Below are 144,179 nucleotides of genomic sequence, written 5' to 3' on the forward strand. Positions count from 1 at the left end.
ATAAAGAGTGAGAGCAAGAAAGCAGAAATTTAGTTATAAAAATAGCATTAACTGAATTTTACCAACATTTTGAATGGAGATAATGAACAGATATGAATGAGAATCTCTAGATCTTTAAGAGAAATAAAATAATTAGGAAAACTCATTTTTTTTTAGTCCCATGCCTATTGTTCTAGTTTGCTGGCTGCCAGAATGTAACACACCAGAGATGGATTGGTTAATAAAAGGGGATTTATTTCGTTAGTTTTTCAGGGGAAAGACAGCTAACTTTCAACTGAGGTTCTTTCTTATGTGGGAAGGCACAGGATGATCTCTGCTGGCCTTCTCTCCAGGTCTCTGGGTTCCAACAACTTTCCCTGGGGTGATTTCTTTCTGCATCTCCAAAGGCCTGGGCTGAGCTGCGAGTGCTGAGATGAGGTATGCTGAGCTGCTTGGGCTGTGCTAAGTTGAGTCTCTCATTTAAGCACCAGTCAATTAAATCAAACATCTTTCATTATAGCAGGCACGCCTCCTAGCCAACCGCTGATGTAATCAGCAACAGATGAGGTTCACATGCCATTGGCTCATGTCCTAGCAACAGAACTAGGCACATTCACCTGGTCAAGTTGACATCTGACCCTACCTACCACACCTATATTTTTTCAGCTCATATGCCTTCTTTCAAAGTCCAACGGCATTTCCATCAGAAGATGGGGTTCCAGAACTGCAAAGGGAATCTGTCAACTTTCCCAGCCTGGCTTCTCCTCATTGTGTTGGGTCAGCAATCAGCCACCTTTGGGTCTAGCCCCATTCCTGGTCTGTTTACTATGGGATCATTTCACCTATCATGTGAAACAACTTCTGAGCAATGAGTCACGAGGGACTGTTTTCTGCCTTATGGAACTCAGAAAATCACAGAGTCCTCTGTAGTTTGTCTCTCACAGTTTTACCCCCAGGTCCTGTCTGCCAACATTCCAGCCTGCACTGCAGTTTGCCATGATTTTACCTGTGCTGTTGGTTTTCCTTTTCTCTCTTTTCCCCCCAAATTAATTTATTTGCTCATAATTTTCATAAGTGTTTTTCTGAGGACACGTCAAAAAATTAATATGGTACCATGTTAATGTGTTTATAACATAAAACTTGCCATTTTAATAATGTTTAAAACATTATTATGGTAACATATATAAAACATAATATTTGCTGTTTTAATGATTTTTAAGTGTACAATTCAGTAGCATTAATTACTTTTACATTGTTGTGCTAACATCAGTAGCATTCATTGCCAAAACCTTTTCATTACTCTAAACAGAAATTCTGTACCTATTCAGCAGTAACTCCTGATCCCCCATGAAATAGGGTACTCTTAATCCATAGTCTCTATTTAACTCAGTTTGGAATAAAACTAGGTGAATAATTTAAAATTCTGGGGTAGTCTTGCATACCTTTGGTATTTCAGCCTAGTCAGAAGATGGGAACCTGGCAATACATATTTGTTAAAATTTCTTTGGGAGTTTTTGACAGATCAGTGTGTTTGACTTGCACGACTAGATTTTCCATTCCTCCTGCCCAAGGATGCAGCTTTCTTGGTTGCAACTGATTCATCGTGGCATCTGCCTCTTCTCTGTGGGGTTTCTGGGAAACAGGGAGCAGACCGTGCCCAAAGACACTGTGTATTTTAAGGGGATGGATAGCTATGAAGCTGACCTTTGGTTTCAGGGACTAGTATCTACTGACCAACAGTTCAGAGAAATCCAGTCACCTTTCAGGGGACTTAATAGAGGCTTCCTAAAGTGTATGCCATGAAAAAAAGGACTTGTGGTCAAATACACTTGCAAAGTGCTGTGTAAGATACTACACTCTTGCAGATCTATAATGCATATTGGCATAATAAAGGCTGTAAAAGGTTCTGTGAAAAGAAACCTGTATGTATTTAATCATTTTTCTGAAATTCATTTGACTCTGGACACTTGTAAGTCACCCTTATTAACATCTTCTGGAATCAGCATTCAAGAGAATACTTTTTAAATGTAATTCTACTTTAGCTTGTTTTTGTTATTTAAGACATTTAAGAATTTAACATGCACTTCGTAAAGTAAATCTTCTCTGTGTTATTATGGTGAAGCAGTTTGTCATTTGAGAACTTCATTTACTGGCTACCAATTGCCAGCAAAAGTGTTATTAGTCATGAAGGTTACATGGTATATAGGTTGTAAATTGTATATTATTTCTGATTAGGTTGTCTTAATGGAGCTCTTGCTGTTCAACAAGATTTGAGCTCTTTTGAAGCTTTGTTTTTCCCCTTTCATACAGAAATAGGTATGTCAATATGGGAGTGATTAAAGGTAATGGATAAGCCAAAAATAAGATACTCTCTACCTCTCCTAGCAAGTCAGGCTTTTCAAATGGCAAAGCCACTCAGTTGGTAACAAAATGTTATTTCTAGCAAAATATGGTTCAAGATTCAGATCCCACAGTGTTTTATTGTGGAATACCGAGCTCAGGGGCTTTTCTTGGCAAGTGTATGTGTTCTTTTTGACAAGTTAGTTATGCAATCTGAGTTACCACTTTATGTCATACTAACCTCTTATTAATCAGGAATTTCTTTGGACTGGTTTATATTTTTAGTTCAATTTCTTAGTGTACTGGATTGAACTCATACCTTTAATTGGATAAAAGGGCCAGGACTAGTGCCCTCTGACCCTCTTTGCCCATATCAGAAATCCAAATGGGGACTTTAGAATACTTTTATTCTTGCCCTGTCTTGCCACTGTTTCAAAGTTACTCACATCCTGCTACTTCTCCAGATGATTGTATTGTCCATGCAGAGGCGCCGGCCTTAGCATCTCTGTCCCTTTCCAAGCAAGGGCTATTGGTTCTGATAAGTTCATCACACATTTATCTAGTGCCTACTCTTTGTACAGCATTGTGTTAGGAGCTGAGGAAACTCAGAAGAATTAGGACACTGTCCCTGCCTAGGGGTAGCCAGGCAAATGGATAACCTTAGTATAATGTGATAGTTGATGATAATGGTAGAATAATATTCCATGGTAGACACAGGGGAGGTCACTATATAGCCTAGGGTAGTTAGGGAAGGCTTCCTGTAAGAAGTAACCTGAAGTGAGTCTGGAAGGACACACTGGAAATAACCAGATGAAGAAGAGCACAGTATTGAGGATGAGTTTTTCAGGCAGAGGAAAAATTATGGACACAGGCATGGGGATGTGAATTATGCTTACTTTGGTATTGATGGAGTGTGAACTTTGAGGTCAAAGAAGAAAAAGATGCATCCCTACATCATTTTCACACATATACTCAACTCTGGTTGATTAATTTCTCAAGGATGGAAGGAACACTTTATCTTTGCCTGGACCAAGGACAGCAAGGAAGACAGTTATCCTGTCTTTTTAAAAATGATACTGTCACATAACACAGTGGGGTCATGGTGAGGTTCTCTACTACCTTTGGATTTTTCCTGGGTTTCTCTACCCTCTGTGGTTAAGTAAGGCATATTTCTTTTTTTTTAAAAAGTTTTTTTTTTTAAATCATGAAATAGAACATATATACAAAGAAGAAGAAAAGACAATTATTTTCAAAGTACATGTCAATAAGTAGTTACAGAACAGATTTCAGAGCTTGTTAAGGGTTACCATTCCATTATTTCAGACTTTTCCTTTTAGTTGCTCCAAAACACTGGAGGCTATAAGAAGTATCATTACAGTGATTCAGCAGTCATAGTCATTTGTTAAATCCTATTTTCTCTCTTGTAACTTCTCTTTCGCCTTTGATCCTTCTCCCAATCTATTGGGAACCTGGAGGCAATGCCCATTCTGACTTTTTCATATTGAGAAGGGGTGTTGACATTAAAAGATAGGGGATGAGTTAGTTGATAATATTGGAGAGGCCGGTATCTCTGGGCTTCAGGATTTATCTGGCCTAGTAATCCTCTGGAAATGATAGGATCCAGGGAAGCAAACTTAGTGCATGAAACTTTTGTAGCTTCACTTTGAGCTGTAGGTATTCTTAAGAGTCAACAGGAATGATGTTGATTGGAGTTTAGCAAACCACAGCAATTAGCACTATCTAACTGAAGCTTACATAAAAGTAGCCTCCAGAATAGCTTCTTGACTCTAATTGATCTCTTTTAGCCACTATGCCTTATTGATTGGTTGATTTGGTTGATTGATATATATTATATATTCACATACCATGTAACCACCCCACGTGTACAATCAGTGGTTCACAATATCATCATACAGCTGTGCATTTATCATCACAATTGATTATTTTTTCTTTTTTTGTGAAAAATAACATATATACAAAAAAACAATAAATTTCAAAGCACATCACAACAATTAGTTGTAGAGCAGATTTTAAAGTTTGGTATGGGTTACAATTCCATGATTTAGCAATCATACTCATTTGTTAAACCCTACCTTCTCTGTATTACTCCACCATCACCATTGATCTTTCTCCTACTTTTTAAGGGTATTTGGGCTATGCACATTCTAACTTTTTAGTTGGAAGGGGCTGTCGATAATATGGGATAGGGGGATGGAACTATCTGATGTTCTGAAGAGGCTGGCTGCTCTGCATTTCAGGACTTATCTGGTCCAGGGACCCATCTGGAGGTTGCAGTTTTCTGGAAAGTTATCATAGTGCATGGAACCTTTGTAGAATCTTATATAATGCCCTAGGTGTTCTTTAGGATTGGCAGGAATGGTTTTGGTTGGGGTCTGGCAAGCTATGAAAGGTAGCAATGTCTAACTGAAGCTTGCACAAAAGTGACCTCCAGAGTAGCCTCACGACTCTATTTGAACATGCTCAGCCACTGCTGCTTTATTTGTTACATTTCTTTCCCCACTTTCGGTCAGCATGGCATTGCTGATTGCATGGTACCAGGGCCAGGCTCATCCCTGGGAGTCATCTCCCACACCGCCAGGGAGACTTTCACTCCTGGATGTCATGTCCTACGTAGGGAGGAAGGCAATGATTTCACTTGCAGAGTTGGGCATAGAGAGAGAGGCCACATCTGAGCAACAAAAGCTGTTCTCTGGGAGTAACTCTTAAGCATATCAATAGGTAGGCTAAACTTCTCTGCTACACACACAAGCTTTACAAGAGCAAGCCTCAAATGATGCCTTATTTTATTACCCTTCTTTTCCTCCTTTTGGTCTGGAAGGTGTTGTCAATCCCATGGTACCAGGGCCAGACTCATCCCTGGTAGTCATGCCCCACATTGTCAGGGAGACGTTCACCTCTGAATATCATGTCCCATATAGTGGAGAAGGTAATGATTTTCCTTGCAGAGTTGAGTTTAGAGAGAGAGGTCACATCTGAGCAAAAAAAGAAGTTTCCTTGAGGCAACTCTTAGGCTTCATTGTAGGTAGTCTTAGCTTCTCCTTTATAGAAATAAGTTTCATAAGGGTGAGCCTCAAAATTAAAGACTTGGCTTATTTTTTGGGTACGTGGGTTTTCCAAGATGGGAAAGTTTAATAGTTTCATATCTTTTTCTTCGGACTCTCAAGGGATTCTACCAATACTTTTTAATTATCAGCCCACCATAGCCTGAGATGTATCTAGGTAATATATTAAATTGTACAGAATTATAAAGGCCTCATTCCTGTTCTGCACTCCTGGAGTTTGGATTGCTTGAATGAACTACACAGACAGGTTGATTTAGATTGTGTGTTACAGAAAATTTATATTCTAGACATAATAAACCTCTCTGCCTTTGATTTCATACAGTAGGTGAAGGTCTAGAGTATATACACTATCATTTTTAACCTGTATTCTGATTTACTTTAGTCCCAGCCAGATTCACTTCATTTTTATCTAATTATTAATTGAGGTCTGATCTCTTTGTGGTTAATCAAACTGTTATTTGTATATTGTTATGCTAACTTCCAGGACTGTAGCATTCCATTTCTGGGAAGTTTTAGGGAAATACCAGCTGATACACCTATAGCTCAGCATCTCAGAAACCAGAAATACACTTACAACTTCAGATTCTGTGGCTGCTATAAGAGCTTACAATCTAGGCTCCAATTTTCTGAAAATTTTCAGAATAATTTCTGAAAAAGACCTTAGCATATTTGTTCTTTTGTTTCTGGCTTATTTTGTATAACACATTGACCACAAGGTTTATTCTGTTCATTGTGTACCTTTCAATGTCCTTCCTTTTTGTAGTTGTACCACATTCTATCATATAAATGTATCATACAGTTAGCCATTCTGCTTCTCAGTCACTGTAGCCTTCATCTTCCTTCATCTATTGAGAACCACAGATAATGTCCAAACTAAACAAATATTGTATCACAGTATCCTCCCTTGGTTGTACTCTCAATTTTAGACAATTTTCATTGGGCCAAAGAGATAAAGAACTAACAAACACAGCCTCACCAACTATCAAGTCAAAACTATCCTTTATCACTCATGCCCTGCACCCAATTAGTTGCCCCTGGTGGTGCTGTGGGACTATTGATGTCTTTCTGTTAACTATTGGCCATAGTATACAATTTTTGTTTCTCCCCATACCTCTCTACTATTGACTCTTTGTCCAATATCAAACCACTGAAATAGTTCGTGCAAGAACTTATTTATAATTGTAGATTTAAGCAGTGGAATACATGACACTATATATCCCCTTTGAATTATATTCACCTTCAAATGGCAATGTAACTTATAACCCCACTAATTAGTTATCATCACTTTTAGCCTTTCCCTTGCATTTAAGTTCAACCTCACTGGGTAGCCTTTCCCGTGTCTCTAGCTTCTGTGTACCTCTAGGTCTGCTATAATCTACAATGTAACTTCTGAGATTATCTCACTAATATCATAATTGTGAAGTCATATAGTACCTGTACTTTTGTGTCTGACTTATTTCACTCAGCATTCTGTCCTCAAGGTTCATCAGTAATGTCATATGCTTTGGGACCTCATTTTATCTTACTGCTGCATAATATTCCATTGTATGTATATATCACATTTGTTTATCCACTCATCTGCTGATGGGCACTTGGATTGTTTCCATCATTTGGCAATTGTGAATAGTGCCACTGTGAACATCAGTGTGCAAATATTTGTCTGTGTCACTGTCTTCAGCTCCTCTGGGTATAAATTGAGTTGTGGTATTGCTGGGTCATAAGTCAACTCAATATTTAGTTTTCTGAGAAATTCCCAAACTGTTCCCCATAGTGGCTACACCATCATACATTCCCACCAACAATGAATAAGTGTTTCAGTTTCTCCACATCCTCTCCAACATTTGTAGTTTTCTGTTTGTTTGATAAGAGCCATCCTTATAGGGGTGAGGTGATATTTCATTGTCATCTTCATGTGCATTTCCGTTATAGCTAATGAAAATGAACATCTCTTCATGTGTTTTATAGCCATTTGTATTTGCTCTTTGGAAAAGTATCTATTCATATCCTCTTTCCATTTTATAATTGGATTTTTGTTCTTTTGTTGTTGAACTGTATAACTTATTTATATATACAGGATATACAGGATATCAAGCCTTTAATGATATGTGGTTTCCAAATGTTTTCTCCCCTTGAATTGACTGCCTCTTCGTATTTTTGACTAAGTTGTTTGAGACAAAGAAGCTCTTGATCTTAAGGAATTCCCTTTTATCAATTTTTTTCTCAGCTTCGGCTTTAGGTATAAATTTTAAGAAGCTACCTCCTATTACTATATCTTGAAAATATTTCTCTTCATTTTCTTCTAGAAGTTTAACGGTACTGGCTGTTACATTTTGGTCTTTAATTTATCTTGAATTAATTTTTGTATAGGATGTAAGGTAGGGGTCCTCTTTCATTCTTTTTGCTATTGATATCAAATTCTTCCATGCTATTCTAGTTTGCTAGCTGCCAAAATGTGATATATCAGAAATAGAATGGCTTTTGAAAAGGAGGAATTTATTAATTTACAAATTTACATTTCTAAGGCCATGAGAATGTCTAAATTAAAGCAAGTCTATAAAAATGTCCAAATTAAGGCACCAACAAGAGGTTATCTTCACTCAAGAAAGGCTAATGAAGTTCAAGGTTTTTCTCTCAACTGGAAAGGCACATGGTGAACATGGTGGCATATACTAGCTTTTTCTCCAGGTTTTTTGTTTCATGAAGCTCTGCAGGGGGAAAATTCCTTCTTCATCACCAAAGGTCTCTGGCTGCCTGGGCTCTCAGCTTTTGCATGGGCAGGCACTGGGAATCAAACCCAGGTCTCTGGCATGGCAGGCAAAAACTCTGCCACTGAGCCACCGTGGCCCGCTCTCAGTTTTTGTGTATCTCTCATAGCTCTGTGTTCTCTCCAAAATGCTTCCTCTTTTAAAAGATTCCAGTAAACCAATCAAGTGGGGCAATCAAGCCCCACCTGGAATGGGTGGAGTCACATCTCCATCTAATCAAAGTTAATACCCACAATTGGGCATGCCACTCCATGGAGATAATCTAGTCAAAAGATTCCAACCTACATCGTTGAATAGGGATTAAAAGAAACAGTTGCTTCCACAAGATTGGATCAGGATTAAAACATGGCTTTACTAGGGTACATAATCCTTTCAAGCTGGCATCAATGTCCAATTATTGAAAATTCTTTTCTGTCCCATTTCAGTGGATTTGGGGGCCTTATTGAAGATCAATTGTCCATAGATTTATTTGGTGGTCTCTCTCTGCACTCTTGATTTGATCCCATTGGTTGATACTTTGTGCTGTTTTGCCCGCTGTGACTTTATGGTAAGTTGTAAAATCAGGAATTGTTAGTCTTTCCACTTTGCTTTTCTCTTTCAGGTTATCTTTAGATATCTGGGGTCTCTTTCTCTTCCAAATACATTTGATAATTAGCTTTTCCAAGTCTTTAAGGTAGGTTGTTGGGATTTTGATTAGTATTGTATTGATTTTGTAGATCAGTTTGGGTAGAATTGACATCTTAATGACATTCAACCTTCCGATCCATGAGCATGGAATGCCTTTCTATCTATTTAGGTCATTTTTATTTCTTTTAGCAATGTTTGATAATTTTCTTTGTACAAGTCCTTGACATCCTTGGTTAGGCTTATTTCTAGATACCTGATATTTTGGTCACTATTTTGAATGGGATATTTTTTAAAATTGTCTCCTCAGATAGGCCATTACTTATGTATGGGAACATTACTGATTTTGTACATTAATTTTTTCTCTTGCCACTTTGCTGGATTTGTTTATTAGGTCAAGTAGCTTTTTGTAGGTTTCTCAGGTTTTTCCAAGTGTAGGATCATGTCATCTGTAAATAATGAAAGTTTTACTTCTTCCTTTCCTATTTGGATGCCTTTTATTTTTCTCTCCTGTCTAATCACTCCAACTAGGACTACTAGTACATTGTTAAATAACAGTGATGACAATTGGCATCCTTATCTCGTTCTTGATCTTACGGGGAATGGTTTCAATCTCTTACCATTAAGTATGATGCTGACTATGGGTTTTTCATATAAGTCCTTTATGATATTGAGGAAGTTTTCTTTGATCCCTACCTTTCGAAGTGTTTTTATCAGGAAAGAATGCTGAATTTTGTCAAATTCTTTTTCAGCTTCAAACAAATCATCATATGATTTTTCCCTTTTGATTTGTTAATGTGCTATATTACACTGATTGATTTTCCTGTGTTGAACCACCCTGGCATTCCTGGTATAAACCCCATTTGGCTGTGATGTATAATTCTTTTAATGTGTCTTTGGATTCAATTTGCTAATATTTTTTGAGAAATTTGCATCTATGTTCATTAGGGAGATTGGTCTTTAGTTTTCCTTTCTTATAGCATCTTTATCTGGGTCTGGTATTAGATTGATGTTTGCTTCATAAAATGAGTTAGGGAGTATTTCTTTTTCCTCAATTTTTAAGAAAAGTTTGAGCAGGATTGGTGTTAGTTCTTTTTGCAATGTTTGATGAAATTCCCTTGTAAAGCCATCTGCTCCCAGGCTTTTCTTTATGGGAAGATTTTAATTTCTTTTTTTATTAATTAAAAAAAATTAAGAACAAACAAAATTAACATATCATTCTGTTCTACATATATAATAAGTAATTCCCAATATCATCACATAGTTGCATATTCATCATTTCTTAGAACATTTGTATCAATTCAGAAAAAGAAATAAAAAGACAACAGAAAAAGAATCAAAACGATAACAGAGAAAAAAAAAGATTATACATACCATACCCCTTACCCCTCACTTTCACTTATCACTAGCATTTCAAACTAAATTTATTTTGATATTTGTCCCCCCTATTATTTATTTTTATTCCATATGTTCTACTCATCTGTTGACATGGTAGATAAAAGGAGCATCAGACACAAGGTTTTCACAATCACACAGTCACATTGTGAAAGCTATATCATTATTCAATCATCATCAAGAAACATGGCTACTGGAACACAGCTCTACATTTTCAGGCAGTTCCCTCCAGCCTCTTATGGGAAGATTTTTGATGGCTGATTGAATCTTTTTACTTGTGATTGGTTTGTTGAGATCTTCTATTTCTTCTTGAGTCAGTTCAGGTAGTTCATGTGTTTCTAGGAATTTGTCCATTTCATTTAAGTTGTCTAGTTTGTTGGCATATAGTTGTTCACAGTATTCTTTTATGATTTTTAAAATTTCTTCAGGAGCCATGGTAACAATATTCCTCTCACTTCTGATTTTGTTTATTTGCATCCTCTTTCTTTTTTTCTTCGTCATTCTAGCTAGGGGTTCATTAATTTTATCGATTTTCTCGAAGAACCAGCTTTTAGTTTATTTGATTTTTTTGTTGTTATTTTTTGTTCTCCAGTTCATTTATTTCTGCTTAATCTTTGTAATTTTTCTTCTTTTGCTTGCTTTGTGGATAGTTTGCTGCTCTTTCTCTAATTTACACAGGTGAGCAGTAAAGTCCTCGATTTTTGCTCCTCCTTTTATTTTTTTGTATGCTGTTCGATGGGGTCACATTTCATTACTTTTCCATGTGAGTATCCCATTATTGCAGTGCTATTTGTTGAAGTTTTGTTTGTTTGTTTTGGGGGGAAGTGCACTGACCAGGAATCGAACCTGGGTCTCCCACATGGTGGGCAAGAATTCTTCCACTGAACAATCAGACAGCAATATATTTCCTTCTCATCCCAGCCTTTGCTGCATCCCATAAATTCTGATATGTTGTATTATCATTTTCATTAGTCTCCAGATAGTTACTGATTTCTCTGGCAATTTCTTCTTTGACCCACTCATTGTTTAAGAGGTGCTATTTAATCTTCATATATTTGTGAATGTTCTTGTTCTTTGGTGGTTATTGATTTGCAGTTTCATTCCATTGTGATCAGAAAGTGGGAGTAGCTATATTAATAGCAGACAAAATAGACTTTAAATATAAAGACATCATAGAGATAAAGGACACTATGTATTAGTAAAATGGACAATTAACCAAGAAGAAATAACAATCATAAATGTCTATGCTACCAGTCAAGGAGCTCCAAAGTACATGAGACAGATATTGGCAAAACTGAAGGGAGCAATAGACGTGAAATTTTGAGTAATTTCAATTTATAAAGACCTGTTTCGTGCCCCAGCATATAATCTATCCTGGAGAATGTTCCATGAGCACTAGAGAAGAATGTATGTCCTGGTGTTTTGGGGTCTAACAATCTATATATGTATCTGTTCAGTCTAATTCATTTATCAAATTATTTAAGTCTCTATTTCCTTGTTGGTCCTCTTCTGGTTGTTCTCTCTATAGAAGAGAGTGATATATTGAAGTCTCTTACTATCATTGTTGACACGTCTATTGCTCCCTTCAGTTTTGCCAATATCTGTCTCATGTACTTTGGAGCTCCTTGACTGGTAGCATAGACATTTATGATTGTTATTTCTTCTTGGTTAATTGTCCATTTTACTAATACATAGTGTCCTTTATCTCTATGATGTCTTTATATTTAAAGTCTATTTTGTCTGCTATTAATATAGCTACTCCCACTTTCTTTTGATTACAGCTTGCATGGAACATCTTTTCCTATCCTTTCACTTTCAATCTATTTGTATCTTTGTGTCTAAGATGAGTCTCTTGTAAGCAGTATATAGCTGGTATATAGCTGGATTATATTTCTTATTCCATTCTGCCAACCTGTATCTTTTAATTGGTAAGTTTAGTCTGTTAACATTCAAAGTTATTACTGTAAAGGCATTTCTTGAATACACCATCTTATCCTTTGGATTTTTTTTTTCAGAACTATATATTATTTTCCCTCTTTCTGTTTTTATCCTTTTAGTTACCATTACTGGTACTTTTCACGTCTATGTCCTCCTCCATACCTCCCTTTCCTGCCTTTCTTTTTCAGCCAGCAAAACTCCCTTTAGTATTTCTTATAGAGCCAGTCTCTTGTTGACATAATCTCTAAACCTTTGTTTGTGAAAATTTTAGTCTCTCCCTCAGTTTTGAAGGACAATTTGGCTGGGTACAGAATTCTTGGCTGGAAGTCTTTCTCTTTCATACCAGTGCCTTCTCGCCGCCATAGTGCCAATGAGCAGCCTGAACTCAGTCTTATGTGGTTTCCCTTGTATGTAGTAGATTGTTTTTCTCTTGCCTCTTTCTGGATTTTCTGCTTCTCTTCAACATTTAACAGACTGATTAGTATGTGTCTTGGGGTATTTGGATTTATTCTATTTGGAGTTTGTTGGCTTCTTTGATTTGTATATATATATATATTTTATAAAGGTCGGGAAGTTTTCTCCCATTTTATTCTCCAATAATCCTTCTAGCCCTTTACTCTTCTTTCACCTTCTGGGACACCGATGATTCTTATATTTGTATGCTTTGTTTTGTTCATCATTTCCCTTAGATCCAATTCAAAATTTTCCATCTTTTTTTTGTCATTTGCTCTACTGTGTGTTCAAAATCAGTTGTCCTGTCCTCTAGTTTGCTTATTCTTTCTTCTGCCTCTTTAAATCTGCTGTTGTGTCTCTAGTATATTTTTTGTTTCATCTATAACATCTTTAATCTCTGTGATATCTGCTATTTCTCTATTTATTCTTTCAAATTCCTCTTTATGTTCTTCTAGTGTCTTCTTGATCTCCTTTATGTCATTAGCTGTCCCACTGATTTTATTTAGTAGAGCCATATGAACACCTTTGCTTAGTTGTTCCAAAGTCTATGTCTCCTCCAGTGTTTTAATTTGTTCACTAGACTGGGCTATATCTGTCACATCTTCATGTGATTAGTGATCTTCTGTAGCCTTCAAGGTATGTAAATATCTTGATAGGGTTATTTCAGAAGTTGATTTCCTTCAGAAATCTAAAGCTTTGTATTTGCAGAATGGGTTTGGAGCAGGATGTGGGGCATTGGGAGGGACACAACAGTGAGGTGATGGGTTATGATTCAGGCTTATGCATGGGCCAGGAACACTGCACTGGGGCCTGTGAGAGTGGGGTGCAGGTCATGGTGTTGCAGAGGTGTAGGGCAGGGGCTGAGGGCAGAGGTGCACCTCAGGCAGGTGGAGCACAGCAGCAGGGTGTGGCGTGGGGGACACAGTGGTAGGGTGCAGCGGGAGGCAGATGGGGGTCTGTGTGGATGTATGTGGGCAAGATTCGGAGTGTGTGTCACAGGGAGTGTGTGGGTCATGAATGTCAGGATGTGGGGTACAGGGCACAGAAGTCGGAGCAGGGAGGACAGGTCGCGGGTGTGTCCTTGAGCAGGGGTAGGGGTCCATGCGGGCTGGGATGTGAATATACGAGTGTGTAGGGGCAGGGCACAGATTGCAGAGGTTTCGGATGTGTGTCAGGGGTAGGTGATGATGGGTGGATGGGGCCCTGGCACGGGTGTACAGGTGCTGGATGGTGGGGTGAGGAAGGGGTGCATGCTTGTGCACGGTGGAGGCTATGTGGCAAAGATGTGCACGAAAGCACCTGCCAGTTGTGGGAAAAGGGCACTTGTGCCGTGGGGTGTGGCAAGAGTGTGCACAATGTGGGGCAGGGGGTGGGGTGGGGTGCAGGGGTCAAGAACTTGGTGCACAGATATGTGGGTGCCCAGCGAGAGAATGTTGCTGTGCCCCTGCATGGATCTGGGGTCAGGGCCCCGGTGTGTGCAGGTCTGGAGGCAGGGCCCAGGATGCATGCTCAGAGATTAGGGCCATTTGAGTTGAATTCGTTCCCGTGGGCTGGGGGCAGGTGTGGCCCACCTGCGCAGGTCAGCAGTTGCCCAGAGCTGAGGGGGCACGGTGTGAGTGGGTGTGTGTGTGTGCCTGAGTCTAGGGGACTGGATGCTGATGTATGCATGTGCAGAGCTCGGGGGGCAGGGTGGGGTTGAACAACTGTATGGGTTGGGTGCGGGTGTGGCCCAGGTGTGAAGGTGAGCACCTGCAGCGGGGAAGCTCAGGTGACTGCCAATAGAGGGCAGGGAGGGGGAGGTGAGGGCCGAGGGGCTGGCCACTGGTATGTGGCTCTTGGGATGAGACTGTGGGCTTGTGCAGGAGAGGTGTGTCGGTCTGGGACTGGCTGGCACACTTGCGTGGGCCCCGGGGGGTGTGGGGTAGGGATGTACAGGAAGACGGGTCGGGGCAGGGGTGCATGGAGCATGGTGGGGTGTGTGATGGGGTTCCAGTCTTGGGGGGGGTCACAGGTAGCAGGGCAGGGGTGGTGCCCATGAGGGTAGGGCTTGGCTTACCTCCTTATTTCAGTCTCCCTGTCTGCACATTTCTGATAGCTCTGGGCCTCTGTTAGGAAAGGGGTGAGTTAGGCTGCTTGCACTGGTGGACAGTCTCCAGTTTTCTGTGTGTCAATTCTTCAGCTTTTTCAACCAAGCCTTCCCTATGTGGTATAGAAGACCCTCCCAGGTCAGTTACACTGGAATTGGTCTCCTGGTCATTTTTCTGTCACATCTCTAGCTGTTCCTTGAAGGAGGGGTGAACTCGCCCTATCCTATTCTGCCATTTTTCTGGAACCTGTAGAATCTTATATAATGCATTAGGTGTTCTTTAGGATTGGCAGGAAGGGTTTGCTTGGGGTTTGGCAAACTATGATAGGATATGCAATGTCCTAACTGCAGCTTGTGTAAGAGTGACCTTCAGAGTAGCCTCTCAACTCTATTTGAACTCTCTCAGACACTGATACCTTATTTGTTACACTATTTTTCCCAGTTTTGGTCAAGATGGCATTGTTGATCCCACGTGCCAGGGCCAGACTCATCCCTGGGAATCATCTCCCACATCACCAGGGAGGCTTTCACCCCTGGATGTTGTGTCTTACGTAGGGGAAGGGCAATGATTTCACTTGCAGAGTTGAGCTTAGAGAGAGAAAGTCCACATCTGAGCAACAAAAGAGGTTTTCTGGAGGTGACTCTTAGATATACTTATCAGTAAGCTAAGCTTCTCTGCTACACACATAGCTTCACAAGAGCAAGCCTCAAGATCAAGGGCACAGGCTATGGACATGGGTGTCCCTAATGTATGATAAAGTATCAGGGGTTTCCCTGATGGTAAAGTTTAATAGTTCCATATTTTTTCCCCTATCCCTCAAGGGACTTTGCCCATACTTTTTGATTATCTGCTTAATGTACTCTGAATCCCTATATTTCTTGATAATGATTAGTCTTACTAGAGACTAAGCTAGGGAATGCTTGGAAGATACTGTCTCCTATTCAAATGCGGGATGTAGATATATTGATGAGAGTACTGATGGTTGAAGTTTATATGTTATTTGTACAGTTTAACCATTTATTCGTTTATTGAGAAAATATCTTTTTCCATAGGCAGGCACTGTCTTAGGGACTGAGCATATGGTGATAAACAAAACAAAGAAGATTCTTGTCTCCTTTGAGATTCTTGCCCAGCAGGGAAGAAGGAAATTGAAAAAGTAATTATAATTGTGCTGTGTGCTACAGGGGCATCTAAATAGTATGTGAGTAATATCGTTAGCAATATTATTTTCCAGTATAAGTGGCTGTCTGAGCACTTATATATACAAAAGTAGATATTTTACCCCCGGAGTAAAAGTTAATTCATCTGTGGATTGATTCATTTTAGGACTGGGGATTCCTAGTAATATTGGGTATATAAATGAATACTATCTCTGAGCAAAATCCATCTTAGAAGTGATCATTATATGGGCTAAAACAATTTGCTAACATGAAAATCAAATACAAACTTTGTAAAAAGACCAATCTGTTTTCACCAAAAGTCCAGGAATATTTTAAGCAAGGGCTCCATCTGTAAGTAGAGAGCTGCAGTGCGCCATTTAGGGGCCTAGGTAATTTTGCCAGAAGCTCAGTGACTGTAGCTTGTGACAAATGACTGACCCCTAGGGCCACCAACCCTGGCTGCCTGGTGCTCTGCTTGGCCCCTGCTGAGCGGCTCCTATTCTCTCACCTCTGACCGGACCGCTCTTCTAGCCTAAGGCTGGTATTTTCATTATGATCCATAATAAAGTCGAATGAACTTTGTAATTGAACAGGCATCATATGCTGGAGACTTTTGATGGGCTGAGCTCATCAGGATTTGAAGAGGACTGTGCAATGGTGGGGGCTGGGGACACTCCTGCTCACTTCTGTGCTCTGCTTTTGTGACCATTTGCTAAAGTGAATCAGAGTCAAGGGGTCTGTTTTCAGAGTCCGGGATTATCAATTTGCTATGGTATGAATTATAAATAAAAATTTGAATCTTCTGTAACAATGATTAATGGAAACAGGGTACAATTCCTAGTCAGGAAGATTGGCTTGTATTGCACTGTATTATTGCTATGTATACAATTTATAGAACTAAACTGTGCTTACCTCAGGATTCTCTGGTAAGGAAGAATAGTCTCTCATGGAGGTGGTAGTTTTAATCTGGGTAGGGAGGATGTGGTGTGAGCAGGGAAAAGGTCAGCCTACGTGGTTTCATCCTCTTTCCCTATGTTAATTGTTGCTCTGAATTTCTGTTGATCATATACTTACCCTGTCCACTTATTAATGATGAGACACTTTCTAGAGAGGCTGTTATATATAGCATATTGTGAATGGTGAATATGGTTTAATGGGTTGCACAGTAGGGGGATGAGAGAGGAGGTGAGCAAACGTGGGTGCAATGGATGAAATAGAAGAATTTATCAAGGCAATTATCAGCCAATGGAATTACCATCTTTAATAGAGAAAGGTTGTAGCATGAATTATCCCAAAGGGAGGAAGAAACCTTAAAAATTATATTGGATAGAGGATGTGAGTTTGTCCTTGTGTTTCAAGAGTGCATTTATCTTGATTACTAGGATTGAACAATATCATACTTTATTCATTCAGTGCCCCCAATGCATGTTTGTTAAATTACATGAGTGCTGGCAGAAAATTAATTTCCTGCTTACAGTCTAATTGGAGAGCTGAGACGTACGTGCAGCAGTTAGGAAGCAGCTGCATGGAAGGTGGCATGAGTAATGGTGTAGGGCAGAACCAGGCCTGATGTGAGCAGCCATGCTGAGTGAGGTGCTTCTGTGAGGAAGCAGAGGGGTGCATGGGGAAGTAGCACTTGCCAGGAAATGGCCACATTGTGGAGGAAAGTTCAAACAAGTGTGAACTTGGCCACAGTTGGTAGAAGGTTTCAAAGTTGGACTGATCCTCCAGGAAATAAGGAGACACTGTAGGATCTATTCAAGTAGACAGCACCGTGCGTGGAACACTTGAGGACGGAATAGCATTGACAAGAGACCCACGCCCAGAGCAGAAATGGTGGGGACTGGACTCTATAGAGTACAGCACTGGAAGTGAGATTTGTTTCAGATGAAGGACTGGAGGAAATCTGGCAATGCGGGGAGGGTGGGAAGCATGCGAATAAAAAATAACCTTAAATGATAAATTATGGAGTTACAATATGGCAGTTCAAGAACTTCTATAGAACTGTGAAAGCTTATGTGGTAGTTTGAAGTGGAATGGACCCCAGAAAAACACGTTCCGAAAGCTAATCCATTTCTGTGGGTGTGAACCTGCTGTGGGTGGGGCCTTTCCATTAAGTTATTTCAATTGAGGTGTGTCCCAGGTGGGTCTCAATTCTCTTAGTAGAATCCTTTATAAATGGGATGAATACGAAGAAAGACAAGAGAAAAAGCCACAGAAGCTGAGAGAGAAAGACACGGAAGTAAGAAACTGAAGCAACAAAACCTGGGAGAGAAGGAAGAGACCAGCCGATGCAACCATGGGGCTTGCCATGTGATGAGGCATCCGGCATTGCCAGCAGCCAGTCTCAGTGAGAAAGCATTACTTGATTTGGACATTTTCACAGCCTCAGAACTGTAAACTTGTAACTTAATAAATTCCTGTTGTTAAAAGCTGACCCATTGCACAGTCTATTGCGTTTCAGCAGTTTAGCAGACTAGACTACTTTGCAATTAGCATTGGTGTTAGGAATTGCTAGGGGGTTTCAGCAGAATTAGAGGGTGGTTCAGATTATGCCATGAGAATGGGGGAAGCATGACTACGAATTGTACTTTTCAAGTCTGAGTGTTTCTTTACTTTGGATTTGTGATAGGTACAAGAAGTGCTCTCCTTTTACTTAAAAAAGAAAACATGGAAGATTACTACTTTTATCGATGCTTTTTCTTTATGATTTAAAAATGTTTTCTCAGGAGATATAGAATTGTTGAAACAAACTTCTGAGATGGCTCAGAGGAGTGCTAGGAAATGACAGGTGAAAAAGTTCACTACTTAACCACAATAGTATATTTACTTTTCATATAGATGGCTTTCCTTTGAGAATCCCTGGTGAGCCACTCTGTCAGTACAAGTACTGAAATTAATGCTTGGGATTCAAAAACAAACTATGTAGAATACAGAAAATTGTAAAGATCCACAGAACCTATTTAGGTTCGGACCCTGAGATCTGGATCCGGCTTGGCCTCCTGCTCTTATTGCAAGAAATCTGAGCTTTTTCTTCTGATTTATACAATTTGTCACATTATTAATTTATTATTGGGTAACTAGAAAGTCATTTCATCATGCATAACTTATATTAATTTTATAACACTCTATAAAACACTTCAGGCTTTAATTGTGAGTCATCTGGGATCACTGACAGTATGTGGCATGGCTACGCAATAGTTACAACACACACTGTGTGCCGTTTAGTCTGGGTGCTCCAAAACAGACAGAAAAGCAGGTGGCAATTTCCTTATACAAAATTTAATAGCCAAGTTTGTTATCTATTCTTACCAAAATGTCCAGAATCGTGGAACTCTTCTGATTCTCATTGCAATGTAAATTTATATATTGTACTATTTGCTTTGGACATTTATATACTGGCTTACCATATGAACATGTTCTCATTGCCTACTCAGGCCTTTGAGCAATTTGCAGTCTTTTGTTAGCAAATAAAGGCCCTCGGAGACTCCTATTTGGAGCCCAGGGTTTACCAGCTGCTCTCCAATACTGGGTCTCATTAGAGGCCTGCTGCTCTGCTGAGAACCACACCACATGCTACACCCTCTCTTGTCTACATATTAGCCTGTTGCTGCTCCTTAAATTACCTGGTACAAAAGCTTGCTCTATTTCTCCACCGAGAGCTACCACTCCTGCCCACTTTGAAGAGGCTCTATATCATGATCTCTCAAGCTAATTAATGTTTGTGGGCAGGCCACAGGTTGCTACAGAGGAAACTTCCTAAGGCTGATATCGATGAGGGTTTTTTTGCGGGGTGGGGTGGGGTGGGGGGAGGAAGCAAAGGATTACTGCTGGTGTAGTTCATGTTCAAAGTCTGCTGTGTTAAAACAATGTTTTATTGTTTTAATCCAGGTGATGTAATAAAGTCCCATTTCAAAAGTTATGTCCCAGGGAAATTAGAATGTAATATTAATTGAAAACATTTGAAATAAAGGATTTAAAGTATTGTCAATGGAGGGTGGTAGCAAATATATCAGAAAGGTATTGCCACGAATATTTATTGGAAATCATAGGCTGTATCCAACTGTTTATGTTAATTGGGAAGTATTTATATTTTTAAGTGAAAAGCATTACATCTTTCTAATTTTTAAGGAGATTTGTTTGTAATTTTGTGATTTAGGAAATGGATTAAATAGTGTCAGTTTTCCTATGCAAGATAACCAAAATAAAATTTCAGGATTCCTGGAAAGTAAATTTTGATTTTTTTTTTTTTGGCATGGGCAAGCACCAGGAATTGAACCCGGGTCTCCGGCATGGCAGGCAAGAACTCTGCCTGCTGAGCCACTGTGGCCCACCCTAAATTTTGATATTTTGATGAAAGATTCAGAGAAGATTATAGGTGTTCCATATTTCCAACAAAATGAATTGAAAACAATTTGCATTAGTCCAAAAGATAAACTACTAGTGATTGTTCATTAAAAAATTGTACTTTTCCAGAAGGACTCCTTAAAATAGTAAGCTCCCCTCATACATTCAAATATAGGTCAGTTAATAAAAATTCTGCTCAAACATTGATTGCATAAAAGAGTGGTTGCACTGTCTGAGTAAGGAAGCAAAGTCTGGCTTATCAACCTATTGACACACTCTCAAAATATTTCTTATCATTTCATTTTGTTGACGATGGAATTCTGTTTCTTTGCTCTTCACCTCCTTCTCTTGTTTCTTCTCTATTCCTTCTCTTTCCATATTTAAGTGAGCGTCATATTTACTGGCTGAAGTACAGGCACTCAAATTTCCTCACGTGCTAATTCTTTAGTAGAATTTCATGATTGACCTATTTCTCCTTCTCTTCTCTCAGGTTTCCTCTCACCATCTTTTCTCTGGTCAACCTTCCTTCAGCCAGGCTGGTCTTCCTGAGCATCCTCTTAGTCACCAAAAAGGAAGGATTCCTGTGGCTGCCCAAGCGTGAGTGCTCCAGGTAACCCTTTGGATGAAATATATATACTTAAGTTGGAGGCATATACAGCAAGTATATTTGTCTCTGCAAACTTAAAAATGAAGAAAGCACCAAATATGAAGTCATTACATGGAGGAAATTTCTGGCTACTGAGTCTATAACTGACATGGGAAAAGAGTTCCTGGATTTAATTTGCTTATATTTGTAAATAAACAGTGAGTACGTCTGACGGGTACTGTCTTAGAGCTTCAAAGAGAAATGCTTTTTGATGAGAAGGGAAGTAAAGAATCTTTAGGTTAATCAAAGCACAGCATGTAAGTATTTTCTCTGGGTGTGAATAAACATATTTAAAGTAACTGTTAGACAAGAACAGGGATTAAGGCAGCTTCAGCTGTGATTGCATTAATCAGAGCACTTTAACAAATATTTGTTGATCATAAATGAATCTTAAGAGATATGTTTATGGAGTCTATTGTGCTTCGTGGCATGGCTGAGTAGATAAGGAGGAGAGATAGAGCATCTTTTTCTTGGAAGGTGGCCATAATGGATTAACTAAACAAATATTTATTAAGAACTTTCTATGTGCCAGCATTTTATTAGATGGAAGGACAACAGCAAAAGACAGACATGGTCTCTATCCTCGTGAAGCTCTTGATCTGGTGGGGGATGAACACAAACAAGCAGACAATTGCTCTGTACTGTTAATTCAGAGCTATAATGGCAGAAAACAATGTGTGCTGAGAGGACAGATTGGTCCTGCAGGTAGTAGAAAGCATCCATGCATAGGCGAGACTAGGGAAACAAGCCCAGGGATTCTGGCTTCGTCTCTCCTACTGGGGATATTGGATCTGGAAATATCAACAGTGTTCATCTGCAATTATCCTAGACACAGCCATTGCTGTAGTTATCTCAGGCTGGCATGTAGGGTGTCCTCTAATTTTTTATTTTACCAAGCCCTAAGGTGATATCATTTGCTGGGTTGGTATATGTGTGTATTTACACATAACACATATATTTTGCTATATCATGTGAACGTAAGTTGTCAACTTCATTAGCTTCAGTATGCATTTCCTAAGAATAAGGTTTAGTTCCTACATCAATCACAATAACATCATCATCTCTGAAAAAAAAAAAGAATAATTATCTGATCATGTAGCATCCAGCCCATATTCAAATTTCCCCAGTTATTCCAAGAATATTTTTCATTACTATTATTTTTTCTAGAACATGGATCCAATTTTGTTTATACATTACAATTAGTTGTTATATCTTTTTGCTCTTCTGTTCCAGAGGTAAACATTATATGTATTTTACCTGTCTAGTCTACATTTTTATACTTTTACCACAATCTGTATCTATAAAAATAAATAATATTTTTTGTGTTAAAAATATTACTTAAGTGGTACTGTACTGCATGTGTTATTCAACAGTTTGTTGTTTTCCCTCAACTCATGTTTTCAAGATCCCATCCATATTAATACACGCAGATCAAATTCATTCATTTTTAACAGTTATATGCTGTACACTGTAAGAAAATACCTTAATCTCTTTATCCATCCCTCTATTGAAAGATATTTAGGTTGCTTCCACTTTTTTCATTAGCTAAATTATTTCACCTTTTTCCATTAGCATTACAGGGAAACCAAGAGTGCTATTAAATTAGGATGGTGTTTATGCAGACTAGTTACTTTCTCAGTAAATCTCTTTTTCTCAAGTTCTTCTTTGTTCCACTTTTAGGGCCTGTTCTTTGGCAGCCCCCAATATTAGGTAGTAGCACAGTCTTTTTTGTCTTCCAGGGATCTTGTAGAATAGACACTTTTTTTTTTTTTTTTTTTTTTTTTTAAGAGAGAGGGAGGAAGGGAAGGAAAGACAGAGAAGGAAGGAAGGATGGAAGGAAGGAAGGGAGGAAGAAAGGGAAACATCTTTAAACATTTTCTTGTTTTATTATATTTTGTTTGTTTGTTTTTTACATGGGCTGGGGCCGGGAATCGAACCGGGGTCCTCCGGCATGGCAGGCAAGCACTCTTGCCCGCTGAGCCACCGCGGCCCGCCCAGAATAGACACTTTTAAGTGTATTGGCACATTAGAATTATTGACTGCCCAAGCCCTGCTCTCAGAGATTCTGATTTACTTACTTGATCTGGAGTGGGAAGTGTGTAGTCAAGGTTCAGAACTGTGCCAGTTTGAAAGGGCGTATGTACCCTAGAAAAGCCATGTTTTAATCCTAATTCCATTTTGTAAAGGCAGCCATTTCTTCAAATCCTTATTCAGCATTGTATGTTTGGAACTGTAATTAGATCATCTCCCTGGAGATGTGATGTAATCGAGAGTGATTGTTAAACTGGATTAGGTGGGGACATGTTTAGGTGGTCTTGAATACTTTACTGGAATCCTATAAAAGGGAGATTCAGAGAGAGCAGAGCAGAGCGACATAGCCACGAGAAGCAGAGAGCCCATAAGCCAGCAAACTTTGGAGATGAAAAAGGAAAATGCCTCCCAGGAAGCTTCATGAAACAGGAAGCCAGGAGAGAAAGCTAGCAGATGACACCGTATTTGCCATGTGCCCTTCCAGATGAGAGAGAAGCCCTGACTGTGATCGCCATGTACCTTCTCACTTGAGAGAGAGACAGACCCTGAACTTCATCGGCCTTCTTGAATCAAGGTATCTTTCCCTGGATGCCTTTGATTGGACATTTCTATAGACTTGTTTTAATTGGGACATTTTCTTGGTCTTAGAACTATAAACCAGCAACTTTTTAAATTCCCCCTTTTAAAAGCCATTCCATTTCTGTTATATTGCATTCCAGCAGCTAGCAAACTAGAACAAGAACAATGGTTGATCATTATGTGGGTCCCATAGAATAACCGTATAATTTGCCACAAGAGGCACATAGAATATTACTGCAAGGAATTAAGGAGTTGGGCTGTATTTTAGCTCATGGCATTATGCCTCTCCTATGGTGTTAGCACTTTTAACCTAAAGAAGGCTACAAAAGACAGTCACTGAAAATCTTCCTTTAGAATATGGCAAATGGGAGAACTACATGTCAAGTCCTGTGTCTGATAGAATTTCCTAAATTTTTAATGTAATTATTTCTTGCATTGCTTTAGTACTGAAGAAAGGTTTGTCTCTTCCAAGATGTTGATATTCTTCTTATCATTAGATATTGAAAGAGGTGTCACAGTTAATGGTCCTTTTTTTTTCTTGACTTTCAGGAGTTTTTAAGGAGGGAAAACAGTGTTTAGTGAGTCCATATCATGAGACAGGTTCTTTTTCTACCATACCTCTAAATTGCCATTAGTGGTTTATCTCTCCAATTTTAAGAACACGAGGTTCAGGAAAGTTAAGTCATTTGCCTCAAACCATAAAGAGAGCAAGTTGCAGAATCTGACTGGAAGCTAAACTTGCCTGATTCCAAAGTACAGGTTCTTTCTTCTTTAAATTTTTATTTATTTATTTATTTATTTAATATTTTTATTGAGAAATCTTCACGCACATCAGTCCAACCATAGTATACAATCAATGGCTCACAATATCATCACATAGTTGTATGTTGATCACCATGATCATTTTTAGAACATTTGCATCACTCTAGAAAAAGAAATAAGAAAAAACTCATACATTCCATACACCTTACCCCTCCCTGTCATTGACCACCAGTATTTCAATCTACTCAATTTATTACTCTTTATCCCCCTATTATTTATCCTTTTTTAAAAAATTTATCTGACCATACCCTGGATAAAAAGAGCATCAGACACAAGGCTTTCAAATCACATGGTCATATTGTAAAAGCCGTATTGTTCTACAGTTATCTTTAAGAATCAAGGTCACTGTAATACAGTTCAGCAGTTTCAGGTACTTCCCTCTAGCCACTCCAATCATAGACTAAAAAGGCATATCTGTATAATGCACAAGAATAACCTCCAGGATAACCTCTCAACTCTGTTTGAAATCTCTCAGTCACTAAAACTTTGTTTTGTCTCTTTTCTCTCTTCCCTCTTTTTGGTTAAGAAGGCTTTCTCAAGTCCATCATGCCGGGTCCTGGCTCATCCCTGGGAGTCAGGTCCTACATTGCCAGAGAGATTTACACCCCTGGGAGTCAAATCCCACATAGGGAAGAGGGCAGTGAGTTCTCCTTCTGAACTGACTGACAGAGAGAGGCCACAGAGCAACAAAAGAGGTTCTCTGGTGGTTGACTATTAGGCAAAATTACAAGTAGGATTAGCTTCTCTTTTGCAGGAATAAGTTTCATAGGGGTGATCTCCAAGATCGAGGCTCTGGCTATTGAATTGGTTGTCCCCACTGCTTGCGAGAATATCAGGAATTCCCAAGATGGGGAAATTTAATATTTCCTCCTTTCTCCCCAATCCCCTAAGGGGATTTGCATAACTTTTTTTATTCTTTGCCCAAATTACTCTGGGATATATTGGGGCATCCCACTAACCTGTACAAACCAACAAGATCTCCCTCCCTATTCAAGATTCCATGTAATTATGGTATTCAATCAAACTGATCATACAGTTTAGACAATGTGCTACCAAAGATATAAATTTTGCACCAAATAAACACTTCTCCCTTTGGGTTCACACAGAAGTTGAAGTTTGAAAATATGGGCTGTATCATCTTTTATGCAGTATTCTGATTTACCTTAGTTCTATCCATATCAGCTTCTTTCATATCTCTAGTAGAAATCTGATTACTTTTTCAGCTTTCTTTCTTTTTTTAAACAGTTTCTGAATGGGAATGCTGATTTTCACAGCTTCAGTGATCCAACTCTGAGTTTCATGTGTCACATAAATACCTGAAGTTTCAGGGAACAACCAGGTTATATACAAATAACTCAGTATCTCAAAATTTAGAAATAACAGTTACAACTCCTGAATATATGTGACTGTTGTAAGAGTTTACAATTTAGGATCCTTTACAATAGGCCCCAACCTAATAGTCCATGCTTTCAAATTTAATTCTCTGAGTTTGTATATTATAGTTAGTCCATATGAGTGAGGCATGATAATATTTGTCTTTTTGTTTCTGATATTTCATTCAACATACTCTCCTTAAGGTTGATTCACCTAGTTGCATGCCTCACAACTTCATTCCTTCTTGCAGCTGCTCAGTAGTCTGTTGTATGTAAACAGTTACCCCTTCCAGTTGATGTACCCTTAGGCCACCTCCATCCATTGTGAATGGTGAACACTGCCACCATAAACCCCAGTGTGCAAATGTCCATTCTCAGTTCCTCCAGGTATATACCTAGCAACAGGGTTGTAGGATCATATGGCAACCCCACCTCTAACCTCCTGTGGAACCACCACACTGCCCTCCTCAGGAACTGCACCTCTCGGCTTCCCTACTAAAGTTGAATAAGTACATCTCTTTCTCCACATTTCCTCTGGTACCTGTTTCTTTGTTCATTTTTTAACTGTTTCTTCACACATGTTTATTCACACATCATTCAACCCAACCTAATTAAATAGTAATGCCTTTGCTACCATAATCTATATGAAGACATTTCCTTTTTCTTCTTCTAAGAATCCATACCCCTTCCCCGTATCCCCCCACCTTGTTGACATTTAGTTTTGACATAATACCTTGTTCACATTCAGTGGAAACATGTTATAATGTTACTGTTGACTGTAGACCCCAGCTTGCATTAATTGTATTTTTTACCCTGTGTACCAACCCATTTTCAACACCTTGTGATGTTGACATTTATTCTCCCTCATGCAAAAATGTTTTTACATCTGTACATTTAATTACCATCATTGACCATTCTAGATTTTGTGAAGTTATACAGTCAAGTCTTTCTCTTCTTCTTTTCCTTCTGGTGTCATACACACCCCTAACCTTCTTTCAACCATGCTCACACACATCTTTGTTTGGTGTACTTACAATATTGCACTGCCACGAGATAGTATTGTGCTGTCCGTTTCTTTTATCTGTAAAGTCAACCTTATTGAACATTGTATACATGCCCAATTTCTACCCTCTTTCTATCTCCTGATATCCTGTGTTCTCAACTCTAACTCTCAAAGTTCACTCATTAATGTTAGTTTATATTAATGAGCCCATACAGTATTTGTCCTTTTGTTTCTGGCTAATTTCACTCACATAATATCCTCAAAGTTCATCCACATTGTTACATGCTTCATGACTTTATTCCATCTTACACCTTGTAAGTATTACATCACATGTATGTACCACAGCTTATTTAACCACTAGTCCATTGATGGACATTTGGGCTGTTTCTATCTCTTGGCAATCAGGAATGATATTGCAATAAACATCGATATGCAAATGTCTGTTTGTGTCCTCGTCTTCAATTTCTCTGAATATATACCCCGTAATGGGATTGCTGGATCATATGGCAATTCTATACTTAACTTCCTAAGGAACCATCAAACTGCTTTCCAGAGTGGTTGCAGCATTTTACATTCCCATTAACAGTGGATAAGTGGGCCTCTTTCTCCATACCCTCTCCAGCATTCGATTTTTCTTTCTTTTCTTTTCTTGATACTGGCCTTTCTAGTGGGTGTCAGATGATATTTCATTGTAGTTTTGATTTGCATTTCCCTAATAGCCAGTGAAGTTCAGCATCTTATCATGTGCCTTTTCGTCATTTATATTTTCTCTTCTGAAACGTGTCTAATCATGTGTTTTGCCCATTTTTTAATTGGGTTGTTTGTCTTTTTGTTGCTGAGTTGTAGAATCTCTTCATATATTCTGGTTACTAACCCTTATCTGATAAATAGTTTCTGAATATTGTCTCCCATTGCATAGGCTGCCTTTTTACTTTCCTAACAAAGTTCTTTGATGCACAAAAATGTTCAATTTGAGGAGATCACATCTATATATTTCTTTTTCCATTGTTTGTGCTTTGGGTGTAAGGTCCAGGAAACCACTGCCTCACATAAAATTTATAAGATATTTCCCTATATTTTCTTCTAAAAGCTTTATGGTCTTAACTCAAATGTTTAGGTCTTTGATCCATTTTGAGTTAACTTTTGCATAGGGTGTGAGATATGAATCCTCCTTCATTCTTTTGCATATGGATATCCAGTTCTCCAACACAATTTAGTGAAGAGGCTGTTCTGTCCCAGTTGGGTTGGCTTGACCTCTTTGTCAAAGATCAATTGTCCATTGATGAGAGGATCTGTTTCTGAACACTCAGTTTGATTTCATCGGTCAATATATCTGTCTTTATGCCAATACCATGCTTTTTGACTACTATAGCACTGTAATATGCTTTATTTATTTATTTTTGCATGGTCAGACTCTGGGAATTGAACCCAGGTCTATAATATGCTTTAAAATCAAGTAATGTGAGATTGCCTACTTCATTTTTCTTTCTCAATATATTTTTAGTATTTGGGGCATTATGCTCTTCCAAACAAATTTTTGTTTTATTGTTTTTTCTATTTCTGCAAAGTAAGTTGTTGCGATTTTAATCAGTACTGCATTGAATCTATAAATCAATTTGGGTAGAATTTACATCTTAGCTATATTTAGTCTTCCAATCCATGAACATAGTATGTCCTTCCAATTATTTAGGTCTTTTAGCAATTTCTTGTAGTTTTCTGTGTATAGGTCTTTTGTATCATTAGTTAAATTAATTCTTAAATATTTGATTCTTTGGTTGCTATTGTAAATGGAATTTTTTTCTTGATTTCCTCCTCAGATTGCTCATTACTAGTTATAGAAACACTACTAATTTTTGAGTGTTGAGCTGTACCCTGCCACTTTACTGTACTCATTTATTGGCTCTAGTAACTTTGCTGTAGACTTTTTGGGATTTTTTTATATATAGTATCATATTATCTGCAAACAGTGAGAGTTTTACTTCTTTCTTTCCAATTTCCAATTTCCAATTTGGATGCCTTTTATTTCTTTTCTTGTCTAATTGCTCTGGATAGAACTTCCAGCACAATGTTGAGTAACAATGGTGACACTGGGCATCCTTGTCTTGTACCTGATCTTAGGGCAAAAACTTTCAGTCTTTCCCTATTCTAGTTTGCTAGCTGTCGGAATGCAACACACCAGAGATGGATTGGCTTTTAATAAAAGGAGATTTATTTCATTAGTCCTTCAGGGGAAAGGCAGCCATCTTTCAACTGGGGTTCTTTCTTAAGTGGGAAGGCACAGGATGATCTCTGCTGGCCTTCTCTCCAGACCTCTAGGTTCTAAAAACTCTCCCTGGGATGATTTCTTTCTGCATCTCCGAAGGCCTGGGCTGAGCTATGAGTGCTGAGATGTGGTATGCTGAGCTGCTTGAGCTGTGCTCCCTTGAGCTCTCTCATTTAAGCACCAGCCAATTAAATCAAACATCATTTATTACAGCAGGCATGCCTCTTAGCTGACTGCAGGTGTAATGAGCAACAGATGAGTTCATCTGTTCACCGTTGGCTCATGTCCACAGCAACAGAACTAGGTACCTTCACCTGGCCAAGTTGACAACTGAATCTAACTACCACATTTCCCATTGAGCACAATGCTAGCTGTGGCTTTTTCATATATTTCCTTTATCGTGTTGAAGAAGTACTTTTCTTTTCCTATCCTTTGAAGTGTTTTCATCAAGAAAGAATGTTGAATTTTGTCAAATGCCTTTTCTGCATTAATCATGTTGATCATGTCACTTTTTCATTTTGACTTATTGATATGGTATATTGCATTAATTAATACATTACATTAATATGGTGTATTACAGTAAATGTTGATCCAGCCTTGCATACCTGGAATAAATCCCATTTGGTCATGATGTATAATTCTCTTCATGTGCTGCTGGATTTGATTTGTAAGTATTTTGATGAGGATTTTTGCATCTATATACATTAAAGACATTGGTCTGTAATTTTATTTTCCTGTAGTATCTTTGCCTGGCTTTGGTATTAGGGTGAGATATTGGCATCATGGAATGAGTTAGGTAGCTTTCCCTCCCTTCCAATTTTTTTGAAGAGTTTGAGCATGATTGATACTAATTCTTCCCGAATGCTTGGTGGAATTCACATGTGAAGCCATCTGGTCCTGGGATTTTTTTTATTTCTTGGGAGCTTCTTTATGACTGACTCAACCTCTTTGCTTATGATTGGTTTGTTGAGTTCGTCTGTTTCTTCTTGAGTCAATGTTGGTTATTCATGCCTTTCTCGGAAGCTGTCCATTTCATCTATGTTGTCTAGTTCATTAACATATAGGTGTTCAGTCATACCTCCTTTATTTCTGCAGGTCAGAGGTTATGTCTCCTCTTCTATTTCTGATTTTATTTATTTTCATCCTCTCTCTCTGCCTCTCTCTTTCTCTTTTTTATGTCAGCCTAGCTAAGGGCTCATTGATTTCATTGATTTTCTCAAAGAACCAACTTCTGGTTTTATTGATTTTCTCTGTTGTTTCATATTCTCAATTGCATTTATTTCTGTTCTAACCTCCATTATTTCTTTTCTTTTGTTAATTTTTTTGGGGGGGTTAGTTTTTCATTGTGTAGTAGCAATTTCTTGATTTTTGCTTTCTTCCTTTTTAATATAGACATTTAAGGCAAGAAATTTCTCTTTCAGCACTGCCTTTACTACATCCTATAAGTTTTTGTATGTTGTGTTTTCATTTTATTTTCCTTGAGATTTTTTACTGATTTATTTTGTAATTTCTTCCTTGACCCACTGGTTACTTAAGAGTGTGGTTTAGCCTCCATATATTTGTGAGTTTTCTGGCCTTCAGCCTGTTTTTGATTTCCAACTTCATTCCATTATGATCCAAAAAAGCATTTTGTACAATTTCAATCTTTTTAAATTTATTAAGACTTGCTTTGTGACCCAGCATAGGGTCTATCCTTCAGAGTGATCCATGAGCACTTAAGGAAAATGTGTATCCGGCTTGTGCTGGTTTGAAAGGATGTGTGTCCCCTAGAAAAGCCATGTTTTAATCCCATTTTGTAAAGGCAGCCATTTCTTCTAACCCCTATTCAGCATTGTATGTTTGGAACTGTAATTAGATCATCTCCCTGGAGATGTGATGTAATTGAGATCAGTTGTTAAACTGGATTAGGTGATGACATGTCTCCACCCATTTGTGTAGGTCTTGATTAGTTTCTGAAGTCCTGTAAAAGAGGAAACATTTTGGAGACAAGAGATTTGGAGAGAGCAGAGAATGCTGCAGCACCATGAAGCAGAGAGTCCATGAGCCAGTGATCTTTGGAGATGAAGAAGGAAAATGCCTCCCAGGGAGCTTCATGAAACCGGAAGCCAGGAGAGAAAGTTAGCAGATGATGCCATGCTCACCATGTGCCCTTCCAGATGAGAGAGAAACTCTGACTGTGCTCACCATGTGCCTTTCCACTTAAGAAAGAAACCATGAACTTCATCGGTCTTCTTGAACCAAGTTACCTTTCCCTGGATGCCTTAGATTGGAAATTTTTATAGACTTGCTTTAATAGGGACATTTTCTCAGCCTTAGAACCGTAAACTAGCAACTTATTACATTCCCTTTTTAAAAGTCATTCCATTTCTGGTATATTGAATTCTGGCAGCTAGCAAACTAGAATACTGCTGTTGTGGGGTGTAATGTTGTGTATATTCTGTTAAGTCTAGTTCATTTATTGTATTATTCAAAATCTGTTTCCTTATTGATCCTCTGCCTAGATGTTCTATCCATTGATGACAGCAGGGAATTGAAGTCTCTAATTATTATGGTAGAGGTATCTACTTCTCCCTTCTATGTTATCAGTGTTTGCCTCATGTATTTCAGAGCACTCTGGCTTGGTGCATAAATATTTATGATTATTATGATTTCCTGTTGAATAGTTCCTTTTATTAATACACAGTTTCCTTCTTTGTCTGTTTTAATTGCCTTACACTTGAAGTCTAATAAGTTGGATATTAATGTAGTTACTCCTGCTCTTTTTTTGGGGTTGTTTGAGTGAAATATCTTTTCCCAACTTTTCACTTTCAGCCTATTTTTGTCCTTGGCTCTAAAGTGAGTCTCCTGTCGACAGCATTTAGATTGGTCCTGTTTTTAATCCATTCTTCCAGTCTGTGTCCTTTGATTGGGGAGTTTAATCCATTAACATTTAATGTTATTACTGTAAAGGCAATGCTTTCTTCTACCATTTTGTCTTTTGGATGTTATATGTCATATATAATTTTTAAAATCTTTTTACCTTTACTGATAGTCTTCATTTGAACACAATCCTCCAGACTGCTCTTTCCTGTCCTTTCCTATTTGCCTATACTGCTCCCTTTAGTGTTTTTTGTAGAGCCAGTCTCTTAGTCACAAATTCTCTCAGTGGCTGTTTGTCTGAAGATACTTTAATACCCCCCCATCATTTTTTTTGGATGTTTAACTTTTTTTTATTGTATAGTATATCATATATACGAAGCAAAGAAACAAAAAAGCAATAGTTTTCAAAGCACTCTTCAACAAGTAGCTACAGGACAGAACCAAGAGTTTGTCATGGGCTACCATGTGATCCTCTCATATTTTTCCTTCCAGCTGCTCCAGAATGTAGGAGGTTAGAGGGCTTAAATATATTTTTTTATCATTACAATAAACTTTTTTTCCTTCTTTTTTTTTGGTGAAAAATAACATATATACAAAACAGCTATAAATTTCAAAGCACAGGACCACAATTCCAATTTTGGGTTTTTATTTCTAGCTGCTCTAAAATACTGGAGACTAAAAGAGATATCAATTTAATGATTCAGCATTCATATTCATTTGTTAAGTCCTATCTTCTATGTATAATTCCACCACCACCTTTGATCTTTCCATGCCTCTCTTTAGGGTTGTTTGGGCTATGACAATTCTAAATTTTTGATATTGGATGGGTCTGTCACTAATATGGGGTAGGGAGATGGAATTACCTTATGTTCTGGAGAGGCTGGGCTAGGTTTCAGGACTTATCTGGACCAGGGACCCATCTGGAGATTGTAGGTTTCTGGAAAGTTACTCTAGTGCCTGGAACCCTTGTGGAACCTTATATATTGCCCTAGGTGTTTAGGATTGACTGGACTTGTCCTGGTTGGGGGTTGGCAGGTTATGATAGGCAGTAATATCTACCTGAAGCTTGCATACGAGCAACCTCCAGAATAGCCTCTCGACTGTATTTGAACTCTTTCTGCCACTGATACTTTATTAATTACACTTATTTTCCCCCTTTTGGTCAGTATGTAATTGTTGATTCTATGGTGCCAGGTCTGCATTCATCTCTGGGAGTCATCTCCCACATTGCCAGGGAGACTTTCACTCCTGGGTGTCATGTCCCACGTAGGAGGGAAGGCAATGATTTCACTTGCAGAGTTTGGCTTAGAGATAGTGAGGCCACATCTGAGCAACAAGAGAGGCCCTCCAGAAGTAACTCTTAGGCATACCTATGGGTAGTCTAAGGTCCTCTGCTACCTACATAAGCTTCATAAGAGTAAGCCTCATGATCGAGGGCATGGTCTATTGATTTGGGTGTCCCTGAAGTTTGACACAGTATCAGGGGATTCCCTGATGGTACAGTTTGATATTTCCATATTCTTTCTCCTCTCCCTCAGGGGACTTTGCCATTATTTTTTGATTATCTGCTTAATATACTCTAGGATGTATCCAGGCATTACAATAATCTATACAGGATTAAGGGACCTCTTTCTTATTCTGTGCTCCCTGTGTTTCAGTTGTTCAAATGAGCTATACAGATAGATTGAACTAGATTTTGCACTACAGAAAATTTCAGTTCCAGACCAAATAAACCTTTCTTCCATTGGTCTCAAAGAGTATGTGTGATTTAAAAATATAGACACTGTCTTCCTTCCCTCTATGTTCTTAATTACTTTAACTCCAACCTGTTCAGCTTTGCCTTATCTCTAAATATCAGGCTATATATATAAAACAGCCTCTCAAAATCCAGAAATAATAATCCCCACTCTGGACTTAATTTGTGCGCTCTAAAAGCTTACAATCTAGGCCCCTGTTTTCTATAAGCATTTTCTAAAGGTGACCATACCATTCTTGTTCTTTAGTTTCTGGCTTATTTTGTCTCACCGAATGTTCCATATGTACATTCATATCGTTGCATGCCTCAAGACTTTGTTCCTTTTTGTAGCAGCGCAACCTTCATTCATAAGTATACACCATCGTTCGCCAATATACTTCTCAGTCAGTGCATCCTTTAGCCACCCGCATTCATCAGGCATCATGTAGAGGGCCCAGAGTCCATAGTCCATCAACATTCTCAATTTTAGATAATTTCATTGTTCCCAAGAGAAAGAAAGTCAATAAACAGACCCTCACCAAAAAGGAAATCTAAATCTCCTCTTAACTTTTGTCCCTCCCCCATTATTTACCTCTGCTGTTGCTGTGGTAGTGCTGATGGTTTCCTTTTGAACATAACTCATAGCATGTAATAGCAGTTTTCCCCCTGTATCCTGGACTTAAACACTCTTTATACAAGAATCATATTTTTGAAGTAATTCTCATGGGCACTAATTCGTATTTCTAGTATTAATTGGTGGGACACGTAGGTGTATACAACCCCTTTCAATCTCGTTCATCTTCAATATGGTAATATTTCTTATAGACCCACTAGAAAGCCATGTTCATTCCTATCTGTTCCTTTACATTGGTGTTCAACCTCATTAGCCAACGTTTCACCCATCTCTAGGTTCTATATATCTCTAAGTCCCCTATCTCCTGTATTATAAGCCACTGATTATACCTTTATGCTGATTATAAAAAGTGGAATCATACAGTATCTATCCTTTTGTGTCTGGCTAATTTCACTCAGCATTATGTCCTCAAGGCTCATCCATCTTGTCATGTGCTTCAGGACATCATTTTGTCTTACTTCTGCATAATATCCCTTCATGTGTATATATCACAATTTTATTGATCCACTCATCTGTTGATGGGCATTTGATTTGTTTCCATCTTTTGGCAATTGTGAATAATGCTGCTAAGAACATCAGTGTGCAAATGTCTGTTTGTGTCATTGCTTTCAGCTCTTCTGGGTATATACCATGTAGTTCTATTGCTGGGTCATAGGGCAACTTGATATTTAGTTTCCTAAGGAAACACCAAACAGTCTTCCATAGTGGCAGCACCATTATACATTCCCACCCAGCAGTGCATCAGTGTCCTAGTTTCTCCACATCCTCTCCAACATTTATAGTTTCTTTAATAGCAGCCATTCTTATAGGTGTGAGGTGGTATCTTACTGTAATCTTGATCTGCATTTTCTTTATAGCCAATGGAAATGAGCATCTCTTCATGTGCTTTTGAGCCACCTGTATTTGTCTTCAGAAAAATGCCTATTCATATCTTTATATAAATCCATTTTATAATTGGGTTGTTTGTTCTTTTGTTGTTGAGTTGTATGATTTCTTTGTTTATACAGGAAATCAAACCTTTGTCTGATATGTGATTTCCAAGTATTTTCTCCCATTGAGTTGGCTACCTCTCTACTCTTTTGACAAAGTCTTTTGAAGTGCAGAAGCATTTTATTTTGAGGAGTTCCCATTGATATATTTTTGTTTTGTTACTTGTGCTTTGGGTGTAAAGCTTAGGAAGCTACCTCTACTACTAGGTCTTGAAGATGCTTCCCTACATTTTCTTTTAGAAGCTTTATGGGACTAGTTCTTATATTTAGGTGTTTGATCCACTTTGAGTTAATTTTTGTGTAGGGTGTAAGGTAGGGGTCTTCTTTCATTCTCTTGGCTGTTGATATCCAGTTCTTCCATACCCAATTATTGAAAAGACTATTTTGTCCCAGTTCAGAGGATTTGGGGGCCGTATCAAAAATCAGTTGACCATAGATTTGGTGGTCTATTTCTGCATTCTTGATTCAATTCCTTTGACCAATGCTTCTATCTTTGTATCAGTACCATGCTGTTTTGACCACTGTGGCTTTATAGTAGGTTTTAAAGTCAGGAAGTGTTAATCCTCCCACTTCGTTCTTCTTTTTTAGGATGTTTTCGCTATTCAGGGACTCTTTCCCTTCCAAGTGAATTTGGTAATTAGCTTTTCCAAATCTTCAAAGTAGGCTGTTGGAATTTTGATTGGTACTGTGTTAGATCAATTTGGGGAGAACTGACATCTTAACTATATTTAGCCTTCCTATACATGAGCAGGGAATGTCTTTCCACCTATTTAGATCTCCTTTGATTTAGCAATGTTATGTAGTTTTCAGTGTACAAATCCTTTATGTTCCTAGTTAAGTTCATTCCTAAGCACTAGATTCTTTTATTTCCTCTTTTGGATGGAATTTTTTCCTTAACTGACTCCTCAGCTAGGTCATTGCTTGTGTATTGAAATGTTACTGATTTTTGCACATTAATTTTATATCCCACCACCTTGCTGAATTTGTTTATTAGGTCAAGTAAGTTTGCTGTAGATTTCTCAGGATTTTCCAAGTATAGTATCAGATCATCTGCAAATTTTACTTCTTTCTTTCCTACTTGGATGTCTTTTATTACTTTGTCCTGCCTGATTGCTCTAGCTAGAACTTCTAACACAGTGTTGAATAATAGTGGTGAGAGTAGGTACCCTTGTCTTGTTACTCATCATAGGGTGAAAGTTTTCAGTCTCTCTCCATTGAGTATGATGTTGGTTATCAGTTTTTCATATATTCCCTTTATCATATTGAGGTAGTTACCTTTGATTCCTATCTTTTGGAGTGTTTTTATCAGAAAAGGATGTTGAATTTTGTCAAATGCTTTTTCAGCATCAGTTGAGATGATCGTGTGGTTTTTCCCTTTCAATTTGCTAATGTGCTGTATTACATTAATTGATTTTCTTGTGTTGAACCATCCTTGCATTCCTCATATAAACCCCACTTGGTCATAGTGTATAATTTTTTTAATGTGTTATTGAAGTAGATTTGCTAATATTTTATTGAGAAGTTTTGCATTTATGTTTATTGGGGAGATTCACCTGTAGTTTTCCTTTCTTATACCATCTTTACCTGGTTTCGGTATTAAAATGATATTAGCTTCATAATTAATAATAATAGAGTTAAGTAGAGTTCTCTTTTCCTAAATTTTTTGGAAAAGTTTGAGCAGGGCTGGTGTTCGTGATTTTTGGAATATTTGATGAAATTCCTCTTTGAAGCCATATGGCCCTGGGCTTTTCTTTGTAGGAAGATTTTTGATGGCTGATTGAATCTCTTTACTTGCGATTGGCTTGTTGAGATCTTCTATGTCTTCTTGAGTCAGTGTAGCTTGTTTGTGTGTCTCCAGGATTTTGTCCTTTTCATCTAAGTTGTCTAGTTTGTTGGTGTATAGTTGTTCATAGTATCCTCTTATTTCTTTTATTTTTTCAGGGTCTGTGGTAACGCACCACCTTTCATTTCTGATTTTGTTTATTTTGCATCCTCTCTCTCTTTTTCTTTGTCAGTCTTGCTTTGGCCCATCAATTTTATTGATTTTCTCAAAGAACCAACTTTTGGTTTTATTGATTCTTTCTATTGTTCTTTTGTTCTTCCACTCACTTATCTTCGCTTTAATCTTTGTTATTTCTCTTCTCCTATTTGCTTTGGGGTTAGTTTGCTGTTCTTTCTCAAGTTCCTCCAGGAGTGCTGTTAAGTCCTCAACTTTTGCTCTTTCTTGTTTTTTAATATAGGTATTTAGAGCAATAAATTTCCCTCTCAGCACCGCCTTTGCCACATCCCATAAGTTCTGATAAGTTGTATGCTCATTTTCATTCATCTCCAGATAGCTACTGATTTCTCTAGTGATTTCTTCTTTGACCCACTAGTTGTCTAAGAGTGTGTTATTTAATCTCCATATATTTGTGAATGTTCTTGCTCTTTGGTGGTTATTTAGATCCAGCTTCATCCCATTGTGATCAGAGAAAGTGCTTTGAATAATTTCAATATTTAAAAATTTATAAAAACCTGTTTTGTGCCCCAGCATATCCTCTATCCTGGAGAATGTTCTGTGAGCACTAGATAAGAATGTATAACCTTGTGATTTGGGGTGCAATGACCAATATATATATCTGTTAGGTCTAATTAATTTATCAAGTTGTTTAACTTCTCTATTTTCTTGTTGATCTTCCATCTGGTTGTTCTATCTATAGAGGAATGTGGTGTATTGAAGTCTCCTACTATTGTTGTTGAAACACCTATCACTCCCTTCAGTTTTGCCAATGTCTGTCTCATGTACTTTGGAGCTCTTTGATTGAGAGCAAAAACATTTTATGATTGTTATATCTTCTTGGTGAGTTGACCCCTTAATTAGTATATAGTGTCCTTTTTTTGTCTCTTATGATGTATTTACATTTAAAGTCTATTTCGTTTGATATTAGTATAGTTACTCCTGCTTTGTTTTGTTTACAACTTGGGTGGAAAATCTTCTTCTATCCTATCACTTTCAATCTATTTGTGTCCTTGTTTCTAAGATAAGTCTCTTGTAAGCAGCAGATAGCTGGATTATGTTTCTTAATCCATTCTGTCAATCTGTATCTTTTAATTGCTATGTTTAGTTTGTTAACATTCAAAGTTATTACTGTAAATGCATTTCGTGATTCCACTATCTTTTTTATTTTATTTGTCAAATATATATATATATATATATATATATATTTTTTCTTTTACTTCTTTATCTTTGTATTCTTTAAATTACCCTTAGTGGTACCATTAAATTTTGTGGCCTCTTCCAGACTTCCCTCTCCTGTCTTTTTTTTTTCAGCTGGCAGACCCTTTTAGTGTTTCCTGTAGGGTCATTTTCTTGTTGACAAATGCTTTCAGGACTTCTTTGTCTGTGAAAACTTTAATCTCTCCCTCAGTTTTGAAGGAACATTTGGTACAGAATTCTGGGCTGGAAGTCTTTCTCTGTCAGAATCTTGAATACATCATACCATTGCCTTCTCACCTCCAGGGTGCTAGTTGAGTAGTCTGAAATCAGTCTGATTTGGTTTCCTTTATATGTAGTAGGTTGTTTTTCTCTTACCTCATTCAGGATTTTCTGTTTCTCTTCAACATTTGACAGACTGATTAGTATATGCCGCAGGAAAGGCCTATTTGGATTTATTCTGTTTGGAGATTGTTGGGTTTCTTTGACTTGTATATTTATGTCCTTTATAAGTGTTGGGAAGTTTTCCCCCATTATATCCTCAACTACACTTCCTAGCCCTTTACACCTTTCTTCTCCTTCTGAGATACCAATGATTCTTATATTTGCATTCTTTGTTTTGTCTGTTATTTACCTGAGCTCCAATCCAAGTTTTTTCATCTTTCTTGTCATTTGCTGTTTTGAGTCTTCAAAGTCAGTTATCCTGTCCTCTATATCCCTTATTCTTTCTTCTGGCTCTTCAAATCTTGTGTTGTGTGCCTTTAGTATGTTTTTTATTTGGTCGGAAGTCTTTAATCTCTGTGATATCTGCCATTTTTCTATTTATTCTTTCAAACTCCTCTTTATGCTCTTCTACTGTCTTCTTGATCTCCTTTAAGTCATTTGCTATCCCACTTATTTTATTAGATAGAGTTGTATGAACATCTTTGATCAGTTGTTCCAACATCTGGGTCTCTTCTGGTGTTTTAATTTGGTCATTAGGCAAGGCTATATCTGTCTGCATTGTGATATGCTTAGTGATCTTCTGCTGTCTTCATGGCATGTAAATATCTTGATTGATTTACTTTGGGAGTTGATTTCTCTCAGTAGTCTTATGTTTGCAGAATCATTGTATAGCAGGAAGCAGGGTACACCATGGGGCACTCAGTGCAGTGATTTGTTTCAGGGCAGATATAGGCACAGATTGGGGATATTATGCTGATGCTTGTGAATGTGGGCACCCAGCAGCCAGTGAGGATGTAGCTGTGTGGGTGTACTGGTCTGGAAGGTGCACCCCTGGTGTGTGCTGGTCTAAGGCATGGAGGCCCTTTCTGCACATGCATAGAGCTGTGAGAGCAGGTCAGTGTTATGCTTTCATGGATTGGAGGCTGTACTTTCTCAGAGCTGGGAAGTGTGGCTGAGGGCTGTGTGCACGTGTGGTTCTAAGACTGCTGTAAAGTGCAATTCTCACAGTTGAATGACAGAATTGGGGGCCCATGAGTATGCGCGGGCCTAGGAGTGCCATAAAATGATGTGCAGAGCTCGGGGAGGGGGGGCAGGATGAGGCTGTGTGGCGCCATGGGCACAGGCATGGAGGTTCCATACCTAGGCTACCCCTTTATGTGCTGGCAACAGCCTGCAGGGAACAGGCAGGGGAAGGTAATGCTCAGGAGGGGTGCAGGAGAGGTGGGTTGGGCTGCACGTGGGGTGGGGTTGTGGGGCAGGTATGTGCACTGGGGGGCTGGTGGAGTGGGGGTACCTGGAGCATGGGGAATGAGAGCAGGTGATGGGGTTCGGGTGCATGGAATGTGGGGTGAATCACCAGTCACGGGACTGTGCTGGTGAGGGTAGCACACCCAAGGAATGCGACCTGACTTTTTTCCTAGTCCCCAGCTCCCATTTGTGCACTCCCATGGGGTTTGTGCCTCCGCACCAGGCTCCAGCTTTCTGCCTCTCAGTTCCTCACCCTCTCTAACCAGGGCTTCCCCATGTGGTGCAGAAAGCCCTCCCAGGTCAGCTGCACTCCTGAATAACCACCTCAGTCGCCCTCCTGTCCCTTCTCTAACTTTTCCGTGGGGCAGGGATAATCTTGAGCTACTTTAATCAGCCATCTTCCTGACAGTCTGTATGTCCCCCTCATGTTTTGAAGGACAGTTTTGCTGGGTATAGAATTCTTGGTTGGCAGTTTTTCACTTTCAGAATCTTAAATGTGTCATAACATTCCTTTTTTACCTCCATAATTTCTGCTGAGAAATCCACAGATAGTCTTATTGAGTTTCCATTGTATTGGATGAATTGCTTTTCTCTTGCTGCTTCCAAAATTCTCTTTGTCTTTGACATTTGAGAAGTTGATTAGTAAATGTTGTAGAGTAAGTCTATTTGGATCTATTCTGTTTGGGGTATGCTATACTTCTGGGATCTGTAATTTTATGTCTTTCATAAGAAATGGGAAATTTTCTGTGATTATATCCTCCATTAGTCTTTCTGTTCTGTTTCCCTTCTCTTTTCCTTCTGGGACACCCATAACATGTATATTTGTGCCCTTCTTGTTACTGTTCAATTCCCCGAGACCCTGCTCATATTTTTCCATTCTTTTCCCTATATTTTCTTTTGTGTATCAGATTTCAGATTTCCAGTTCTCTAAAAAAATCTTTTTTTCTGCCTCTTAAAATCTTCTATTGTAGGTCCCCATTGTTTTTTCCATTCTTCTATTGTCCTTTTCATTTCCATAAATTCTGCATAAATTTGTTTTTTCAAATTTTTGAGTTGTTTATGTTCACCCAGTCTTCTTTATATCCTCCTTCAACTTGTTGATTTGATTTTTGATGAGATTTTGCATTTCTGTTCAGACATCCTGAATTAGTTGTTTCAACTCCTGTATCTCAGTTGAAATGTATTTTTTTTTTCCTTTGACTGGGCCATATCTTCAATTTCCTTAGTATGACTCATTTTTTTTTGATGGCATCTAGATATTTGATTTCCTTAATTAGTTTTCTCTGGAGGTTTTTTCCTCTCTCTTACCTAAGGTTTTCTCACCTAAGGCTTTGTTCTCTATCTGTTCTTTGGAACTCAGTTCAACCTCTAGCACTTATTCTAGACCTCTAGCATAGGTTCTGTTTAACTGATCAGAATTTTTAAGTTCTTGTTTTTTGTTTCTTACCCCAGCTATATAGAGCTGTTTTTTTTTTTTTTTTGAAGAGGGTCTCCTCAGATATTATTGATCCAAGTCAGATTTTCCCAGACCAGACAGGCCCACATCTAGGGAAGAATGAGTAGGCAGTAACAATCTTCCTTGAGGGCGAGACCCAGCAGGTTGTCAGACTTTCCTATGAAACATGTAGACTCTTTGCTTTTCCTATCCTACCCAGAATGTGGTGCTTCTCTGCTTGCAGCTCTTATCAGCATAAAGTGATGCAGTGCCTTTAATTTCAGCAGCCTCTCCCTCTCAGATGCATGGTTGAGACTGAGGCTGAGGTAGTAAGTGGGCTTTGATTGATTCTGTTTTCCAGTCCCTGGGGCCTGCATTCCCTGAAGGAGGGATTCCACTTGAGCTGCCCCCCTCCTTTTTTCTTGGGGAATATATACCCTTTAGGGAATTGCCCCTTCCACCTCACTATTTACTTTCTCAAATATGCCCTTAATTCTACCCTTGCTTGGGGCAGTGCTGGAGCCTGAGATTGCTTCAGTTCTACCTAATAAGCTGTTAAGAACCATTTTTTAAAAAGTCTTTTTGGACCAGGACCCTCACTCCCTAAGTTTGCCAATCAAGATCTGGAGTTGGTTTCTGAGTCTGTGTGCTATGTGTCTCCAATATCTATGTAGCCCCTCTTCTTGGGGTCCAGCTCTTTTTCAGTATTTGTGCTATCCACTCAAAAAGGCTTTTTTTTTTTTTTTTAACCTTCAGCTCTGCCCCCTCTCTGCTGGAGCAAAAACTCTTGGTTCCTACAGTGTTTACACCGAGTTTGTCTGTGTTCAGGGTCTGTTTTCAGCAATCTGAATTTGCTAATTAATTTTGCAATTGGAGCTTGGTTGTGCAAGCTCCTAACTACTAAAAATGTCTGTTTTCTTTCACCTAGGAGAACCAGCCTGGTCGTGACCATGGGGGACAGGTGTTAACCTCTGCAGCTTGGGAGACTTACAGTTCTGTGTGGTGTCTCAGCCATTCCACCCATTCCAGACTGGTGTACAATGTGTGTCTGGTTACTGATGTCCCTCAAACAGTTGTTCTGTATAGTTCCTGGCTATTTACTAGTCGCTCTGGAGGACAAACTAATTTCCACACCTCACTATGTTGCCATCTAGCCCTGCCGCCCCAGCAGGTTCTTTTCATACTTCTGCTGTACCTGGGAGGAGAGGGTTGTAAGGGTTTCCCACAGTTTCCTTCTCTCTAAAGACAGGTGTATCAAACAAAGCTGAATTCCTGATTTCCAAGACTTTGTGGCTCATGTTACAGGGAGCATGAAGGTATCTATAGAAGAATGTACTTGGGGACGTTGGGACGAAAAACATCTTCTACTGCCATATCTCGGTGAAGGGTCCCCAGACGCATCGCTCCCAATTTTCCCTTGCACAACTGCTGCTCTGCTCCCTCCATCGATACCACTGGAACTATTTCTTTCTCTGATACTGCAACAACCTCTGCTTGTAAACACATTCATTTCTTTTCCTTTTTCAGCTCTTTTCCTTTTTTCCATGCCTTTACTCTAATCTCTTTCCAGTATCTTTTAAAAGTTAATACTTTTAGGGTGGGCCACAGTGGTACAGCAGGCAGAGTTCTCGTCTGTCATGTTGGAGACCTGGGTTCAATTTCCGGTGCCTGCCCATGCAAAAAGAAAAAAAAAAGGTATCACTTTTAAACATTAATAAAATAAAAAGAAAAACTCGTACATCTCCTCCTTTTCACTGACCACTAGTATTTCAATCTACCCAATTTATTTTACCCCTTATCCCCCTATTATTTATTTATTTATTTCTATATTTTTTAAGTCATCTGTCCATACCTTGGATAAAAGGAGCATCAGACACAAGGTTTTTCACAATCACACAGCAGTCACATTGTAAAAACCATATTGCTATACAATCATCTTCAAGAATCTAGGCTACTGGGACACAGCTCAACAGTTTCAGGTACTTCCCTTCAGCCACTCCAATACACCACAAACTACAAAGCGATAACACATAAGAATAACCTCTGCACGCTCTTATCTTAACTGTTGCTCAAGTTGTCCCTGTCTTGGGCCAGTAAGTCTCTTCAAGCTGAATTCTGAATTCTTTGGTGGGATTACTTTGAATTAGGAGTTTGGAGAAAATCAGAGGTACAGATGATTGAATTTTGTGGAAACTCAATGGTCTTAAGAAGGGGGAATATGTAATTTATGTAACTTGTTATGTCTGTCTGATGAATTAAAGACCTAGGACCTTTTGCATCAATAAATGATAGTAAGAAAAATATAGAAATGAATTTGTCTAGAAGCAGAAGTTATAGCAATTAATGTACAGACTTGTGCAAGTCCGTACACAAACTTGTGCAGAGCTGTTTTGCAAAAAAACAAAACAAAACAAAAACCAAAAATCCACTTCCAACATTTCAGCAATTGTGAAAAGGTAAAGTGCAGTGTAGGCGGATCGGACAGGCTTCAGTGGTCTGGCCTGGAGCCAAAAATTATGCTGGCTTACTATATATTTGAATATGAGATATGGGAGTACAGTAAGCTCTCATAAAGTAAGGGGATGGGTGCCTGAAAATGTAAAGCTCATTTAAGGTGGCAAAATCATGGTCAATTAAACTACATTTTTTTTTTTTTTATCTTATTGGCAAACTGATGGGAGAAGGAGGGGGAAGAGAGAAAGAAAGAGTGCTGTGATTTGTTTAGGTGCCTAGAAAAATTGGAACTGGAAAAACCAAACCACCTGTGAACAGAATGCCCTGCTTGTGCTGGCCGAACACTTGAATGTGATGTTGGCAGGAAATCCAGGTAGAGAGTACATGTGTGTTGGCTATTAGGGGATCGTTGGGGCCGGAGGGTAAGCTCTGTTGCTGCTCATGGCAAGGAGTTTCCAGTGTCTCTTCCTATTAATGCAGATGGTACACAGAGGGGTTCACGTTGACTGTTTGCAGCCTTGTATGTTTTCTCTGCACACATTCATTCTCTGCATGGGATAAGGTGCCTTAAGCAAAGTCAGAAAGACGGTGATTGTCCTAAGCTATGACACGTTCATTAGATTTGGATGGGAAATTAAGCACCACCATTTGTAAAAAAAATTTTTTTTATCCTTCTTCATACAGAATTATTTTCTTCTAGGCAGAACAACTTTTAGGCCTGGTTGGACTTTTCTGAGGGTTAGAATATGTTGGACAGAGAGAAAAATTCTAGCAGAAATTGAAGTGTTGCCATAACTCTTGATCTGGTTTCTGTTAGGTCTCTGGAGGAAGGCTGACTACTCAGACAAATTCCCTGGATGTTAGGCCATGATGTGGAATTGATAAGTATGGCAGCTTATGTTGATTTTTACCTGTTAAAGATTGAATCAAGTCCTCTACAAAGACCTGTTCAAACCCTAACCCTAGTCCTCTGAATGTGAACCCATTCACCCATAAATAGGATCTTTGAAGATGTTAATAGTTAAGATGAAGCCAAAATGAATCAGACTTTCATCCAATATGACTGGAGTCCTTATAAGCAAAGGAAATTTGGATACAGTCAGGAGTAGGACATAGCAGGAGAAAGATGGCATGTGACTGAGGCAGAGATTAAGTTATGGATTGGCAGCAAGCACAGTTTTTATTTTTATAAAATCAGCAGCTGTGAATAATTAATGCCTGGGTCCATTAACTCATTATGGGTTGCAAAATGATGATATTCTAACCCTATCAGTCCTTATTAACTATATTTCTATAACAAGAAACTTCCCATCATCTACTATTTGGTACTTGGGTACAGCTATATAAAAAGACAGGATGAATACTTGATTCTTTCCCAACCAATTTTCAAAATAATCAGTAATAGGATACCCTAGCATCCTAAAAAGGTGACCAATTTAAGGCATCATTAGGAATTTGTAGTCCTAAATATATTTAAGGTGTTTATATCCATTGTAGTTGTCTTTTTTCCCACTTTATTAGAGAAGTTTTGGGTTTACAAAACAATCATGACTAAAATACAAAATTCCCATAAACCACCTCACCATCAACACCTCGCATTAGTGTGGAGCATTTGTTACAATTGATGAGAGCATATTTTGTAATTGTGCTAACTAAAGCCCATGATTTAACTTGAGGTCCACTTTTTGTGTAGTGTATTTCTTTTCTAAAAATATTTTTATTGACAAATCTTCACACACATATAGTCCATACATGGTATACAATCAATGGCTCACAATATCATCACATATTCATCACCGTGATCATTTTTAGAACATTTGCATCACTCCAGAAAAAGAAATTAAAAGAAAAAAGAAAAAAAACCTCATACATCCCACACCTTACCCGTCCTCTCAGTGACCACTAGTATCTCACTCTCCCCTTATCCCCCTATTATTTATTTATTTTTATCCATATTTTTTTTCACTCATCTGTCCATACCCTAGATAAAAGGAGTATCAGACACAAGGTTTTCACAATCATGCAGTCACATTGTAAAAGCTGTATAGTCACACAGTTTTGTTCAAGAATCAAGGCTGCTGGAACACATCTCAGCAGTTTCAGGTACTTTCCTCCAGCCACTCCAGCAAACCACGAACTAGAAAGGGATGTCTATACAATGCATAAGAATAACCTCTGTGATTACTATCTTAACTGTTGCTCAAGTTGTTCCCATCTTTGCCGGTGAGTCTCTTCAAACTGAATCTGGACTTGTTTCACATGACCTGGGTGTCTTTTCTAGCTTCTGTGCTATCTGGTAGGACAAGATGTTCAAGGTTTATCTTGCGTAGCTCTTGCTGTGGACCTGGAAGGAGTGATGGGTGCTTTGTGATACTGGTCATTGCTTTAGGCCTCTAGAAGGGTGTTTCATATTTCTTCTCCAAGGCATCAGGATAAGCTTGTATTATGCACCCAGGGATTATAAGGGCCACGCAGGCCACATTCTGAAGTTGTGAAAAGGCCTGTTCCTAGTATAGAGCCTTGGCTGATGCTGGATAGTCTGTTCTCTTTTGTGTTATTCCAGACAAAATCCCGCTAAGAAAGAGTGATTCTATTCACCTAGGTGATGATCAGTGCAATCCATTTACCTTTACCTTTGGTTTCTTTCAGGGAATTATTTGGTGATTTTATACACTGCCTTATGCAGCACACTGTATGATCGTTTGGGAACAGTTTCATCATGCTAGCTTAAATAATTAGATATAATCATTTTTCAACAATACTGCCATAAGCATTTCAGATATGGGAGTTAAGATGTGCATTTCCCATTTCAGAAGTTACCTCTGTAGAGGAGAAGCAGGTATTGATGATAATCACAATGCAAAATGAGACATATTCATGTATAAATGTGCAATGTGCTGTCAGACCACAAAGGAATGAACATATAACACAGGCCAGGGCCAAGTGAGAGGAGGTTTACCAAGGAAGTGACTGATGAGCTGTGTTTTAAAGGATGATTAGGAGTTTTTCAGAAGGAAAATCAGGGAAAGAATATTATAGGCACCTCTGGTACATGCTTTTGTTGCCAAAGGCTGGGAATACCAGATACATACCTCCCCATGTCTCTTTGCAGCTGGGAGTGGTCATGTGATCGGTTCTGGCCAATGAGAAATAAGGTCAAGTCTACAGGGCTGGGGTGAGATGCTTCTGGAAAACAAAGAGAAATGCCCAGGAGAGGCCCCTTTCCTTCCCTCCTGCTTTAGAATATGCTGTGTGGGCTCATGATCTGGAGCTGAAGCAGCCACTTTATGACTGTAAGGATATAAATGCCAACGTGCTGAGGATGGCAGAAAGTGAAGAAGGAGTGAACCACCTGTTATAACCTTTTTACAAACAATGAATTGCTTTTATTAGTAACGCACTGTTGGTCAAGGGTTCAGCTGTTAGCACATAAAAGTACCTTAACCGATACAGTTGGAGACCATTTTGTTGGTCACGAGAGTTGCTGAATTAGTGGTACGATTGTGGAGACATGCAGAAAGAGACCAAATGTAGGTTAAAATATATGGGGGCTGTTTCATCTCCGACCTTTTATCCTGAAGAATATTTCTCTTATATACTAAGTCAAGTAGCTTCATGTCAAATTTGTAGCTATCTCAGTCCCTCACTGTAGAACATTTCATTTCCTGCAGCTGAAAAATTTCCAACATGTCAAGATATTTCTGGGACAAACAGTTTTTGTAGTTTCTCAAGTAGAAGGGGATGGGAATATTGTCATTCTGTATTGTGTCACTTTGAAGGGTGAAAAGTTATGAGGTTTAGAACTGACTTTGGGCATTCCAATGATTATCTTCAGCACTTTGCAACTGTTTCCCAGAAGAAAACTCTTTTCCTTTGTTTTAGATAGGGTGATGTTGAAGCACTAACAGATAATTTGTGTGGACTTGATCACTAGTCTCTGCGGATGTGGGTAGATTGCAGGTGTGAGCTTAAAATTTTGAAAAGTAAAATTTTGAAAAGCAGCAAAAAGTAATTAAAAACAAAATTGGTAAAGGGAAAGTACTCAGCAATATCTAAAAATACATTATTTAATTGTGGTGGTTTAGAGCTTATGTACCCCAGAAAAACATGTTCTTAAACCTGATCCATTGTAACTAGGACATTTTGATGAGGTTACTTCAATTAAGGTGTGTCTCCGGATGGGTCCTAATTCTATTACTAGAGTCCTATATAAGCAGAATGAAATTCAGACAGAGAGAAAGCCACAGAGGGAGCAGCCAGAAGCTGACCATCAAGGGAACCCAAAAGAGAAGGGACAGACCAGGAGATCCTGCCATGTGACAAGCTAAGGACCAAGGGTCCCCAGCAGTCAGTCCCAGAATGTCACAGTCTTTGGGGAGAAAGCATCGTCTTTATGATGCCTTGAGTTGGACATTTATTCTCACCTCAAAATCGTGAACCATTAAATTCCTCTTGCTTAAGCTATCCCTTTGCATGGTATTTGCTTCTGCAGCATAGGAAACTGAAACACTAATACACATTGAGCAGTTCATATATGCAAGGCATGTTTCTAAACTCTTTATAGGTATTAAGTCACGTGATCCTCACAATAGTATGAACTATAACTATCCCCGTTTTACAGATGAGGACACTGAGGCACAGAGAAGGTGAGGAACATACCTCAGTCACACAGTCAGTGAAAAGCCAGGAGTCAAACCCATGCAGTCTAAGTCAAGAGGCTGTTTTTAACCTCTACGTCCTCGCGTCTCCCGTTGTGGATTTACATCCAAATAAAGGGGGTGGAGAAATTCAGTGTTTTAACGTATGGCCTATGATTTGGTTTTCTGAAAAGATGTTGGACAGCGGGAATTGTTTTTCTTGAACTCCACAAGCCCTTCAGTATGTTGTGGTATTATTTTTTTAATAACTGTCTTAACACTTGGGCTCTCTTTCTTGAGCTGTACAGTGGCACAGCTGTGTAGGAAGAGCAATTAGAGTTTAACAAAGAGTTGTTAATTGTTTACAGATGCATCAGGAAGAAAAGATTTTAGAAGTTATTGTTATGGTTGCTGAAGGCAGGATAAGAAAGGTGGGATATATTTATGGTACTTTTATCCAGTATCCCTAAACCTAATGTACTGTCATTGCCACTGACTGCAAATTTTTAATACAGTTTTTTTTGGCTACAATTGTCAGGCTTCCTTTGCTTTATAAACAATGATCAGCTTTTTATAGCTCAGAGAGGGCAACAAAAATTTGGCTGTTCTTGGGAAAGAATGGGAAATCTTACATCAGGTTTTCCCCGAAGGAGTGAATTTTATACATAGAGAGGTTTGTTTGTCTGTTAGTTCATGTTTGCAGAAATTCAGTGAGAAACAGATAATTTCAAAATCAGGTCAGACTTCTTCTTTATGCAAAATTAATGTTCTCTTCTACCTATATTTGTAGAAGATATTGTATATGTGATATATGGAAAGAATTGAAGTATTCAATTCCTAATGTGGGTGTTTATTCTGAGGTTTTTATTTTAAAGAAAGGGTAATGATTCTTAGGGCTACTTCTAGGGTTCATAGTATATTTGTGTGTGTTAAAAAAGTGTGTACTCTGAGATCACAAATTATTAAAAAGTCTCCATTTAGGAGAACCATTAGGGAAAGGTGATCCTTCCACTGGCCCTGACACAAGAGTTTGCAAGCAGAATAAAGGCTGGATTTCAAACCACATAGGCACCTTCTGGCCGCACGCATTGCTTAGGATGCAACCAACACAGCTGTGTGTGATGACCCCGCTCATCCTGCACACAGTCTATAAGATGATGAAAGGACACAATTTAATTTCACTGGCAGTTATGTGATTTTTTATACTAAGATAAATTAAGGATACTGCATATGTCTTCAAGAAAGAGGGTGTGTTTCAGTACAGACACGTTTGTAAGTTTTCATTCTCCGCATTCTGTTATTCAGTGTATAATTCCTCAGACATTTCACAAATAAGATTGATGGTTTAAAAAAAGAGTGCAAATAATGATCAAGTAGCTCCTGTATACAAGGCATTGGAGTAGAAATGGGAAGTTTAGGGTAGGTCAGGATGAATGAAGTGTGGGTAATGATTTTCCCTAATTGTAGCACGAGATGCATGGGGGCCCAAATGGATTTCGTATTATTATTTAATTTAATAATGTTTAATAATTGCTATCTTAATAGCTCTTGAATAAGGACAGGAGGAAGCTTGGAATGACTTGCGATATCATGAATTATTGTTAGTAAAGGAAGAGATTGAAGCTAAGATCTGCTCAATATAGTAAAAGCTTTCTGCTAGAATTTTCTCACTCTAGGCAACTTCAGCTGGGCAAAATGACCTACATCTAAGATATATATTTATATATCTTGATATGTAAATCTAATATATATTATGTATCTTGATATAAAAACTAAAATGTATGTTATATACCATATTTATCTTTGTATGATATCTTTTTATAATTGAGTGACAAAAATTCTTTATAGATTCTGGGCACAAGTTCTTTGTCAGAATGTATTTGCCGACATTTGTTTCCAGTATGTGGCTTGTTTTACATTTATTCTTGCATTTTCATTCTAGATATATGGCTTCTTAGAAATAGAAACTGAAGAAAACTTGCATGTCTGTGCAATGTCATTTAAAATGTTTGATTATGTAAGCATAAAAACATACAGATGCACTTGTTTTTTTTAAAAGTATTTTTATTGAGATATCTTCACACACATACAGTTCATACATGATGTACAATCACTGGCTCACAATATCATCGCATAGTTGTGTATTTGTCACCATGATCATTTTATAGAACATTTGCATCACTCCAGAAAAAGAAATAAAAAGAAAAAAGAAAAATCTGATACATACCATACACCTTACCCCTCCCTCTCATTGACCACTAGTATTTCTATCTACCCAATTTATTTTACCCTTTGTCTCCCCATTATTTATTTATTTTTAATTCATATTCTTTTACTCATCTGTCCATACCCTGGATAAAAAGAGCAATCACACAGTCACATTGTAATATTGTATCTTTATACAATCAGTTTTAAGAATTAAGGCTACTGGAACACAGCTCAGTGGTTTCAGGTACTTCCTTTCACCCACCCCAATACACCTTAAACTAAAAAGGGATTCTATATAATGCATAGGAATAACTTCCGGGATAACTTCTCCACTTATTTGAAATCTCTCAGCTGCTGAAAATTTATTTTTTTCTCATTTCTCTCTTCCCCGTTTTGATCAAGAAAGCTTTCTCAATCCTTTGATGTTGGTCCCAGCTCTTCCTGGGGTTTTTATTCCACGTTGCCAGGGAGCTTTACACCCCTGGGATTCATATCCCACGTAGGACGGAGGGCAGTGAGTTCACCTGCTGAGTTGGCTTAGAGAGAGAGGCCACATCTAAGCAACAAAAGAGGTTCTCTGCTAATGACTCTTAGGTCTAATTTTAAGTAGGCTTAGCCTATCCTTTGCAGGAATAAGTTTTATAGGGGTGAACCCCGAGATCGAGGCCTCAGCCTATTTATTTGATTGTCTCCACTGCTTGCAAGAATATCAGAAATTCTCCAAATGGGGATGTTGACTATTTTCTTCTTTTCCCCCATTTCCCCAAGGGGACTTTGCAAATATTTCTTTATACATTGCCCGAATTACTCTGGGATTTATCGGGGTATCACAGTAACCTGGACAAACCAACAAAATCTCATGCCCTATTCACGTCTCCATGTATTTATGTGTTTGACTAAACTGACCATACAAATTAAATTAGGAAATGTACTACCAAAATAAAAATTTTGCACCCAATAAACATCTCTCCCTTTAGTCTCATACAGAAGTTGAAGTTTTAAAATATGGATGATATCATCTTTTCCCCTGTAGTCTGATTTACCTTAGTCCTATCCAGATCAGCTTCATTCATATCTCTAGTCAAAGTCTGATCACTTTTTCAACTTTTTAAACAGTTCCTGTATGGGGTACTGCTGACTTTCATAGCATCAGAGCTCTAACTCTGAGTCTCAGGTGTCATATAAATACCCAAAGTTTCTGAGAACGACCATATTACATTCAAACAGCTCAGTATCTCAGAATTTAGACCTAACCATTACACCTCCTGAATAGATGTGACTGCTGTAAGAGCTTACAATCTAGGACCCTTTACAATAGGCCCCAACCTAATAGCCCATGCTCTCAACTTTAGTTTACCAAAGTTTTATATTATAGTTAGTCCATATGATTGAGGCATGGCAATATTTGTCTTTTTGTTCCTGACATTTCATTCAACATACTGTCCTTAAGGTTCATACACCTAGTTGCATGCCTCACAACCTCATTCCTTCTTGCAGCAGGCTGCTCAGTAGTCCATCGTGTGCATACACCATAGTTCCCCCTTCCAGTCCTTAGTTGTTGTACTCCCAGGCCACTTCCATTCTTTGAGTATCAGGAACACTAGTGTGCAAATGTCCATTGTGTCCCCACACTCAGTTTCTCTAGGTACATACTAAGCAATGAGGTTTCAGGATCCTATGGCAATCCCACCCCTACCTCCTGTGGAACCACTGCACTGCCCTCCAAGGGGCTGCTCCTCTAAGCTTCCCTACTGATGGTGAATAGATACATATCTTTCTCTGCCTTTTTCCTAGTACTGTTTCTCTCTGCTCATTTTTTTTTTTTTTTCGCATGGTCAGGCACCGAGAATTGAACCTGGGTCTCCGGCATAGCAGGCAAGAGCTCTGTCACTGCACCAACATTGCCCGCCCTCTCTCTGCTCATTTTTAAATGTTTTTTTCCACATACATCATGCAATAGTACTCATTCTTGATATGCATTTTTTTAAGAAGTCAAACTTATTGAAATATAATTTCATAGAGTAAAACTCATCCTTAGATGTACAATTTGATGAGTTTTGGCAAATATATATAGTTGTATAACAGATTCTATCAATCTTAACAGTTTCTTTCTGCCATTTTTTTAGTTAGTTTTCCCTTTTTCTAGCTCTGAAACTTCTTCATAATATCATGTAAATGGAATCTAGTAGTATATTCCCTTTTGAGTCTGGCTTCTTTCATTCAGAGTAATGCTTTTGAGACTCATTCATGTATTGGTAGTACATTCCCTTTTTCTTTTTAAGTATTTTTTATATGAATGTAGCACAATATTTATGCACTAGGTGGTAGATACTTGTATTATTTACAGGTTTTGGCAATTATGAATACAAATCTTATAGAGATTTGTATAATGGCGCTTTATGGACAAATGTTTTCATTTGTTTTGGGTACATACCTAGGATACATATGACTATGCAAGTGTATGTTTAACTTTTTAAGAAATACTTTTCTAAAGTGGCTGAACCATTCTGTATTCTCAGTAGCAATGTATACGAAAGTCCTAGTTCCTCTACGTACTTACCTGCCCTTGGTATTGTTTTACTTTAATTAGATTTTATGTATTCTAATAAGTGCTTCCTCATTGTGATTTTAATTTGTATTTCCTGAATGAATAATTTTATTGAGCATTTCCCCATGTGCTTATTTGCTATTTGTATCTGTGATGGTTCGAAGCTGTTATTTCCCCAGAAAATGTCATGTTCTTTTGATCCATTTCTTTTGTTTTTCACCTGGGCAGGCACCGGGAATCAAACCCGGGTTCCTGGCATGGCAGATGAGAACTCTGCCTGCTGAGCCACTGTGGCCTGCCCTTGATCCATTTCAATGGATGTAGACCTATTGCGGGTAGGACCTTTTGATGAGATTATTTTGATTTAATTTTATGCAGGGTGGGTCATGGTCCTCTTGCTGGAGTCCTTTATAAGAATATAAAACACACAGAAGCTAAAAGAGGAACTTAGGAGAAGCTCATAGAGAAAAGCCCTGAGAAACGAAGAGAGGACCCCCTGGAGCTCAGAGAGGAAACCACTGGAACCAGAAGCTGAAAGAAACAAAACCTAGGAGTGAAAAACCAGCAGATGCTGGCCATGTGCCTTCTTATGTGACGGAGTTGTCCTGGATGTCAGCAGCCTGTCTTTAGAATCCAGGTATTGTCCTGTTGATACTTTAAGTTGGATAATTTCATGGCCTAAGAACTTTAAATTGTAAATAAATAAATCTCCATTGTAAAAGCCGACCCATTTTGGTATATTGGATTGTGGCAGGTTTTGCAAACCAAAACAGTATCTCTTTGGCGAAGTGTTTGGTTAAATATTTTGCCCATTTTTTTAAACTTAAATTTTAAAATCTTTAATGATTGAATTGTAAGAATTCTTTATATATTTTGGGCAGAAAGTACTTTATCAGATAGGTATTTTGCAGATAGTGTCTTCTACTTCTTGACTCATTTTTGCTTGCATTAACCTTGTCCTTCAAAGAATAGAAATTTTTCATTTTGATGAAATCCAATTGATTATCTTTTCTTCTTATGGATCATGCTTTTGGTATCATATCATTGTGCTTTTGCTTACCCTACGGTCACAAAAATTTTCTCTTATGCCTTCTAGAAGCATCATAGTTTCGGTTTTACATTTGTATCTATGATCCATTTTTTTATATTGTATTGCTTTAAATGTTTTATTAAGATATCTTCATGCACCATACAATCCGTCCAAAGTATACAATCAATGGCTCACAGTATCATTACGTAGATGTGTACTCATCACCATGATCATTTTTAGAACATTTGCATTGCTACAGAAAAGAAATAAAAAGTAGAAAAGAAAAACCCCATTCATCCCATACCCCTTACCCTTCCTTCTCATTGACCACTAGTATTGCAATCTACTCAATTTTTACCCTTTATCCTCCTTATTATTTATTTATTCTTCTTTTCTATGATTCATTTGAGTTCACTTTTGTATACGATGTAAGATAAGGAATACTTTTTTATGTGTACGAATATCAATAATTTTTTTCCAGCACTGTGTGTAGAAAATTATCCATTCCCTATTGAATTTCCATGCAACTTTGTTAAAAATCAATTGGGTATATATTTATGGACCTATTTCTGGAATTTCTGTTGTCTTCCGTTTTATCTATGTCACAATGTCTTGATTATTGTGACTGTATGAGAACAGGTAGTATAAGTCTTACAACTTAGTTCTTATTTTTCAAAAAATTTTTACCGGTTCTGTGGACTCTGTTTAGAGTCAGCTTGTATATTTCTACAAAAATCCTGCTGGGATTTTGGTTGGTTTTGGTTCAGACTGTATTGGATCTACAGATCAAATGCAGAAGACTTGACAACTTAACAATACTGCATCTTTTGATTAATGAACACAATATACCTCTCCTTTTATTTATGTCTTGAATTTCTCCTTCAATGTTTTGCAGTTTTCAGAATAAATCTTGCACATATTTTGTTGGATTTACTCTCAAGTGTTCCGTGATTTTTTTTATTTTGGAGACATTTCTGTATCACAAGATTTGCCATTTTAATCATTTCTAAGTGTACAATTGAGTGAACACTGTGAAAGTAATTAATTCCATGATTTTTGTTGCCATATTAAATAACGTTTGAAAGTTAATTCAATATCTCATTGCTAGTATATATTAGTGCAACAGCTTTTTGAATATTGACCTTATATCTTGCAACCTTCTAAACTCATATATTAGTTTTAATACTTTTTGCGACTATTTTGGGATTTTTATACAATCATGATGTCTGTGAATAAGGATAATTTTACTTCTTATTTTCCAATCTATATGAATTTTTGTTCTCTTGATTTATTGTACTGCCTAGGAACTCTAGTACAATGTGAGTTGGAGAGGTGAGAACAGAAATTTATAGCTTGTTCCTGATCCTAGTAAGAATCCATCTGGTCCTTTACCATTAAGAATGATGTAAACTGTAAGTCTGTGTAAGTGCCATTTATCAGGTTTAGGAAATTTCCTTCTGTTTCTAGTTTGTTGAGAGTTTTTATCATAAAATTACATCGTTTTGTTAAATATTTTTTCTTATTGATTGAGAATATCATGTAATTTTAAATTATTAATTTATTGATAAGGGTGAATTACAGTGATTGACTTTCTAATGTTGAGCTAATTTTGCATATCCAAGATAAACTGCAATTGTTAATGATATATCCTTTATATGTGTGGCTAGATTCAATTTACTAATATTTTGTTAAGGATTTTTGTGTGATTTTCTTAAGGAGTTTTAAAAAATTTTTAAATTAATTTTTAAATTAAAAAAAATGATAACAAAGAAACTCAAACATTCTTAACATATGATCATTCTGTTCTACATATATAATCAATAATTCACAATATCATCACATAGTTGCATATTCATCATCACGATGATTTCTTAGAACATTTGCATCAATTCAGAAAAAGAAATAAAAAGAGCAGAAAAAAAATTCATACATACCGTACCCCTTACCCCTCCCTTTCTTTTTTTAAATTAATTTATTTTTATTTATGATATATAACCACATACAAACACAAACTTTCTTATGATATGATCATTCCATTCTTGTTAAATAATTAATAACTCACACTATCATCACATAGGTGTATATTCATCATCATGATCATTTCTTAGAACATCTGCATCAATTCAGAAAAAGCAATAAAAAGAAGACAGAAAAAAGTTCATACATACCATACCCCTTACCCCTCCCCTTCACCGATCACCAGCATTTCAATCTACTAAATTTATTTTAACATTTGTTCCCCCTATTATTTATTTCTAATCCATATGTTTTACTTGTCTGTCGATAAGGTAGACAAAAGGAGCATCAGGCACAAGGCTCTCACAACCACACAGTCACACTGTGACAGCCATATCATCATACATTTATCTTCAAGGACATGGCCACCCGGAGCACAGCTCCACATTTTCAGGCAGTTCCCTCCAGCCTCTCCATTACATCTTGACTAACAAGGTGATACCTATTTAATGCATAAGAATAACTTCCTGGATAACCTCTCGACTCTGTTTGGAATCTCTCAGCCACTGACACTTTATTTTGCCTCATTTCGCTCTTCCCCCTTTTGGTCGAGAAGATTTTCTCAATCCCTTGATGCTGAGTTCCAGCCCATTCTAGGATTTCTGTCCCCCTGTTGCCAGGAAGGTCCACACCTCTGGGAGTCATGTCCCACGTACAGAGGGGGAGGGCAGTGAGTTTGCTTGCTATGTTGGCAGAGAGAGAGAGAGATGCCACATCTGAGCTTTTTAAGGATTTTTATGTGATCTTCAAAAAAATACAGGAAAGCTCAGAGAAAGAACTAAAGGATATAATGAAAAGAGTAAATGAACAATAAGGGAATCTCTTTGAGATTCTCAATAGGAACCAAACAAATACTGGAGTTGATGCCCACAAAAACTGATATGAAAAATTCCCTAGATGATTTCAATAGCAAATTGGAGGGTGCACAAGAAAGATCCATGATCTTGAAGACAGGACAATTGAAATGATTCAGGCTGAGGGGCAGAAAGAAAGAAGGTAAAGAAAAGAATGAACAGAGTCTAAAAGACTATGGGTCACTGTCGAGCATACCAATACACACACTATGGGAGTTCCAGAAGGAGAAGAAAAAAGAGATAGGGAAGGAAGGAATATTCAAAGAAAGAATGGCAGAAAACTTTCGAAATTCATTGAAATATATGAATTTACATATTCAGGAATCTCAGTGAATCTCAAATAGGATAAACTCAAAGAGAACCAGATGCAGACACATCATAATCAACTGTGGAAACCAAAGGACAAGGAGAGAGTTCTGAAAGCTGCTAGAGAAAATAAGTAATTATGTATAAGGAATCCAAATAAGAGTAAGTGTCAATTTCTCATCAGAAACCTTGGAGGCAAGAAGACAGTGCTGAAATAAAAAAAAGCAATTGCTAATCAAGAATTTAATTCTAGAAAGATTGTCTTTCAAAAATAAGGGAAAGAATAAAACTTTCCCAGATAAACAAAAGCTGAGGGAGTTCATTATAATTAGACCTGTTCTAAAGTAATGTTAAAGGGAATTCTTCAGACCCAAAGGAAAAATCACTGGACAACTGGTCAAAGCAGCATGAAAAAATAAAGACCTCTGGTAAAGTCATTATGGGTCGTTATAAAGGCCAGTAATATTGTATTGCATTTCTTTGGTATGTAACTCCACTTATTACTTCTTATAAGTGTTAGAATGTAAATATATAAAAAGTAATGATAAGTGCATGGTTTTGGACAAGCAATGTACAAACATATAATTTGTGACAAGAACAAAAAAAGGTAGGGGCATGGAAGGATATAGGAACAATGTGTGTGTACATTATTAAAGTTAAGTTGGTATCAAATCAAACATGATTGTTACAGATTTAGGACATTAAATTTTAGCATGATAATCACAAAGTCAATATCTGAAAAGTATATTCAGAAAGAAATAGAAAGTTACTCATAATGGTCTAATATGAAAAAAATCAAATAAATATAGAAATAGGCATTAATGGAAGAATTGAGAGTCAAAAAGGTATAAGACTTAGAAAGACAAAATAGCAAAATGGCAGAAGAAAGATCTGCACTACTAGTGGTTACTTTAACTGTAAATAGATTAAACTCTCCAGTTAAAAGGTAGAGATTTGCAGGCAGAATGGATAAAAAAGCATGACTAAACTATATGCTGTTTACAAGAGACTCCCCTTAAATTCAAAGACATAGATAAGTTTAAAGTGAAAGGATGGAAAAATTATTCCATCCAATAGTAACCAAAAGAGAACTGGGGTAGCTAGTATCAGATAAAGTAGACTTCAAGTCAAAAACTGTTACAAAGGACAGAGAAAATCATTACATACTGAATAAAAAGGTCAATGCAACATGAAGACATAACAATTATAAGTATTTTGAGGTAAATTAAAATGAAAACAATTTTACAAAACTTATGGGATGCAGCAAAGGCAGTGCTGAGAGATTATAACTCTAAATGCCTATATATAAAAAAGAAGATTGATCTTGAATCAGAGACCTAACCTTAATACTGCATGGTCTAGAAAAAGAAGAGCAAACTAAACCCAAAGTGAGAAGAAAGAAAATAAAGATTAGAGTGGAGATAAATGAAATGAATAATAATAATAATAATAATAATAATAATAATAATAATAATAAAAACAATAAAAAGAGCCAACAAGACCAAAAGTTGGCTTTTTGAAAAGATGAATAAAATCAACAAACCATTAGCTAGACTGACAAAGAAGGAAAAGAGACTGGACACAAATAACTAAAATCAGTAATGAAAAGGGGGACCTTACCTCTGACTCCTTAATAAGAAGGATTATGAAAGGATACTATGAACAACTGTATGCCAACAAATTAAATAACTTAGAGGAAATGGACAAATTCTTAGAAAAACACAAACTACCTATGCAGACTTAAGAAGAAATAGAAGATCTCAACAAACCAATAACTACCAAAGAGATTGAATTAGTAATCAAAAACTTCCCAAAGGAAAAAAGCCCAGGACAAGATAGCTTCACTGATGTATTTTTACCAAACCTTCTAAGAAGAACCAACACCAATCCTGCCCAAACTTTTCCAAAAAATCAAAGAGGAGGGAGCACATCTTACCTAATTCTATGAGGGCAGTATCAGCCTCATACCAAAGCCAGATAAAGATACCACAAGAAAAGGAAATTATAGACCAATATCCTTTATCAGTATATGTACAAAGATCCTCAACAAAACAGCAAACTGAATCCAATAGCACATTAAAAAATTATACACCATGACCAGGTGGGATTTATCCCATATATGCAAGACTGATTCAACATAAGAAAATCAATTATTATAATATTCCACGTTAACAAATGTGGACTTAACAGATGATCCACATGATCATCTCAGTTGACACACAAAAGGCATTTGACAAAATTCAGCAGCCTTCTTGATAAAAATCACTTTGAAAACCAGGAATAGAAGGAAACTTCCTCAACACGATAAAAGGCATATATAAAAAACCTTTAGCTAGCATCATACTCAATGATAAAAGAAAATTTTCTCTCTAAGATCAGGAATAAGACAAGGATGCCCTCTGTCACTACACTTATTCAACATTGTATTGAAGTTCTAGCTACAGCAATTAAGCAAGAGAAAGAAATAAAAGACATCCAAATTCGAAAGGAAGTGAAACTTTCCCTATTTGCAGATAACATGAATCATATACAGAAAATCCTGAAAAATCCACAATAGAGCTACTAGAGCTAATAAACAAATTTAGAAAAGTGGTGGGACACAAGGTCAATTGCAAAAATAAAAAAATTCCATTCACAATAAGAACTAAAAGAATCAAATATCTAGGGAAAAAATCTAATCAAGAGTATAAAGGACTTATCCACAGAAAACTATAAAACGTTCTAAAAGAAATCAAGGGAGCTCTAAATAATTGGAAGGACATTCCATGTTCATGAATTGGAAGACTAAATATTGTTAATGTATCAATGCTACCCCAAGTGATTTACAGATTCAGTGCAATCTCAACAAAAATTCTAACAGCCTTCTTTGTAGAAATAGAAAAGCCAGTCATCAAATTTATATGGAAGGGTAAGGGTCTTCAAATTGCCAAAGCCATCTTGAAAAAGAAGAATGAAGCTTGAGGACTTAAATTTCCCGACCATAAAACTTATTACAAATCCACAGTGATCAAAATAGCATGGTACTGGCACAAGGATAGACATATAGACCAATGGACTTGAATTGAGAGTACAGAAATAAACCCTCAAATTTATGGCCAGCTGATTTTTGACTAATGAGTAAAGACCACTCAACTGGGAAATAATAGCGTCTTCAACAAATGGTGTTGGGAAAATTGGATTTGCATTTGCAAAAGAATGAAAGTGGACCCCCTACCTCATACCATATATGAAAATCAACTCAAAATGGATCAAAGACCTAAATATTACAGCCAGAACTATAAACCTCTTAGAAGAAATCATAAGAAAGCATTTTTAGGACCTTGTATTAGGCAATGTTTTCTTAGATGTTATACCCAAACCATGAGCAGAAAAAAATAGATAATTGTGACCTCATAAAAATTAAAAACTTTTGTGCAACAAAAGACTTCATCATAAAAGAAGTAAAAAGACACCATAGGCAATAGGAGAAAACATTTGAAATCCACATATTTGATAAAGGTTTAAAATCTGAAATATATAAAGAGGCCCTATAACTCAATGACAAAAAAAGACAAACAACCCAATTAAAAAATGGACAAAAGACTTGAAAAGACACTTCTGCAAAGAAGATAAACAAATGGCCTAAAAGCACTTTTAAGGAAATGTAAATCAAACCCAATGCCACGCCTTTTCACATCCACTAGAGTGGCTACTATTAAAAAAAAAAAAAGAAAATTACAAATGTTGAGAGGATGTGGAGATATAGGAACACTCATTCATTGTTGATGGAAATGCGAATTTCGTGCAGCTGCTGTGGAAAATAGACTGGCAGTGACTCAGAAAAGTTAAGTATAGAATTACTATATGACCCAGCCATACACAAAAGAATTGAAAACAGGTTCTCCAACAGATACTTGCACACCTGTGTTCATAGCAGCATTCTTCAGAATTGCTAAAAGATAGAAGCATCCCAAGTGTCCATCAAATGAAGAATGGATGAACAAAATGTGGTATATACACACAATGGAATATCATTCAGCTACAAAGAGGAATAAAGTTCTGGTATGTGCTACAATATGGATGAGCCTTGAAGATGTCAGGTTGTGTGAAATATGCCAGATACAAAAGTGCAAAAGTCATATGATCTCACTGAAAAGGATTAATTAGAATAAGAAAATCCATGGAATCAGAAACTAGAATATAGGTTATCAGAGGATAGAGTGGGGGTAAGGAATGGAAAGTTAATGATTAAATTTTACAGAGTCTATTTTAGTTAATGGAAGGGTTTTGGTAATGGACGGTGGTGATGGTAACACAGCACTGTGATTTATATATTTGAATGTGGTTAAAGGGCGATTTTTTTTTTAGGTTTATACATGTCACTGGAACAAAGAAAATATCATGAGACTGTACAACGCAGTCATTGAGCCCTGATTATTAAAATGCTTTTTCATGAATTGTAACAAATATGCCACACTAATGCCACGTCTAAATAAGAGAGTGGCATAGGGAACTCTGTATTTTATGCATGATTGTTTTGAAAACCTACAACTTTTTTAATAAAGGAAAAACAAACAAAAAAGCCCAGAAAACTAAATATAGTGTGCAGGAACTCCAGTCTTTCTTTGAAATCTCTGGCTTGAGGGTATCAAGTGAGAGGCAGAGAGCCAGTCCAGACAAGTTCTCTGTTTCCCCTGAAGAACAGCATTCTGTGCAGGCAGCACCATGAGCCTTTCTGCAGTAAACCTGATGGGGAGACAAGCCTCCAACAGCACGGCAGTGACATGGACTCCAGGTTTTGCTGTGACTGCAACAACCAGGTTGCTAATTAGGCCCAATTGTGAGGGTAGTTTTTGTGCTTTGGACACCTGTCCACTAGGAACTGGACTGAGACCACCAACTCATTTCCCACAGGTCACGGAACAGCTGTCAGATGGTATAATTTGGTCGAGTTCATTTGGAGCTGCCTGCAAAGGCTTTCTGAAGCATTATGCACTACATAATGTGCATGATTAATGCTTGTTTATTTGGACAATCCTGTGTTGCAACTAAAGTGGTGGCCTATTTTATGCCAGTTATAATATACCATTCCATTCATGGGATGGAGTTCCATTGAGGGTATGAAGTAGAGCGATAATATTCAATCCATTTACTAGGAACCAACTCATTGCAGTCATTCTGCAAGCTGCTTGCTCTGCTTGAGTGATGACACTGTGAGTAACTATTCCCAGGAAAGGATCTGGGCTCATTTCCATTCTGAAGGGTTGATAGAAAACATATCCAAAAACAGTGGTCATTTTGTTGGCGGGGTTGTCTTATTCCAACTGTCTCCGGTAGGAGAAGAGAGCAGCATTTTATCTGTCCTTGGGGAAAGTCTTGCTGCCCTGTCAACCTTCGACCTGATTGCCAGTGAAGTGCAGTGGTTGAAACCTTTCATATATTCCAGAGGCTTCCCCTCCCTCCCCTGCCACATTTATGCAAAGGCTGCTTTTTGTAGACAAGAAAGGGCATCTGGTTCAATTTTGGCCTCTGCCTCTAACTGGGTGTGACCTTGGACAGGTCACTTTGGCTCTTTATTTTGTGGTGTGTAAAATATTGGGATTGGTTAGGTAGCCTTCTAGGTCCTTTTCTGTTGCACCCTCCTGGTCCCTGTCATTGTATTTAGTGTTAGGCTTATACAGCAGCAATTTTTTGGGAGTCAGTACTGACTCAATCTTTCCTTCTGATGTCTTGAGAAAAAACTGCCTTGCTGGAGTCAGGTCTCTGGTGCATGTTGGTTCAGAGGGAGGCAAGTATATTTCTGTAATTTGCAGATATTTTGCTTATCCTAAGCATACTTTAGGCAAAAATATATTTTTGGCTTATTGGTCTTTAGTGCTCCCAACATCTACTTTTTGTGCCTTTTCCTTCCTGGGATTAATCTTCTTCTACCTTTCTACTTCCCTCTCTTTTTAGAAAAGTCGCTATCGATCAGTTAGATCTTAGAGAGAATTTTACATTAGAGTGTTTCTTCCCATGGAGATGTATACCTACCAGGTATAAATATAACATGCACACATCAAAAATAGATGAATCATCAAAATAGATGAAACAGGTTTATGACTATTGCATACCTACATGTATAAATGTAACATGCACACACATCTGTGATTTGTTGAATGCTGACTTTATGCCTAATCTCTGGGCTAACCACTTCCCTTCAGCAACTCGTTTAATCTGTATAACAATCTTTTGAAGGGGATGCTATTATCTCTATTCTGTAAATGTAGTAACTGAAGTTTAGAGATTAATCAGAATCGAATTCTGTCTGACTCCACATTCCCTATTCTTAATCTCCACAGTGACTATTCTGGTTAGATGGGCAGACTTTGTCACATTTTAGGAACTCTCAGCCAGCAGAGAACGATGCGTGTGCTGGTTTGAATCTGTTGTGTACCCCAGAACAGCCAAGTTCTTAAATTCTCATTCAGTATTGCTGGGTGGGAGCTTTTTGACGGTTTCCATGGAGATGTGACCCACCCAGGTGTGAGTGGTAATTTTGATTAGATGGTTTCCATGGAGATGTGTCCCCACCCATTCAAGGTGGGGTTGCTTACTGGAGCCCTTTAGGAGGGAATCATTCTGGAAGAAGTTTTAGAGCCACCGGAACTGGGAGAGCCCACACAGCCAGAGACCTTTGGAGATAAAGAAGGGAAATGCCCCTGGGGGAAAGAAGCCAGGAGAGAAAGCTAGCAGAGGTCGCCATGTGCCCTCCCAGATGAGAGAAACCCCGAACTTCATTGGCCTTTCTTTGGTGAAGGTAACCTCTTGTTAGTGCTTTAATTTGGACATTTTCATGGCCTTAGAACTGTAAACTTGCAACCTAATAAATTCCCCCTTTTAAAAGCAAATCCATTTCTGGTATATCGCCTTCCAGCAGTTTACAAACTAAAACAGTGGAGTTTCTGGAAATCCTGACATCTACCTTATAACTACTGCTTCCTGTGTATTTTTGAGTCTGGATCCCTTTCACAGTCATTTGTAATCTTAATTTAAAAAACTTAAAAAAACTTCAAAAATTTTTGCATAGATATTCTATGGAAATGATTTTTAAAAAAAGTCTTAATTTAGAAATTTATGTTATTTAAGACTAGATTATAAAGTTCATTTAAAATTCAATCCCATGGCTTCATAAAATATGAAAGAAAATTTTTATATCTTTTTTATATGTGGTAACATGTGCATAATTTACTTTAAATTAATTATGTGACAAAAAGATAATTTATAGACAAATTAGTAAATGACAATTACTTTTGTCTTGAGATACTTATTATATATTTGCTTAGATAAAGAAGTCTAATTATCTTACAGCATCAAAATAGATGAAACAGGTTTTATGACTTTGCAATTCTAGTAGTTTGGGCTTAAACCATTTAATTCATTTTTCATAATGTGCATTTTATTTCTACGAGATAAAATAAGAGAGAATGCTTTGGGCCACTTCCTACTTTCCTGACTGACAAGTAAGCAACCAGGTAAGCTGATCCTAATGAATACACCTATAGTCAGGAAATGTCAAGGACAGTTGCAAAGCTCCTTGACACATCCAGAAAAATGTCTCGAAAGGTAAGAACTGCATATTTGTGGGCAGTACTATCCTCAGACCACAGTGAGAGGGTCCCTATTCTGGATCTGCTCTGGACCTCTTTTGGCTTTACCCCTCCCCATAGATGAAGAGTCCTTGGGGCCACGGCAATGAGCCCACCAGAGCCTGGGTCCCCAGGAACTTCTTGCCCAAACAGCCTGGACCTGCTATAGAGCAAGCATAGCCCTTCACTCTGGGTTCCTTTTCTCAAGGCTGAATGCGGCTATTGATTGGCCTGAGGAGTGGCTAGAGTACTATTTGGGGTGGTGGAGGACAGAGCCTCGATATACCAGCTGCGGTGAACAGTGCATGCGGGAACGCGTCTAAGGAGAAGAAGCAGGGTATGGGCACAGGAGGGTGAGCAGGTGTATCCCAACACAGCCTCATCTCAGAACGGGGCCATGAGCATCTGTTTTAGTTGGTAAAAGCTGCCAGAATGCAACACACCGGAAACAGAATGGCTTTTTCAAAAGGAAATTTCTCAAGTTGCAAGTTGTTTTAGTTTGCTAACTGCCAGAATGCAATATACCAGAAATGGAGTGGCTTTTAAAAAGGGAAATTTAATAAGTTGCTAGTTTACAGTTCTAAGGCTGAGAAAATGTCCCAATTAAAACAAGTCTATGGAAATGTCCAATCGAAGGCATCCAGGGAAAGATACCTTGGTTCAAGAACGGCAGTGACATTTGGAGTTTTTCTCTCAGCTGGGAAGGCACGTGGCAATGTCTGCTAGCTTTCTCTCCAGGCTTCTTGTTTCATAAGGATTCCCTGGGGGTGTTTTCCTTTGGCATCTCCAAAGGTCTCTGACTGTGTGGGCTCTGTTGGTTCTGAAGCTTTTTCCGAAATGTTTCCCTCTTAAAGGTCTCTAGTAAGCAACCCCACTCTGAATGGGTGGGTCACATCTCCATGGAAATAATAAAAAAGATCCCACCCAGCATACTGAATGAAGATGCTGGCACAGCATCTCTTTCTTCCCCTCTGGGGTTTCTCTGACACGTGTAGCTGGTACATCCCTGGTCTAGTGACTGTTGGCACTCACAAGTGTCTGTAGGAGTCAAAGATTGACAAGTGGGGATGGGGATGGGAATGGATAACTCCTTCTTCTTCAAGCCAAGTTCTGAGATGTACTTCAAAAGGCTCCTTGGATAGTCCTGCAGGATTGAGTTAACAGTGGTCCATTGCTCTTGGAGAGGCTCTCCCTCCTTTTCCTTCCAGCTTCTGTAGCTGCCCTCTCCTGCATTCTGCAACCTGGGATCACTTCCCACATAGACTGGATGTACTTAAGCCTTTGTTTAAGGTTTTGCTTTCAGGAGAACTCAGGATATAACAATAAATCAAAAACTCCTTATGATGTCATTTTTTAATTGATGCATTTTGAATAGAAACCAAGGCAGCCCTAATGTGAGAAAGAACCCTGAGATGAAACATCTGGGATTCTTTCCCCTATCTGAGAGCTCTAAGTTAGTTCATTTGCAAGTATACTGGCTACAAATTAATCCAGAGAAACTTGACAATATCATGAACACGTAATATATGTACTTGCTTGTGCCAATTTGAAGCTATTATGTACCCCAGAAAAGCCATGCTCTTTAATCCTGATTCAATATTACTGGGTGGGATTTTTCTGATTGTTTCCATGAAGATATCACCCACCCAATTGTGGGTGGTAACTTTTGACTAGATGGTTTCCATGGAGATGAATCTCCACCTATTCAAGGTGGGGGTGTTTACTGGAGACCTTTAGGAAGGAACCATTTTGGAAAGAGCCACCAGAACCAGAGACCTGGAGCAGAAGGAAAATGCGCTCTTGGGAAGCCTTATGAGATGAGGAGAGAAAACTAGCTGACATCACCATGTGCCCTCACAGCTGAGATAGAAACTCTGAACTTCATTGGCCTTTTCTTTGGAATTAATGTATCTTTTCCTCAATGCCTTAATTTAAACATTTTCATGGACTTAGAACTATAAACTTGCAACTTAATAAATTCCCTTTTTAAAAGCTGTTCTGTTTCTGATGTATTGTGTTCTGGCAGCTTTGGCAAACTAAAACATTGCTACAAAGTTTTAAAAGTACAAAAGCAAATTTGATGAGGGTGGGCCATGGTGGCTCAGCAGACAGAGTTCTTGCCTGCCATGAGACCGAGGTTCGATTCCCGGTGCATCCCATGCCAAAAAAAAAAAAAGTAAATTTGGTGAAAACAAAATCTCTTTTCCATCCACGCTTTCCCAGCTGTCCGTTTCCCCTTGCCAGAGGGCGAAAACTGCCTCCAATTTCTTTTGTGCCCTCTCAAAGAGATGTTCTATGCACAGGAAAGTATATATATTCATTGGACAAATATTTATTTACTTATTGAATATATGTATTTATATATTTACAGAAGTGGTTGGGTATTCTTTTCTGCACTTTGTTTTTTTTTCACGTAAAAATGTTACCCGGGTAATTTTGATTAATAACAGATGATAGGCAAAGCTCTCTGTTACTAACAGTGATGACAGCCCAAAATAGATTTATCATTACTTTTTATGCGTTTGCATTTTAGCTCCTTTAGGTTAAAAAGTGGCATTATATGCCAAAAAATATAATACAAGAGTATTGGCATTTATAATTACCCACATGGTTACTTTTACTGAAAGTCTTTATTTCTTTATGGCATTTTGAACCAGTTAATGTCCCTTCCTTTCAGTCTGAAGAATTCTCTTTAGCATTCTAGTAGGGTTGGCTAGTGTTGATGAACTCCCTTAGCTTTTGTTTCTCAGGGAATGCCTTGATTTCTCCTTCATTTTTGAAAGGGAGTCTTGCCAGATATAAAGTTCTTTGTTGGATATTGTTTTCTCTCAGCACTTTTAAGTATTCAATACACTGCCTTCTTGCCTCCATGGTTTCTTAGGAGATACTGGCATTAATCTAATTGGGATTCTCTTGCATGTAACATGTTGCTTTTCTCTTGCAGCTTTCAGAATTCTCTCCTCGTCCTTTGCATTCAACAATTTAATCAATATGTGACAGGGCATACTCTTATTCAGTTTTATCCCGTTTAACATTCTCTGGGTGTCTTGGATGTGCATATTCATGTCTTTTGTTAAGTTTGGTAAGTTTTCTGTCATTATTTCATTGAATATTCCTTCTGCCCCTTTCTCTCTTTCTTCTCTCTCTGGAATTTCCAAAATGTGTATTTTGGTACACTTGGTAATGTCCCAGAGCTGTTGCGGGCTATTTTCATTTTTAATAATTCCTTTTTTTTTCCTGTTCCACAGACACTCATTTCAGGCGTTTTGTCTTCAAGTTCACTAATTCTTCTTCTAGCTCCAATCTACTCTTGAAAATCTCCTGGGAATTTTTCATTTCAGTTGCTATGGTCTTCAATTTCAGTAGTTCTGTTAGGTCCACTTTACAAATTTCTGTCTCTTTCCTAAGATTCTCATATTGGTTATTCATTGTTTTCCTGGTATCCTTTAATTCTTTCTATGTATTTTCTTTGAAAATCTACTTGAGCATTTTTAGATCATTAAAAAAGAACTTTGTTCAGTATGTTCACAGTCTGGTCTTCTTTTTTGGTGTTTTTGGGATTTTTATCCTTCTCCTTTGGTTAGGCTATCATTTCCTGTTTCATTGTTTGTCTTGTAATCTTTTATTGCCCATTGTACATTTTAATGTCTTAAAATGCTAACTCTGGGATTCATTCCCTGATATGTCAGCTTCTGAAGCTTGTAACCAGCTGGTGATATGACAGATTTTCCTGAGCTTTAGCCCTCTGATAGGACCGTCTATCTTAGGCAAACACAAAGGGCAGGGTCCCCTTTGTCTTTTTTGGACCTGCATTTTGTTCTGGGCTTATACTTGCTAATGGGCCAGGAGTTCCCCTGTAAACAGGAGTTTAAGTACCCCATCTAATTCCTAGGAATCAGAACTTCTCCCTCTCCCAGATATTCCACTGCCAAATTTAAAGGAGGTAAACATTTAGAGGGACCCAGACTCTGAACTCTGGAAACCTCTTCTTCTCATCCACCCACCCAGGGAGTATTTGGTATGAGGAATATTTTCATTTCCTTTCTTTCACTCTCTTTATTTGTGTTGCCGCTCTTCCAATATAAAGACATTTGTAAGTCAAACGCTGAAATTGGAGATCTGTCTATAAATAAATGTTTCTAAACAATTGTGCATTGAATTAGGCAAGAAGAATCCAAATGATTCTTAAATTCCTAATTTCTTTGAATTTACAGAAACTTTAGAGGCCATTTGGAAAAATGAGGATATTAAGCTTTTCTCCCCTCATCCTCAAATAAGGCAATTTTCATATATCCATTCTGCTTAGTCGGTGGCAAATCCAAGACTTGAATTTAGATTTTACTACACTCTAAGGAAGAAAAATATATTGTTAAGGCCAGATAATTATTTTTTGTAGAATTGGGGTAAAGGAAATGCAGAAGTCTTTTCCTTAAATCATTTTAGCATAAATAATGTCCCACTGGTCTTTGAGTAAAGAGGGTTTTGTACTATTACCACTGTTTTAGCTTCATTTTAATTAAAGCTCACTGTGCACCTTTCGCCTTATCTTTAGGTAGACATGAACTCCTGTAACAGACTGAAATAAGCAAGGAGAGATAAGATCTCATTATTACTGTTGTTATAAAAAGAACTAAAATTTGTATAGTGCTTTATGTTTATAAAGTGGGTGTACATGGTCTCATTTAATCTTTATACCAGTCTTGTAAGGCAGATTGCATTTCCCAAAACTAGATGAAATATGTATCTATCACCCATGCTATTATTAAAATTCAATGTTCCTTCCATGCGGGAGGTCCGGGTTCAATTCCCAGACCATACACCTAAAAAACAAATTCAATGTTGCCATTTTTCCCATGAAGAGGTAGGGTGGACCTTTGCAATGGCCTCTACCAATGAGGAAGTAACTGCAGAATTGACACTGTGTGATTTCCAAGGTGGGGTCATAAAGAAGAGGAAATGCAACTTCTGCATGGCTCTTTCCCTCAGAATGCTGCTTTAGAGTTACCATAGAAGTCTGGCTGAAGTCACCATGTTGGAGAGACTATATGGAGAGACCATAACTACAAGGAGATACTGGGGTGTCATAGTGACTCAGCCTCCATCTGTTTTAGTCTTCCCCAGCCCAGATATCCAAGTAAGGAAGACCTTGAGATGATCTCAGCCACAGCTGGTGTCTGGCTGCAATTTCATGAGAGACTCTGAGTTAGAGTTTCCCAGATGACTTGGGAGAGAGACTTGAACTTCGTCAGCCTTTCCTGAGTGAAGATGCTGTTAACTGAGTACTTAGATACGAAAAATACTCGTACAGCTTCTGAACCATCAGCTCAACTAAGTTATGCCAGCACTGGACGAGAGTTCGCAGCTTTTTTTGCCAAGAAGAAACCTCAGAGGCCAAAAAATTCTCTTTTCAAGTTCGAATCATCTTCCCACGCTATAAGTATGAGTGCATATTTGTGAGAACAGAGGAGGGACTTTATAGTAGAAGTGGAGAACTTCAAGTTCCCAAGTGTTTAATTAAAAAATCCAACCAGTTTCCAGCTTACTTGTGGCTGCATGGTAAAAGGTCTTCCCATTAAAATAGTGGAATAATTGTTTCTTGCATTCTCAGTCTTGTCCAAAAATGATGATAAATGCTTTAATCAGATGAATTAATGTGTATGTGTAATAAAGCAATACAGCAGAAAACCCTACTGTTCAATAAGCAATAAAACAAAACTAAAATGGAAAAAAAAAACCATGAGAGAGAATAATTATTGTTTTAAGCCACTATGCTTTAGAAGGATTGTTATGTAGCTATAGTGACAGTAACATATGTTATTATTATTACCCCCATTTAACTGTTAAGAACATTGAGATTCAGAGACTGGCTGAAGTTCTCATCAAGTGGCGGGGTGGGATTGTGCACCTGTTTCTTGTTACTGTGGGGGATTGTTACGTCTGCTTCTCTCTGCCAAGTAAAGGTACAGTGCATGTGCAGTTTCCCTCCTTAGTTGATAGGGATTCAATTAAATAAATGTTTGGAGTGATGACTTCTTTCTCTCTGGATTCCTAAGATTCTCATCCACCCCACACCTCTCTCTGCACCATACCTAGCACAGCCATGGTTGCTGTGCTCTACAACCACTCATCTCTCAGGGTTTGGAGCGTACAATGTTACTTTGGCTTGCCCATGTCTCTGGCTTTAATCAAGCTTCAGAAGCCATGTAGTGGTACTACTTTAAGGCTGTCATCGGGAAGGATCTTCCTGTAGTAAAGAAGGACATTTTGCTGTTTTTATATGGGCTGCTTATTTAAAGCCATGGTAGCCTGGCACCTGTGTCCTAGTGAGACAATTCAATAAGCTTGTGAGTGGGTAGAGAGCCAGTCTAACAGATGGTCATGAGAGGAGGGACCATGCACCATATGATCATCAAGTGTGCTTGCCCAGAGCAGGAGTCCCTGCCAGAAAGGTCCAAATGCCTGCCCTTAGAATTGGAGTCTTAATTTACTAGGATGCCTGAAAAAGGAAAAAAAAATGCTGGGAAAAAAATCAACAAGAGCATCACATTTCTTATTTGAGCTTGGAACAGAGAGGAGAAATGAGCCAGGATAAGAAAGGACTTTTGGGAGTCACAGTGCTCAGTCATAAGGCACTCACTGTAGAGCTTTATCTCCTGGGTTGATCATAGCCTGCCACAAAACTAGAGTGTGAATGATTTCTATCCATGCACAGAAGTGGTATCCCAGGTCATTAGGTTTACCAATGAGACGGTTCTGGAAATACCTGAGGCAAGGGGAGGCCAATGTCTGTGGTTCACCGTTCTGGAAATAGAAGTTGAAGCAGATTAGCAGGCACTTAGGCTGGGAGACTCATTAAGACCCTGACTGTAAACACCCTGTCTCCAGAGCCTCCTTCCCTTTCCTCTGTCCTTTGGAGATCTAGATGCTTCCTAGTTCAGATCTGCCTAACCATGTTCTTTCAAGAAAGACTAAGCCCATTGTAGTTTCTAAGTATTGTAGAAACTAACCCATGGTTTTTCATTTAAAAATGTCTACCCCCATTTAATCTTTAGAATTCATTCAGTTATTTTCATCAACAGTTTATTTATCTTCTCTCATTTTATAAGATGATATGCTCCATAGTGGTAGAGATCTACAAATAATTAAAACAGTCTCAGAATTCAAAGGCTTTTCCATTTAGTGAGGAAGAAAAATCGTTCAGAGGTATATATGAAGCAGATGGACAGTGCTTTAAGAGGGAACAATGTGCAATGGGGAGTAAGAAGAGAAAAAGAGGAACAAGTCACTTGTGGCTTTAGCTGTGCCTGCAGGACAGCATTTAAAAAAATTGTTATTGTTTATTTCTCTTTATAAAAGATATGTTTATTGAATAAAATATTCAAAAGTAAAATAAAAATAGCCAAATAGTATGAAATAAAAATTTTCTCTAACTTCATCATCCATAGACAACCACTCTACCTGCGCACATGCACACTAACACACACACACACATATTATATTGGACATTTTGTTTTAAAATTTTTTTCACTTGATTGTAACCACCTTACCAGACATTAAACACTTCCTAACATCACTTTAAGTGTATGCATAGTATTCCACTGTATCCATAAGCATCTAACGGATCTTCTCTTCTTGAAGATGGCATGCAGTAGGGTTCTAGCTTTGCTCTCTTCCAGTTAAAGAGCAAAGGATCATTCCCCTTTCATTACTCAGAACTTGCCAGCCGGTGCACTGCAGCACATCAGGTAGATCGCTTGTGACTGTCAGCAGCCTCCTCAGTTTCTCTCCGTGGGAATGCTAATATTACAACTCTGTGTGCTGTGGGGCTTTGCCATGGAAAAATTGGGAGATGGTGCAGTAGACAAAGCGTTTTTCTTCTACTCAATCAAAAGATTGCCTTGCTATATATTCATTCTTATAGTGCCTATAGCTATTTCTGGACTCTTCTATCTATTCTGCTAATCTGCATATACACTTTTGTGCCAACGTACTATTGCAACTATGGTAACTTTATAATCAGCTTTACTATCTGATAAGAGAAATATACCTTTACCCATTATTTTTTAAAACATATTTTGGCAATTCTCAGACATTTATTTTTTCATGTGAACGTAAAAATAATTTTGTTCAGTATATGAAAAAGTTGACATTTCAATTAGAAGTGGAGTATATTTATATAATAATTAAAGATATTTCTATAATATTAAATCTTCCTATCCAAGTGTAAATGTCTCCATTTATTCAGGATTGTTGTATATTCTTTGATAAACTCTCTAATTTCTTTAACTTAGGCATGTATTTTTCTTGTTACATTTATTTGTAAGCTTGCATATTGTTTTTTGCTACTATGAATGAGATTTATCTTATCCATCTATTTTTGTTTATGTGTAGATATTGCTAGTATGCAGGGGAAATAATTGATTTTTAAATTTATCTTATTTTCAGCCACTTTATGAGATTGTTTCATTAATTCTAGTGGGAATGAGGGTGGAGATACTGTCTTGGTCACCCTGAAGAAGTGGATGGAGCCTCTCTACTCAGAACTTGGTTCGGATGTTGAAATGGGTGATGCCACACATGTACCAAGAGGTAGGAAATGGTCATTATTCACATTATGAAGCTTTCTGGGGAGAGCAGGTGTTTTGGTTTGCTAAAGCTACCAGAGTGCAATATATCAGAGATGGGTAGGCTTTTACAATGGTGATTTATTAGCTTACAAATTTACAGTTCTAAAGTCATGAGAATGTCCAAATTAAGGCATCAAGATGATACCCTCTTGGAAGAGAGGCTACTGCTATCTGGGACACCTCTGTTACATGGGGAGGCGCATGGCTGGTGTCTGCTGGGCCTTCTCTCCCAGGTTTCACTGCATTCAGTTTCAGGCCTCAGTGGCTTCCTCTCTCATCTCCTCTAGGGACTTTTCCTACCAAAGTTCTCCCATCCTTTTCTGTTCTTTAATCTCTCACAATGAACTTCAGTAACAGAAGTAACAGAATTGAGGCCCACCTTGAACGGGGTTGGCCACATCTCAATAGAAATAACCTAACCAGAAGTTTCCATCCATAACAGGTCTACATCCTCAGGAATGGATTAAACGAACATGATGTTTTCTGGGGTATATAACAGCTTCTAACCAGCACAGCAGGGAATGCTCATAAGCAAGTCCAAATATGACTTGAGAGAGCGAGGAGGGATGACTGGATTGGAGTCTTAGGGTTACTAGGGGCCGAGTCTGGGTTGAGGGTTCCCAGGCACAAGCTTAGACTTGCATAGTTTAAACTTCCTGCTGGTGCCGAAGGAGGATGCTCCAGTGCTTTCATATTAGCTTTCCCAGATGGAGGTAGAAGGGAAAGGGGGAATGGTGGAACTTACAAACTGTCAGCAAACATCAAAAATGAAGTTAGATTCACTGCAATTCAACCTAGATGTTTGACTGAAAATGAAATGTGCTGTGTTTCATTTAATTGCATTTGAGTTTGAGTAATCTGTTATGGCACTCTCTGAGGCCCATTGTCTGAGTCTAATAAGGAAAATGAAGTCTCCGTTGAATACCTTGTTCAAAAGCCCAGCATTATGTTTTTTTTTCATTTTAAATTATATTTGGACTTTTAAAAACATAGACCATTAGATGTACAACTTTTCAGTAAAAATCTACTCTAGTTTTTGTGAAGCATACGTATCGCAAATTGTCTTGCTCCTAATCTCCAAAACTTTACTAAGAATTTATCAAAAAGGCAGGCTCTCCTGTGGGCTTGAACTTTGAGGTTTTGAACGTTTTGATTGCTGTAAAACAATTTTAAGTGGATGAACTTAATTCTCAGCTGTTTTTCTTCTGGAATGCATGAATCATTTTTGAAGTTATTTATTCCATTACAAGGTTATTCAATTCCTTAAGTTTTGTGGTCTCTTCTGTCTTTGGAAAACTTGGTAAAAAGGTATTTTTTTCCTGTAAAATTAGATAAATTTATCAGAATGTACTGTATATTAATTATGACAAAAAGCAGTATAGATAACTTGTATGTGCTGTGTTCATTTTAGTGACTATTTCATAAACTACTAACTACTACAACTATGGAGCCAGCCACTATTTCTGGATTAGTCGATCCAAGTGTACTTGAGGGCTACACTCAATTCCTTAACACAACTCTTAGTACCTGACATATTGATTAAAAATAGAAAAGGAAAAGTGAACAAATTCTTATTCAGTATTACATTTTCAAGAAGCTACTCTTTGCAGAAGTGACCAGGAGAGGGGACTTTCAGGGTGCTACTGACGGGGACTGGAAACGTTTATAAAGCATGGCTTTGGTAGGCACCCAAGTGAGCTGTAGAAAGGTGATGGTAAGAGGAGATTCTGCAGCATCAAAGGATAATTCTCCAAAGAGGTGGACATTTTCTCAATCTACATTCTGAGCTTTCAGCAGTTGAGGGCTAGAAATGAGATCCAAAGAAAAGAGCCAACTCTACGACTGCTTAGGAAAAGGTGACTGTAACATTAGGCCCACGATGCTGTGTGGTCCAAAAGCTTCTATTGTTGTGTAACAGGAGCAGGAAAAAAATCAATACACAAACCACATAGCACCATTAAGACTCCCAAAAGCATCATTTCATTTCAGAAAGTATTTAGAACACATAAAACATGGCAACATTTGTTCTTTTTTCTCTTCTTTTGGTATGGGATCTGTTGGTGGCTCCTCCACTGTTGCACTGTGGCTCTCTCAGCCACTGTTGCTATCACGGGTTCCTTCCTCTGACATACTGTCAAGCCCTCTTCCCCACCCTTCTTGCTGTCAGCAGCTGTTGGCCTTCTGTCGTTTCTTTGAGGTGTGTCCCCTCTGTCTCCATCGGAATGCTCTCATCTTCCTTTTCTTCAATTTTATTAGCTGCTTGCTGTTCCTCAGGAACAATACTGCTCTCATTATGCTCAGCTCGATCTGCTGCCTCTTTCTTCCTTTCCTCCTGCCTTTTGCAGGCCTGTTCCTTTGCCTGTGCAATTTCAGCTGTGATTTTCTCCTTATCCACTTCTATTTTCAAACCACATAACCTTTTAAGTTCTTTGTTAAATGAGGCTGTGCTTTCTAGGAATTTCTCTTCTTTTCCTCGTGTCGCTCCTCTCTCTGAAGAAGTTCAGCTTCTCATTTTAGCTGATGAACCATTACGGACTGGACCTGTCGCTTGAGGGCCTGCATTCTGGCTGTTGTGATAACTGACCGAACTTCTGGCACCACACTCTCGCCAAGGATTTCACTGATGAGGCAGAGGTTTCTCTGGAAGCGGGTGTTGACTGTGTGCTTCATTGAAAAGCCATCATCTGGCTCTTCAGCAGGCTGAATGCTCACGGAAGGTCCTCCTTTCTCCATGTGAGCCTGAATCTGCTGAATTTCTTCTTCTAAAGCAGCTTCTGCGCGACTTCTTGCATTTATGTAAGCAAGGTGTGCAGGGGAGTTAGGACAGGCCTTCATAGATTCATTGTGCTCTATCTTTTCTGCTTCCTATTTGTCTAAATACTTTTGTTTCTCTTCACCAGTGAGATCTCACCACATGCACCAATGATCTTGCCAATTTCCCACAACTTTAGGTCAGGGTTGGAAGTCTTTACTTCATCTCAGACCTTTCTCCTGTACCTCATGTAGGGCATAAGGCGCTTATCTGATGGCTTTGGGGGTTTTGGAATAGTAATACCAGAGGACGCCATGACCTTGAGGTTGGTGCCTGTGTTCAGTCCCAGACTGTAGCTGTTGTGGACAACATGGCCATATGGGTCGCGTCCCACAAACCCTGGTGTGCTGGGCACTTGTGTTGCAGGAGCTGGGGTGGGAGGTGGGGCATAAGATAGTCCTTTTGACATTTTGGAAGATTAATTCTCAGTTCCTTAAGAATGAATATGAGACATTGTGGGCAGAAGGAGCGCCTGAAGGTCCTGTGATGCTTTCCTTTGTCCTAGAATTATGTATTTTAAGCAGTAAAATGAATACTTTGGTGACAATCAATAATATAACACCGAAGGACGTAAGGAGTGTTTGGTGAGGCCTTGTTTTGTAGCTTTAGAATATGTAGAGACATGTGTGACCTTAGTTTATGGTTTAGGTATCAGTGAGACATTCCAGAATTCTTTACCCCAAAGGGGCAACCTTGGATAAGGAATTGTTGTTGCTGCCTTTGGCCAGACCAGATGACCAGACCATTGGCAAAGAGTCTATAATACCGTGCAGATGGGGCTGACGTTTGGTCAGAGCATCCAGTGCTAAGATGACAATTGTGCTGACCTTTGGTTGCCATCCTTGATCAGGGCTGACTTGTCCCATTAAGTGATGAAAAGCAGCAACTATCCAGCGAGCTCCAACGCAAATGATGGTGACAATACCATCTATAGTCTGTACACTATAAAGTGTACAGACTCGCTCTGCTGTTCACTCAGTTGATCCCAGGTCCCCAGGTAGCCAAGGCATCCAGGAGAGGGCTTGTTTTCTCCAACACTATGCCATCTGGCAAGGGACTGAGGGCAGGGTAGGCCACCTCCTCTAGCAGGTGGGATATGCCAGAGTGTCCAGGTTTGGATCCATCCTTGAGCAAGTAGGCCTTGGTGGCCATGCTTTGTGAGGTGCTGCTTCTATGACCCAAGGCATAAGGAGAAGCTGGGCACAGAAGGTCTCTGTATGTGAGAGCCTCTTTCTAGGAGATCACTTTAAGTAGCCAGCTATCGCCAATCTAATGGCATTACAGTAGGGTCAAGAGGGCAGTTTTTTTTATTAGAAGCCCATATATAATTTATGGCCATTGTGGGTCATCTAGAGACTCCAAGAGGCATGAGAAGAATTTGCTAAAACTTCTACAGTGAACAGGTCTCAGGGGAACACCAATAGGAGTGCTTAAGTTAGTGTGTCAAATGTAATGCCGTACCTGAGCTTTTGAAGAAAGGTGGATACAGTTAAGACCTTGATTGCAAAGACTGTGCAATAGCAAGGCTGCTGAGGTACTGAATGAGTAGCATTGTACAGGTGAGGCAATAAGGTTGGGATAACCCACCTTGAGGTGCCATTCATTCTTTCCAGTCTTGAGAACAGGTGAAATTGGGCTGTTCAATAAGAAGCAGTAGAGATAATCAATCACCCCTTCTCTAAATAGGTCTTGCATAATGGGTTTCAATCCTTAAAGGCTCTTTTTAAATTTACATTGGGCCACATTAGCTACTTTAACTGGAGGGAGGTCCACAGGGTTCCTTTTTGTTAAGCTGAGAGTAACTGCCTAAAACGTAATTTAATTTTGATTTATTACGCATTGGGTCAGAGCATCCTTGCTCACTATTGGATATTTTAGGGCAATAGGTGCTATGACTATGTGAAATATAGAAGGCCTGATGGTTAAGGTGAGGCATACCTGTTTGCCTGCTATTCTATGGCCAGCAACTCCCATAAGATTATAGGGGGTACCTTGTTTAAATCTAGTGGGATCCTTAGCTATAATGAACCCCATTATTGATTAAGGCCATGAAGGTTTGCCAATTGGTGCATTTCAGCAGACGTTAATTTCAGAACCTATGTTGCAGGGGCACAAAAAATAATCAGTGTCTTTTTATCTTTTTGTTATATAAATTATTTTAATAAATGTTGGATTTCCAATGGGATCAAATTGCGGATTGTGAATCTCTGTTTCAGTTTTTTGTTCCCTTCTCTGTATCATTTTTTTGTTTTGTTTTCTGGGGTTGTCTCTACTGTGTTTATATTTTTAAGTTTCTTCCTTAAAAACCTCAAATCATGAGCTAGGGACGTCCTTATGTCAATGGTTGTTTTACTGAATTTAAGGATCCTAGACTTAAGTTGGGCTTGAATTAACCCTGTGACATTGTCATGGGGCTGCCATAGGGGTTTTTCTCTGTAACCATGAATATCAGGGTCTTTACTGGCAGCAGAGGCATAGGCAGAAGCAGGAGCAAAGATATTTTGTAAGGTCCTAGTAAGCCATCTGCTTTAAGGGGTGTGACTCAGCATACCACATGGTGACTGTCCTTCCTCCCCATGAGGGACCACTCAGTGGGCATGTATATTGCCCAGCATATCCATCTTTCACCTTAGTCCTCTATAGAACAAGGGACAATGCCTGGCTGAGACATACAAACCAGCAATCATAGGGGAAGGGTTGTTCCTCTGAGCCTAGTGTCAATCACGGCTTATGCTCGAACAAAGGCACATCATTCCACCTAAGAAACACAGGCAGGTCCAGGTTGGGACACATGACTCAAGGCCTCTTTAATGAGGGCTCCAAACTTATGCTTCTGTCCCTAAATGCCAGTTTTAGAAACTTCCAACTTGGGTTGGTTAAATCCATAACTGAGGTTCAGGAGGACTCAGCAAATGCTGCACAAAGCAGCTAGCCAGTTAGCAAGAAGCCAAAGCAGAAGAGGAGAGCTCCCACCCAGTGGTGATGGCTGCCACGAGGCACCCTGCTCTCAGAGCCAATTCTTTGCAGTCACCCACGGAGGTAGAATGGAGTCCCTTTTTCAATTGTGGGTTGAATGTCAAGACTGATGACACCACTCATGCACCCAGATGTTATGAAAAAGTTTATTATTTACATAATAGGGCTTTCTGAGGGGAGCAGGGCAAGTTCTCAAACAGGTTCAAAAATGGCTTGAGAGAGCAAGGAAAGGAGACTGGCTTGGGTTTTATTCTGGTAAGGGGGTAGGGCTGGAAGGAGGATTCCCATGGGCAGTTTAAGGCTTGTGTAGTTTGAACATCCTGCCAGTACCCAAAAAAGGAGTACCTGGGCTTTCTTTTATTTATTTATTTATATTTTTTTATTAATTAAAAAAAATTAACTAACACAACATTTAGAAATCATTCCATTCTACATATGCAATCAGTAATTCTTAATATCATCACATAGGTGTATGGTCATCATTTCTTAGTACATATACATCGATTTAGAGAAAGAAATAGCAAGAAAACAGAAAAAGAAATAAAATGATAATATATAGAGAAAATAAAAATAAAAAAAAACTACAAAAATATATAAGAAAAAAAAACTATAGCTCAGATGCAGCTTCATTCAGTGTTTTAACATAATTACATATTACATTACAATTAGGTAGTATTGTGCTGACCATTTTTTTTTTTTGAGAAATCATACCATTCTACATATGCAATCAGTAATTCTTTTTTTTTCAATTTTTTTATTAATTAAAAAAATTAACTAACACGACATTTAGAAATCATTCCATTCTACATATGCAATCAGTAATTCTTAATATCATCACATAGATGTATGATCATCATTTCTTAGTACATATGCATCGATTTAGAAAAAGAAATAGCAAGACAGAAAAAGAAATAAAATGATAATATAGAGAAAAAATAAAAATAAAAATAAAAAATACAAAAATATATAAGAAAAAAAACAACTATAGCTCAGATGCAGCTTCATTCAGTGTTTTAACATAATTACATTACAATTAGGTAGTATTGTGCTGTCCATTTTTTTTTTTTTTTTTTAGAAATCATACCATTCTACATATGCAATCAGTAATTCTTAACATCATCACATAGATGCATGATCATCGTTTCTTAGTACATTTGCATCGGTTTAGAAGAACTAGCAATATAACCGAAAAAGATATAGAATGTTAATATAGAGAGAAAAAAATAAAAGTAATAATAGTAAGAACAAAACAAAACAAAACAAAACAAAACAAAACAAAACAAAAACCTATAGCTCGGATGCAGCTTCATTCAGTGTTTTAACATGATTACTTTACAATTAGGTGTTATTGTGCTGTCCATTTTTGAGTTTTTGTATCTAGTCCTATTGCACAGTCTGTATCCCATCAGCTCCAATTACCCATTATCATACCCTGTTTCTAACTCCTGCTGAACTCTGTTACCAATGACATATTCCAAGTTTATTCTCGAGTGTTGATTCACATCATTGGGACCATACAGTATTTTTGTATTAGCTTTTTGTATTTTGTATTTTGTATTTAGTTTTTGGCTAGACTCACTCAGCATAATGTTCTCTAGGTCCATACATGTTATTACATGCTTCATAAGTTTATCCTGCCTTAAAGCTGCATAATATTCCATCATATGTATATACCACAGTTTGTTTAGCCACTCGTCTGTTGATGGACATTTTGGCTGTTTCCATCTCTTTGCAATTGTAAATAACGCTGCTATAAACATTGGTGTGCAAATGTCTGTTTGAGTTTTTGCCCTTAATTCCTTTGAGTAGATTCCCAGCAATGGTATTGCTGGGTCGTATGGCAATTCTATATTCAGCTTTTTGAGGAACCGCCAAACTGCCTTCCACAGTGGTTGCACCATTTGACATTCCCACCAACAGTGGATAAGTGTGCCTCTTTCACCGCATCCTCTCCAGCACTTGTCATTTTCTGTTTTGTTGATAATGGCCATTCTGGTGGGTGTGAGATGATATCTCATTGTGGTTTTGATTTGCATTTCTCTAATGGCCAGGGACATTGAGCATCTCTTCATGTGCCTTTTGGCCATTTGTATTTCCTCCTCTGAGAGGTGTCTATTCAAGTCTTTTTCCCATTTTGTAATTGGGTTGGCTGTCTTTTTGTTGTTGAGTTGAACAATCTCATTATAAATTCTGGATACTAGACCTTTATCTGATATGTCGTTTCCAAATATTGATTCCCATTGTGTAGGCTGTCTTTCTACTTTCTTGATGAAGTCCTTTGATGCACAAAAGTGTTTAATTTTGAGGAGTTCCCATTTATTTATTTCCTTCTTCAGTGCTCTTGCTTTAGGTGTAAGGTCCATAAAACTGCCTCCAATTGTAAGATTCATAAGATATCTCCCTACATTTTCCTCTAACTGTTTTATGGTCTTAGACCTGATGTTTAGATCTTTGACCCATTTTGAGTTAACTTTTGTGTAGGGTGTGAGATATGGGTCTTCTTTCATTCTTTTGCATATGGATATCCAGTTCTCTAGGCACCATTTATTGAAGAGACTGTTCTGTCCCAGGTGAGTTCGCTTGACTGCCTTATCAAAGATCAAATGTCCATAGATGAGAGGGTCTATATCTGAGCACTCTATTCGATTCCATTGGTCGATATATCTATCTTTATGCCAATACCATGCTGTTTTGACCACTGTGGCTTCATAATATGCCTTAAAGTCAGGCAGTGCAAGACCTCCAGCTTCGTTTTTTTTCCTCAAGATGTTTTTAGCAATTCGGGGCACCCTGCCCTTCCAGATAAATTTGCTTATTGGTTTTTCTATTTCTGAAAAATAAGTTGTTGGGATTTTGATTGGTATTGCATTGAATCTGTAAATCAATTTAGGTAGGACTGACATCTTAACTATATTTAGTCTTCCAATCCATGAACACGGTATGCCCTTCCATCTATTTAGGTCTTCTGTGATTTCTTTTAGCAGTTTTTTGTAGTTTTCTTTATATAGGTTTTTTGTCTCTTTAGTTAAATTTATTCCTAGGTATTTTATTCTTTTAGTTGCAATTGTAAATGGGATTCGTTTCTTGATTTCCCCCTCAGCTTGTTCATTGCTAGTGTATAGAAATGCTACAGATTTTTGAATGTTGATCTTGTAACCGGCTACTTTGCTGTACTCATTTATTAGCTCTAGTAGTTTTGTTGTGGATTTTTCCAGGTTTTTGAGGTATAGTATCATATCGTCTGCAAACAGTGATAGTTTTACTTCTTCCTTTCCAATTTTGATGCCTTGTATTTCTTTTTCTTGTCTAATTGCTCTGGCTAGAACCTCCAGCACAATGTTGAATAATAGTGGTGATAGTGGACATCCTTGTCTTGTTCCTGATCTTAGGGGGAAAGTTTTCAATTTTTCCCATTGAGGATGATATTAGCTGTGGGTTTTTCATATATTCCCTCTATCATTTTAAGGAAGTTCCCTTGTATTCCTATCCTTTGAAGTGTTTTCAACAGGAAAGGATGTTGAATCTTGTCAAATGCCTTCTCTGCATCAATTGAGATGATCATGTGATTTTTCTGCTTTGATTTGTTGATATGGTGTATTACATTAATTGATTTTCTTATGTTGAACCATCCTTGCATACCTGGGATGAATCCTACTTGGTCATGATGAATAATTCTTTTAATGTGTTGTTGGATATGATTTGCTAGAATTTTATTGAGGATTTTTGCATCTATATTCATTAGAGAGATTGGCCTGTAGTTTTCTTTTCTTGTGATATCTTTGCCTGGTTTTGGTATGAGGGTAATGTTGGCTTCATAGAATGAATTAGGTAGTTTTCCCTCTGCTTCAATTTTTTTGAAGAGTTTGAGGAGAGTTGGTACTAATTCTTTCTGGAATGTTTGATAGAATTCACATGTGAAGCCATCTGGTCCTGGACTTTTCTTTTTAGGAAGCTTTTGAATAACTGATTCAATTTCTTTACTTGTGATTGGTTTGTTGAGGTCATCTATGTCTTCTTGAGTCAAAGTTGGTTGTTCATGTCTTTCCAGGAACCCGTCCATTTCCTCTAAATTGTTGTATTTATTAGCATAAAGTTGTTCATAGTATCCTGTTATTACCTCCTTTATTTCTGTCAGGTCAGTAGTTATGTCTCCTCTTCCATTTCGGATCTTATTTATTTGCATCCTCTCTCTTCTTCTTTTTGTCAATCTTGCTAAGGGCCCATCAATCTTATTGATTTTCTCATAGAATCAACTTCTGGCCTTAATGATTTTCTCTATTGTTTTCATGTTTTCAATTTCATTTATTTCTGCTCTAATCTTTGTTATTTCTTTCCTTTTGCTTGCTTTGGGATTAGCTTGCTGTTCTTTCTCCAGTTCTTCCAAATGGATAGTTAATTCCTGAATTTTTGCCTTTTCTTCTTTTCTGATATAGGCATTTAGAGCAATAAATTTCCCTCTTAGCACTGCCTTTGCTGCGTCCCATAAGTTTTGATATGTTGTGTTTTCATTTTCATTCGCCTCGAGGTATTTGCTAATTTCTCTAGCAATTTCTTCTTTGACCCACTTGTTGTTTAGGAGTGTGTTGTTGAGCCTCCACGTATTTGTGAATTTTCTGGCACTCCGCCTATTATTGATTTCCAACTTCATTCCTTTATGATCCGAGAAAGTGTTGTGTATGATTTCAATCTTTTTAAATTTGTTAAGACTTGCTTTGTGACCCAGCATATGGTCTATCTTTGAGAATGATCCATGAGCACTTGCGAAAAAGGTGTATCCTGCTGTTTTGGGATGTAATGTCCTATAAGTGTCTGTTAAGTCAAGCTCATTTATAGTAATATTCAGATTCTCTATTTCTTTATTGATCCTCTGTCTAGATGTTCTTTCTATTGATGAGAGTGGTGAATTGAAGTCTCCAAATATTATGGTATATGAGTCTATTTCCCTTTTCAGTGTTTGCAGTGTATTCCTCACGTATTTTGGGGCATTCTGGTTCGGTGCATAAATATTTATGATTGTTATGTCTTCTTGTTTAATTGTTCCTTTTATTAGTATATAGTGTCCTTCTTTGTCTCTTTTAACTGCTTTACATTTGAAGTCTAATTTGTTGGATATTAGTGTGGCCACTCCTGCTCTTTTCTGGTTGTTATTTGCATGAAATATCTTTTCCCAACCTTTCACTTTCAACCTATGTTTATCTTTGGGTCTAAGATGTGTTTCCTGTAGACAGCATATAGAAGGATCCTGTTTTTTAATCCATTCTGCCATTCTATGTCTTTTGATTGGGGAATTCAGTCCATTAACATTTAGAGTTATTACTGTTTGGATAATATTTTCCTCTACCATTTTGCCTTTTGTATTATATATATCATATCTGATTTTCCTTCTTTCTACACTCTTCTCCATACCTCTCTCTTCTGTCTTTTTGTATCTGACTCTAGTGCTTCTTTTAGTATTTCTTGCAGAGCTGGTCTCTTGGTCACAAATTCTCTCAGTGACTTTTTGTCTATAAATGTTTTAATTTCTCCCTCATTTTTGAAGGATAATTTTGCTGGATATAGGAGTCTTGGTTGGCAGTTTTTCTCTTTTAGTAATTTAAATATATCATCCCACTGTCTTCTAGCTTCCATGGTTTCTGCTGAGAAATCTACACATAGTCTTATTGGGTTTCCCTTGTATGTGATGGGTTGTTTTTCTCTTGCTGCTTTCAAGATCCTCTCTTTCTCTTTGACCTCTGACATTCTAACTAGTAAGTGTCTTGGAGAACGCCTATTTGGGTCTAATCTCTTTGGGGTGTGCTGCACTTCTTGTATCTGTAATTTTATGTCTTTCATAAGAGTTGGGAAATTTTCAGTGATAATTTCTTCCATTAGTTTTTCTCCTCCTTTTCCCTTCTCTTCTCCTTCTGGGACACCCACAACACGTATATTTGTGCGGTTCATATTGTCCTTGAGTTCCCTGATACCCTGTTCAAATTTTTCCATTCTTTTCCCGATAGTTTCTGTTTCTTTTTGGAATTCAGATGTTCCATCCTCCAAATCACTAATTCTATCTTCTGTCTCTTTAAATCTATCATTGTAGGTATCCATTATTTTTTCCATCTTTGCTACTTTATCCTTCACTCCCATAAGTTCTGTGATTTGTTTTTTCAGTTTTTCTATTTCTTCTTTATGTTCAGCCCATGTCCTCTTCATGTCCTCCCTCAATTTATCGATTTCATTTTTGAAGAGGTTTTCCATTTCTGTTCGTATATTCAGCATTAGTTGTCTCAGCTCTTGTATCTCATTTGAGCTATTGGTTTGTTCCTTTGGCTGGACCATATTCTCAATCTTTTGAGCGTGGACCGTTATCTTCTGCTGCTGGCGTCTGGGCATTTATTCAGATTTCTCTGGGTGTCGGACCCAGCAAGGTTGTAAGATTTTTCTGTGAAATCTCTGGGATCTGTTTTTCTTATCTTGCCCAGTAGGTGGCGCACGTGGCACACGTTTGTCTCAAGTGTTTGGAATGGATCCCCCCGGTCACCGATCTCCGCAGCCTGGGGATTTCCGATCCAATTCTCTCCGTTGGTTCAAGGGCCGCGCGTGGTGGGGGCGTCAGCTGCCGCGGCTTGAGGGGACCCTGCGGCTGGTTGCCGGACGCAGCGGGCCTGGGGAATTCCCCACCAGACCAGGAAGCCTCCCGCGGGGGGGGGGCACCGCGGCTTGGATAGCCCTCTGATCCGAGACTCGTAGCCACGGACTCGAAGCCGAGACTCGAAGCCGCCCGCAAAAGAGGGGCGCCGGCCGCCTCGACTTGGGAAACTTGCCTCTCCGAGACTCTCAGCCGGCCCGGGAAGGAGGGGAGGGAGTAGCTCCGACCGCCGCAGCTGCCGCTGCTCAGGAAATTGCGCGCCACTCGGGGGTCTCACTGCAGCCGAGTCTCGCAGTCAGACTAGCCAGTCCAGACTTTGGATAGCCCTCTGATCCGAGACTTGTAGCCGCGGACTCGAAGCTGAGACTCGAAGCCGCCCGCAAAAGAGGGGCGCCGGCCGCCTCGGCTTGGGAAACTTGCCTCTCCGAGACTCTCAGCCGGCCCTGGGCTTTCTTATCAGTTGCCCAGATGGGATAGGAGGGAAAAGGAGAGTGAGAGGGCTTGAAGGCTATCAGCAAACATAAAAAAATATTCTAGATACAATCACAACTGTCCCGAGAATGAAAGATTTGTAAGGGGTCTTATGTATAATCCTAAAAAAAAGTTTGAAAAATTAGAGGAAATGAATGATTTTCTAGGAAATGCTAGTATTGATCTCCAGAATGGCATAAAATTTTGATGGACCAATTATAGAAGAGATAAAAAATAAAGGACCTAACATAAAAATTAGACTCAGCATCAAGGGATTGAGAAAACTTTCTCAACTGAAAGGGGGAAGAGAGAAATGAGACAAAATAAAGTGTCAGTAGCTGAGAGATTTCAAACAGAGTTGAGAGATTATCCTCGAGGTTATTCTTATGCATTATATAGATATCCCCTTTTTAGTTTAAGGTGTATTAGGCTAGAGGGAAGTGCCTGAAGCTGTAGAGCTGTGTCCCAGTAGCCATGTTTCTTGAAGATGATTGTATAAAGATATAGCTTTCGTAATGGGACTGTGTGATTGTGAAAACCTTGTGTCTGATACCCTTTCATCTATGGAATGGATAGATAAATAAAACATATGGCTTAAAATTAAATAAATAATAAGGGGAACAATTGTTAAAATTAAAAAAACATATAGAGAGTAGATTGAAATACTAGTGATCAATGAGAGGGAGGGGTAAGGGGTATGGTATGTGTATTAGTTAGGGTTCTCTAGATAAACAGAATCAACAGGGAACACTTGCAAATATAAAATTTATAAAAGTGTCTCACGTGACCGCAGGAATGCAGAGTCCAAATCCACAGGGCAGGCTGTGAAGCTGACGACTCTGATGGATGGCCTGGATGAACTCCACAGGGGAGGCTCACCAGCCGAAGCAGGAATGGGACCTGTCTCCTCTGAGTCCTCCTTAAAAGGCTTCCCATGATTGGATTTAGCATCACTAATTGCAGAAGACACTCCCCTTTGGCTGATTACAAATGGAATCAGCTGTGGATGCAGCTGACATGATCATGACCTAATCCTATGAAATGTCCTCATTGCAACAGACAGGCCAGCACTTGCCCAATCAGATGAACAGGTACCACAACTTGGCCAAGTTGACACATGTTCCTAACCATGACAGTATGTATGAGTTTTTTCTTTTTTCTTTTTATTTCTTTCTCTGGAGTGATGCAAATGTTCTAAAACATTGAGATCATGGTGATGAATACACAACTATGTGATGATATTGTGAGCCATTGATTGTACACCAGGTGTGGAATGTTTGTGTGTTAAGAATGTATGTGCTTGTACATTGTTTTATCAATTAAAAAAAAATTTGCCCAGGTGGTTTTATTGCTAAGTACAACCTAGCTTTCAAAGATTAGTTGGTTTCTGTGTTAAACTGATCCATTATTATAAAATGATGGAAATTGTCTCACTCATTTAATGGAGTGAGCATAACCTTAATACTATATCTTATAAAAAGAATACCCCCTTCCAATGGAAAAAAGTACAACCACAGAACATGTAGAGTTTTTTTTTCAGAAATCAAAGAATGGTTCTGTATCAGAAACCTAACAATTGAACTCCTTATACCAGAAAATTAAAGGAGAAAAAAGCATATGATATATCAGCAATTACCCTAAACAAATATGACAAAATTTAGTAGCTACTCATAGTAAAAACTCCGACTAAACAGAAGTAGATAAAAGTTACTGAAGCATGATAAAGACTACCCCTAATCAATAAAAAACATATTAATTGGTGAAATACCTAAGTTTATAACCTAATCAGAAACAAAATAGGAATGCCAATTATAATGCTATTATTATTATTCACCATTGATTCAAAGTTCTTTTGCTCTTTAAAACTGCCACTTACTCTAGTCCCTCTAGGCAAAGCATGGACAGGTGAGAATCATAGATGACAGCCATCGATAGCCGCAGAGGTCAAGTTTGCAACCGGGAATTGAGAAGTCAGGCCTTTACTGGAGAAGCTGAGATGAAGGTGAGAGGCGATGGATACTGAACATAAACGGCAGTGGACGCTGGGCAAGACTCAGGCACAGCTAGATGCAAGAGGGCGTGAGAAAGGCTGAGACTTAGAGGAGACGTCAGCCAAGTAGAGGAGTCCAAGAACTATGGAGGGTAGATGGCAAGAGGGGGATCTGCAGCTGTTTCTGCTTTAGAAGCGAACTGTGTGACCAGCATCTTTAACAAATAGCAAGCTCATGCCATTGACAGTCTGGAGCTTCCCTGATCAGTCTTTGAATAAGTTGTAACCCAAACCAGGAACAGCTTCTGCTGGTTTTTTAGTGTGCTGACGCTTCAATACGATATTTCAAATGTGCAGAAAATGCAGGAAGATGTTGGGGCTGGAGGTTGTGGGCTCACGAGAGACTGGATCCAAATACAGCACTTCTTTAGGGATCTAAGTATTAGAGCAGTGTTTCTCATGGACTGTCTGTAATAAAATCACCTTAGATACTTCTTCTGTTCCATTCCAGAACTTACGATTGAGACTCTCAAGGGAAGGGTGGGGCGGTGACTGGAAATGTTCACGGTAGTCAAGCTTCCTGGGCATGGCAGGCATCCTCAGGTTTGAGACACTGGAGAGAGGTAAACAGCACAGCAAATGTGCTTATTTTTTGTTTAAAATTTTTCTATTTTACATGATCTTTTTCTTACGCTTTGGTCATATATTTTTATTCACAAGAGGTCTAATTTAGGGATGACAGTGGGGTCACGTACTGCCCCGAGTTAAAGTTGTAAGCGTTTGACTATACAACCCACACTGCCACCCAGTGACCAGTTCTTTGAATTACAACCACCTGTCCCACAAAAATCCGTACGTGAACGTTGAGGCGTTTACGGCTAGGCAATTGATCTGTGATTTAAAATCAATCAGCTTTCTGATTAGATGCTTGGTGGATCTTTAGGGCTCGTCTGTTGGCTTTTTTGGCCTTGTGCATTTTGTATCCATCTAATAGGTCACTCTGGTGGTGAGTATAATGTGCTCAAGGCATTATGAATATGAATTCAGGTAGTTTCTAAAAACTTAACCCTTAATAGGTGCCATGACTGTTTGTTGAGACCAATAAATTCTCTGAAGAAATCCTCAAATACTTTTTATGAATTTAAGGGGGAGAAAGGAGAAATCACAAGACAAAATTTTTTACAGAAATCTGCTATATTTTGAATAAAATTGAAATATATGCCTTAGTATTTTTCTTTATACATTTCATATGAAATTAGAATATCTTTATAAATTCATCATACTCCTACAATATCACTATCAATTCTAAAAACTTCTAACATATATTAAGTTGAGTAATGTATTAAAGTATTACAGACCCCCAATTTTTTTTTTTATAGGCAAATTAGGGTATTTTTTTACATAATTGGGGGAAAGCAAAGGAAATATAAAAGCCTCTTGGTCACACATGTAAAGGGAAAGCTCTAAAACCCCGTTCTCAGTAGGGTGGAGGCCCTGAAATTAACAAAAAAGAAAAGGCAATTGGCAAAATGCTGGCTGGAGTTCTAATTCTTAAGCTCAATGAACTGAGTAACAGGAAAACATCAGTGTCCTGGTGCCCCAGGAAGGGGAAACAGCTACTCGGGCTGAGCTACAGTTTGGAGAAGTTAATCTTCAGTACACATGAACCTGACTCCCAGGACAATCCCTGGGAGGTTTTGATTTTCAAAATTTCTGGGTTAATTCTTAGCCAGACTTCAAGAATTTTAGGGCCAATGGTGCTTAGCTTTACAGTTTCTCCAATTTGGGGGTGTGGGTCTTCCTTGGATGCCCCGGCAAGGACAAATCTCTCTCTTCTCTGGGTCCCAGTTGCATTTCCCAAGAAGACGGTATGGGCTTCTTTGATGCTCACCAGTATCATTGATTAGCTGGTGTCATCCAAACACACCACAGGCCTTTTCTCCTGGTATTAATGTCCTGTGACCAGCAGGCCTCACAGAGCCTGACTCTCTTTCTCAATGTTAGGGGTTGAATCACATGTCCTACAAAAAAAGGTCCCAGCCCCTGGTCCTGCTGTTGGGAACCCATTTGCAAAGAGGACCTGTGATGATGTTATGAGTTAAGGTGTGCCAAACTCAATGAGAGTGGGCCCTTATCTGTCGCCTGACATCCTTGTAAGCAAAGGAAATTGGGCATAGAAAGAGAGCCACAGGAAGAAGCCAGAATCAATGGAACCAGAGGAGAAAGGAAAAGACATAACCACATGCACTGCCTTTCGAAAGAAAAACCAAGGGACTCCAGAGTTTGTTGGCCAGGCAGAAGATACAGACCCTAGGAGAAAGCAAGCCTTCTGAGACAGTGAGCCAATAAATTTTTGTCGTTAAACTAACCCACTCTATGTTATTTGTTTCAGCAGCTAGGAAACTAAGACATTCAATAACTGTGCTTTGCATTTTTTTCTCCTTGACTCCCAGTTTTGCTGGGAAATCTACAATGATCTCCGATGTGTGAAAATGAGCCATTATCAAATTTCATCACTTGGGCTACAACAAGATCACTGGTTTTCTCTTTTCCTCACAAATATTAACGTTGCAGGAATGGGGTCCAAGTTCATTTTCAACAAGAGCCTCCAGAAACTGAAGCTGAGTCTAGCTTCACAGCTACGACCTTCTCCTTCACCGCATTCCTTTTTCTCTCTGCCCACGTTGTCCACTTCCACCTGCTTGGACTCGATCTGGAAAGCATGAAAGCTGAGAGCTCGCTCGCAGGCTACCACACCTGCAGACTGATCAGCAACAACCGCCTTGGATTTCTTGGTATTTTGGAATCAAAGTCAGAACAGTTGCCCTATTGGGGGGGTTTACAGAAGAACTCCCTCTTCCTATCTCCTTCTTGACCAATGGTTCAATGGTGCTCCATGGGACAACCTTGGTGGGTGTCAGGCCCAGGACCAACTCCCATTCTAACCTTTGAAGTCAGGTGAGATGAGGTCACACTGGCAGCCCAGAACGGGAAAAAGATGCTCCAGAGGCAAACAGTGTGAGCTCACCCAGCCTCTTTTGGCCCCTACTTAGTGCTGAAGGCCTGGTTCTCCTAAGACTCCTCAATGCTGATAATCCAGAGCTGGCTCTTCAGACCCCAAATTTGATTGTATGTTGTGATTCTACAGGTCAGAATAGCTATGGTCATTATTTAAAGTTTGAGAAAATGTTCATGTTATGGCTGCATAGCCGTGTGTATGTCTACACATTTATGCTATTTCATATAAAGTATTTCTAATAAAATCACAAATGTATTTCATTACTCTCATATAATTGTATGTTCAGATAGCTAGTAACAAAACTCAATTTTGGATGACAAAATTATGTAATCTTTCTCATAAAACTATTATTGATCTTATTAGAGACTGCTTTAATGGTGGTTTCTATTACTGAGATCCGGCCATGATTAATCTCGTATTAGAAATAACTGTTGAGCAACGAAAAAGACAAGGAAAAAGAATCTCAGCCATAGTCATGAGTGGAAAGATTCTTCTTTATTTTCTTCTAACAATTGAAATCCCAGGATTTTTTACAGCCTTATCTTTACTGCTTCCTCTGATAATAAAAGCTTTTTTATTTATGAGCTTTGTTTTGTTCCCTCCTGGATTCTGGCACCTAGAAAAATGCCTCACACATTGTTGGTGTTCAGTCACTATTGTTGAATGAATGAATGAATGAATGAATGAATTGTAAATGTTCAAACAATAGAACCCCAAATTTAAGTCCATGAGATAATCACTGTTAACAAACTGCCGATGCTCTTCTAGATTTTTTTTTTTAATGCATACATTTACCTGTATATTCTGTTATAAAAAGAGATTACGTGCCATATATTTCATGCGGTTTTATTTTTCTCATTTAACAATATCTATGTCAATACATAAGTATTTACATTATTCTCATTATTGAATAAGTATGTTTAATTATATGAATAAATAATTTATTTAATCAGCCTTCCACCAGTGGGTCATTTGGTTTGTTTCTAGGGTTTTTTCTTTTCTTTTTTGAAAATATAAACCATGACACAACAAATATCTGTGTATCTGTATCTTTATGCAGTTGTTCAACTAGAGGATATGTTCATGGAAGTGGAACTGCTGAGTCAAGGGAATGGCTGTCTATTAAACTTCTCTCCAAAAACATGTAACGATATGGGAATCCCTTTCCCCTAACGTTTACAACAATGAGTAGAAATTGATCTTAATTAAAAAGAAACCAATGGAATGACTATTGTTCAATCTAATTAATGATGTCTCAAATCTGAATATTCCACGTTAATAAAATGTATGACAGCAAGAAGCTCAGTTTCCTTTATAGGGGCTTATGAAATTATTGGTTTTTACACAGTGAACTAACATAAACATTGTAATTAAAGTTCCACATTATCAAAACGGTTTTCGACTAAGTTTTAATTAACATGAGTTTGAAAGCTCCAAAATGTAAAATAATAATTCACAGGGCTAACAATTTCAAAGCTTACAACAGCCAGTTTTGCAAATCCAAATCTCACCGTACATACTTTATTTTTCAGATGACACTTACTTAAACCTTAAACAGACTATAATTTATTGTAGGAAAATTTTGCATTTTATGAAAATATACTAATCATTAAGAAGAAAGATACCAGGGCAGCTTTATAACGATATTGAGCATAGTGTTCTAAAATATTGGACAAATACTACTGAATTTAAAAAAAAGATACAGATAAAAAAATTTTTTTTGGTGTGCTTATTTTCTTGATCTTGTAGTTTGGTGAGAAGGGAGATTGGAATATTTGCGTCTTGTGTAGGATAATGAGACCAACACAAAATGATCGCAGCTCATGTCAAAGACAGGGTGGCATGTTTTCAGTTTTAATGGGGACACTCAGAAAAGTTCCAATTCTTCCTGACATTTCTTGTAGCCAAATAAACATGGTCGAGGTTGGAGTGTCTATTATGAAAATAAGAGTAGATCAAGTCAATTATATTTCAATGACTGAATAGCCAGGGGTCCTCATTAAAATGATCAGAAAGATTGCAGCCTTGCTTTCCTCTGTGTAGCTGCTGATTACATTGTATATGAATGACATGGCCTTTTGGGGAGCAAGTCAGAGTGTGCCTTAGTATCTGTAGCCAGAAATTGTTGATGCTTCTCAAAGTGAAATATGTACCTCCTTAAGGGAAGAAAATATTTTTCCCTTTTATTAGATGATGGGCTTTGAAACTATGTATTTGAAATTTACTAAGGTTATTGTACAAACTTTTTTAAGGTTAATTTGTACTTACTGTAAGAAAAATGTTCTGCAGTATGGTAATGATGAGGGGTGCTTCTCTTTGCACTTACTTCAGTCAATCAGATCTAGTTTACCAGACTAATGTTTATAACTACAAGTAAATGAGTGTGTTTAAAGAATATTTACCTTATGGATACACTACTATACTTTTCTTTAAAAAAAGAGTATTTTTTGGGGAAGAGGTATGAAATTTTCCTTGAAATTATAAAATCTGTTCCTTGCTTCCCACTCCTATGCAAAGAGGCAAGATAGCTTAGTATTGTTTAATACAGCAATAGAATTTATGAAGAACAAACCAATTGCTTAAGGGAATACCCAATGGATGACTTCTGTATTGTTCAAATATCAACCTCAGATTCAGGTCTCAATAGTCAGGATAATTGACTCCTTAAGTGGGTCTGTGTACATGATAACATATGAAGGCCCTCAAACCTGCATTCACTTAATTTTCTAATGTTGTAATATTGTGAACTTTTAAAGTGAGACTAGATATAAAAAAATTTGCGACTAGATTCAAGCTCATGGTAAAAAGTAACCGAGTTTTTGGTTCTTCAAATCCAATGAAATTAACTGATTGCATTTTCTTATATTCTATATTATATTGTATTTTCATAAATACAATTGTATAAATTGTATGTAATTGGTATAGCAAATTATATTATGAATGTTATATTATGAATATAAATGGCATTGCAAATTATATTATGAATGTTGTATTATGAATATAAACAGCATTGCACAAATACATATGAATACTACATCAACCTCAGTTGGTGAGTTTGCGTGAAACAACAATAACTCTGATTGTTACATCAGCTAAATAATTAACTCAAGAGTGTTTTTTGTGTGTGGATTTATGAACTTTTTTACTTTTCTGCTTCTTGTTAACTTCACAGACCATGACAGTGAAGCTGAATTTTATTCTCAATCAGTCTTTGGCATCATTTTTTATTAAAATGACATAAGATTAATGTTCAATATTTAATATATTATTAATATCATCATTACCTATGGCAGTGGGAGTCAAAGATGTCAAATGATTTAAGTTTTGGGATTGATTTTCCTGATGCTAATCAATGAAAGTACGAATCAGAACTCTTTTTATGTTGTAATGTTATAATTTCACTCTATTAAATAACCACACTGCACTGACAAGCAGGTTTCAAAATACTGGTTAGAGAAAAACAGAGCTATCATGATGCACACTCCCCCCCCCCCCCACACTTTGGGCTATTCTAACATGCAATTCACTGTTAAAGAAAGGATACAATGGGCTGCAGTCTGGATTAAAGAACACAATTATGTGCCTCTCAAACACACCAATGAATTTAGCCCTGCATAGACTTTTTTAATAATATCATTCTGCCCATTAGTTTTCGTCTAATTTATGCCCTGTCCAAATAAAATTTGAAAACTGTCTGTATCCTTTCTGTATTCAAAGGAAATAAAATATCTGTGTAATGCATTCAAATAGGTTTCCCTTTCATATCTATATTGCTTCTGGTTTTAGGCTATAAAAGCTGTCTCCTTTGGTGAAAGATACTGCATAGAATCAAGTAAATTGTTGCAGAATCACTCCTCACAAAAGTGCTGGTTTAGGGGTAGCACACATGGATGCAAGACCTGTACTTCCCAAAAGACACCCAAAGTGTGTTTTATATATATGCAGGTGAGGGTGGGAAGTGGATATAGTTATTTCTAAAGCAGGTCCGTTCTTCTCTGCTTGAGATTCCCAAGCTGTGTTTCACAGCATATATATGTACCTCCAAACCAACAGTGAATTTATCGTTTCTGAACTGAGTATATGGATAAAGCTGTTTTCGTGCTGTCTATCAGAAAAAAGCACTTAACTTAAACAGGATATATATATAGTATGATATGCAACTTGCTGTCGAGTAAGGGTAAGGGTAAGGGGTTGTTTAATTCAGGTCAGACCCAAAGATAGAAGTATTCATTGGGAAGGTAAGAACTTTGCCTTGTGAATATATGAGCGTGAGGCTGGAGTAGTAAGTAGAACCCACTAGAAAAATAATAGCATCCAAGCGGGATCAACTAACTACTGCCATAACTGTGAATGCATGTTTAGACACTAAAAGGCTTTATTTCTCTGCAATAATGATGGTTCGTAATTACTGCTACGTCGTTTATTGTCTTTTGAGCTATTTATTCCCTTTAATCTTGCTGTCAGGAATTCTAATACTCAAAACACGGTGAACACAATTAATAGCACTGAATTATGTATTTGAAAAAGGAGAAATTTTAGGTTGTGTATATGTTACTAGAATAAAAATTAAAAAAAATCATAGCGCTATACAGCCCAAACGAGGAACCTTCATGTAAACTATGTACTGTAGTTAATGGTATAATTGTAATATTCTTTCATCAGTTTGAAGCAAATGGACCACACCAGTGCAAAGTGTTAAAAATGGGGGAGGTTATTTGAGAACTCTGCACTTTCTGCATGATTTTTCTGTAAACCTACAACTTCTCTAATATTAAAAACAAAACAAAACAAAAAACCAGGTGTGCTGTGGATATCAAATGATTGAGATGCCATTCTTTATTTTCGAGAATAGAAACCGTCTTGAGGAAGAAGTGTTCTTTCATGATGATGTGGTCAAATAAGTCTGAAAACTAGGAAGTTTAATAGGCTTTTTGAATATAGGATTTCTTAGTCATTAATATTAATGTGCATTTTGACTCCGGGTAGGGTATTCAGGTTTTCTGAAACGTACTTAATTCTGGACTCCTTTTTTTGGGGGTGGGGGGGGCGAGCAGTTTCTGGCACACAGTTTGGGGAATTGGTAGGAAAGGATTGTGAAGTCTCCTCCATGCCTCCCCGTCTCCCCTTTCAATAAGAGGAATTGTAGAGGAAACTTAACAGTCTCTATGCACTCAGGGTTCTCGGCTCTGACTGCACAGTGGAATCCCTTGGTACAGACCTCAGAGCTTCCCAAGCCCAGAGTTTCTGTTGTAAGTGGTCGGGGCCTATGTGTTTTAAAAGCTCTTCAGGTGATTCTGATGTGCAGCTGGAGTTGAGAAACATTGAACATCATGCTTATTATGTAATTATTTGATCTACTCCTACAAAAAATTATTAAAAACTGGTTACCGAGGATAGAACAAAGTATTAGCCACAATCTGCAGGGGGCAGACAGGAAGGTGCAGTTACACCCTGCTGAGACCTGCCAGGTGGGAGTTGTGGAAGGGGACACTGGATGACACCGGGTAGCACTGGAGAGGGAGTGACCATCCCGCGCAATTTCTCACTGAGCTGACATTGAGGCTACGTACCTGGAGCTGAACAGTTGCAGACTTAGGGAAGGAACTGTAGATAGCTATTGCACAATTTTAATTCTAAGACTAAGAAAGACTATATTTGCAAATACATTACCTCAATTTTGAACACTTTTATAGAATTTTCTACTCTTGATACTTAGCTTTTCTATGCTTTTCTTTCTGGGTATTCTCAGAATAATGGGCCTTATAGTTGATTTGACTAACTGAAGCTAAACCACTAATAATTACCTGTGGCATGCATTACTTTCGATTTTATATTAGGATACTCTCATAAAAATGAATGTATAGTATTTTTCAATAATCTTATTTGACTGTATTTGAATGTGTTCTCTTCATTTAAATAATTGTGTCTGTGGTGGAGTAGTGCTTCCCCAAATTTGAAAATATTTCCTAAATACATATTTTTAGTATTTCTTCAATGTATTACTAGAAAATATCTTATATCCACAAGTCCACTTTGTGTGGTGAAGTCAACCATGGATATAGGTATTGAGTTGGATGGAAATACATCATGTGGTATTGAGTTTCTTAAGTTATATTGATGATGAAACTGGAGAAAAAGGAAACCAGTTCTAACAATCTGAAATTTTTATTCTCTATTTTTCTTTTTATTTGCATTTAAAATGTAGTATTATATTCCTCTCCAAATAGGAATTAAAAATTTTAAATTTGGGGCTAACATAGCATATGAAGTTATATGCCAAACCTTCTCACTGGGGGTTAATTTAATATAAAAAGAAACCATAACTATCTCAATACAACCTACTTGCCAACAATGAGCTCCATTTTAACCAGCTTTTCTTTCTGGGTATCCTCAGAATAATTGGCCTTTTAGTTGATTTGACTAACTGACAGCTAAACCACTAATAATTACCTAAGGCATGCATTACTTTTGATTTTATATTAGAGTACTCTCATAAAGAATGAATCTATAGTATCTTTCAATAATCTTATTTGACTGTATTTGAGTGTGTTCTCTTCATTTAAATAATTCTCTGTGGAAATATGCTCACACATCAGTAAATACAGAGGAGACTTGTATATTTAATTAAAGGAAAAGCAGCATATCCATGGTTAAACAATTGTGACTTAAATAATAGATTAATTTTCTCAATTTATCAGGATATAATTTTAACTTTATGACAAGCTTTCAGGTTTATTTAGGAACAGCCACAATCCATAATATTATATTCCTAATAATTGATGCTTTATGGTGTTCTCCAGTGTTCAAGGAATTCTAACCATTGGGATTCTTCCTCTCATTTTGATATGGGTTTTTAGTAGTCATGTTTTCTGAATAATCAGTAGATCTAAACTAAGCCTTGTGATTGGTCTAATTCAGTAGAAATGTCCTGAAAGGTACTCTACGGGCATATTATATTGGCTATATCAGAAATGAGATAAGTTGATTTGAAGAAAAGAAAATGTTAGACTGTTATTGCTTGGAGTGATTCTATTTTGCTGTTTTATTTTACCAAACTATTATTACAGCTGGGTATTTAAAATGTAATAGAGCTTGAATGTTAATCTGTTCCAATGAAGTGATTTTTAGGTTAAGTACAAGATGTTTAGAAAAAAGTGGTAACTGGAAAGAAATTTTGAAGCCTAGGAAAGGTATCTGTTCAGTTATGGTCTGGTTCCTGAGAGAGTAACTGTGATGAAGGCGATAAGAAGACGGCACTTCTACAGAAATTTGGATGTTGCGGAGAAAGCGAGTAATATAAGGCCCTATTTGGTGAGTTTAAAAATTATAGGAGGATTCTTATAAGTGACCACTGTGCTTATTTTACCTTATTTCCCTGATGAGAGGACATTTAAAAATTTATGCATTTATCATAATAAAGTGCATATCAGTTTTCGGGCTGAGAACTGTTGAATAGGAATTAAATGATCATGCTGTTTTAAGGCATTCTTTGCTAATGGCATGCACAGATATACAAGCATGATTATATATGTCTATATACACACATATGTATATGTATGTGTGTATATTATTCTGTATCTTAATATTTTTGGCATGTTACTAGGTGGTACCTTATGACAAAAAAATCTAAACATGTTCATCCTATCTCTTATTACAGAATTGACTTTGAAGATGTGTTACTAGAAAGGATTAAAATGATTATTTAATTTTGGAAATTTACCATATATAACAATGCTCTCTAGGTGCATTTTATTATTTTTTATGAATTATAGACTCTTGGGGTTGGAAGGAAATTTTTAATTACCTAATCAAGTGTTTCTCAACCTGATTTTGCCCCCCAGGGGACATTTGGCAATATCTAGAGACATTTTTGATTGTCACATCTGGGGATGGTGGGGCTATTGGCATCTAGTGGGTAAAAAGCTGGGGATGCTGATAAACAACCAGCAACACACAGAACAGTCCCCACAACAAAGAATTATCAGGCCCCAAAGGTCAGTTGTGCTGAACTTGACAAACCCTGACCTGGTCCAGCTATTTATCTCTTGAGTAGCTCATCTTTTTTTTTTTTCTTTAATTAAAAAAATTTTTTTTAACATAACAACATACAAACACGAACATTCTTACCATATGATCATTCCATTCTTGGTATATGATCAAAAACTCACAATATCATCACCATGATCATTTCTTAGAATATTTGCATCAATTCAGAAAAAGAAATAAAAAGAAAAAAGAAAAAAAACTATACATACCATACCCCTTACCCCTCCCTCTCACTGACTGCCAATATTTCCATCTTTGAGTAGCTCATCTTAATCGAGAAAATATGTTTCAATATTTAAGAAGGCCATAGTTATAGAAAATATTACTGGATGTTTCTTCCCTTTTCCTTTCTTAATATTTAAAAAAAGAAAGTGTTATACGTTTGTTTGAGATGGAAAGTAATGAATCTTTCAAACAAAGCCCCCAATGAATATTGCTTTTCAAGGTGTTCACAGCAGGAATCCAAACACTTACTCTAATGATGCAAGTATCTGAAAACATTCTAGACATGCCTTAAAATGATAGGAAGCATACAATTAATTATACTTTATTTTAATAGAGCAATTGTTATTTCCTAGTTTGATTTGAAAATTCATTCCATCAAACTTGGTTGTCAAAGACAAATGGCTTTTTCAAATGCAAATTCTCTTTCAAAGGACTGAGCTTTGCCACTATTGAGAGTGAAGAGTATTTCAAATTGTCATTTTTGAGCAAATCACTGCAATTTGTGCAGCCTCCTAGGATAATACTTTGAAATTCTAACAATTTCATTTCTGCAAGTTCCGAATATGACTGGCTTAAAAAAATAGTCTATTTAAAATTTGTCCTTATGTATTCAAATATTCCTTATACAAATACATAAGACTATATATGTTTATGCTCATATTCTACTTTATACTAACAAATTCAGTGTTGTTCTAAACCTGCAATTCAAAAATAAGTTATTTTTTAAAAAGTACAAACCTGCGTGTGAACTTCACACATCTAACGGACTTTGATGCAAACATTTATTTGTCAGGGTTTCACAAAAATCTCACAAGCTTATAACAGAGTTTTTTCATGGTGATAATCTTAGTTTTGAGTTTCAAAAATGCTCATCTCTAAATAATATACAAAATCACTTCTCAGCCTTTTGGCCAAGAATAAGTGTAGAAATATAATCAGGGAAAATAATTTATTATGGGTTATTTGAGAAATATCATAGATAAAAATAATTGATGTTAGTTTTAAAATCACTTCTATTTATATTTTCATGCTATTTGGCAGCTTGAATAATGTTCCTTAAATATAAAATTATTTTTAAATTTTAATATTTTCTTCATCAGATTATGATGGTTGCATATACTAGTGTTCAAATGTGTAAGGAAAGAAACAATAATTTCTGAATCTTCTGTCTTATAAACCAGGATATAAATTCTTGAGTTGGGGATGAGTATATAGATTGTGCAAATGTAACATAATGATAACTGTTTATTGGTGTCTGAATGAATGACTACGTTCTTTACTTTTCATTAGTAAGCTCTGGACTTGTGTAATAGCCACTGAAGTTTCCTTTAGAACCTTCTAGAGGAAAAATAGTCTATTGCATATTAATAGGGAATTGAATAGTTTTCAAATACATAAGATCACATCTGAATATGTGCATGTGCTGCATTTAAATATGTATGTTTTATAATAGTCTTCATTTTAATAAAAAATGAAAAATAAAGTAAAATGTTTTTAAGTCGTTTAGTGTATAGTAATTTATGTCTAGAATTATCTAAATACATAACTGTTAGAAGGTAACACATCTGTTCAATAAGAATTCTTAGGGAAATAAAGGGTAGAAAGAGATTTGAGATTAACATTTTTTTTGTTTACATAAAATTAAATGCAATGGAAATATCATGAAATTAGTAAAATGCTTATGCCTAGTTAAAAGTAAGAATATCTATAAGTTCTTGGTATTGAACTACAGTAAGGCAGTTTGACATAAAATATGACATTAACTACTTGTTGAAAAGCGCTTTAAAAACTATTGCTTTTTTCTTTCTTTGCTTTGTTATATGTTGTATCATACAGTAAAAAAGTAAAAAAATGACATTATGATAAAAAGTTCATGAAAATTTTCTTTGAGATAAAAATGTCAATGAATTAAGTGTATAAATGAACAAGTATACAGAAATCCAAATTAAGTTGTTTTTCGATCATTTTCGTAAAAAACCAGGAAGTTAAACACCTTGCATGGCAAAATCAGATATAAAAAGACAAACTAGAATTAATTTAGCAGTTTTGACTTTGGTGTGTGCAATGATTCTAGACAAAAATAAAGAAGAATATATGATAGAAAATTGACAAGTTATAAAATGAAATGTTAAAAACTATCCTCAGGGCAGGCAAGGGTGGTGCAGTGGTAGAGTTCTGGCCTGCCAGAGACCCAGGTTCGATTTACCCATGCAAAAAAAAAAAAAATCCTCAGATTATTATTCATGGGGGGAAATTACTGAAAAATTTGCCTACATTAAAGGCCAGCTGGAAACAGAGCTAAATATTCTGACAGTCACTTTAATTATCCTCTGTGTGTCAATACCCTATCTGAGCTAAGTGTTTATAGTTTACTTGACTGTGAACAAATATGACGGAAGGTGGAAAATTCCATCATAATTACTTTCAAGTAGCTGAGATCTGCAGAGACAGAGTTCAGGCTGATCACACTTCTCACTTTTTATTAACACTCTTTTCTTCTAATGCAGGAAATCTTTGAAATCTTTGAATCCTTTGAAATCTTTAGTATCCATCAGGACTTAACAGTTTTTGTGTGTGAAGCCTTGGATCTGGAAATTGCAAAAGTATTTATTTATGGAATCATAGAAACATTAGCATTACATGAACTATGCCGATGCTAGGTATTCACACGAAACAATTTTGGGACTAAGTATTTGAATAGTAAATCAGAAATTGACTTAAGATATTTGTAGGGAAACAGGATATTTTAATTCCAGCTCATCTTGCAAGCTCAGTTGGTGCAATAATGGTCATTTTCTAAAACCAGTAGAAGGAGGCAGCCTTTACTTGCTCCTTCTGTGACAGCTGATCATGTATCCCATTCTTCTATAAATCTATATGCATTAGTATCTGCAGCAGACTGTTCTCACTATGTTATTGTCCATTTGTATTTCCAATGCCATCATTGCATGCTATCGTTTGAAATAAGATATCATATTTATTTGCAATGTGTACAGTTAATATCAAGGGCTTACAAGAAAAGACTGTTTAAGATTTATCATTTTTCCAGAAAGGAAAAACAAAATTTAGAAAATTGAGGTGTAATTTTTGTATTTCCTAAAAGTGAAAAATAACAAGTTTCAAAATCACAAAACTCCACCTCTTTATATTTTTAAACCTATAAGAATCATAGAGCAACAGATTAGAGTTCTAAGGGACCTGATCTACTGCTTCCATGCCCACTGTCATTCTACAGTTAAGAGACTGTCTGGTCTTTGCTTAAACACTGCCTATGAAAAGGAACTCACAATTTCTTGAGGTGGATCATTTCTATTTTGGGATGCTTCTCCTCATTATAATCTTTCTCACTAAATCAAATATTGACATGTTAAGTACGTACTCTTAAGACACTGGCGTTTTCTAGGCAAAAGACATCCCAAGAAAGGGGATGTGAAGTATATTCGTATCTGCAAACTGAAGGCAATCAAGCAACCAGTCATGTTTTCCATTTCTAAGAACTCCACAAAGTATTCCTACTTAGGCTAGGTTGTTTTTCTGAACGAAATTGTAGAAATGGTATAACATTTTTGTGTATTCCACTGTCCTGCCTTATTATGAATGTTACCTTTGAAAATTTAATAAATAACTGTGCATATTTATTTATGGAGGGCCACATTGTAACTTTGTTTTTTAACAATGTATATCTTAAACATAGTTGATGGCATGTTTTCCCAGTCGTTGTCTATGCAAATACTTTAAACAAAATCAAATTCATTGCACGATAGCCTGATAGTTTATGAGATTATTGCTATTTATGCAGTTCAAAGTGAATGTTGAGAATTTTGGAATACTATCATGAAACATTGGCCTTTCCTGGCCATTATATTATCACCCCCAAAGACTATTTTACTCTAATACATGTTTGCTCCCTTAATTAATATTCCTTTTCTGTAGTAAGCAGAATTGTGAAATTTGATTCCTGCTTTTTAAAACTGTAATAACTTGAAATACAATGTTATGGGTAAGACTATCTCTACTAGACAAATACATCTCTATATATTGCTTACCAGCACTGATTACTGTGTGGAAAACGAATACATATCTTGCTGAATATTTGCATAGCTAATGTATCTTTATCTATATATTATTGCCACATACTTGCAATTGAATTGTGATATCACAAAGGGATACTATATTGCACTATTATGCTTCATCTCTCTCCTCTCCTCTGCGCATTTGGCTGTATAAATTGCATTGTTTCATGTTCGTTCTAATCCTAATTTAACATTTAAAGGGTGGTGAATTTGGGTCTTTATTAAATGTCATCTATGTGTGGGTAATAGTGGTTTCTTACAGAAAACTTGTCTCTATTGGATTAATGTTTATAATATACTCTAGCACATGGTGGTTTCATGGCAAAACTAAAACTAAAATGTCAATGCCCTAAATTTTACAAGTGGCAGAGATTGGTGGGTGAATCACATAGCTGTGTGATTCCAGTGAAGCATAGGAAAAGCAAAGGGTACAAAATTTTGAACTTCAGATTTTTTTCACCAGGCTTTTTCTGGTACTTATTTCAGAACATGCAATGAATTTTCATAGATCTCTTCTGTTTACCATTTAAACAGGAGATTTCTTATAATTCTGTCATTCCATTTTGTATTAAAATGAGACTTAGTAAAGGCTAGAAATTTTTTATTTTGAAAATGTTCAAATATAAAGAAAGGCTGAAAGAACGGTATAATGAACGGCAGTATTCATCTAAACTCACCTGTTGCTAACCATTGCCACATGAGCATGCTTTCTCTTGTTTTGTCTGCTGCTTTGTCTATCTATATATATTTAAAATTTTTTGCCAAACCATTTAAAAGTTAGTTGTAGACATCAAGACAATTGTATCTTATAAAAATAAGGAAATTCTCCTGGATAACTTCAAAAACTTCATTTTATTTAAGTAATGAATAATAATTCCATGAAATAATTTAATATTCACTCCAAACTTAAATTTCCCCAATTGATTCAAAAATATCTTTTACAGTTATTTCTAGTTTTTCCTGATCTAGGATATGATCAAGTCTCAAGCATTGCAAAGACAGGCTTTTTTTTCCCCCAAATTATTGCTTTCATCGAGCAAACTGAAATAATTTTATGTTAAACTCTAAATGAGGTGATACTCTGTTCTCAGATTTTGAACAAATTATACATTTGTATCCTGTTATTTATAATAGTGTCTGACCTTTGATGATATGTCATGATTTTACTATTTTCCTAACATTCTTGACTGAGCACAAATAATTACCCAGCAGAAGGGTGACGCATATGGAGCTGAGCACAGAACAGTGGCTTCGTTGTCGTGTGACCTGCCAGAAGTTGACCTCATTTCAGAATTCCTTTGGAGCACGATATATCCAATTCCACATAGAATTTGAAAATCATGCCAACACTCATGGTAGCTCTCATTTGATTTTGGTTCACATAATCAAAGATAATAATTTTATGCTTTTCCAAATAGTATTTCTCACTGTCACTAATCCACGCAAAATAAAAAAGAAAAGAAAGACTATTAAGGTTCAGGCTGAATCTTTCTTTTTCATCATTAATTTTACTACGATGTCTGGGTGCCGTTCTCCCAGAGATATTACGAAAGGTCTTACTTCCCCTTCCCCTTTTCTAAGCTTCTCGGCGGGTGACCTTGGCATCCCCACCCCTACACGTCTGCTCTCTGGCATGAAGGTCAAGAGGAGCACATTAGTCTAAGAGTTTTAATTCCCTTCCCAGGTAGACCATTTCCAGCTTGCAAGCCCATTTCTGCCCTTTACCACCTCACATGCCACCTCTCTCATGACCAAGGGAGCTTACACAGTGCCTAATCTCTGTTAGGGTCCCGTAACATCTTCTCCCCATTATGTGCACAGAGTTCTCATGCTGTGTCCTGTTTTTATCTCTCCTATTGCCTAGTAAAGGAAAGAATTCCACTGTGCTGGGGACTTGCATGCATTACCTTGTTTAATTCTGAAAATAATCCTATGTGCTAAGTTCTCTTAACCCATTGTATAGCTCGAGAAACGGAAGGGTGAGATGAAATGGTCTGTAGAAGATTGAACAGCTGCTCAAGCGAGTGGTGCAGACAATCTGAACTTTGGTCTGTCTGATCTGACCAAATTTCACATTCTTCCCATCAAAAAATTTTGCTTAGATCAAGGCATTACCTATAATTTTGGCCCAGAAAAATTACTGAATTAACTAAAGGATGAATGGGTGAATTTTCCTTGGACATTTTTCCTAGTCGTCTTTTTCTGACCTGTGGCTGATGAAGCAACTCTCTCTGAATCTCAAGGGAGGCAACAAATGTGACAGTCCTGGCAGGCACCGCTGACTCCTGTTCTTCACAGGAAAACATGACTTATTTTTAGGGCACTGACAGCAAGAAATGGATTGCTTTTATTGCCTGCTTCATATGCCAGGCCTCTGGCATCCAAATAATTCTTTATTCAATGAAGAAGTTCCTGGGTCCAGGCTTATCATTCTCTGAATTAGTTGTTGAACCAAGTGAGTCTTAATGACACTTTCTATTTGTGTTTTCTTCCAGCTGGCTATGTACTTACATGCACTGTATCTCAGTTGACCCTCACAATAGTCCAACGAGGCATGCGAAAGAGTGGCTAATTAAGCTACTTCATATTTGTCGATTGATTGTGCAGGATGAACTCACCAAAATTTTGTGATTGTCTGCCATTGTAAGATCAGGATTGCTTTATGCCCTGCATATCTTAAAGAGAAAATTAATAACTTGAAATTATGTAGCACTGAATAAAGCACTGAAAACAGCTAACAACATATTTGTTGGTGTATCTCATTCCCCAAATAAGTAGAATTCTGCTTTGGCTGATTCTTGGGTTTCTTTTTTCCTTCTGGTTGCCAAGGACCTACCTTCCCCATTGATCTAGATTACCCTTCAGCCTCTCAAACATCTTGGCTTTCAGCTGGGTCCATGCCTATATCCAGCAACCTAATATCTTTAAAGAGCATACTTTTTGCCCACGACTTCACCTCACTTCTCTCTCTGGATCATAGGGTTGTGTCTTTTGCTCCACCATCCACCTAGGTTTGTCAGTGTCTATACAATTGTCAAATCCAGTGGTCTCTGCTCATGTTTTATCCAATTTGACTTTCCTAGCATTTGACATTTTTGGTCCGCCCTTGATTCTTACACCTGTCTTTCCTTGGTTTCTAGATCACAAACCTCCATTGGTTCTTTCTTTCTTTCTTTCTTTTTTTTTTTTTTACATGGGTAGGCACCAGAAATTGAACCCGGGTCCTCTGGCATGGCAGGCAAGCATCCTTGCCTACTGAGCTACCATGGCCTGCCCTCTCCATTGGTTCTTGATCATTCTACTTTTTTCTTGACTTTTCTGATTATATATGTAAAACTCCTTCACATTTTTCAATTGACCACTCATTCATCATTCATGTATTTGATAACTAAGACATCATCAAGGCAGCGCTTTTTTCCCCCTGAAGATTGGCATTCTGGGTCCTGGGCTGCTGTGTCACACGGTAATGCACATCATGGCTTCTCCTGGCCTCTCCCTTCCAAGTTCTGTTGACTTTCAGCTTCAGGCTGCTCCCTCTGTGGCTTTCTCACTGTCTGTCTGAATTTCTTTCTTCTTAAAAACGACTTTAGTAATATGATTAAGGCTCATCCTGATTGAGTTGGGCTACACCTTAACTGAATGGCAACCCCAAAATAGGTATGTTTATTCATGTATTAATTATATGCATTTATTAAGGTAATAATATATATGCACAAATGTGAAAAAAATGGAAGGGTTAGATAAAAATGAAGTTAATTTTATTGTGGTCAAGGAACATAAAAGGGAAAACCAAGTAGAATCAAGTAGAGCTAGGCAAGCTCACCAAGTTGAGGAAATGGAGTTGAGAGTAGAGAAAGAATAAGGAGTTAATGTCACAGGAAAGAGTCTTAGAGAGGAGAGAATTACACAGAGAGAGAACTCCAGAGAGCTGAAGAAGGGTCTTCTCAAATATTCAACAGAATAATTCATGATTAACACAGGCATATGAGGAAACTATCCAAGTCTGGGGAAAGAATCACCCTAATGAATTAGAGGGAATTTCCCCCTATGTGGGGTATGATATACAGTTGTGAAAGTCTCCCTGGTGACAACATATTCCTCCTTTGGGTGTGCTACTCTGGCTCATTTATTGAGCGACCAGAAAAGCTGCTAATTTTGAGTGGGGACCTGAACAAGAGGAGGCTCTGTGACAGGTCCAGGCTCCTGTACAAGCTGCTCTGCCACTTGGGCCATATGATCCAGCAGATACAATGGTGCTGGAAGTGTCAGTGGCAAATAGAGATGCTGTCTGGAGCCTTTGGCAGGCCCCTATAGGAGAATGAAGACCCTTAGGATTTTGGAGCAAAGCCTTGCCATCTGCTGCAGATAACTACTCTCCTTTTGAGAAACAGCTTTTTGCCTGCTACTGGGCCTTAGTAGAGACTGAACACTTAACCATGGGCCACCAAGACACCATGAGACCTGAGTTGCCTATCATTAGCTGGATTTTGTCTGACCCACCAAGTCATAAAGTTGGGCGTGCGCAGCAGCACTCTATTGTTAAATGGAAATGGTATATACAAGATATGGTCAGAGCAGGTTCTGAAGGCACAAGTGAGTTACATGAAGAAGTGGCCCAAATGCCCTTGGTCTCCACTCCTGCCACATTACCTTCTCTTTCCCAGACCAGAGCTATGGTCTCTTAGAGCATTCCTCACAGTGAATTGACTGAGGAAGAGAAAACCCGGGCCTGGTTTACAGACGGTTCAGCACGATATGCAGGTACCACCCGAAAGTGGCCAGCTGCAGCATTACAACCCCTTTCTGGGGTGTCCTTGAAGGACAGTCGTAAGGGGAAATCCTCCCAGTGGGCAGAACTTCTAGCAGTGCACCTGATTGTTCATTTTGCTTGGAAGGAAAACTGGCCAGAGGTGCGTTTGTGTACTGATGCATGGGCTGTTGCTAATGGTTTGGCTGGATGGTCAGGGACTTGGAAAGACCAGAATTGGAAAATTGGTGACAAAGAGACCTGGGGAAGAAGTATGTGGATAGACCTTTCTGAGTGGGCTAAAAACATTAAGATATTTGCATCCTATGTGAATGTGCACCAGAGGGTTACTTCAGCAGAGGAAGGTTTTAATAATCAAGTGGATAAGATGACCCGTTCTGTGGATACCAGTCAGCCTCTTTCTCCAGCAACTCCTGTCGTTGCAACAATGGGCTCATGAATAAAGTGGTAATGGTGGTAGGGATGGAGGTTATGCATGGGCTCAGCAACATGGACTTCCACTCACCAAGGGTGACTTGGCTACAGCCACTGCTGAGTGCCCAGTCTGCCAGCAGCAGAGACCCACACTCAGCCCCCGATATGGCACCATTCCCCGAGGTGACTAGCCAGCTACATGGTGGCAGGTTGATTACATTGGACCACTCCCTTCATGGAAGGGGCAGCAATTTGTTCCAACTGGAATAGACACATGCTCTGGATATGGGTTTGCTTTCCCTGCACGCAATGCTTCTGCCAAAACAATCATCCATGGGCTTACAGAATGCCTTATCCATCATCATGGTATTCCACATAGCATTGCTTCTGATCAAGGAACACACTTCACAGCAAATGAAGTGTGGGAATGGGCACATGCTCATGGAATTTTCTGGTCTTACCATGTTCCCCATCATCCAGAAGCAGCTGGATTGATAGAACGGTGGAATGGCCTTTTGAAAACTCAATTACGGTGCCAACTAGGTGGCAATACCTTGAAGGCCTGGGGTAATGTTCTCCAGGAAGCTGTATATGCTCTAAATCAGTGTCTGCTGTATGGTGTTGTTTCTCCCATAGCCAGGATCCATGGGTCCAGGAACCAAGGGGTGGAAATAGGAGTGGCACCACTCACTGTTAACCCTAGTAATCCACTAGGAAAATTTTTGCTTCCTGTCCCTGTGACCTTGAGCTCTGCTGGTCTACAGGTTTTAGTTCCAAAAGGGGGAGTGCTTCCACCAGAAGAAACAACAATGATTCCATTGAACTGGAATCTAAGACTGCCACCTGGTCACTTTGGGCTACTCATGCCCCTGAATCAACAAGCCAAGAAAGGGATTGCATTATTGGCTGGGGTGATTGACCCTGACTATCAGGGGGAGATAGGCCTGCAACTACACAATGGAGGTAAAGAAGACTTTTATTCAAATATAGAAGGTTCCCTAGGGTGTCTTTTAGTACACCATGCCCTGTGATTAAAATCAATGGAAAACTGCAACAGCCCAATCCAGGTAGGGCTACCAATGGGTTTGAAACTTCAGGAAAGAAGGTTTGGGTCACCCCACCTGGCAAAGAACCATGGTCAGCTGAAGTGCTCGCTGAGGGTAGAGGGAACATGGAATAGGTAGTGGAAGAAGGTAGTGATAAATATGAACTTCAACCACGTGATCAGTTACAGAAATGAGAACTGTGATGCTGTTTTGTTCCTGTTATACTATTTAAGTTGTAAGATATCAAGTTTAAGAATGAATATTACCCAAAGACTTGTACCCTATTCTGGAGAGATTTAATGTGTTTCCAGTTATATGCAGGACAGTTGAGTATTGTTAGGTAAAAGAAAAACCATGTGTTTTAATGTTTTTATTTAGAAATTAGGTATGGTTTAAGGTGATATGTATAGCTGCCAAATTAACAAGGGATGGACTGTCATGATCAGGTTCATGTGTCACCTTGGCCAAGTGGTGGTACCTGTTTCTCTGATTGGGCAAGTGCTGGCTTGTCTATTGGAATGAGGACATTTCATAGAATTAAATCATGATCATGTCAGCTGCATCCACAGCTGATTCCATTTGTAATTGGCCAAGGGGAGTGTCTTCTGCAATGAGTGATGCTCAGTCTAATCACTGGAAGCCTTTTAAGAAGGATTCAGAGGAGACAGGCTCTCTTCCTGCTTCAGCTGGTGAGCCTCTCCTGTGGAGTTCATCCAGACCCTCCATTGGAATTGTCGTCTTCACAGCCTGCCCTGCAGATTTTGAACTCTGCGTTCCCGTGGTCACGTGAGACACTTTTATAAATTTTATATTTGTGTTTCCTGTTGATTCTGTTTCTCTAGAGAACCCTTACTAATACAGGTGGTCTACACTCTAAAGTAGTGAAACGTTTGGTCAAAACATCATTTTCAATAGTCTGGAGGGAATAATATATATTTAATGAACATATGGATGGGGGAGAAGATTGTGAGGTAAAATGTTGAAAGTGTGAGCTGATGGTTATTAACTGTAAAGGTTAAGATACCTCAAGAAAGAGAATGAGTTCAGAAAAAAAATGGCTAAGGTATAAAATAGTTTTATGAGGGGATTATAAAAAGCACAGAAATTGTAGGAATAGGAACCAAATCTGCTTCTTTCTAAACCAAAGGTTTGTATGGCCATTACATTAAACAGACTTAGAATATAGACCAAATTAAAATTCAAGGCACTCTCTGTAAGATATCACTCAAGGTAAAGACCAAATCAAATGTAGGCTATAACGCTCTTTTCTAAGACATCTGAAGGGAGATGCAGTGACTAGTATGGTATTCCAAGAATGGGTATGACACTGGTCCATTAATTGTTATCTATTCATGAAAGGTAAGTACATAAGTTAATAGTAAATACCAGGAGAGTTTTATAGAAACTTGACATTGCTAGATTGTTTTGCTGGAGTCAGAATTCTTGCTTGGAAATTTTTTGTTTTCTGCACTTTAATTGTGTCTTCCATTGTCTTCTTGTCTCCATGGTTTCTGATGAGAAATTAGTATTTAATCTTACTGAGAATCCCTTGTAGGTGGCACATTATAGCTCTCTTGTGGCTTTCAGAATTCTCTTTTTATCTTTCGCATTTGAATATTTCATTATAACATGGCATGGCATAGTTTTATTTGGGATTATCCTATTTGGAGTTTGTTGGGCAGCATCTTCAATGTGTATATTCATGAATTTCACTATATTTGGGAAGTTTTCAACCATTTTTATTTTGAATATTCTCTCTGCCCCTTTCTCGTTTTCTTCTTCTGGGACTCCCACATGCTTGATGGGGTCCCACAGATTCCATAGGCTCTGTTTACTTTTCTTCACTCTTTCCTTTTTCTGCTTCTCAGTTTGAATGATTTCAATGGTCTTAGCTTCTAGTTTACTGATTTCTTCTGTCAGCTCCAATCTGCTTTTAAACTGTTCTAGGAATTTTAAATTTCTTAGTGTGGTCTTCAACTCTGTTTGTTTCCTTAAAATTCAAAATTTCCATTTCTTTAGTGAAATTCTCTTGTGTTCATTTACTATTTTCCTTTAATTCTTTGCCATGTTTTCCTTTAGCTCTTTGAATATATTTAGGACCATTTTTAAAGAGTTTTTGTCTGGAATGTCTCAGGTCTGATCTTCCTCACTTATGGTTTCTAATGCTTTAATCTTCTTTGCCAGGGCCATCACTTCCTGTCTTTTGGTATGTTTTGCAATTTTTTGTTGAAATCTGAAAATTTTGATATTTTTGTGTGCTGTTGCTAGAATGTGGATGCTGATGCTTCTGTTCCTTGAGCTTGTATGTAGTGTTATGACACAGCTTTCCTCAAATGCCAGAGCTAACAAAAAATTTTTAAAAAATGAAGAAAAAACAAAGAAAATACTTTTCCTAGTCTTTGTAGATTGTGAGAATTCTCCTTCAGGGCTTATCCATACAATGAGTTTGGAGAATGGCTCCAGGCCAAAGGGTGGAGTCTCCCTTATCCTTTTCAGCATGCCTCTTGTCTTGGGCAAGTCTGTGTAGCTCATTCTCTTGTTTACACAGATGAGAATGCTCCCTTTTCCTTAGGAAGCAGTTTCCTCATGGTCCTCCCACTGCATTGTATGTTCTATACACAGCAGCCCCTTACTCCAGGCAGCACAACTTGATGACTTTCCGACAGCATTCTGTAGGACAGTTTGGTGAGTCACCTTTAACATGCAGGGCAAATTCTATGACAGTGAATCCCTCAGACTACCAGACAGATGGAGCCAGACATACATGCACCCAATATGCACGAGTTTACTCTGTTTCCTCCAGAACTGGGACCAGGAATCTGCATTGGGAGTGTGGGCTGGCTCTGTGTTGAGCCAGTGAGAGTTGTGCGAAGGGCCAGGCTGGGCACCAGGAGAGCCTACCATGTTTAGGTGGCCTTTTTCTTGATTCAACTCTTGCCCTATTAATTTAGTAATTAAATTAAAATTAATTTACTTAGAAACATTTATCCTTTTGTGTCTTGCTTTTAAGATCTGCTTGGTGGGAACAGAAAAGCATTTAGTCTAGGACTAATTTTACCCCATTACTGAGACAAGTACCTTCTCAGTACTCTACTTTTCTGAGTACTCTTTCCAATATCCAATGAATTATGACATTTTTCTATTTTGATAGCAAGCACAGCCAGCCAATGACACTCACATGTGTCATTGAAGGGTATTATTCCCTTTAATCCTTTTTTTTTTTTAAACTTTTAAAATTGTATAATGTAACGTATATACAAAATAAAGGAAGAAAAAAGTCATAGTTTTCAAAGCACTCTTCAACAAGTAGTTGCAGGAGAGATCCCAGAGCTTGTCATCAGCTACCATACCATCCTCTCAGATTTTTCCTTCTAGCTGCTCCAGAATATAGGAGGCTAGAAGGAATAAATATGTTTTTTTTTTTATCATCACAATTGACTTTGTCTTCTTTTTTTTCTGTGTGTGAAAATAACATATATACAAAAAAAAAAGCAATAAATTTCAAAGCACAGCACAACAATTAGTTGTAGAACAGATTTCAGAGTCTGGTATGAGTTACAATTCCACAATTTTAGGTTTTTTACTTCTAACTCCCCTAAGATACTGGAGACTAAAAGAAATATCAATTTAAAGATTCAGCAATCATATTCGTTTGTTAAACCTTACCTTCTCTGTATAACTCCACCATCCCCTTTGATCTTTCACTCCCATTCTTTAGGGGTGTTTGGGCTATGCTCATTCTAACTTTTTCATGTTGAAAGGGGTTGTCAATAATATGGGGTAGGGAGACAGAACTAGCTGATGTTCTGGAGAGGCTGGGCTCTCTAGGTTTCAGGACTTATCTGGTCCTGGGACTCATCTTGAGGTTGTAAGTTTCTGGAAAGTTACCTTAGTGCATGGAACCTTTGTAGAATCTTGTATATTGCCCTAGGTGTTCTTTAGGATTGGCTGGAATGTTTTTGGTTGGGGTTTGGCAAGTTATGATAGGTAGTAAGGTCTAACTAAAGCTTGCATAAGAGTGACCTCCGGAGTGGCTTCTTGTCTCTTTAAACTCTTTTAGTCACTGATACCTTATTAGTTACACTTCTTTTCCTGCTTTTGGTCAGGATGGAATTGTTGATCCCATGGTGCCAGGGCTGGACTCATGCCCACGTTGCCAGGGAGACTTTCACTGCTGGACATCATGCCCCACGTAGGGGGGATTCCCTCTAATTCATTAGGGTAATTCTTTCCCTGGACTTGGATAGTTTCCTCATATGCCTGTGTTAATCATGAATTATTCTGTTGAATATTTGAGGAGACACTGCTTCAGATCTCTGAAGTTCTCTCTCCGTGTAACTCTCTCCTCTCTAAGACTCTTTCCTGTGACAAATAGCTCCTTATTCTTTCTCTACTCCTAACACCATTTCCTCAACTTGGTGAGCTTGCCTTGCTCTTCTTGGTTCTGCTTTGTTTTCCCTTTTGTGTGCCTTGGCCAAAATATAATTTACTTCATTTTTATCTAACCCTTCCATTTTTTCGCATTTGTGCATATATATATATATATTATTACTTTAATAAATGCATATAATTAATACATGAATAAACATACCTATTTTGGGGGATTGCTATTCAAGATATTTATGAAGGAGTAGATATTATTGACCTGGAGGATTAAGTCCAATTGTATTGAGGCATTTCTCATCTTTCATAGTATGACTACTGTGCTGGTTTGAAACTGTCAAGTACCCCAGAAAAGTCATGCTCTTTTAATACAAGCATGTGGGTGCAGACTTATTGTGGGTAGGATCTGTAGAGAAGATGTCACCCCACTCGTGCAAGGTGGTCTTAATTAGTTTATTGGAGTTCTTAAAAGAGTCAACGCAGAGAGCAGAAAGATGAAACCAGACACAGATGTTTGATGACGTTTGGAGACAGACAGAAGCTCAGAGAGGAGGCCACTGGAACCAGTAGCTGAAAGCAATGATGTCCGGGGGTAAAGGACCAGCAAACATCACCGTATGCCTTCCCATGTGATAGAAAACCCCCGGATGGTGATTGGCTCTTCTTGAGTGAAGGTATCCTCTTGTTGATGCCTTAATTTAGACATTTTCATGGCCTCCAAATTGTAACTTGTAACTTAATAAATCCCCTTTATAAAAGCCAATCCATTTCTGGTATATTGCATTCTGGCTGCATCAGCAAACTGAAACAACTACTGAAGTGTTCTTTCAAACTTGTTTCTTGACCCCCCCCTCCACCCCCACCCACTGAATGCTCCAGCTTCTTTTGAAAAATCCAAGGAGCTTGAAACACTGGGGCCATATTCCTGCATAGTAACTGGAGCTGAAACTAGGCTGGCTGCTGGACATGTGCTTTCTGGTTTCCCAGAGTCCTCATCCATCTTATTGTACATATTTTCTTTTCTTCTCTGGCCCTCTAGGTATCTGAGTTATTCACTTTCTCTTTAATATGTAATTGTATTGATATACTCAGTTACCTTGAATATGTTGACTGTTAGACATTTTCTTCTTTTGTTCATGCTGTTGTGCAAGCTTTCTCTAGTTGTCAAAATCTTATTGTTCAAAATCTGACTAATGCTCCTTCTTCTGTGAATATTCTTCTATGCCTCCAGCATTATTAATTCCTCATTCCCATGTATAATCGTCATCATCATCATTTTGCGCACATCACCTGTGCTAAGCACTTTTCATATGTTGACTTATTTAATCCTAACACAACCTGTCAGAAATGTACTTAATTATCCTAATTTTTCAGATGAGGAAACTTGAATCTGGTTGTTGGGACTCCACATCATCACTGTACATTGATTTATATTTTAAAAATCTAAAGTATTAACATATAATTAGTCTCCTTAAAGTCACCACTGTTTTTTTTTTTTTTTTTGATATTTCTTTTTAGTCTTTTTTTTCCTGTTCATATTTGTGCTGGTTTGAAACTGTTGTGTACCCCAGAAAAGCCATGCTCTTTAACCCTGATTCAGTATTGCTGGGTAGGATCTTTTGATTAAGTCATTTCCATGGAGATGTGACCCACCCAATTGTGGATAGGACCTTTTGATTAGGTGGTTTCCATGGACACAGATCTCTACCCATTCAAGGTAGGGTTGCTTACTGCTTAAGAGGGAACCATTTTTGGAAAAAGCTTGAGAGGCCACACAGCCAGAGACCTTTGGAGATGCAGGAAGAAAATGCCTCTGGGGATTCTTTATGAAATGAGAAGCCAGGAGAGAAAGCTAGCAGACGTTGCCATGTGCTTTCCCAGCTGACAGAGGTGTCCAGAAGCCAAAGACCCCAACAGACACCAGCCACATGACTTCCCAGCTGACAGAGGTTTCCCAGATGGTATCAGCATTTCTTGAGTGTGAAGGTAACCTCTTGTTAGTGCCTTAATTTGAACACTTTCATGGACTTAGAACTGTAAATTTGCAACATAATAGATTCCTTTTTTAAAAGCCATTCTGTTTCTGGTATATTGCATTCTGGCAGCTTTAACAAACCAAAATATAGTAAAAAATATTTTATTATGTTTTCTATTTTAAAACTAATGTAAAAAAAACATGTCAGTTCATTATAGAAAATGTGGAAAACAAAAGATAGTAAAGAATTACACATATGAAATATAATATAAATTAAGATTGTTATACATGCTAATTTTTAACCTTATCATTTCACTTCATATGTTATGCAATTTCTCTACTGTGCATATGTTTTATGGATGCCATGGTAATAAAAATAAAGATACAAAATTTCTGGGAAGATGCTGGAATAAGAGAGGCTGAGTTCACCTCAGCTCCTTGCAACAAGGAGAGATGGTACAGGAAAAACAACTGGGACAGTGGTTCCAGGGAGTAAGTGACCAGAGAGGGATGTCTTGAACTTTAGAAGAAACAGAGAAATTGGGACAGAGAGAAGGGTGTGAGTGTGCTAGGTCACATTTCCAGCCTATCCCACAGCTGGGCTGGGGAGATCTTCCCTTGCAGCTCCACAACCGGCAATTCCCATCAGGAACTAGGAAGCCAGCAGACTTGCTCTCCCTGTGCACAGAGACCATTTGGCCAGGGTGTGGTGTCTGCACCCTACTCCGGAGACAGGCTGCTGTGGGCACCTGGTCTTCTTTGACAGAGATGGGGGATCTCCCCTGCAGAGGAGGGGGAGACATAGAGTGGTGCCAGTCCTACAGCTGGCCAGTGAAACAGACTTGCTTGGTTATGATATCACCCGCCTTCCTCCATGGAGTCCTGGAGACCTCAGTCATATGTGGATGGAGAGGTAAGGACAAGGAACCAGCTGAACTAATAGCTGTGACCAGTCGCCAGACATTTCCAGATTGGCTATGAGCAGAGGAAGCTGTCCCACAGCCCAAAGTCATTCTAAGTGGGAGTCTTGGAGCCACCAGATCTATCGGGCACATAAGTGGGTATACGCTGAGATGTACACTGCCTGTTCTCCAGCCCAGGGTTGGTGGATTTCAATGAGCAATGAGGCCAATGGCCCAGGATGGAATTACATCACATTTCCATTCAGCTCAGCTGGCACCTGCAGTCGGGGAGAAATGGGCCTGAGGAGAAGAGGTGGCTCAGGATACCATTTTCTGGGAAGGAGCAAAATGTGTTGTCTGGCAAATGGCCTATCTACCTAGCTTTCAGTAGAGCCTCAAATAAAATTTCAATTCCCCCAGGAGATCTGGGACTTGGTTTGGTAGGGAAGAACCCACAGACCAAATCCAAAAGGGAACTTTCAGCACAAATGCAAATAGATACAAAACCTTAGACATGTGAAAGAAATTAACTTGCAAAATAACCTTATCAAGACAATTAAATGCCCCATTTGCAACAGATGATCACAAAGCATGTGAACATTCAGATAGATATGGCCCAGCCAAAGGAGAAAATTAAATTACTGGAGGGGACACAGAATTTGGAACAAGATAAACATACAGTTTTGCATTTTGCTTTTCTGATCATCATTTTTGGGTAGTCATCTTTCTAGATTTCTTCCTACACTTTGTGAGATATTAATAATGCTAGTCATGCAGTAGAATAGTTGTGCTAGCATATACTTAAGCATTCTCCCACTATTTTATATTTAGGTTCTTTCCAATTTTATGTTATTTTAAATAGCAGTAGGAAGCTCATTTAATTTAAATAGCTTTTTCCATATTTCATATTATTTTGTTAGGTTGTATTCTTACAGTGGAATCACCACACCAAAGGTTATAAACCTTCTAAGTGGTTATAAATATTGCTAAATTATTCCCCAAAAGGGTTGTACTAATTTATACTTGCGTCAGTAGTAAATGGGGTAGTGGGCTTCAATACATCCTATAAAATTTTAAATAAAATTATTGTTGATTCAAAAGTTGAAAAATAAAAGATATCTTACATTTTAAATCTATAATTATTTGATGACTAATTAAGTTGAATAGTTTTCAATACATTTGTAAGCAACTCTATATTTGCTTATGTTAATTATCTTCCTTTGTTCTTTTTTTAAAAAAACATTTTTTTTGTATTGAGTTTCTGGCACTTTCCCTATTAAATTGAAGAATTAAGAGGAAAATTTCAATTTCATATTTGCTGCAAGTGCTTTTAGCTCAGTATCTGTCCTTTATGTGTTTTCTTATATTTTATTTCTTTTAAAAGGAAATGTGTTATGGATAATTTCAATTAAAGTATACAATGAATACTTGAATAACGAATATGAGTCTTCATTGAGAACTGAGTTTTTTTTTTTGGTGAGAAAATGAGGTATAAAAGTTTAGATAATAGCACTGTGGCATATACACATTTTAGTTTTAGTTCCTTTTTCATATGAAAAGTATGAGAACTTCATAGTTTGTTGCTAATTTGCATTTTAATAGACAGCTTTTATATTTAAACAGAAAGCATATATGTCAAATGTTATGCTGACAAATTAATTGACCATAATTGTCAAAATTGCTGGTTATTAATTTATTTTCAGTTTTCCTGTGTGCAAATGTAAACCTGCACAAGTGCCATGGTCAATTACAGTACATTTGATGTGACCTAATTAGTATTGTGAGGAACCAACACATGGAAAAGCAAATGGGGACACATGCTAGGGACAAAATTGGATGTGACATGAATATTAATTTTGACTTCATATTGTTTTACTCATAAAAACCCTCCTCTACAAAAGAAGAGAAAACAGAATGAGACAGTTATTGAATCTTACGTGGCAGGAACTTTCTAAGGTGCTTTCATGGACATTTCTTTATTCCTCATGACAACTCTACTAAGGAGGCATATTATCCCCATTTTACAGATAAGGAAACGTTCTTAGCAAAATGAAATGAGTCACTCACTGAAAGTTATGTATCCTGTATGAAACAGCCAGCATTTCAAAGCAGCCTTCTCATTCCAAAGTAACCTTCAGTAATTTTTTATTTTCAATTTTAGTTTCATGGGCTAATTAATGCCATCTCAACATTTAAAAAGTAAGGGATTCTTAAGGGAAGGAAACATATTTTTTAAGAACTCAGATAATAATAGATGCAATACTGTTTCCTTTATCCTTAGATGGGATGTCATGAGAATAGATTGCAACCCTTTGTGGAAAGCTTCATCTTCCAGCAGAAAGCTTTTCTCTGAGTGACAAGTCCTGTATGATACAAAGACAACCCTTAGACCCAGGCAAGTGGGGCTCCTACTAGGGAACTGCAACTCAGGAGGTCCCTTCTTTTGGAGTTCCCTCTCAGAAATTTCCTAAGTCCCCTTCCTCTTCCTGGAACAGGCCAGGTCGTCAGTGTCCTTGCCCACCCCAGACACATGGGCCCTGTGCCGTTTCTCTACTTTGGGACACTCTCTGACCCTCTCCCTACTTCCCCCTTCCCATTTGTGAATGGGATTTATCAGATGCCCAGAGGAGGTTCAGGACTTATGCCTGTGAGGTCATCCTCAAACTCTGTGGTCAGACCTTTGTTCCAGAAGGGCAACCTGGCTAGTGAAAATGAATATTCCTTGCTCTCACTGGCTGGTCTGGTATTTCTTTCACTGGACAGTGCCACATGGACACAGAAGGGCTCAGGGCTTTGACTACTGATGGCCCATGGCCCAGGCTTGGGCATGTGTGGGTCAGTGTGTCATCTCTTCCTTAGAGCTGATCTCAGTGCTGCCCTCTGGCTATATCACCTGTGGTTGAAGGTGTGAGGGTAGCAGCAGGCATCCTGTACCCTGTCATTCCCTGTACCCTAACATCCCCTGCACCCAGGGTGCTGAGCCCACCTTCTCCGCGGCTCTGTACCATGTGACCAGCAGTGGTCCTGGGGGGACCCTTCCTATTTTCTTCCAGGGCTTTTGAGATTTTAGGCCCGCAACACTAACAGGACCTTCCAACTGATGTCCTCTCATGCCTCTGATTGATGTGGTAGTATTCTTATCCCAGGTCCAACTTAAGCCTTGCCCAAGGAGGATCAGAATTTCCATGCACAGATGAGACCATTCTCCCTGCTCTGCCACTTGCCTCTTGTCCTGGCAGGTGGTGGCGTGTGGAATGCATAAGTCCAATTTGAAAGCGCTCATGCTCTAGGAATGCTGTGATCATAAAGAGTTAGGAGAAGATGCCCCTGGAAGATATGTCATTGTTTTATACTTACTGTATAAAAGTTTGTGGGTTATATTTTTCATGGAGATGGATTTTCCTGCATACTCCAGGTAAGACATATTTGTGGCCATCTTCAAAGAAGCTTCGTAACAAATTTATAGAGAATCATTGGAAATCAGTATTCACAGGTGGCCTGGCAAATGAGGCAGCATCATGGGTGAAAATGTAGCTAGCATTAAGTAAATGGTATTAGAGAACAGCAGGGATAAGAAAACCTATATTGTTTCAAAGCAAACAGGATTTGAAAAGTCAGTTTTTATAACTAATGACAGCACTGCTGCCTTTTTCTCAGTGGGAGATATGAAATTAGTCAGAAATGGTGCATTTGATAGTGAAGAACATGGAGAGATGGTTCCTGGGCCTGAATAGGCAAAGATGGTGTCTAGACACCATGAAGAGTCTTCATATGTTAACTGGACAATAAACAAATACATAAGTACTTTTTCTTAATCCATTGTACTAGGTCTTCTTTGATAAATCACTAGGCCTCACATGGGTCCATGAATTTTGCAATATATTTAAGAACCAAATTGCTTATATAGACAGAGACTCCACAAAAAATACTTGTTCAAGGCTTTGCACACCCTGGACACCTTGTTAAAATAGAGACATTTCTTTTGGACCAGAAAGAATTCCTCTTTGTAGAACTCTTCCTTTGAGCGGGAATTTCTTCACAGAGTGTCCATTTTTTAGGGCAAACACAGAGTTATCTTTATCTTTCTATATTGAGTGCTCAGTGCAATTCTTCATCATACATTCGTTTAACGGAGTTGAACATGCTCTGGTTTGGACCTTTCCTGTTATGAACCTAAATGCTGCTCTTGTTGAAATAAGAGCTCAGCCTTGCCCATTGGTATTCAGTTGTATAAAGGTGTGCTTGCGAGTGTTTGTGCTTTCACAGAATCCCAACTCAAGTGTTTCTTCATTGGGGGTCATGGCACCACAGAGAATTACCAAGCCTCCTGTTATGAACGTGACAGAGCCAGACAAATTCTTGATGGATTTTTCTGTTTTGTAGGGTCACTGGGACTTCTGGGGTTAACTTGTGTGTCTAGATCTCAGGAAGGAAGAAGCACATGTAGGTGCTCTGATGTATAAAGACCTCCTTTGTACTTTCCCCCAGAAGCACGCTTTATGTTGTTCGACCTGGTGCCGGCTTAGAAGCCCTGTCCCTCCTACCCTGATTCCTTTTGGTCATTACTTTGGCTTAGCATTTTGACTTGACCACTTATATTTCTGATCTCATCTATAGGAGCCAACTTCACACTCAACTCAAAGCACTATTTTAGTGGACTATTACTTGAAAATTTCTAACTCTGGTTTTCCTTTTCTGATGTTTTCTTACTATCTTATGACTTTCCATCCATCATTAAAGTAGCATTCATTGTCCCAGATGGAAAGTGGATTCAGCCTACAACAAAGTGGTCTTTTCTAATTCTGAGTTCCAAAAAATCTTTAATACCCATACAGAATAATAGATGGAATGCCAAATTATTGAGTAAGGTCCTTGAGAGAGAAAAGGTTTTTAGAATTCTGAAATTTTAATTTTCAAATTGAGCACATTTTGTTGGACTCAATCTTTAATACCCATACAGAATAATAGATGGAATGCCAAATTACTGAGTAAGGTCCTTGAGAGAGAAAAGGTTTTTAGAATTCTGAAATTTTAATTTTCAAATTGAGCACATTTTGTTGGACTCAAAAGAAATGAATTTCTCCTCCAGTGGTTGGGAAGAAGTTTTTTCTTAGTCCCACCTTTTATGGAGGGAGGCTGTGGCTAGAGCTCAGACATAAAAGGACAAGGACTTTTACTCTGTAGCATAGAGGATGGAAAACAATAAGAACCTCTCAGATATGACATTCCAGACTTGAAGTGAAATTTACCTGATCACCCAGGATATTGTTAGCAATGTCTAACTGCAGCTTCTGCAAGCATGCCCTTCAGAGTAGTCTCTCAGCTCTGTTTGAACTCTCAGCCACTGATACCTTATTTATTACATGTCTTTTCCCCCTTTTGATCAGGATGGTATTGTTGATGGGGGGAGGGCAATGATTTCATTTGCAGAATTGAGCTTAGAGAGAGAAAGGTCACATCTGAGCAACAAAAGAGGTCCTCCAGAAGTAATTCTAGGTATACCTATAGGTAGGCTAAGTTTCTCTGCTACATACATAAGCTTCACAAGAGTAAGCCTCAAGATCAAGGGCTTGGTTTATTGATTTGGGTGTCCCTAATATTTGACACAGTCTCAGGGATTTCCCTGGCAGTAAAGTTTAATAGTTTCATATTTTTTCTCAAGGGACTTTGCCAATACATTTTTTTTTTTTGTATGCTGTATGGTGGGGTCACATTTCATTTTTTTTCATGTGAGTATCCCATTATTACAGCACCATTTGTTGAATTTTTTGTTTGTTTGTTTTTTGGAAAGTGCATGGACTGGGAATTGAACCCAGGTCTCCCGCATGCAGGTGAGAATTCTACTACTAACTACCCTTGTACCCCTTTGCCAATACTTTTTGATTATCTCCTTAATATACTCTGGGGTTTATCCAGGGATTATGTTGTGCTCTACAGGATTAAAGGCCCTTGTTCTTACTCTGGGCTCCCTGTGTTTGGATTGTTTAAATGATGTGTCCAAACAGGTTGAGTTAGATTATGCACTACAGAAAATTTAAGTTCTGGACAAAATAAACATTTATTCCCTTGGTCTTAAAGAATAGATGAGGTTCTAAAATATAGACAATGTCTGCCTTAACTCTGTATTCTGGATTACCTTAATCCCGACCTGATTGGTTTCATTCTTATCTCTAAATACCAGGCTATGCATGTATAAAACAGCCTCTCAAAAATTCTGAAATAACAATTACCACTCTGGACTAAATGTGACTGCTATAAGAGCTTACAACCTAGACCACTGTTTTCTTATAAGTATTTTCTAAATGAAACCATACAATATTTTCTTTTTTGTTTCTGACTTATTTAGCCTCACCAAATGTCCCACAGGTTCATTTCTACAATGTTGCATGCCTCACAAATTTGTTCCTTTTTGTAGCAGCACAATATTCAATCATATGTATACACCATCGTTCACCAATCGGCTTCTCAGTCAGTGCATTCTTCAGCCACTTCCATTCACTGGGCATCATGTATAATGTCCAAAGTCAGCAGTCTATCAATGCTCTTAATTTTAGATAATTTCATTGTTCCCAAGAAAAAGGTAACCAATAAACACACCCTCTCCAAATAGAAAATCCAAACCTCTGCTTAACTTCTGTCCCTCTCCCCATTATTTACCCCTGATATTGATGTGGTACTGTTGATGTTTTCCTACTAAACATAGCCCATAGCATGCAATAGCAGTTTTCTCCCTATACCCCAAACTTATACAGTCTTTGTACAATATCCATAGCTTTGCAGTACTTCATGTAAGAACTTATTTGTATTTTTATGTTAATCAGTGGAACACATGGGTGTATGGTAATATTACTTATAAACCCATTAGTGAATGGCCTTCCCTCTATTATGTTACATTTAAATTCAATCTCATTCATTAGCTAACCATTCACCCATCTCTAGCTTCCATGTGTCTCTAGGTCCCCTATATTCAGTATCATAAGCCTCTGATTTTACCTTTACCATGGTCATGAAAGTGGAATTATACAGTATTTATTCTTTCGTGTCTAGCTTATTTCACTCAGCATTAGGTCCTCAAGGCTCATCCATCTCGTCATGTGCTTCAGGGCATCATTTCGTCTTACTGATGCATAATATTCCATCTTACGTATATACCACGTTTTGCTAATCCACTTATCTGTTGATGGGCACTTGGATTGTTTCCATCTTTTGGCTATTGTGAATAATACTGTTATGAACATTGGTGTAAAAATGTCTGTCTGTGTCACTGCTTTCAGTTCTTCTGGGCAATAATTACCACTACCAAATAGTGGTATTGCCGGGTCATAGGGCAACTTGATATTTAATTTCCTGAGGAGCCGCTAAACTGTCTTCCATGGCAGCTGTACCATTATAAATTCCCGCCAGCAGTGAATAAGTGTCCCAGTTTCTCCAAATCCTCTCAAATATCTGAAGTTTCCTGCTTGTTTAATAACAGCCATTCTTATCGGTTTGAGGTGATATCTCATTGTAGTCTTGAACTGCATTTCCCTTATAGCCAATGAAAACGAGCATCTCTTCATGTGCTTTTTTTAGCCATCTGTATTTGCTCTTCAGAAAAATGCCTATTCATAGCTTTAGCCCATTTTATAATTGGGTTGTTTGTTCTTTTGTTGTTGAGTTGTATAATTTCTTTGTACATTCAGTATATCAAACCTTTATCCGATGTGTGATTTCCAAATATTTGTCCCCATTGAGTTGTCTGTCTCTTCACCTTTTTGACAAAGTCTTTTGAAGCACAGAAACATTTGATTCTGAGGAGTTTCCATTTATCTATTTTTTCTTTTGTTGCTTGTGCTTTGGGTATAAAGTTTAGGAATCTACCTCCTAGTCCTAGGTCTTGAAAATGCTTCCCTACATTTTCTTCTAGGAGCCTTTGGTACTGGTTCTTATATTTATGTGTTTGATCCAATTTGAGATAATTTTTTAATAGGATGTAAGGTAAGGGTCCTCTTTCATTCTTTTGGCCATTGATATCCAGTTCTCCCATGTCCATTTAGTGAAAAGACTCTTTTGTCCAAGTTCAGTGGATTTGGGGGCCTTGTTGAAGATCAGTTGATCACAGATTTGGTGATCTATTTCTGCACTCTCGATTTGATTCCATTGGTCAATATTTCTATCTTTGTGCTACTGCTATGTTGTTTTGACCATTGTGGCTTTATAATAAGTTTTAAAGTCAGGAGGTGTTAATCCTCTCACTTTGTTCTTCTCTTTTAGGATGCTTTTAGTTACTTAGGGTCTCTTTCTCTTCTAAATGAATTTGATAACTAGCTTTTCCAAGTCTTCAAAGTAGGTTGTTGGAATTTTGATTGATACTGAGTTGAATCTGTTGATAAATTTGGGTAGAATTGACATCTTAATTATATTTAACCTTCCTATCCATGAGCAGGGAATGTCTTTCCACCTATTTAGATCTTCTTTGATTTCTTTTAGCAATGTTATGCAGTTTTCTGTGTACAAGCCCTTTACATCCCTAGTTAAGTTCATTCTGAGATACCTGATTCTTTTAGTTGCTATTTCTTCCTTAATTGACTCTCAGTTTGGTCATTGTTTGTGTATAGAAATATTACTGACTTTTGCACATTAATTTTATATTCGCCACGTTGCTGAATTTATTAGCTCAAGTAACTTTGTTATAGAGATCTCAGGATTTTCCAAGTATAATATCATGCCATGTGAAAATAATCAATGTTTTACCTCTTACTTTCCAACCTTTTATTTCTTTTTTCCTGCCTGATTGCTCTAGCTAGAACTTCTAGTACAATGTTGAATGATAGTGGTGACAGAGAGCATCCTTGTCTCATTCCTTAGTGAGATCTTAGTGGGAAAGCTTTTTGTCTCTCACCGTTGAGTACAATGCTGGCTATGGGTTTGCCATATATGCCTTTTATCATATTCAGGAAGTTACCTTTGATTCCTACCTCAAGAATTTTTTTAAAGGAAGATTCAGGGGCTAATAAAGAATTGTTGGCAGTGAAAAATGTGATAGAGAAATAATTTCGGTAAATGAGTTGGAAGGTAAAGTTGATTTTGTCTCTGGGTTAAGTAGACTAAAAAGACAAAAGATCGGGAAAAAGGAGAGAAAAGTATAGTTATGGCTGGGGAATACAGGTAGTGGATGGGTAGAAGGAGGCCTCACAGAATCCCTCAGACTTGGGTGGTGTTTGGAAAGCGACTGCGTGTGCGGCATCCCCACTCCTGTCCCAAGGAGTGCTGTGGAAGTGGCTGAGGGAGTTGATGGCTCCAAGTGGAGAGCTGTGTGATTGGGACAAGTTGGATGCAGGCTGCATGGGTTGATGCTTGAAGGTTATGTCAGGGTTGAGGATATCAGCAAAGAGGCAATGAATAGACACTGTAGCCCGAATCTACAGATAAACAGGCTGGATCCAGACACCCCTACCTACCCAAAGCCTCACGTGGTGAAGTCATGGAAGCTGCCCCACAACCCAGATACCAACAAGGAGAAGAGAAGGAGCAGGAGTCAGCGGCTGCATGAGTGGGAAGAGACCTAGGAGGCTGAGATAAGACTGCAAAAGACTGGATTACTTTGAATTGGCCAGTATATGTTTTACTACCATAAGGCAGAAATTAGGGCTTGAGAACTAAGTTAATTTAATTATAATGGTATAAAAAAGTTAATTTTTGTCTACCTAGCCTTTGTTGCTTGAAAATGATACCAACTACTATTAGTTATGATAAAGAAAATGGCATGACTATTATACACATACAGTTAAAAAAAGAGACTCTTCCTTTTATGTCTAATAACAGAAAAACATTAATTTTTTGAATTCACATTCTAGCTGAATATTAATCCATCCAGACACTTATTTTCATACTCTGAATCCATGAATGCACATGTATCACACCTTACTGATAGTGCATTTATTTATTACTGATAGGGCAGTTATTATGTGTGTGTTTCTATGTGGCTATCAAAAAATAAAACAAATAGTCCTTAGCTTCAGGAAGCTTATGACTAAGGAGATAAGCATTAAATAAACGTGAAACGGGAGTCGCCCACAATGAGAACTCCGAGGAAGAAAAGCACTTCATGGGCTTGGGTGATCAGAGAGGCTGACTGGGGGCAGAGACCTGACCAGCATGGGGAAGACCAGAATGGATCCAGATCAAGGAAATACAAAGTGGCTTCGACTTGATGGTGGCCTGGCAGGTTTGCTGAGACACATTACTGGGGTCCAGCCTAGTTTCAGTGGGAAGAGAGCTGTGGGGGACTAATGGTGTCCTCTGTGGTTAGGAGAGGGGAAAGTCAGTTTTGACCTCGAGCTGATGATGCACATTTACACTTCAAACCTGTAGCAAAAAAAAAAACCTGACAGCACCATTTGATGTTTACATGAAAATGGACTTCAAAGACTGCACTGTTCACAAACTGGCAAGTACATTTGACATCTAGTTTTTAGATAGGCAAAGAGGCAGGAGGTGAAGGGCAAGCCTTTCACATAGGTGATATTGGGTGAACAAAGGTGCTCAGCAGAAATACATATGATGTATCCTAGATGGTGCTGAGGATTTCATGAGGTGAAGCAGCTCACGAGAGGGTGGAGGGGCATGTCATGGCCAGACTGAAGGAAGCTTTGAAAGCCAGCTTAAGGGGTTGATACATTATCTTGTTGGAGATGCAGGGCCATTGAGGTTTTTGAATAGGAAAATGATACGTCCTTAAAATGGAGACAGGCAAGATGGAGTTTCAAGATCAGAAAAGGAGACACTAACGTTGTAAGAACCCTTACCTGGGGGAGGAGGGGTGAAGGGGGGTGTGCAAATAAACTAATAAATTTGAACTCTGTGACTTTAAGAAAATTGCTTAATATCTCTGGAGCTTAGGTTTCTTATCTATAAAATGAGCTTGTAACATATTGTTTCTAAAGTTCCTCTCAGTGCTAACATCTTATCCGGTAACACTAATATCTGATTACTGTGTTTTCTTCCCCATCTCTCCTTCAGAAATAATTCTCATAAGAATAAATGGACACATGATCAAAAGAAGATAAGTTTACTTGCTTGTATGTGCTCATCTCAAGTGACATTTGTGATATTTATTAGTTGAATCTTTAACAGGGCTCCAAATCTAAAATGATGACAAACATGCTTGGTGGTAATATTTTATGCATATATGCGTTGTTAATTTCATAATTTCCAAGCGAATATGAGAAACATGATTTATTGAATCTGTGGTCAATGTTCAAGCACAGCTCCATTTCCTGACACCTGAAATGGAGATCAACTTGTTTCCAATGCCTTACGTAGCCCATTTTCACACCTTTATTTCTACAAAAGCAGAACCACTTATTTTGCAAAAGGTTTCTCAGACAACTAATTATAACATCAAGTGGGGTGGTGTTCAGAACAGCCTGAATAATAAATAATGAGAAAAAATAATCCAATAATTATTTAAAGTAGTGGGTGTTAGCTTCCGCTCTGCTCTGATGGTGGTGGTAGCTGGGGAAAGCTTCAAAGTAACAATACACATCCAGCCATTGATGATAGTTTATTCTTATATTCATAGTTTATTTCATTACAAAAGTCCAGTGGATTTGGTCTGTTTTTCAATTCCACTGGCCACTTATTTGCGGGTATTGTGTACAGCTGTTTCACGTGTCCTGCAGGCTCTGGGCATTATTAAACTGGTCAACAAAAGGCAATTATTAAATTCTCAAAAAAGCCTTAAATGGAACTGCCATGACAATAGACATAGGTAATCGGAGGTACAATCATGTTCTGCTGGAAATCTGCAGCCATCAAATGAACAGGAACACAGTGCAGTCTTTGAAGTCCATTTTCATGTAAACATCAAATGGTGCTGTCAGGTTTTTTTTTTTTTTGCTACAGGTTTGAAGTGTAAATGTGCATCATCAGCTCGAGGTCAAAACTGACTTATGGCTCTCAGTTTTAGTGTGAATATATTTGCAAACTACATCATTTTCCAGTTTTAGGGCCACGTCTATTAAGGATGTTGGCATATTATGGCTTTTCTGTTATATAATAGAAGGGCAGCCTGCTACCCTCAGTAACACTCGGGTTTAATGTGAATTGGATCACAATGCTCAGAAAAATTGCCTGATAACAGGCTGGAGCAAGAGGCAGCTGTTGGTCCCGCACCCTAACACACATTGCAGCGAAAGGGTTTGTATCACTGTGTTTCTGAGGAAAAGCATTTTTAAATGTGGTTGTGCTGTGGTACTGTTGACTCCTGCATTCAGTGAGGGGGTGGGACTGTGACAGCACCATCAGGCAACTGAAAGGTGACTCTCTCATTCTAAAAAGTAACAATGGTAGCCTCTAGGCTGTGCCTTTGTTGCAGAGAAGTACAATAGAACCAGATAAATATGTATCAAAGAATGCCATAAACCTCAATATTTCCATTGGTCTGCCTGTCACAGGGTCCTATATCTCTGCTATTTTCGTTGCTCCTTTGAGGCAGGGTTGCTCAGCCTCGGCACAATGGACAATTTGGGCTGGAAAATTCTTTGTTGTGGGGGTCTGTTCTGTGCATTTTAGTATATTTACCAGCATCTCTGGCCTCTACTCACTAGATACCAATAGTACTGCCCTAATTTTGACGACCAAAAGCATCCAGACATTAAATGTCGCAAGGGGACAAAATTACCTTGTTGAGAATCTTTGCTTTAAGATCTCTTCTCCAAGAAAATCTAAGAGGTCCTGTTAAAATGCAGACATGACTCGTTACTTGGGAGGAACAATACGCAGGAAAAGTCCAGGGCATGGAGAAATGCCCAGGGTGAGAAAAGTGGTGGTGGGGGAACACTCTATTGGCAATTCTTGTGCAGCCTAAAAATATCATGAGGGTCCCTGAATGAGAGAATGAGGTGGCAGAAGTGGGGAGAATGCTATGAAAAGAGTCATTCAGTATGCCAGAGAACACTCTTGTGCTCTGAGCCTTTTTTACGGGATCCAACACACATTGATAAACATATAAAACTAATTTTTGCTAAAACCAAGCATACATATGCAGATGTTGATGACTGTTGTTCTAGTTTGCTAGCTGCTGGAATGCAATATACCAGAAACGGTTGGATTTTAAAAAGGGGGATTTAATAAGTTTCTAGTTCTAAGGCTGAGAAAATGTCCCAGTTAAAACAAATTTATAGAAATGTTCAATCTAAGGCATCCAGGGAAAGGTACCTTGGTTCAAGAAGGCCAATGAAGTCCAGGGCTTCTCCCTCAAGTGAGAGGGCACAGGATGAACATGGTCAAGGTTTCTTTCTCAGCTGGAAGGGCACATGGCGAACATGGCCTCATCTGCTAGCTTTCTCTCCTGGCTTCCTCTTTCATGAAGCTCCCTGGAGGCATTTTCCTTCTTCATCTCCAAAGGTCACTGGCTGGTGGACTCTGCTTCTTGTGGCTATGCATTCTGCTCTGCTCTCTGAATCTCTCTCATTCTCCAAAATGCTTCCTCTTTTATAGGATACCAGTAAACTAATCAAGACCCATCTGAATGGGCGGAGACATGTCTGTACCTAATCCAGTTTAACAGCCACTCTTGATTGAGACACATTTCCAGAGAGATGATCTAATTACAGTTTCAAACATACAGTATTGAAGAGGGATTAGAGGAAATGGCTGCCTTCACAAAGGCAGATTAGGATTAGGATTAAAAGATGGCTTTTCTAGGGTGCAAACATCCTTTCAAACCGGCACAACTGTCAAACAAAAGCAGAGCTGAGTAGGTGGGGTAGGCTGCAGTTTAATCCAACAGAGGAAGGACATTCTGAGTCATGCTGGTGGTAAAGGAAGCATGTGTGTTGATATGGAGGATCAGGAGGTTGCCTCTGGAGGGTGGAGAAGCACAGGTACTAAGTGAGGTTAGGCAGCAACTGCGCCCTCAAAAAATTGCATTTAGCTGTTGCTGGATCCACTGAGCCCGTCGTAAGTGCAATGGGGGCAGATTCATCTTTTCAAGAGGTCTGACTGAAGTCCTGATATTTGAAAGCTTGACAGGGACCCACACACAATAAAGAATGAGAATCACTGTGACAGGTTCTCAAAAGCAAATGTTCATTGTTTCGAAACACTGCCCTACTAGACGTTATAGGAAATAGATTACCCCAGAAACTATTGTCATCTCACTCTATTTTCAGCAGTCTCCCCTGACCAACCTCATTATCTGGTTTCTTAGAGAAAATGTAGAAACCAAAAAATTAAAGGTATGTGATCTGTCCTGTTCTCACCTCCATTCGTTCCTGTCCAATTTTTTCACTTTCTCCTGCTGTCTTCCTTCTTCTCTACTTTCCCCAAACTTGAAATCACTTAGTTTCCATACGTGTGACAAACTGATGGTCCAGATCTTGGGGACAGTCTCAGGTTCACATACTATATGATCCCCCTGACTGCCTTTGTACTGGTTAACCATGAGTCCCACTTTTTTTTTTTTTGGTATGCTGTACGGTGGGGTCACATTTCATTCTTTTTCCACATGAGTATCCCGTTATTGCAGTACCATTTGTTGAATTTTTGTTTGTTTGGCTTTTTGTTTGCTTGTTTTTTTTAGGAAGTGCATGGGCAGTAATCGAACCGAGTCTCCTACCTGTCAGGTGAGAATTCTATCACTGAACTATGCTTGCACCCCCTGTGAAGCCCAGTTTTTTGTTTGGAATATATCACGATTACATCCATCTGAAATGCAAAATATGGGAAAGGGGATCAGATGAAAAGTGGCATGGGGAAACGTCTTCTTTTTTTTCGCATGGGCAGGCACCGGGAACCCAACCCGGGACTCTGGCATGGCTGGCAAGAACTCTGCTGCTGAGCCACCGTTGCACCGCCCGGCATGGGGAAACTTTTGGGGAGGTGATGAAAATATTCTATAATATGATTGTAGTGGTGGTTATATAATGATATACATTTGTCAAAACTCATTAAATGCAAACCTAAAATGGGTGAATTTTATTCTAAGTAAACTATACTTCAAAGAAAAAACAGACTAAAAACATAAAGCTGAAAACACCATGGTGGTGATCATGATTTTGTCCCCATCACCTACCCATGAGATTACTGCATGGCTTGAGAGTCCTTTGCTCCTCCTTATCCTCTCTGGCTTTTACTTTTCATCTCTTCTGAGAACCAGTGCTCTGGTCCTTGTTTTGGTCCTCTCGGCCCAGGAAGCAGGCCCCAGAGCATCTGTGCATCTCTGCTGTCAGAGTGACCAGAAGCTCGTGTGTGTGCATCAGAGGGCAACAGAGAAACTTCTATCGCAAAGCAAAACTGCAGTGATTTCTGTAGCAAGGCCTTGTAAATAATAACATGTGCTTTAACAAAAACATCTGTCAACATGATAAAAATGTTCTCCATCATCTTGATCCTTTCAATCCAGCCCACCAGCTGCTCCAAAGCTGTAGCAGCTCAGACCAATTCTGTGATCTGAAGATGTGAGGGTCCCTCCTAGAGCCACACACAGGCCCAGGACACTCAGGTCACAGAGCTTTCCTGCTTCACGCACACAGAGAAACCCGGGAGACGCTCCTGTCATAGAGGCTGTGCTGACATGCAAGTCCATTCGTGCATTCTGTGGACCAAGGGAAAGGAAGAGAGAGTGACGGCTTACCTTCTCTCCATGAACGAAGCTCCAGCCACAGCAAACAATGTCTGTCCCTTTCCTTAACTCTTTCCTCCCCCACCTTTTTTTCTCTCCACTTGAAGTCTGACTCTGAGAGAGTTTATACATTGCCTTGAAAAACAGATCTCAGGGCAACATTTTAAGTAGGAAGGTCATTGCCTATATTATTCATTAACTTGATATTTAGTATTAATGAGATAAGACTTAAAAAATATCAATCACCTTTTAGATAAAAATTTTCCTTTGATTATGATAGCAAATCAGGTTTATTGGAGAGAATTTAGGTTGTTAAAAAATTGCAAAGAAGATGATAAAAGCCACTTGTGAAGATGAGAATGTTTAGGTAACAGATGGTAGCGATGGTAGCAGAGCATTGCAAATTAACGTCACTGAATCGTACCCTTAAAAATGGTTGAAGTGGTAAATTTATATGTTACCACAATAAAATTTAAAATAATATCTAAAAAACAAACAACAAAAATCCTGTAATCTCACCTTCCGGAGCAATCAATATCAACATGTGGATATCTTTCCAGATTCTAGTTTCCTCTGAATTCAATTGAAATTAGATAAAATTGATTTTGCATTTTATTTTTATCACTAAGCATTTCCCATATCATTAAAAAATTTTTGAATATATAATTTTTAATGCTTTTGTATTTTACTGTATGAATGTTCTATAATTTATTTGATCATTTTTCTACTTTTAGATATTTAAATTATTTCCATTTTTATGTATATAAATATATAGAGTTTTTGACACGTATTCTTTTCTTTTTATTCATGTAGGTACATCTTTGGTAGGTATTTATTTTTCTAAATACTTTGTTTTCATGTCTATCAGGGCAATATAATTTGATAATTTATTAAAAAATATTTTTATTTCAGTTTTGATTTTAGAGTAACTGTAATTTGATAATCTTCTTAACATACAAAATGAGAATAATACAGGGAACGAAAAGAGGTAATATTAAACAAAGATGATTTGATTTAATATTAGAGTTCCACCTACTGGTGGATTTAAAAATAACATTTGACTAGCTCTTATCAATTACATCTTCACTTCAACCATTTTTAAGTGTACAATTCAGTGAAGTTCATGGAAATATGACTTGGTTTAAACTTTTAGAGTCAGCGTTAAGGCAATTGTTGAACAAGTTAAATGTCGGAGCTTTAACTTTTGCTTGTTAACTGTCCATATCAAGAAAAATGGTATCAGTACCTGCAGTATTTCAACAGGCTAAAAATTGGAAAACTTCATTGTTAGTTATGTATTAATAAAATAGAGCAATGGGCAGTGAATAGATTGAAACTAAATAGAAAAGTTAATAAAAGATCTATGGGCCCTCAGGTACAGATAATTTTATGTAAGTCCTTCCAAATCTTCAAGAAACAGATAAGTCAATGCTATTTAAACTGTTTCATGGCATAGAAGAAATTGGACATTACTGCATTGATTCAATGAGCCTAATAAATGGTAATATCAAATTAAATAATGACATCCACAATAAAAGGAGACTCTGGGACTTTATTTCCAATCTAGTTTGGGAATACAGTTGTAAAGTTTTAAATAAAACATTAACATATGGAATGCTTTAATATTGAAGTTCCTTGGAGTTTCCACTGTCTCTTTTTATTTTAGCCCCTCTCTTTATGTGCCCTTATCTACTGCCATGCCTTTAACTTCCTCTTATATTGTAGGAGACTTCCAGGTTTGCATTTCTAGTCCTGACACTGTCTTTAAATTTTAGATTCTAGATCCCCTGACAAATGAGCATTCCCACCTGGTTGTCCCCGTGTATTCAAATAAGATCATTATCTTTTCCGGTAAACCTGTTTTTCATCACCTTACCAGGTGGCACCACTATCTTCTCCACAGTAACTTAAGCTGTGAACTTGGATGGCCTCATCAATTCTTTTCTCTAACCATCTGTGATGGTTAGGTTCTGGTCTCAACTTGGCCAGGTGATGATGCCCAGTTGTCTGGTCTGGCAAGCACTGGCCTGACCATCGCTGCAAGGATATTTCATGGCTGGTTGATAAACCGGAAGGCTAGTGTATTAAATCAGCTGTCAGTTGATTACAGCTGCAGCTGATTACATCTGTGAGCAACAAAGGCATGTCTCCCGCAAACAAAGAAACCCAATCGGTTGAAGACTTTTAAGGAAGAAGAGAGACTTTCACTGCTTCTTCAGCCAGCGAGGCTTTCTTGTGGAGTTCCTGGAGACCCTTCATTAGAACTGCCAGCTTCAGAGCCTGCCGTATGGATTTTGGACTCTTCCATCCCCATGGTTGTGTGAGACACCTATATAAATCTCATATTTACAGATATCTCCTGTTGGTTCTGTTTCTCTAGAGAGCCCTGACTAATACACCCCCCCCCAATGTCCAACCAATCACAAAATAATTTTGATTTTTGACTCCTGAAAATCTCTCCAATTTGCTCCTTCCCCTTCTCATTGACTGCCATTGACTTAGTCCAGGCCCTGCCTATCTCCAAAACTTTTTCATTCCCTCTCAAACGGATCTTCATGACTCTGTCTCTGCCTCCAGCTCATTCTTGTCTTTAAAATGTAATCAAATCATATCAGTCCCCGGCATCAAATCCTTTGTGGTGTCCTATCCTTTATCTTGCTAAAGTTGCCAAAATGCAATATACCTGAAATGGACTGGCTTTTAACAATGGGGATTTGTTAGCTTACAAGTTTACAGTTCTGAGGCTGTGAAAATTCCCAAGTCAAGGCATCATCAGACAATACCTGAACTCCTCGGTCAGATGGCAAGTCGCATGTTGTCTGCTGGTCCTTCTCTCTCGAGTTTCAGCTTCTTTCTGCTCTGTCTGTGGCTTTCTTTCTGAGTTTCTGTGTCTTTTTCTCTTTCAGCTTCTATCTTTCTGTTTCTCATCCTCTTATAAAGGATTCCAGTAAAAGCATTAAGACTCACATGAGTCATGCCTCAACGGAAATAAACTAATTAAAAGTTCACACCAACGATAAGTCTACACTCACAGGAATGGATCAAGTTTAAAAAAAAAAACAACTTTGTTGAGATATGTTCACATACAATATAATTATCCAACGCATACAGTCAGTGGTTCACAGTATCATCATATAGTTGTGCATTCATCACAACATTCAACTTTTGAACATTCTCATTACTCCAAAAATATAAAAATAAGAAGAAAAATAAAAAGAACACAAAACATCCCATACGCTATATCCCACTATTATTTATTTATTGTCCTTATTATTATTTTTTTTACTCATCTGTCCATATGCTGGATAAAGAGACTCAGTCAGAAGGTTTTCACAATCACACAATCATACCGTAAAAGCTATATAATTATACAATTGTCTTCAAGAATCAAGGCTACTGAATTACAGTTCCAGAGTTTCAGGTGTTTCCTTGTAGCTGTTCTAATGCAACAAAAACTAAAAAAGGAAATCTATGTAATGCATAAAAATAACCACCAGAATGACCTCTCATCTCTATTTGAAATCTCTCAGCTACTGAAATGTTGTTTTGTTTCATTTTTCTTCCCCCTTTTGGCCAAGAAGGCTTTGTCAATCCCACATTGCAAGGGCCAGGCTCATCCCTGCCAATCCTATCATAGGGGAGAGGGCAGTGGATTCATGTGTGGACTTGGCTTAAAGAGAAAGGCCATATCTGAATACCAAAAGAGGTTCTCCAGGGGTGACACTTAGGCATAATTTTAAGTGGGCTTAGCTGTTTCTTTGCAGGAATAAGTTTCATAGGGTTGAGTCCCAAGATTGAGGGCTCAGCCTATAAAATTGGTAGTCCCCAGTGCTTCCAAGAATATCAGGAATTCCCCAGCTGGGAATTTAAATTTTGCCACATTTTCCCCCAGTTCCTCAAGAAGGCTTTGCAAACACTTTTTTATTCTCTGCCCAAATTACTCTAAGATGTATCAGAACACCACACTTACCTGTACAAACCAACAAGATTTCACTCCCTATTCAAGATTCCATGTAGTTATGGTGTTTGAATAAACTGATCATATAAGTTAAATTAAATAATGTGCCACAGAAAATATGAATTTTGTACCTAATGCACATCTCTTCCTTTGGTCTCACACAGAAGTTGAAGTTTTAAAATACAGTCAATATCATCCTTTACCCTGTATTCTGCTTTACCTTAGTCCTATCCTGTTCAGCTTCATTCATATCTCTACTTGACCTCTAGTCCCTTTTTCAACTTTTAAAACAGTTGCTGTATGGAATAATGCTGGTTTTCATAGCTTGAGAGCTCTAACTCTAAGTCTCAGGTGTCACGTAAATACCCTAAGTTCCATGGAATGACCTGGTCACCCACAAATAGCTCAGCATCTCAGAATTTAGAAAAAAGCAGTTAAAATTACAGGTTAGATGTGACTTCAGTAAGAGCTTATATTATAGGAACCTTTACAATAGGCCCAGTGCCAATTTGAAAGGATTTATGTACCCTAGAAAAGCCATGTTTTAATCCTGATTCGATCTCGTGGGGGCAACCATTTCTCTTAATCCCTGTTCAATAATGTATGTTGGAAACTTTATTAGGTTATCTGTATGGAGATGTGACACACACAATTGTGGGTATTAACTTGATTAGATGGAGATATAATTCCGCCCATTGCAGGTGGGTCTTGATTACTTTCCTGGAATCCTTTAAAAGAGGAGGCATTTTGGAGAAAGCTTCAGAATGATGAGAACAGCAGAGACGTGAGGACTAGAACTACAGAGTCCACCAGCCAGCAAGCTTTGGAGATGAAGAAGAACGCTCCTGGGGAAGCTTCATGAAGCAAGAGGCCTGGAGCGGAAGCTAGCAGATGATGCCATGTTCTCCATGTGCCTTTCCAGTTGAGAGAGAAATCCTGAACTTCATCGGCCTTTCTTGAGTGAAGGTAATCTCTTGTTGGTGTCTTAATTTAGACATTTTTATAGACTTACTTTAATTGAGACATTTTCTAGGCCTTTGAACTGTAGACTAGCAACTTTTTAAATTCCCCTTTTTAAAAGTGATTCTATTTCTGGCATGTTGCCTTCTGGCAGCTAGCAAACTAAGACAGGCCCCAATCTGACAACCCATGCTCACAACTTCAATTCTCTGAGTTTGTATATTACAGTTAGTGCATATGAGTGAGGCATGATATTTGTATTTTTGTTTCTGACATTTCTTTCAACATACTGTACTCAAGGTTCATTCACCTAGTTGCATGCCTCACAACCTTATTCCTTCATGCAGCCGCTTAGTAGTCCATCATATGTATACACCACAGTTTCCTCTTCGATTCCTCAGTTGGTGTACCCTTAGACCACCACCATGCATTGCAAATCATGAACACTGCCACTATAACATTAGTATGTAAATGCCCATTCATGTCCCCACTCTTAGTTTCTCCCAATGTCTTCTTTATTTCCTTCATCTCTTTTGCCATATCTTTCCTCAACTCATTGATTTGAGTTTTCATGTTGAGTTAGCATGTTTGTTTGAACATCTTTAATTAGTTGTTCCAAGTCCTGTATCTTGTTTGAAATGTTAGTTTGTTCCTTTGACTGGGCCATATCTTTGTTTTTCCTAGCATGACTTGTAATTTTTTTCTGGTGTCTAAACATCTGGTTTCCTTGACTATTTTTTTCTGGAGGTCATTTTTATTCTTTTACCTTGGGTTTTCTTATTGATTGCTTTGTTCTCTGTGTTCTTTGATGTTCAATTCAACTAATTCTAGGCCTCTAGTATGGCTTCTGTTTAACTGAACAGAGTTTTTCTGTTCTTGTCTTCTGATTCTTGCCCTGCCTATATGGAACCTTTTTTTTGAGGAAGGTCTCTCCAGAAATTATAGACCCCAATCAGATTTTCCCAGGCCATACAGGCCCAGGTCTCAGGAGAAGGGTGTAATCAGTGACAAGTTTCCATGAGGATGAGACCCAGAAGGTTATCAGATTATCCTGTGGAGCCTCTAGACTCTGCCTTTCCTATCCTACCAAGCATGTGGCACTTGTCAGTGTGCAGCTCTGAACTGGCGCAAAATGATGCAGTGCCTTTAATTCTCAGTGGACTCTGTCCCTGCCAGGTGGTTGAGACAGAGGCTGAGGTGGAAGGCAAGCTTAAGCTGTTTTTGTTTACTAGTCCCTGGGGTCTGAACTCTCTGAAGGAGGGCTGTCACTTGAGCTTTTCTTGGGGTAGATACATGCTTCAAGGAATTATTTTCTCTACTTGACGTGTTACTTTTTCTCCCAGACCTATTTTAGCCCCACCCTTTCCTGGGTCCTGTTGACAATTGAAAATATCTGAGTCTTTAATGAGCTACTCAGAATAGTTTTTTTTTTTTAAAGGAAAAAAAAAGAAGTCCCTTTTCAGAGCCAGCCCCCAGCCCCCAAAGTTTTCCAGTCAAGAACTGGAGTTGGTACCCACCTCTATGTGTCCCCCTCTTCTCAGAACCCAGCCCCTTTCCAGTACTCTGAATTTGGTTGACTCCAATAGTCTCCATATTTATTCTTTTAAATTAAATTTAATGTAGTTTTTTTCCATCAGCCCCATCTCCTCTCTGTTGGGAGAGACCTCAGGATTCCCTTCTTACTTGTTCTGGGTTTATCTGTGCCCAGAGCTTGTATTCAGCAGTCCAAATTTGTTAATTATAACCACAGTTGGACCTTGGCTGAGCTACCTTCTCTTGATCCCAGTAGACACTGATTGAAGATATGTCCTTTAGGGAATTATCTCCTTCACCTGACTAGTTACTTTGTCTCTTAGACATAACTTGATTCCACCCTTGCCTGAAGGGTGAGAAGCCTGGGAATACCCATAGCTCTACCTAATAGGCTGTTAAAAGTAAAGCAAACAAACAAACAAAAAAAAACAAGATGGAGAGAAAAAAAAGTCCTTTTCAGAGTGACCCCCACCCCCAAGTTAGCCAGTCAAGAGCCAGAGTTGATACTGGCTCTATGTGTTCCTTTTCTTGGGACCCAGACCTTTTTCTGGTATTCTGAGCTTGCTCAACTCCAAAGGCCTCTGTTTTTTTTTTTTTTTTTTTTTCCATCAGCCCTTCCTTGTCTCTGCTAGGGAGAACCCCCTGGTTCCTTTCATGCTTGCTCCAGGTTTATCTGTGGTCAGAGCTTGTATTCAGCCGTCTGAATTTGTTAATTAATTCCGCAATTGGAGCATGATTGAGCTACCTTCCTTGCTTCTAGAAGACAGAGCTTCTGTTTCCCACGAGGGAGAGACCCAAGCCAGCCCACCATGCCAGTGGGGGAGGAGTGTCAGCTCCACAGCTTGGGAAGTTACAGTTCTGCACTGTGATCTCAGCAATTCCACCCATTCCAGGTTGGTGTACAATGTACGTCTGGTCATGGAAGTCCTTCAAACAATTTTTCAAGACAGTTCCTGGCTATTTACTAGCTGTCCTAGGGGATAAACTAAATTCCACACCTCACTATCACACCATCTTTTACCTCCTGTCTGGATTAACTTTAAAAACATGATCTTTTTTGGGGTATATAGTAGCTTCAAACCATCACATATGACTTTTACAATGAAGGCGAGTTCTGCATTTGGTATTGAAGGCCTTTCATGATTTAGCTCTTCCTGATCTCTTCAAGACCACAACATCTTTTCATTCTCTTCTCACCCTGGGCTCTCCTGGGGAATTCCCCTTAATGTTTCAGCAGTGTCTGAATATTTATAGACCCTTGAACAGGCTGAACTTTAGCACACCTTTGAGCTATTACATATCCTGTTCTCTTTTCCTGGAATTCCAGACCCTTCACACTTACCCACTTTGCAAGTTCTCTTTAGATTTTCAAGTCTTATCTCAGGCTTCTCTGAGACTTGTCCTTTCTCTCAAGTGGAGTCAGATGCCTCTCACCTCTGCTGGTTTTGTTATTGCACGTGGTTCTGTAATTTTATGTATAATGTGTTGTAATTATTTTCTTACTCAATGTCTCCCCTAACAGATTGACAGCCACTTGAGGAAATCTGTCTACCCATCTTTCTACTCTTGCACAGTGCCTGGCATAAGTAAATATGAAACTGTACTGGACAGCCTATAAGATAAAAATTTCATGGCATATCCCTTATGAGGTGTTGGAGAACTGATCAGTTCCTCAGTAATTCCCCACAGAATTGCAAAACCAGCTTCTCTGTAGTCCCACCACTTTTTGTATAAGCATGGATAGCAGAATAGACTAATTTATACACTCCAATTAACCATGCTGACAGGACAACCTGCCCCTTCTTGTTTAATTTTACGGGTGTTGTGATAGCTAAATGTTATGCAGTTTAGGAGAAATCACTTCAAATATATGGAGAGATAAGATTTGATAATTTTAGTGAAAGATTTATTACTTGAACTATACAAAACCACTGGGAAATGTTAGCAAATAACTGAACCGTAGGGAGCAATAATTACTTTCATTCTATAATTGCAGATGATGTAAAATGAAAGCAACAGAAAGTCAAGTTTTAGATACTAATATAACATACATAGGAAGCAGGGCTCGAAAAAATCAGCTGAACAATTTTCTGCCCTAAAAAACTAACAGTGGGCGATAGAATATTTTGCACTATGACTTTGGCATCTCTGCTTGACAAAATTCACCAGTAGAGCACATGACTGAATGCTACCGACCTTTAAATCTATGCCTGTAAGCCCATCTCCAAGGAGACTTTTCTTAAACACTTTTTGACCAATTTAATGTGAAATAGATGTTTCTGTCTCAATTAAATCTATTATCTCTCACTATGCTTCTCACTAGTTATGCCTACCTGTACTAAATATTCTGGAAGTTGAGAGTGTCCCTTTTTAATATTTCATAGCATAATGTCCTTTTGGATTTAATAATGTGTTTTTCCTCCTATGCCACTCTTATAGTAAATGAAAACAGAGCTAGGCTAAATGTCAGCGTAACGAGCACTTCATCAATGTCTTAGAAAGTTTTAACTATTTTCTTTAGAAGACATTCTTACGAAATGAAAAAGGCAGAGAGGAAAGCTAAATATTTTATGTTCTTAGCAGTCAGTCACAGAGATGCTTGTGATAATTTCTCCTTCACACAAATGGATTCTATCAGGGGATGCATGAAGGCATTGTTGAATTGTTGATGTGTTACAATGGTCGTCTCTTCCAGAGCCTGGAAGGTTCTGTCTTGGTAAGAGGAAAATTGTAAGTGTGGCATCTGTTTGTCCTGGCTCCTCCCCTTCATTCTCATTAACTCCTTTTTCTGAGGTCCTATTGTTAATTAGGCACTGAATTTCCCTACCTACAACAGAAACCCTTGGCTCTGTCTCCCAGAGAGTCCCAGTAAAACCAAGGAAAAGGGAGCAGAACCAAGACACAGTATAAACTGAGGGGACTTAAGAGAGATGGTGCCCATGACTTAATCATCATGTCCTTCAATTAAATCAGTTTTCTTGATGTGTTCACTGTATTTTGTCCATATTATAGTCCACTTATTCTCTTCTGTTTCTTTTTCTTCTCTTCCTGTTCATTGCCAGATGTTTAACTCCTAACCTACTGTCATCATTTCTTGGTTGATGTCAATCTAGGGAATTTCATGACTCTGCCTAAGCGAGGTGTTCTGCAGATCTTCTCAGGCATGGCTGAAACTTCTCTCCTCCTCCCTCCTCTTGTGTGACACACTAAGTCCAAAAAATAACACTCAGCTCCTGAACACTCACCTTTTCACTGTGACTCTGATTCTTTGGGTAACTTTTTGACTTTTTTTGGTGGCCTCCTAATGTTTAGGGTCATTTGATTAACTCCGAGTGATTTTTGCATTCACATTTGTGACCCTGATTGGATACTGCACATTGTGAATTTTGTCTTCAGGTGCTGAGCTTTTAATAATTGCAGTAGCATATAGATAATAGTAGATTTGAAATTTTAACTATTTTTAAGTGTACAGTTCACTGGCATTAGTTACATTTTTATTGTTGTACTCCTAGCAACACCATTCATTACCAAAACTTTTTCATCCCACCAAACAGACACTCTGTTGGTAACCTCTAATCTACTTTCCACTCTATGGATTTGCTTATTCTAGATATTTCACATAAGTGGGCACATACAATATTTTGTCCTTTGACGCCTGGCTTATTTCACTTAGCATAAAGTTTTCAAGGTTCATCAGAACTTCATTTCTTTTTATGGCTGAGTAATATTCAATTGTATGTTGTAGATTGAATCATGTCCCCCCAAAACACATGCCAATTAATCCTATGGATGTGAACTCATTTGTAACTAGGAAATTTGAAGATGTTAATGCCAAACTGGATCAGTTATTTCCATCCGATATGACCGGAGACTGTATACGCAGAGGAACAGAAGACTGAAGGAGATCATCATGTGATTGAGAATTGTCAGCAAACCACCACCAGAAGGTTGCAGACTTTAGAGAAAGACTGATCCTGCTGACACATTGATTTTGGGCTTCTGAGTCTCTGCTCTAGTTTGCTAACTCCCGGAATGCAGTATGCCAGAAACAGAATGGCTTTTAAAAAGAGGAATTTAATAAATTGCTAGTTTACAGTCTAAGGTCGAGAAAACGTCCCAATTAAAACAAGTCTATAAAAATGTCCAATCTAAGCATCCAAGGAAAGATACCTTGGTTTAAAGAAGGCTGAAGTTCAGGGTTTCTCTCTCAAGTGGAAAGGCACATGGCGAACACAGTCAGAGTTTCTCTCTCATCTGGAAGGGCACATGGCGAACATGGCATCATTTGCTAGCTTCCTCTTCTGGCTTCCTTTTTCATGAAGCTCCCCGGGAGGCATTTTACTTCTTCATCTCCAAAGGTCACTGGCTGGTGGACTCTCTGCTTCTTGTGGCTATGTCGTTTTGCTTTGTTTTCTGTGAATCTCCAAGTTTCTCCAAAATGTTTCCTCTTTTATAGGATTCCAGTAAACTAATCAAGACCCACATAGAATGGGTAGAGACAGGTCTCTATCTAATTAAGTTTAATATTCATATTGATTGAGTCACATTTCCATGGAAATAACTCAATCAAGTTTCCAATCTATGGCACTGAATAAGGATTGAGCAAAACAGTTGCTCCCACATGATTGCTTAAGATAGATAAATCATGGCTCTCCTAGGGCACATAAATCCTTTCAAACCA

General features: G+C 38.2%; 1 long non-coding RNA gene and 1 pseudogene across 1 annotated transcript; one reads left to right on the top strand and one right to left on the bottom strand.

Moving 5' to 3' along the window:
- Positions 1 to 20,667: 20,667 nt before the first annotated feature.
- LOC143682836 (uncharacterized) lies at positions 20,668 to 88,838 on the top strand. Its single transcript, XR_013175312.1, has 4 exons — positions 20,668 to 20,781; positions 53,651 to 53,909; positions 73,562 to 73,674; positions 88,481 to 88,838. It is a non-coding gene; the product is annotated as an uncharacterized LOC143682836 (long non-coding RNA).
- Positions 75,693 to 76,933, bottom strand: LOC143682401 (SWI/SNF-related matrix-associated actin-dependent regulator of chromatin subfamily E member 1 pseudogene; annotated as a pseudogene).
- Positions 88,839 to 144,179: the final 55,341 nt, after the last annotated feature.

The sequence above is a fragment of the Tamandua tetradactyla genome, chromosome 5 (assembly GCF_023851605.1).
Source record: "Tamandua tetradactyla isolate mTamTet1 chromosome 5, mTamTet1.pri, whole genome shotgun sequence".
NCBI classification, from domain to species: Eukaryota; Metazoa; Chordata; class Mammalia; order Pilosa; family Myrmecophagidae; genus Tamandua; species Tamandua tetradactyla.